We start from the raw sequence: 144,179 nt of genomic DNA, 5'->3' as shown, positions 1-144,179 counted from the left end.
ATGGGCTTATCAGCTAGCTTGAAAACTGTGAATTCAGAGGAAAAAAACAGTGCAATAAGCTTTAGGTGACCAAACATAAAGTGTAATTAGTAATTTACAAGTAGTGAATACTTGAAATAATAGTGAATTATAGTGAAAAATGTAAACACTATGCGATGCTCCTATAAATTATTTTTGAATACTGGACAGATCCTTGAAAATTTTTCATGGATTGTTTTGAAGAGGAGAAAGGATATGATACCTCAGATTTTTTTAATTGTAAATATCTCGGTTTTCTGCTTGCAGCTTTCAGAAAAATTACTTTCAATTTGTAAAATATGCCATGCTGTTCATTTGAAAATGATATAAACAATTCATTTTATTTTACTTCAGGGTAATTGCTTAGTCTTTCAAATTCGTACTAGCTTTGCCTACCTTCTTTTTTTGATTTCCAAACTAGAGCAGTCTAAGAGTTCTATAAAGAAATATGAACTACCCTGATGGAGTTAAAACTGCAGTATTTATCTCAGGTTTGGTGCCTATGAGCCACAGGGAGATACTTGGATAAAGGCTCTCCAAAGAATGGGATTACATAAGCCAGGTGGTTGGAAAGGTTTAGTGGAAAAATGGTCATTTGGCTTGGGCAAGTTGACTCATTTACGTTAGAAAGTTCTGCCACGTTAATTACAGCTGCATGAAAAATCCTCACATCCGTGCTGAGGTGTGGACTTGTTATCTAATATAACTGACTTTTTCTGATGGAATTGTTTTCACTGGAAAATGGACAGTCAGTGAGCCTGAATCAATAATTTTTATCACTGCCTTTTATCAGTGACTTCTGTAATGCAAAGCATACAAATTTTTCCACAGAGTGGGGAACCTTGGAAATCTTGCTAAAGTTGGGGCAGGGCTTCCGGGCACTCTGCCCTGTATCTCTAGAAGTCCATTTGCACTGGCAGGTACCTGGAAACAGGGTTGCCAACTCAAAGTCAATCCACAACCTTGTCATATTTGTTTCAAAGAGTCATTTAGCTTATTTTCCATAAATAAACAGGCCAGGGTTGCTAATCCATGGGAAAACTTGAAATGCCAAGCTTTCCTTTTGAGTCAGCCTTCAAAAGCATGTCGCGCTTGGCAGAACAGAGGGCTGCTTTCCACTCTGCTACAACTAGTTGCATCTGTGTTGAGAAAGGGGTAAATTAGAAGCAAACACAATTTTGTAGCTTAAGAAATGTCCCCTCAAGGCTGACACTGTTTAGCTTTCTTGGCGAAAAAGTCACTTCCCTCCCTGAAATAGTGACATCGTCATAGCTTTTGTAGAGAGGGCCCCATTTTCCACAGGGCTTGTGTAGACTAGCAAGTCTCTGAGGATTCAGTGACCTGCAACATGACATAGTTCTAAGATGAAGAACATACTAAAGTGAAATGCAGTCTCTTAGCTTGGTAAACTCATTCACTCCATGCTTACCACTACTGAAGTGATTAGAGGAATTGCCTAGGTCAAAGACAAAAAATATGCAGTGAAAGGTACATCTTTGCTATGGAAAATTTTACAAAAAAATATGGAGTCTCACATAGTCTTCAGAGGAAGAGGAGAGAAAAAAGAAAAGTTTTTCTACAAGACAAACTATCTATAAGTCTATAAGAAACTCTGAAAAACTTTCACGTGGAAATAAAAAATTAGATTTGTCCAACTAGACCCAATTTAGGGAGCAAAGTTAGAACCTGAAGGTGAAAAATAATGAGGACTTTTTTCCATTCTTGCCAAACCAAGTTAAAGACATTTAACATCAGCTTCATGTTTAGCAGTTTTCAAGGACAAAAATTATTGCCTATATTGTTAAACATCGGGGGAAACCAAAATATCCACATCATGAAATACATCATAAATGAGAGAACATGCAATTCTGTTTCTACTTCTTAGCTCATAACAGATGAAGAAATGGTGTATGGCATAGATACCCTGGAACATCTTCAGCAAGCAGAATTGGAAAACGATCAGAATTCTTAATAAAAGATAAAATGGCCCACAGGGCTGGAAAGAAATGGTAATAAGCATGAGGAATGCTAAACTGTTCTTGCTCTGTACAATGGATCAGGTTTTAGAAAAAGTCTATTTTACAAGCAAGTGGGGTAGAGAAACCATTTCAGTTCAATAACAGTACAAGATAAAGTTTTTAACCATTCAGGGAAGCTAATTTTAAATATAGAGTCTGCCTGATACTAATTGAGCTATTTGGCTTAGCAGGAAGGTTTAAGTAAGACTGTCAGCACATGCCTTAAACCTAAAAATATTAATACAACAGGAGAATTGAAACAACTAGTAACAAAGTTTACAGATAGAGAAGCACAGGAGATTCAAATATGTATTTAAGATACCTGTCTAATTGCTCCTGTCTCAATGATGCTGATTACCGGCCTCCAGAAACATATCACAGCTCATATTGTTTAATAATACATATTTGATGCAGACATAAAACTCAACACTCTGCCAAGCCTAAAGCCTTCAGATGATCTCAGATCAAGTACGTATACTCAGCAGAAGAAAAACAGTCTGTTAATCTAGGAAAGAGATACACTAAAATCAGAATACTGATCTTAATTTTAGTGATGTGCATATAATGATCACAATTGGTTGAAAGCTAGTTTTGACCCATGAATTTCATGAGAAAAGCAAAACCTTTCCTACTAAAATTATAACATTGCTTGTAGTGGAAGCTATATTAGACTACAACTTTCAGATGTGATTGGGGCAGCAGAGGAAAGCAAGGCTCTCTGTCAGCTGCCAGTAATGTAAATATTACTGAAGATGTTGCTGTCTGATGGTAGCAGATCTCAGCCTTGTAGGAGGTTACAATGCTTCAATGGCAGAGAATATTTGTGTCACTGGCTTGGGATGGTCAGCAAACTGCATTCAGTATCTGGATTTATGCTGAAAGTCTTAGGTAAACTGAGAACAATTTCTCAGGTTTTGGGTAGAAGGTTTTAGCAAAGTTTTTTTTCTAGGCAACCTAAGTAGAGGTGAGTAAACTTGACAATTTCTATCCTAGGGGAAGGTTAACATTTAAATAAATAATTTTCTTTCCAAAACAGGACAAATCTAAAAGTTTTCATGTGATGGATTTGGGAAAAAATGCACTGGGAGATTTCTGCTTGATTTTATCTGGACCTGAAGTATTTCATTCCAAGTGATTGAATTAACTCAAATGCTCTGTGAAAAAAACTCAGTATTCAGCTGCAATTTTCTCCTTGTGGACTTTGTACTTCAGGTACCATGCCACCATTTCCTCTTCCTCCTCCTCCCCACCTTCAGTGAATCCTGGTCAGAGTGTTTTCCTCGTAATACATGCAGAGGCACAGGCCTCCTGTGGCAAACCACTATTTGGTTGGAAGATATGTGCACTGAATTACAGGAATGTGTATTTCTTTCAGGGAGAATTGCTTAGAGGAGAGGCAGGGAATTTAAAGAACAACTCCTTCTATAAGGAAATGAGGTGCCAGGAAATGCAGCTGGATGTTTTAAACTGAGTTGATATGGCATGTTTAGTTTTGAATTAAAAACAATTTTTTTTTTCTGACTCCCATCAAATCAGTTTGAGCTAAAATGTTTCAAATTTTAACAATCTGAATGATCAAAGAATGTAGAAGGACTATGTTCCAGCCAGAAAAGGCTGAGAGAAAGTAAAATTAAATACCGTGAATACCTCAAGGATTAAACAACAGGGAGAGAAAACAGCTATTGAGCCAGCAAAAACAAATCAGAATTGAAATTAGAGGAAACAGATACAGACTGTCCCCAAATAAATGAAAGCTATAATCAGAGGAAAGTGTGAGACATTGGAACAGACTTTCAATAAGTGTAGCAGGTATTAAAAAAACATCTCTTTCAAGGTGGAGCGATATACATATTTATGATAGAGGTTTGCTGTCTATGACACCAAGGGACTTCATGAATCAAGATACAGATGTTTTGCCTACCAAACCTATTCCTTCCTTCTTTTTTTTTCCCCCTAATGAAAAATATATATTTTTGGTAAAATCAGTTTCCCAAGCAAAACTGTATTTTTGTGGAAGCTGCATTTCCTGTTGGGAAGACCGTTCTGATATTCCAGCACCCATCAGCTATTCATCTAAGTTTTTGAGGTAGCTTCAAAACACACAGCACACCCTTGAGCTCTCTGTCTCAAATCCTTATCAGTAAAATGCAGCTAGTGAATCTTTCTTTCTACTCCCCTAACCTTTTCACATGTCTTGTCTAGTTGGATGAAGATGTATTTTAGATATCTATTTCCTGTTCTGCTCAATGCAAGTTAAATGTCAAAATACCCCCCAAAACCTGGGAGATGTTCTTGAAGCTGTCTCTTACTGTATGTTCTTATAACAATTAGTACAGTGAAACTAACTTTGCTGAGATTTCTAGTTTGTAAAGAGGCCATTTATAAATGGCTTGGGGTTCCTAGAAAAATCTCTCTTCCCTAATTAAAATTATAGCAGTCTGTACTTTAGAACAATATTCCAAACAGCTGAAATGAGATGAACGGACAGACTCAGGTATTAATCCCTCTTAAAAAAAAAGTTGGGGGGGGGGAGAATATGGTATTTGCCACCTGAAGTCAAAAATTTCACAGATTTCCTAGAGGTAACACTGCTGAACATAATGCCAGTGTGTTCACACTATCAGAGGTCCTCTGTACAGCAAATTTTGAGGAGGAATAGTGACTACTAGTTTAAAAAAAAAGCCTATTTACCATCATTCATAATCACTTCAGCATAAATTCTTGTAACTGCTTTCTGAATCTTGTAGTTTTGCATTCATCTGTATCAGCTTCATTGTCTCAAATACTCTGCCTAAACTCATAGACCTGAGGAATGTATCTAACAAACTGTTATTGATTTTGCTAAGCAAGTCACTTTGCTTAGTGTTTTTCCGCTATAGAGGTGAGCATACTTGTGTATGTCTAATGTTGCTCTTAGAACAAGCTGTTCAGACAATGTCCTTGCTACTAAAAAATTTCAAGGACTTACTTACTCACCTAGGCTGAAATTCTGTTCATTAAAATGAGTGATCGGCTCACCTCTCTCTCTTTGTAAAGCCCTCACTATCCTCTTTTAAGAAAGAAGCATGATCCTCCTAGTGCCCAAAACATAGATCCCAACTACTGTGAAGGTGACTCCAATACTTCAGAGAAACTAATATTGGCTAGTACCACCCGGCTTCATGCTGGCAGGTTTCCATCTCCATAATAAAGTTCAGTAGTCAAGGACTTGTGAGCTTTTCATTTTGAACTGTACGTAGAGCACTGACTTCATTCCACTGTTTAAAAAAGAAGGAAAGAAGAGCCCTACAGGGTAGGACAATTCAATTATACCTTTCACCTCAGGTGAAGAAAACTTCTGAAATTTTCCCTCCAGCCCCAGAGATAAAAGACTGCAAATTTGATTTTGAATCTCCTGACATCAGAATAAATCACAGCATTTTTGTTGACCTGAAGATGATGGAGCATGAAAGTGAAATGACAGGCTTTGGAAACTCTGTGTATAGGATATGTGTCCTACATTTAGACATCACACATCACTGATTTAAAGAAAGTCAGCACTAGATCCTAAATGCTACCCAGGCCAGCCTAGGACACTAGTTAGGCAAGAGGTGACCCAGCACAGGTACCCTGGAATCAGCCCTTACACACTGTCCTGCAGGTAAGTCTCAGCCTGAGCTCTCTTTAGTGCTACATAACCCAGAGGGCCCAGTCACAGGCTCTGTGGCATTGCAACAACCAACATACAAACATGTTAAAAATTCACTGTGTGCCCTGAAAAACCATGTTTAGCAAAACTAAGCTACAGTTTGTGGTTTATGACAAACACGTGGAATAGGGCTTCATCCTTCTAAAAAGGGTATGAGTGATTTATTCCAGAAGAATTTTCTGCCTCAGAGCACCACTCATACCTGTCCCTCCAGTAAACTTAAGAAATGGCAAAGAACAGTTTAATTAACATTTCCATGAATCATTAAGAACTTTCTTTGGTTGGGTTTTAAAAGGCTTTTAGAATGAAGGATTTTTCCAGGATTTTCACTCTTATTTTCATTATAATTTTCTAGCTGAAATCTAACTCTTTCAGAAACAGTCCTTAACGATGTTAGAAGTGATGTTCTGCGCTCTGCCACTCCAGAAAGAGAGGCTTCTTAAAAAGAGTCAACATCCAGTATTCTCTGCTACTGCTTTTTCTGTTAAAAGTGACGAGCTATTAATACTACATGAATTAACTCCATTGGAGGTGTGGACTGTCCAATTATTTCCTAAGCGTTTTGATTATTTGACATTGAGGTGAATTTAGCCAATTTACTAGTGATCAGTTGAGCTTCACCCTTGACATTTTTCAACCCTTGCTTGACTGTTTGTTCACCTGTAGGACATGAGAGACAAGAACTTGGTAGACCCCAGGCTTTATTTGCACAGCTTCTAGTAAAACAAAACCTTCAACTGTGATTGCAAGCAATAAACACTGACAAAATAAGAAGGGTAAGTCTCAGTTTGTGTTGCTGTGCAACTATATCTATAACTATATAGGACTCAGAGAGCATCCACACAGAATCTCTTTCAGTGGTGGTGAGTCTCATGAAAAACTTCTGTTATCCCCAGCCTTTCCAAAACCAATTAGATGTCAGCATTTCAAAAAGCACAAGTATCTTGCTGGAATAGACACTATTATTCCTGACACAACTTGACTCCACTGAGTAGCAGTACTGATGGCTTAGAACAAAGGCAGAATGAGAGAATATTTAAATCAAGAAGGGCTCAGTGAGGCATGTAATTGGGAGAAAACCTCTGGTGAATGTCCATTGTATCAATGGCAGGAAAGGGCATTGTTTTAATGATTTACATGAATGAGAAAAGACAACTTCATAATTGCCAGAACACTTTCATGGAACAAAGCTGAAAATAAATTGTTAGGAAAGCACAGGAGTCAACTCAGAAATCTAAAATAGTAATCTGAGGAAGCCTCTTTTACTTGATTTTCCTGAATATTGCAAGGAGAAAGGGATATAATTTATGGGAAAATTTAAGATGTTCACATTTGTTTATAAAAAACCCAACATATTTATGGATCTTCTGTTTATACTAGTATCTGGGACTGCAGAAAGCTCTGATTTGTGCAACAGACCTCCAAATACTGTCAGAGCATATCAGCAACTTCAGAATCAGGGGCAGGTGGGTCACTGTTGAAAATATAGTACATGAGGTCACCCTGCCTAACCCAGTGGTTTCTTCAGTGAGGATGGGAAGTGTCCTGTGTGTAAATATACATTTTCAGTTCTAAGGACCTTTATGCGGAGGTCTTACAGAGGCAGCTGGCAAGATTTTTAGTAAGACCCTCATGTTCTATAAACAAACATGCACACGCAAATGTTTTAAAATGCAATGATACAGTAGTGAGTTTATAGGACTCCACAGAGTAGCTTTTCAAAACTTCTTTCAAATCATTTATGAAAGAATCTGTCAGAACTGAGCTTTTGAAGATACATATTTGTTCATAAATGGCATAGATTTAAATGTCTGCTAAAATATAAATAATATTCTATCTAGTTTTCCTCTCCTATTTCTGAGATATAAAATAAGAACCAAATGCTTTTACCTACTGTCAGATCAAGGTTTGACCTTGACTGCCATGAATCTCAAGATAAGAGACTACTTATGTTAAAGCCAGGCTCTCACACTCTAGAGAAACATGGTTGCACTGGGGGCCATCCTGAGTTCAGGTCTTCCACTGGGCTGCCCAGTCTCAGAACTGTCTGATTTTTTTTTTTCTAGTTATGAATTTCAAAATCTGACAAAAGTTTTTAAGAGACTGATATAGACAATTTTGTCAATTTAATTTTTAGACTTTATGCTCCTGCACAGCTCTTGCACAAATGAGAGAATCCCCATCACGATGAAAGTAGGTGGGATACAGTAAACTTACTCAGAGATCTCTTCTGTGTCACCAGACCAGGAATTGCTCCTTCCATCACCGGTCTCAGAGCAGCATGAATTCCATGTGTCAGCAAAGGCTTAGCACAGGTCTTAGTAACTTCAGGTTTGCTGTTCATCCTCAACCTCACTGGCAAGGGGAAGCAATTTCATGAGAATGCCTGGATGAGGATTAGTCACAAAATTTTAAATCCCTTGTGAAGAACCAGCTGCTTCTAAAATTGAAGTAATTGTGTGCAGCTAGACTGTTCTGAATACTTTTTAGACTACCTTATTGGCTTTGACTTCTTTTCAAAGCATGGCAGGAAATAGCGCCAGCACTAAGTGCAACAGGTCTATTAAGACAAAACATCCAGTTGTAATCAGCCATTAATGAATACATTGCTACCTAGCAGGCACCATTCTGCAGGCATAGCTCATTATGGGTTGCAGTTACTTCCTAGTCACTATGTGTATTTTTTGATTAGGCCCTCTTCTGTACTCATTGTAGCAACTACAGAGACAAAAAGCCAGAATACCAGTATCTTTTAAACTTACACTTTTGAGTAACTTTTCATCACCAAAACTACTTTTCAGAGGTAGAGACTGACCATAGTAAGGGATCTCTCCTACACTTTAGACTTACTTGCTTCTCACTTACTCCCCCTGTGGTGTCCTGTAATCCTCAGAGGGAGGGGGTCGTGCTTGCCAGGTTCTCCTCTGAATCTCTTGGCAGAGCTGAGTGGTGGAGGAGGCAAAGGCACTCTAAGTCATCCACTGCAGACCAGGAAACACTCAAGGAGTCACATACTCTGTAGTCATGAAGATCTGGTGCAGGTCTTCCTTAGGGTCCTCTCAAAAATCTGAGTGGAGAGAGGGGAAAAAGGGGGAATTAGCCACTTTTCTGGAACTAGTGACTTTTTCAGAGGCAAGTGGCAATGGAGACAGCAGTTCCCAGTAATAATATTTCAGAAGAGACATAGTCCAAGTTGCACTGCCATTCACAAAGTGCACCTAATATTTGGGTGGCTGTTGGTAAGAGGAGGCAAGTTCTGAAAAGCAAACAGCAAGCAGCCCAGCCGCACAGGAATCTCTGGCTAGTCAAGCACTGCTACTCCCATCCTGGCTGGCCTTGCTATCTTGCGGGACCCTGGAAAGGAAAGTGGAGAGTTTGGAGGCAGAGCCCTTCATTGATGCAGTGATGGGGGCATACCCATCATTTCACAAAGACGATAAGGGGGAATCTTGCAGAACTTTCTTCTGTCAACCCAAACCATTGCTGCCTGGACGCAACTGTATGTAGCAGACTTCAGCAAGCATTTCTGCTTCAGTTACCCATAGTACAGTGCAAAATAGTATGTGTGACCCTTGCTATTGTACACTCCCACTAGAATTGCAAGGATAGATTTCAAACCACTGTCACTGTAAAAATATCACTTACACTAATCATAAATTGTGTCTGATGATTCCTTTTCAGCACCATTGAAAGCCATAGCAAATATCAGCTGTAAGTTAAAGAATTTGGAAAATACATCTTAAGTAATTTAAGCAGTTCAGGAATCTTGTGGTTTTTTTTTTTTTTTAAGCTACAAAAGATGTCTGAAAACATTGGTGTGAGATACGAAAGTGACACCAAAACAGGTCATGGCAGTTAAAACACAGTGTTGTTGCTATTTATACTAGCAAGATTTCAATTTGTACCTTGAAGCTAACTGACTATACATAATATTCATCTATATGCCAGGTGCTCACTGGTACTGTCCCTAGTTACAAATAACTCCTCTGATGTGCAGTAATAACCTACATATTGCTGTTGCAAACAGATACACCCAGATTAATGTGGAACAGGAGATCTATTATTCTATTATATTGCAGGACCTGCTTTCCTGTTTCCTGTTGGGGGCTATTTGTGGTTGTTAGAAGCAATTTTTATGGAACTGTATAGAACTGGACATTACACTTTTGTTTTACAGCTTATGTGCGGGACTTGACAGCAAGAAATTCTGCTATTAACCCTGGGGCTTATCGATTTGGAATGACAGAAAGCAAGACTGTGTGTCCTGCTTGGTTATAGGATGGTTATAAGCCACCAATAAGATGTTGCTGTGAAAAAAAGGAAATGCAATTTTGGAATATGTCAGGTGAACTATTTCTGCTAGAGATAAGAAAGTTCTGTTGAAGATAGATGACTGTAGACAAGAACAGCTGCAGCAATGGATTCTTAGGATAATCAAGGGAATATAGAGGCTTTTTAACAGGAGGAAACCGGAAATGTTTTGTCTATTGAATCCAAAGAACACTGTCAACTCAACCCAAAGGTATAAATTGTTTGTGAATAAACACAGGCTGGGAACTAAAGATTGCTAAACACGGATTCTAAAAGAGCCTCTTGGTGGGAGCTGTGAGAACAAAGATAGCATTGGATATAGATATTATCGAATATATGTAGATAAATAATAGTTTGATCTGTTTAGGAAAGGATTATATAACCTAGCTACAATAGCAGCGGACTTGACTCAGTAACCAAAGAGATCCATTTCAGTCCTACATTCCCACAGCTATCACATTATGGTGGAACAATTCTTTTAGTTGCACATTCTGTATTAGATGACCGAATCTAGTATATGATGATTTACAAACACCTCAAGGGAACTTCTGTATTTATACTGGCATTTTCATGTGAGCTAAAGCTTATAATCTTGTGTACATACAACATTTTTGCATATAGCACAGAGTTGCCAATAAGAACAAATAAAAAGAGAGAGAGAGAGAGAGAGAGAGAGAGAGAGACTCAAACTTAGAGGCTACTGTTGACAGCCTGTCCTTCTCAACATAATTTGCAGACATACACATACAAATCCTGCAGAAGTATCATTCTTTCTGAGAAGGGAAAGCCCTTGCAATGGACATTCTGTCTCTGTCAAAGACAGAATAAAGGACTAGATGAACTAGTGGTCAAGCCCTGAAAGGATATTATGCCCTTAAAAAAGAGTTTTGCAGCCTCTTCTTGAAGAAACTGTTGGGCACATACTACAGTTTGGGGATTTTGCTATGAGAAGATTTCCTTGCAAACAGGTATTACGCTTGATGGAATACAGACAGCTCTATAAAATCCTCAGTAAAAACAGTCTTCATGGTTTTCAAATTCATGATATCAAGGTCCGGCGAAGTGTGATAGATGAGATCCTTTATTGTTACTCCACCTTTCAAGTTCTTTCAAGACTGAAAGATTGAAAAGACAAAAACAGTCCCCTCCCCACAAAAGAACTGTTCACCTATGATGAACCTAAGAATATTTCCAAGAAATCTTTTATGAAGTTAATACCTACAAGCAGAAAAAGAGAGATTTATTTGCCACAAGGCTAGCAGCTGGCTGACTGTGACATGGTGGATCGTGTGTCGTTTGAAGAGTAAGATCCCAAATTCTACAAAGATTTTCTACTCATCTTCTGTATCCACTTGTCTCAAAAGTATTTCCTTTTGAATCTACTTTACAGTTATGGAAATACACCGATAGCAATGAAAAACAGGTTCTCAAACCCTAGTGTTCCATGTAGGAAAGAAACACACTGAAAATCCTTTTACAACCCATATCGCTCTGCACAACTGCAAGTTTTTGGCTTCTACTGCTGGAGAAGTTCTCTGTTTGGAAACAAATCCAGCTCCCTGCCTGACAATTTGAAAAGAATTTGAAGACCTAAGTGAATACTGAAGCACTTTTCTGAAGTTCTTAGTTCAAAAGCAGCATTCATAGCTGAAATATTTTATGAACACAACTTTTGCCTGATTATAGCATTTCTCATATCTATTTCATCTGGTCTGCTTCATTCACTTTTCAGCATAGATGTATGTGCAGTAACAGATTTACATCTGCTCCTGAGAATCTTGACTTCTGAGAAGTGAACAAAATCTGCTTTAAGGAAGAGGAAAAAAACTAAAGAGAAGGAAAAAGTTTCTTTACTCTTTCCTTTTCTGCCTCTTTTCTTATTTGCTCGGAGTAGATTGTATTTATAGAACATGGAGAAAACACACAAAAAGGAATTTGTGTGGGTTTGAATTTTCTGCAAGGAAAACTGTGCAGAAACAAAGTCAGAATGGCACGTCTTAAAATTTTTGACACCTCTCTATGTACCTGCACTTTATACAAGGAATATTTCCTCCTATAAACCTTGGTAGCTTCTTTATGTCACTAATATCTTGGTACACTAGATGATTCCTTAGTCAATTGACTTTCAGATCCAACTATTAAAACAAAATAGTCAAGTATGAAGGACTTGAAGGGTTCTGGGTTTTTATATAGAACTTTCTAATCATTATACTTTCTTGCAAGCCCTGCCCAAGCACACATTTGTAGTGTTATGCTTTGTGCATCTCATGGGTTCTTTAAAGGCATTACTTAAGGTGAAGTTGAAAATAAGATGATTCTTTTAAAAGTTTAAAATGGTGCTGCATGCTGTGAGCATACATGGTAATCTTTTCCTTTCCCCTCAGTTTTACTACTGTGGAGATGTAGTTATTGATCGATCACTTTCGCTGGCCTTTAATAAAACTTTGCTCTATTGTCTGCCTAGAAAAATAGTTCTTATAAGAATTTCCAATTGCTTTTTACTCTAAAACATCCTCTGATTAATTACCAGTCATTTTGCTTGATTTTCTGGACTGTGTTTTTGTTCTACAGCAATTAACCTTTCTTTAAACAGATGGAGGCTAATATACCACATAACACTGAAGACTTCTATTACACTGGACCTACCTAAATGAAATCCAGCTTCGTTTCAGTAATATTTTCCAGGTGGTGTATTGCTTTGATTATTTTGTATCAGGATTATAAACTTATCTTCTTTACAAGCCGAGAATTGTATGGAACTGAATGAATTGAATACAGTGAAATCTGCAAAATTTCTACCTAATGTTCAGTTTATGGCTGGGAACCCTGGGCTTATGAAATTAGCCTCTTATGCATAAACATAAAATATGAGATATATGTAATTCCTACTTATGTAAAAAGTGAAAGCTTTTGTTTAATTTTTATACTTGTAGTTGTAAATACATATTTGCTAAATTAAATACTTTACTGTGCCTTTCTCAAGCATGCTGGCTAGAGTCACTTCAGACTTCAAAATGAAAATACATGTTATTTTACATTCTTAGATTGTTCCAGTAAATTTTAATATAAATCTGGACAGTTATTCTCTAGCTGTAATACAATCATCACTGAAAAAGCCAAATAATCTCAAGTCTTCATTATTGCAAGAAAGGGAAACAAGTAATGTGACACTGTGGATTCTAGAAGATGTGCTGGGCAATCCAAGAGAGAAATATACAGCTGTCTCTGCACTGAGATTGCCAGGAATGTGTGCCTCTGATTTCACCTGACCCTAACTGGCTCTAAGAGCCATCTGTGCCCATAGGTCACTCAGTCTGGGAGGACTTACTCATTTAAGTACAACCTCAGACCTGAGTTTATTCTGTGCATTTGTATGGTTTCTAAATCTTCCCAGTTCTGGGAAACATAGGCAGAAATAACCTGAATATTAGTTGGGGAGGGGAGGAGCTACACAGATATGCCACTGTGCTCTTCCTGAGTCTGAAGACAGAGGTTTTCCCCTGTCGAAGAGAAATCACAGTGTTGTGCAGCAGTGAGGGAGCACGTGAATTGCCACTGACTCAGAGCAAGATTCAAGAAACAGGCTAAAGTCCCCTTGGCCTCCATAAAATGCCTTCCCCAAAACATCAGTGCCAGATGGAAGTCCAGGGTTAAGACATTTACTCTGTGCCTAGAGCAGTATAAGTATTTTGTGGAAATGAGCGAGCACATCCTGCCATTCAGAATGGTTCTTCATGGAGGCAGAATGCTTCTTCATATCCCTTCATCCACAGTTAACCCAAAGGCTAGACAGATCTTCCAATGTTAACAGCAGATAGGAGCCCCTAGCATGGATCAGTACCCACTGAACTAAACACTAAGCAAACAAGAAGAAATATGGTCTTTTCCCCACTGCAAATCAGAGTTATACCAGTGCAAGGAAAATAATGAAAAACTGGAAATGGCCAGGTAAAATCACTTATTCCTATAATTGATCTTTCTCAGAAACCTCAGAGACTACGGTAGAGAAGTACCAGTATATTCAGATCCACGATCTTCTCCCAGTCTTCGGTATTCTGCAGACTAGAAGTTTTGTGTGCAAAGGAGGTGAGCAAGAAGAGTTGTACAGCTGGTGTGCTGCTGTGCTGCCCCATCCCTAGGGACAGCTGAGCTTCTTTTCATCTCCACATAAAGAACTTGAAGCACTTGCTGTGACAGTTACAGAATATGCTATAAAACACAGTTCCTGTAGGAGAAAGGCAGAACAGACATGATATAGGTTATTATTGAGCATCCACAACAGAACTAGAACCCTGTGAAAAACATTTTGTTTGCTGTTATGAAAGTCATTCACTGTGGAAATTACATGAGATAATTTCTATCAACACTCAGGAAAAAGGAACTGAATATTCCAGTATGTCACCTGAGCTTATGGAAAATTCTAAGTCTGAATAGGAAGAAAGCAATATTTTCTAAAATATTTCAGAAAAGGCTTGTGCCAGTTTTCACATACCCTGTAATACCTTAAAGTTGGCTGCATAAGTAGAGTTACCCAAAGCAAAAAGACAATTGTAATTCTGTTAAAAATCAGGGCAAGTCACTGTGAATTCCCTAGATGTTTCTTCATTGCTAGGTCAGTCACACCATTCTACCCAGCAGTTTGCTGAGTCAGAGTCACTTGTTCTAAAACTGGAAATGTCAGTGGATGGCATGCTAACTTTTTTTTTTAACTGACTCTAGGTTTTGACTGCCTGTGTCCTTCACTTCTCTGTTCTAGTTTTTCCATTCCAGTCCCACACAATCACTGAGTTAAGCTGATGTGGAAGCTACAGGCAATTACATGCCATCCAAGCGCCCACTACCCAGCCTGAGCAGTGGCATAGCAATAAGAACATTAGACACTCAGGGAGTGCAAAGTTAGTGCCCTCCTCCTGTTGGTAACATTGTACTGTGTCTCTGGGAGGTCCCTGCAATCTCCAGATAAAATCTAATGCTTGTTGCATCCTTGCCACTTACACCAATTATGACTAAGCTACCTATAAAGGAGGCATAAAGAAGGTTCAGCTCCTCAGATTATAATTATGCATGCAATTTGCACATTTCTATCCTGCCTCCAAATCTTTCGGTACACATCCACTAGGGAGGTAGTCCTTCTAGGTGTGTCTGCTTGCAGAAATCGGGTATGAGAGGAAAAAAATACCACCAGGTTTATGAGAGAAGCCAACAGCTGTACTGGCCATCACTGATGGCTCTCTTTTCTCCCACGCACACAGATCACCCTCACAAAACACTGGACAAAGCACCAGAGAAGCAGCTGAGTCTATGCATAAAAATGTTCCTGTGCTTAAATGCTCCACTGAATCTGAGCCTTGAGAAATTTCCCCAGCCTCCTCCTACCTGTCTCCCAAATGCATCTGTTTACTTTCAGGGATGCAGATGTAATAAAAGCCAAATCTGTCTTGTTCCACAGTGCCATAGGTACCTCAGTGCCTTAGGCTTCGTAAGGCTAAGGGCCTACTATGTACAACTCTGTAACCTTTACCTAAGCCGTTGAGGCAGCATTTCCAGAGCCTCTGTGGCAGTATTTTTTCCTTAGTGTTCTCTCAATGTTGCTCTCATGGCCTTGCTCTTGCAAATCCTGATAGCGTTCTTATGGTGGGTTCTCATGTAAAAGCACCACAGGTACCACTGGCATGAGAATCACTCCTCTCCTGCCCCTTCCTTGTGTCCTGTTTTGTAGATTTTAGTTTTTATGAGAGAAAGTCAAAACAGTGCACAGAGAAGCTTAACAACCAATGCAGAACACTTGCACCTAACTAGCGTACTCAAATCAGCACTAACAGCATCATAACTGGGAACAGTCAAGAGAGAAGTTGTGAGAGTCCCAATGAAAAATACATAGCACTAGGGGAAAAGCATGGCAAAGAGTCATCAAAATCATTATCTTCATCATCACCACCTGCTGCACTGGAGAGAGTCCCCAGAGGAGGATGCTCCTCTGGGAGCTTGTCGCTGCTTTTCCCAGCTGGAACCTGGGGAGAGTTTCCCCCTTCCCCTTTTTATTTCTCCTCTTTTTCTCTTCTTTTGCTTTATTTTCACCTCAAAATAACTTTCACCAGCAAAACTATCAACTATGGACCTTGCTCACAAATCTTTGTGATGTGAACCTGTCTTAATACCCTTTGTGCAACAGGGTCCCCTCTACTACGGAGTTTCAAATAGAGGCAAGTAACAGCTGAAAGGCAGGTTGAGGTGCTCCTAGCCCTTTCTCTGTGCCAGTCACCTATGTTCAACTGATACAAAAGCCCAGAAACAAGGAAATAAAAAGATTCAAATCATGCAAGTATTTCACCTGGGTACATGCTGCACAACAATGAACACAATGCAGCAGGTCAACTGGCTTAATGGACCAAAGTCTAAGGCTCAAAACTGGGCTGAAATCACAGTGAGCAGTCTTCCAATGTGGAGGCAGTATCAGAAATACAGGGAAGTTTTTAAGGTAGTAACAATATTTCTGGCTATCATAGAAGCAATCCAATATATACACCTGTAAAAGGTCGTTACTGCATCCTACCTACTTTTTTTTTTTTTTTTTTTTTGTCAAATGCTCCTTTAAAATAATTTGGAAATGAAGGGGACACTGTTGACCTAAATCCTGGCAATGCTTTGCTGCTTCACTGGTTTTGCAGCTCTCCTCTCCCAGTGAGAAAGAAGGCTGCTTCCTCTGCTACTCCAGGAAAAGATAAAGCAAAGGCCACATAAAGCTGACTTTCGTTAAGAAGTCACAGACGAATTAGCTGTCTACAAAAATCTGAAAATTCTGAAAGCTATCTTTCAGAAAAAGACCAACTGAAAAATAGAGGGGATAGGATTTTCACTTGAAAGCCTCTGCTTAATTTATGACTTTCCAAAGTGGCCAGTAAAATACATAGAGAATATCAGCTTTATTTTGGGTTTTCTATGCGGTCTCTTTGGGGAAAAGAGTATAGACACTTGCTGCAGTTAAATGACGTGTGCTTTAATTTAGATGCTTATAAAGGAGAGGCAGTTTTAGATTAGATTTCCATAAAATCCCTCTCTGTGGGAAATGCCATACTGTAATGCCCCCTTCCCTGCCCCCTGTAGCATTTCATAAATCCTTCTCTGCAGGAAGCTGTATGTTTCAGCTGTCATGTTGCAAAACCTCTCAACTGCTATAAATTTTAACTCTATCGTGATATACCCAGCCAAAACTATTTCTTTCAATAGAACATGTTTTCTTATCCTCATAGTTATAAATTAAATTTCTAAATGTCACATTTCACCAGTAAGAGAAATAACATTAGAATTACAACTGTATTATGAAAATCATTGTGTCATTTTGTTTCTCAAAGGGATGGAAACCCAAGTCCAACAGCATGATATAGAAAGCAGTCTTACAGAAAAAGCACTCCCCAAACTGTTCATAGTGCCTTGTATTGGTTATCAACTTGCTGACAAATATATTGCTACACAAGAATATTCAGGTATGTCTACTATAACTTTGAAAATATGCATCCATGAATTCAAATAGGCCACTGTTTTTCAAAATAGTGGATACACATAAAACTACCTGCACAAGCACAGTTAGCCTTTACATTAACCTGTTTTCTAGAAATTATAATTATGCAATGTAAATATTTGTTTATTTTCTAAAATAAAGGTAACCAAATAAAATACTGTTTGCGAACCTTGGAATTTTCTTTGTAACCCATTGCCTAAACTGCAGTTCACATCTAAGGCCTCATTCCATTGCATGAACACCAAATATATCAGAAAGGAAACAAACTGCTACATTTCTATACCTAATGATCCATCTCCTCTGCTTCTGGGCCTCGAGTATAACCTGTTCCTGTAAGCCTGACTATTATTTGAAGAACGTTCCACTTCAGAGTTGACTTAGGTCATGGACACACAGAGAAGGAGTCTGGAGACACTGTCTTTGCTGCCCAAAGGAGAGAAGAGCGATGCACCATTGATGATACCCCCCTCCCTTCAGACTGTGACCTCTGCCCTAAGCTTGCTCATTTCATGCCCTTCCGAAGTTCACGTTTTCCTGGGTAAGCTATTCTCTTCCTGGCCCACCTGGTCATTTGCATTTGGCAGTTCGCAAGAGCAGTGACCTGCATGCTTCAATCCAAAAGTTCCTGGTCGTAGGGTTGCTTCATTCACTTCAGTCACAGCTTTAAACAAAACTTGTCCGCAACAGAAAAGTTTGTGTCCACAAAGCTCAGAGGCAGCTGTACTGCAAGGTACCCCATGCCGCCTGCCACGCAGTCTTTGGGATTGTTGACAAAAAATCCTTCTTGAGGCTTCAGTCTCAAAGGAACAACATTTCCTTTCTCTCTGGGATAGGATCCCCAACCCCCCCCACCCCCACACCACCCCCGCCAATCTTCCTGAAAGAGACAATGGAAGCTACGTTTTAGTGCAGGGGACATTGACTGTTTATGGGCAGGATAGACACCATCAGCTCCCCCCCATGCATGAGACAGTTGTCATTTGGCCCCTGTTTTGAACTGGGCTAGCTTCAAAACAGTGACCTAGCAGTAAACTATATGTATTTTTCCTCTTGAAATGACAACTTGATACTTTCACCAGATGAACTGTACCTGCCTGAATGCTCCCTGCCATTGAAAATGCCTGAATGTAAGTGACTTTTTCAGAAGTCTTTTTCACTCCTGTCCCATAGACTGAAATCCCATGCATTAAGCTTTTCACTGTTTCACCTTCGTCCCATAAATCAAAGTGAAGGGACATGAAAGATATTCATCTCACAAGTAATGCTCAGAATTGGGCTATGTTCCTTGCCTATGCAGAAGTGATGGATTATTGTGCTTTTGATTAAACAATGGTTCGAGAGAAACAGTTATTACATGTTACACTTCCTCTAATGCAATTGAAAGTGCAAAATATGACTCCAGGCTATCCCAAGGGCTGTGAATCTCATTTAACAAACTGGACATTAAAAATAAAAATAAATAAAAATAAAAATAAATCATATTTCACATCCTGTCAGCTAATAGACATATCAACACATCTTTCGTAACAATGTTCCTCTCATATGAAAATGAATGGGTGGATAGCTGAGAAAATCCTCTGTGAGAACTTGGCTTTCTGAAAGATTTTAAGGAAGTAATATCCTTTAGGTATGTTTTAACTTCTTTTTCTTTGTCTTTCCTCAGTCTGTACAATTCACCTTCATTTAAAAGAGATATCTTTTATACAGCTATAGTTTGCATAAAAGTAAAGTGCAGAATGTAGTCCATGGTGCATTTTCACCTGTGTTTTCAGGTTCCATGACCTGTCTTTAGGAATCTCTCCTGAATTCCACAAACTCAAAAGACTTCTCTACAATATTTCTAATTATAATTTACTTCAGAACATCAGTTGTTTTTGTCTCATGTGTGGAGAACCGTTTAATTCACATCTTGATTCTTAGCACATTGACTTAATTTGCTGAGGCAAATCAGCCAAGTGTAAAATCAAATTATTTAAGGAAGATTATAGGATAATAAGGTAGTCAGCATTATTACACTAATCATTGTAATGTGCAGAATATTGCATACTCTACATTTTATTGCAGAAAATATGACCATGTGCTAGTAAGTAAACTGACTAGAATTTTCCAGTGGCAGAAATATACTGGTCATACATTTCTCTTTCTTAAGCAATTCTCCCTTTTAAACTTCATACAGAGAAGGAAAATTCCAACATGTGATTGTGTCAAAAGGCATTGATTTACAGGACAAAGTTTAAGTGACTATCTCTCATGAGTTATTCAGAGCTCAGCAAAAATTAACACAAGTCAATGAAATGGTTCTCATGGCTTTTTTGTATTCCTTACATCATTCATTATCTGTAGATCCCAGTAAGTCTAGAGTCTGATCTTGGAGTAACCCTTCAAAGCATCAGTAAGCCATCGTCATCACAATGAAGTGAAATGCTAATTTTTGAAACTTTGCTCCAGTGGAATATTCAGACTGAGGCCATTTATAGTATACAATAGAATTTTCTTAACTGATATCAGTCGCATATGACAGCAAACCACTAAGGAATGGGTGAGGACAATATCATAGAAACAAGATTACCTGCACAAATCATGGAGCTGCATTGGGTCTCTTTGGGATTGTCTCACTTCAAAGACCATCTATAAAAACATCATGAAAAAAGTATTAATAAAATTAAATATACACAAGGGTTCAAAACACAACCCTTACCCAGGTTGACCTTGTTCGGTTGAATGCATGCAAAGATAATCCTGCACGAGAGTTAGAAGTTCTGTTCTCAGAAATTTATTGTTTTGTCACTGACCAATGTGGGATTTTCAATATTTTTATTTTAAAAGGAGGCAAAGAAGCACACAAAAAAGCAAAAAATTGCCACTGACCATGTCAATACAAAAGTTCCCATTCCAGCCATTGGTTCCCCTAGAGATATCAAGTGATGTCTCTTTTTATGACTTGGAGAAATGTTTCAGGATATACACATTCACATAGTTTCAGTTAGGAGATTTCGATACGAAGGAACTTTCAGTTAGATTTTAAAGTTGTGTAAAGTTACTTTGTCCTACTCATAGAGTCCTCACAACGGGTCAGTTTTCAGCCATTGATGCCTTTGTCAGTGGAATTGGCCAGACTGAACTGTTCACCTTCCTACCTGCTCCTTTTCTTGTACTAAACAGAAAACTTCTGCATACACATGACAGCCTTCTGTTTTCAGCTGATTCCTGTGTTCATACAGATATGCCCACAATGATGTGCTCTCCGTCTTTTTACTATTTATCACAGGCTTAATTTTCAATAGAAAAGTGAAGCAAATGCTAGAATTTTTTTTGCAGTATGTGTTAAGGCTTCAGGACATGCTATTGAATAACTATGTTTTAGTTAGTCATGCATTTAATGAGTAAAGTTCTTTACTGTTTCTGATACTTCTTTAAATATTATATTTCAGTTAGGAAGCCCACTCTCCATAGCACAGCACTGAATTTCACTGTATTTATTCTGTACTGCAATATAAACAGAAACAACATCAGTAATATCAGACAAATCTCATCAACTTCAGTGGGACCTAGACACACAATTAAGGCTTTCCTAAAAGGGATAGAATTACTCATGCAAAAATACGTTGTTCATTTGCCCTCATGACTTAGCTACCTGACCTCCTGATGAAAAGATCTATACCCACTATTTTATCCTAATATCTTGACCTACATAGTCTCCTCCCTTTGGAAAATTTTGAGAACCTGAGAAACATTTAACCTTGATAAGATGAAAAAAAAAAAAAGGAGCGTATCTGAGATAATCCTTTTTATTATTATCCCTTATTGAAACAATTTATGAATATAAATATATTACATATGCACACATGTATTTTATACATACATGTATTTTCTATGTGTAGTTTACATATATATGTGTGTGTGTGTGTGTGTGCATACATACACCCATTTTCCAGGCCCTTAAATTTGACCCATCTGCATACCTGGAGTTTTCTTTCACATATTTACATGCCTTAATTAGTGAGCAAATTCTTTCTTTTTCCTTTGACTAGTGAAAGAAAAGTCTCTGCTGAAGCAGACAGAACAATAACTTCAACATCATGTCCCTTTGATTTCAGGGTATCGGCCTTCTCTCCCTTTTCTGAGCTGTGTGCAAAACAAATGAGAACGCCATGCTCCAAATTTCCTTGTCTTCTGTAGAAAATACATTAGCAAATCAGGGCTTGATGCAATGTAACAGCAACATAAAGGCTATTTAAGCCTATCAGAAGCATCATACCTGCCACATAGCACAAAGCAAGTAAGAGATCAGAGATGGTTAGAGCCAACACCTATATTTAATAACATGCTATGATTCATTGGGCTACAGATGAAAGAGTACATTACTTGGACAGTCAATAAGTAGAGTCAGAAAAATTTCTAAATTTCTAAATAGAAGGCTAATTTCTAAATAGAATTTTAAGTAGTCACTGTTTATCATTTTGCCAGCCACAGACTCTAATATCTTTGGGGCTTGTCTGGAACAGAGTGATCAATCAACAGCTATCCATTACAAATTATTTGCTTTTTATTCGTAAATAAAATTTGCGTAGATGATTCATGAGTCACAGAAAAGCAGTAAATATCATGAAATTAGGTGCTATCCTTGCTGCATGCCAGATCTGCCCAAATAACAGACTTGCTCTTTCTTGTCCTCTTATGCTTCCTGTTATACTTTTAAGGCTATACCCTCAAGGTCTGACCTCCGGACAAACAAAAACCAAGCCAGTCGGGAGATCCTGCTAACAGAGAACTTGAATCCTTCAAGATACGGATCAATTCAATCTCTTTCTAAGTCAATAAATAGGTTCCCCGTGATTTTAGAAAGAGTTCGATCAGTCCAAGAAGTCACAATCCCCATCCGAGCACTCCTCCTCCTTTACAATCAAGTCACATAGCAGTTAGACCCTATCTTTCCTCCCCAATTGTCCAAGCACACTCCCAAGTTTTGATATCTCTTATAGAATCATTCAGTAATTCATTTTTCAAAGTCAGCAGCAAACATAATTTTGGTTCACAAAAAATCCAAGAGAGATTACAAAACACGTGTTTCTAGTGACTCTAACATGGAAGGGAGATGCCTAACTGAAAATTCTTTGTGGAAGGAAAAAAAAATTAAAAAATCTCCAATAATATACATAAAAGCACCCCTTCCATAATAAATAATTCAACAAAACATTACTATGTTCCCAACTGTGTAATTCATTGAACTGGAAAAATAAAAGATCATGAATGTTACCCAGAAGTATACCTCAGATATTTACAACTGTTTCCACTGAAACTTCTGTTTAGTCCGACAGCAGGAATTATACTGGTAGAGAGAAATTAAAGGAGTGTATGTAAGTAGGGCATCCCTCCTGAAACAAGAAACAGCATCTCCCCACTGAGACTATTACGATACTACCTATATTGGGAAATAATATACTACATCAAGTAAAATTAGATCCTCTGGGTCTTTGCATATAACCTAAACACTTAGAGGATTTTTGTACTTGATTTTTAGCTAAATTGTAGTGCCAGGAAATTAAAAAAAAAATCACTTGAAATTGCTAAGGCCGTCACTAGTAGATAGAGGTTTTGGGTCATTCCTCTTGCATAACATTAAATATATTTTGTGAAAAAAAAACTATTGCCCTTAAAAGCAAGGTAGGCAGGCGGCTATCAACAATGTTTCTCCATATACTGCACATCTGGTCCTTGTACACGGTACATTAAAGCACCAAACTACTGACACTGAACTTTAGATCAAAGTGTGGATGCTGGCATGGAGACCTGTTGTCTCAGAGATTACGTGTATCAAAAGATACCACAATGCTTCAGAAAGCCTTACGGAACATACAAGATCAGTGTATTTTATACTGAACCAGGAATTGTTTACCCATCAAAAGGCAAACCAAAAGTCATTACTACCTTTAGAAAACAAAACAAACAAACAAGCTTCCCTCTTTCTCCTCCACAATGAATTAGAAAAACATCTGTTAGCATCACAGCATGTACCCATGTCTCAGCCTGCAAAAAACTAAGTCGCTTAGTGTAATGATGAAGCCATGACGCACACAAGCAGGTCCAGTGAACCATGGCAAAATAAGCAGCTTACAGTAAAACATAAAGGGCCATTTCAGAGGTGTGTCAGAAAGGTTACTCCCCTTCTCTCACAGATAGGTTAGTCTGTGGCCAGACTGAGGAATAAAATACTGCAGTGCTAAGAGGAAACAAAAGCACTCTAAAACAATAACAGAAGAAAAAACAGAGGAAAAACAGTTAACTGTACACAAGCATAGTGACAACTATACAGATATTTTGGTAAGTGTGCATTTCAGATTTCAGCATTGCATTTTATATCATTACTGCCTCCAAAAAGAAATCATTTAAGCATTTGAACAGAAATATTGCAGAAGACAGACATGAAAAAATGCATTTCATCCTTCCATTTGCCAACGCTGTCCATGTAGTTTTCTCCAAAGAGTTTGTTTGTTTGTCTCCAAAATTATTTACCATTTCAGTCTTGGACCTTGTAAGATAATACAGCCAAACAATAGTGTTAACTGCTATTTGGAAACACAAGGATACTGCATATGTGGAACTGGCAATCTCCCTTCTAAAGTCATGAGATAGCAATAGTACATCCTGTGGTCTTTCAGGATAGTGACGGCACACCTTGCGACAATAAAGGATTTCAGTGTAACTTTTGCAGGAGTGGATGTGCTTTGTACCCATGCTTTGTCCAAATTTCTTCTCTGCAAATTATTTCTCTTTAGTCTTTCTAGAGGTTTCAGTCTTTGCTCTAAAACCTTCTGTAGCCCAACAGGTGCATGCCTCAGAAGAAGAAGAAACTTCAGTTTATAGGTAGAAGTACTGCCTTTATCTAATGTTCCATCTTCCTTCTACATCAAAGATGCGACACAAAGGCAAAATGTTTCTATTGTAACCAAGATGGTCTCATCTGATTTTCAAAGACAAGCACTGGGAATTCTTTAACAAGCCATTACCACACAGCTGTATGCAGCTCAGGTAGAGCAGCTACAAGTACATTTCGGAAAGGACAGAAATTACATAAGCAGTCTGATGAGGAGCTTGGTATCCCTTTGCTTCTCATGGCAAGAACAAGCACAGTCTATTTCTAAGGGCATTCATGCCTAGCGTATGCTTTGTTCTCTCCAAGTAGGTTACACGCTAAATTGTGTGGGTATGCTACACCTAAAGCTTTCAGTGCCGGTTGTACTCTTTATGTGCACTTCCTCTCTAGTGTCACAGTAATATGACAAAAAGTTGAGGCAAGCTGGTCTAATTTTTCAAAATGTGAAAGGCCTAACAGAGGTAATTCTGACTGTTAGGTCATTGTTTAATTTAATGCCCATGAAAATGCGGCAAGAACTTGGTAATATTCTTGTTCATTGTATCTATCTTATTCTCCTCTTACAAGCAGCACACAGAAAGGCGTGGAAAGATGGATTTCTATTCTAGCCTGACTAAGCAGAATGGGAGATGAACAGGTACAATTATTTAAAAATAAGATGTTTTGAAAGTTCTTTTAAAAATCAAGGTAATTTCCTAAAGATATACGAGTCTGAAAGGGTTATCACCATCCCCTGAATAAAGGAAGCAATAGAGCAAGAATTTGTGTTTTTCTGAAATTAAATTTGTTTCATCAAAAAAAACCTGAAAAATATCCATTTTGGTGCAAGCCAAAAACATTTTTCACTAATTTTCTTAGTATGGCCATTGTGCCAAAATAGTTGTTATTCTCCCAACTCTAGCCACCCTGCTTCTAAAAATAGCCTTTTTAGAGATCAACAAACAAAATAACACTGCTGATAGTTTGAAAATGATCCTCAAATTTAAAAAATATATTATAATCAAAGTGATTCTCTAAAACCCTGTATGAAAGGCCAGTCAAAAGTATCATTTATGAGTATTTATAAGCCTTCACAGAACTTCATGGCATCTTAGTAACTCATTCCAGAGATGTTGCCATCTGAAGCCCTGGTCTGGTTAAGCCATGTAGACAGATGAAGCTGAATGACTCAGCATTAAGACTGGATTACTATCTTTATTAACAACTTGGAAGATGTGTTAAACTGCCTGTTAATTTAATCCACAGAACTGGAATGCACTTCGTATCCTGGGAAATGTAAGTGAATAATACAAAGCCATCCTTTCGAGTCTCAGGCGCTGGCACTGCTACCTCTGGCTTTTCTCCAGCAATAACATAGGCTGTTCCTTCCTCCTCAGGTTGCCTTCTTAAATCATGTGATGTGCAAAGCACCAAAGCACCATTCCCATGCATAGATCTCATATATCTCATATATCAGGATTGCAGTGTCATGACAGACTCATTCAAAATGACTGTGACAGACTATTATAGAGAAAAACAGTGACAAAATAAAATAATTAGCAATTAGCAAAAATTAGCAAAATACAGGAAAGGGTAAAATGATGTAAATCTGAAATCAGTGGGAAATGACTACTTAGAAAGTGCTGATGCAGGAATGGGAGCTGTAGTAAATAAATGACAATAGTGAGAGGTGAGAGATTCAAGTTCACTTTTCAGCTCAGCTACAGACTTTCTGAATAGTTTTGTATAACTCACATAGACTGATATTTTTGAATTGGATGTCCATACTTACGCATTAACTTTCACAGCTCCAAAGTTAATACTTCTTCATGTCTAATATTCACTGCATTTTGACACCTCAGATACGCATTTAGAAATCTAAAGTTCAAGCAGTTTCACTGGAAAAGGAGCGTCTCACTTTTCATCCTGAACATCATGTAGTAGAAGCAAAAAAATTTGTTGTGTTGGCTGAAAAACTGACGGATTAATGATGATAATGATGGCAATGATGACAAAAAGATAAAAACATTAAAATGAAATAATGTACCAAAATGTCAGTATTATAGCAAGCATCACACTGAGGCCCTGAAAAAAGATCGTTCTATTTGACATAGCATTAATGTGGCTATTAGAATGGTAATTTAAATTGTTTGCAGTACAGTATTTTCTGCTGAGAATATGAGAGTGGAAAAGATACACCAACAGATGCAATATTTATTTAAATGAACAACTTCCTTCTAGTTTCATCTAGAAAGAAACAAAAAAGTTGTACATACATGCATGCATACACAAATTCACATGCCAACACAAAACCAAGGGTGAACACTTACACAACTCCAGAATTGCCTAAATGTAATTTATGAGTGGTCTGTAGGACCTAGGCTGTATCCTCATGTCTTCACACCACACTCTAGCATACCAGAGCATGCCTAATACAAAATGATATAGTTGAGGTAACATATAAAACAATCTCATTTCCTCATTTCACCATCCTCTATGGCGCACTTTGAGGCCTCACCTGGGTTGTTCAGGAGGTGCCTTATCCACATCCGGTACATACACAGCAAGGATTGTGCAGGCTTCATGGCTGCTGCACTGGTGGACCTTTAGAGCACCATAAAAGAATAGTATAAGCACAGCAACAGTTTTGCCAATAAACTTCAGACTAATTCTTCATGCCAGTTCTTACCTAAAGAGCTATTTCAGGTTTGCATGTGTCATTTCAACTTACTGCTGACGTTTAAACAGCCTTGATGACTATAGTGAAGGTGACAAACTGAAATATACCTTCAGTAGGAGTAACTGGATAGAAGATGCCAAATAATGTAATGCTATGACTGAATTACATTTATTTGTTTAGTGCTTGGATATGTTATATGGAAAGAAAGAGTGTACATAAAAAATAAGACTTCTGCCTTACTGACAGATCCATATGCTCCAGTTTCTTCTACTTCACTGTTACTTGCATAACTACATTTATTGTGCCTATTTCTCCATGCCCACTTGCCTCCTTACATAATGCTAGACACTGTATTAACAGAATTCAGGCAGCTGCAGCCCAAATCTAAATAGATAAGAGATAGGGAGTGGGGGCAGGTGCAGAATTCAGTGTGATGAAAACAAATATCATGCTTGATGAAATCAGTGTATTACCTAAGACAGCATGAGCAAAACAGGAGCTGGATGAATGGGATAGCCCAAGTATACTTCAAAGCTGATGTGAACTGATGTGAGCTGATGTGAACTGAGCTGATGTGCAGAGGAAAGCAGGGTTGGAATAACTGGCAGTCCATACAAAGCAGAGAAAGTGCAGCCTGAATTGTTGTTTTCTCAATATCTTTTCGTAGGTGGGTTCTTTGCAGCTGCTTCTGCTCACTAGAGTCTCTAGGAGCCCTCTCCCTGCAGAAATTTCTGCCCATGAAGCTCATTATGGGAGAATTTCTAGAGACTATGAATACCAAGTCATACATCACAATAAATGGCTTTTCACTCACTAGGCCAAGAGCACAACTCCTCAGATATTTTCTGATTTTGGACCCAAAATTTGATAGCATTGTCCATGCCTTTACTCAGGCATCCTGCATTGGTAATGAAAATACATATATTAAAAATCAAAACAGATAACAGGCAGGTCTGAAATGCTGACTAGGTAATTGCTAGAAGAAAGATTTAGAAATAACAGTTTTTCTACATACTTTGTATTCATAGTCAGGGAACTAGACACTTGGCTCCTTCTGCCTGCTTATACCAGAATTTCTCACACAAGGGGTATTGGAAATCACAGAGATGCTCTGTTCTGACAATTTGCATTTGTAAAATGACACTATAATAGGTGTGCTGCCATCTGTCATTTAGAGAAACTCTGAAAACACCTCCAAATTACAGTGGAGGCTGAAACCAGCCTCTTGCAGTGTCAGCGATCATGAACATGCAAGGAGAACTAAAAGTTATCTTTCCATGTCCAAACTCTTCTTTGGTTATTCCAAGCAAATACCAATTAAGCAGAGCTGACCTAACTAGGTTGTTCAGAAGTTACTAACAAACTCATACACTAGAAGTCAAAGTATCTTCTCTTTTTCATGAAAAGAAATTCTATTCTATTTTGATCTCCAAGCAATTATGCACAAATACTGCTATCTACAAAAAAAGAAAAAAATTTTGATTAGTTTCTGTTTTGAAAGGGCAGGTACTGGGTAATGCTGACACCTTGGCAGATAACAGAGATAATGTGTGTGCAGGAAACATTAGTGCACCAACAGAAGATGGTGAAGCTATCTCTTCCAAATGCAGCAGGGTTTTTGAATGGGAGCCTGGATGTTTTGGCAAACTTTTATTTCTACTGCCATTAACGTAATAATTGATTTTTAAAAATCAGTATTGTTGACATGAATAGAGCAGTACAGATTTGCACCAGCAAGAGATCCAGTCCTTTCTTTCCCAGAGTCTCTGAATTATATAGAATGTAAGGCAGAATTTGTCTTAACATCTACCTTTTCTGCAATACACTGCTAACACATTCAGAATTGCTCCAGCAAGTACTCAGTTTCTTCCCTGCAGCTGTATTTATTGCCACAGCAATGTACGCCCTTTGAGTCCATGCACTTCTTGAAATCTTTCCGTCTTTCCTCTTTTTAAATCCATCAGTTTGTGCTTTGCCTTCCTGGATACTTTTTCCAAACACCACCTCTTCAGCCTTCATCCACTTCAAGTCGCCTTTCTGACACTTTTTGCAGCTTTTCCACTGTGAACTCTAATTTCTTTTTCATGTCACTACTACTCCCATATTTACTTCTCAGATGGGTATATTGCAGAGTGCAGCTAATGTACCTACAGATTCCTTTTGCTTCCATTTCTGCTTTGAAAACAATTATAGAAGGTCATGCAGATATTTTATCCTCCCTCTGAATCTGGATTCCAATGTCCCCATTCCTAGAACAACTTAGAGATCCCATATGCTGACTCAACACTTGTTCATAGGCAATAGTTTTCCCTCTTCCCAACAGCACTTAGGAGTCCAGTGCCTGAAAGAAACATGCTACAGTTATTCCTTCTAGCCAAATTTTTAACAGTCCTTTTGAAATATTGGGAAACATTGGGTATAAGCATAGACTTATCAGAGGAGAGTTTGGGTCTCTGCCCAATGCCCTTTATTAGTAGACCTACATCGTCTTATCATTTGTGTGTAAATCCTATGCATCTGCCTCTCCACACTCCACAACTCTTCTTCTTTATCATCCCATGCTAGCAGCCAGTGATCATCCTTTACCTAGGTCCTTCTGCCATGTGGACTTTAGGAACGTGGGAGAAGCTCTGGTGCTACACAGCAGCCAGAGCTTGTGCCTTTAATGTGAACCTACTCAGAGGGCACATACCCTTCACATTATCCCCAACATTGACCACCACACATGATAGAGTCACTGCTGCAGATGTGCCCATGCCTGTGTATGTGTCCTGTCTGACTTCATTTCACTTTCACCTGTTGTAAATCAGAATAAGCAATGCTGTCTAGAAAAACGGAGGTCAAACAGAAAGTCACCACAAAATTGTTTATAAAATTGTCTATGCTAGAATGTGAGCTACATATCAGGATATGCAAAATGTTAGTTTTGAATTTGCTTGTTTACTTTTGTTCTTCAGTTTTGGTTTTATTCTTTCTCCTAGAAGATGTTTTGCATATTAGTGGTTTCAAACAGACTCCAGTAAAAATCTTATGAGCATCTGTACAGCAAATGTCACTGGGTGGGCACTCTTCATTAAAGACCAGACTGCATCCCTTAGGAACCCAATCAAGAGCATAAAGGAAGCTTCAGAAATCAAGATTCTGAGTTGTTGAAAAAAATAAATTGTTATTATCATTGCAGCCATGGTAAGCCATTGAAATAAAAGCACACATTCATCATGAAATTAGAATTTTGTGATCTCCGTCCAGAAAAAGATTTTTCCCTGAGATCAAATGGTTTACTACTTCAGAGGTAAAAATGGAATCGATGAAGAGTGAGTGGAGCACCCCAGCTGACCACCTGCACAGTGCTTATCTACTGGAAAATTTGCGATAATTAAGTTCAGGGATAAAAAGAGAGTGATTCTCCATCCCTGCCACTAAAGGTCCGCAAAAAAACATTAAGTCGAAGAGAAAGAGAGATCATGATTCTTTTGTTTAGAGGTTAGGATACTCTCCTTGATTACAATCATTGCTCACTAGATTCAATGCATAAACAAGCAATTACCTCAGGGTAGTTGACATGCTCAATTTATCTCATAGCTTATCTCCCAGTAAAGTATTCATTTTTCACTATTCTGAGTTGGTTGTGTTTACCAAGTTTCAAAATAGCTGCTTATTCGGATTTTCCTATCAAATTATGTCTTTTTTAGCCAGCCAATGCCATCTTTGGTATAGTTACATTTGTTGATGGCCAATTGATTTGCTATTCCCCTTATGTCAAATATCTGTTCCATTAAAAGATTTTTTGTGTGTTATGTTTTACTAATGACACTTCTAGGGAGTAGCTGTCAAAACAACTTCATCAGTTTAAATAATCAAGAACCTGAGCAAAGGCAATTCTATTGCGCTTCTCCTCACTCTATGTTATGGGTAGCTGATCACCAATAAGAAGTGGTAGTTCAGATCTCAATTCAGGATCCTGTTCTTGAAATGCAAATAAAATGTAAAAATGTGTTAAACTCAGATAGAACTGAGCGAACCTAGCAGCTCTGTAGCAACCCTTTTCCTAGGTCCTGTGCAGGGAAGGAGGGCCTGTTTAACATGAATCTATCCCCAGGATCAAATTAGTCTTTAGCTGGCTGAAGGAGCTGAAAATCTGTCGAAGATACTTCCCTTATTTTCCAAAAGCAGCAGTTTTAGATGTGCAGTTGGAAGTGCCCATGGTCACTTATATTTTTTATTCAACATCTATACTCTGTATTATATAGGTGGTTAAATTAATTAACATCATGGTCAGTTTTGGTGTTATAATTGAAAAATCTATGCTATATAACAAACTAGCTTAGAGAAGACAGTTACTAATTTCCTAAAAAGGACAACTAATGGCATAAGATCAAGTCAAAGACAGGCTGGCAAATAGTGGGAATTGTTGTAGTTATCCTAACGGCGAATAATCAGGATATCAAAAAAGAAAGATATACAGAAACAAATATTCATTTGCTATCAAGTAAATCTGTTGAACTTACCTCTCTGAAACATAAAATATTTTCCTGAAGAACTACCAAGTTTAATTTGAGACTATCACCATTCGCAGTATTATCTGAAGTATATTCATGGAACAGTATGGCTTTTAAATTCTTGATTAATTCCTTTTTTGTGTACTGATGAAGACCCCACACTTCTTTCACTGCTGCCAAAAGACAATTTTGTTAACTTTTAATTGTACATTAACTTATTATTTATAGTAGCTCAATATCTGTACTGATTCTATATAAAGCCAGAAAAAACTGTAACAGATGATTTAAACCTGAAATGTAACAATGGATACAAAGTTGGCCATCTCCATCTGTCTGTCTTACTCTTCCAATTCAATCAGTGACAGATATACATCATTAGTTTCACTTTATAGCTTATAATGATCCAGGATTGAGCAAATATAGTCATTTCCAGACATGATTATAAGGAAAATATTCAATGAGTTCTGGTCCTGTGAGGACACCTAGTGAGCAATTTCACATCGAAAGAAAATACTAACTTCCTACAACACACAGTAAGAACATAAATATTTTCATCAAATCTTTTATTGTAGCAAAATACTATTATTGCTGTTTGTATTACAGCAGCTTCTAAACCCAGATACCAGTTGCAACATGCCCTAGAAGCTCTCTATACGCTTTTTTTGCAAGAAAAAGAGAAAAGAGAAATCCATGTCCCGAAAGCTTACAGTCTAAGGGAAAATTAGCTCGCTCACTCTCTCACAAGTACTTATACAGTTTCCAGGAACATAATTTCTTCACCCTGTGTTAAAAATTTATCTCAATAGTATTCCTGTGACTACCATGGCACCATGATGGTAGGCTTCTCTTGGAACAGGAGCCTTCTGGAGGGACTCTTAGAGTTTGGCTAAGTGACTCTGCTTCCCAAGAACTGCCCTTCCACGCTCTCCTACGCCGGATGCAGAAAGCTGGCTGCCAACCAGGTGCATCTGGCACTGGTAGCACAGAACAACAGAGGCCGTGGACCAGCAGAGCAAACTTGTGAGATATAGGCCGGAGGAAGGAGGAAGGTGCAGGTCACATGAGTTTCACACAAAGTGCACAAGACTTGACAAGTCTGTATTTATAGAAAGAGGAAGAATACACTGAGAGCAAGAGCTTAATCTAGCAAACTTCTGAATTCAGTTAACAACACGTTATAAAGATAAGCTTTTGCTTCCTTGTTTTCTCTTTTTTTTCTGAGCAGAGTGATTCTCCAGGTCACTGCCATAGTGTAATTTGCTCATCATATTTAAATGTGATTTTGATCACTGCTCTATTTATTAGACTGAAAAAGAGAGGCAGAAAACTCTCAAACTTTGAAGAGTTTTGATAAATCACTCTGATGTTTGACCCTCTCTAGCTAAAATATACATAAGCTTTGTATCAGAAGAGCAACTCAACTTAATAAAATTTAAGAAGAAGGAAAACCACATTTAGAAAAAAGTCTGCTACATTAAGCCTACATGCAGCAGCTGAGAACTTAATAGATTTGGAAAAATACTGCATTCAGCTTCTGTAGATAAAATTTCCTATTGTACAGTACATAACATTTTCATTAAATTGTGTATACAGCTGTACTTCCCTAATGTTCTTTTTGTTCTCTACCCGGACTGTGATGGTATCGTTGAAATGCTGCATATGAGAGGACACCTGAGACTCTTCTGAATTAGTAACACCCCAAAGACTCTTTATGGCAGAAGTATTAAGTGATAGGGCCTCCAATTTCCATCTAATTAGTGCACTAGCTGTTTTCCCCAAATCCTCACTAATATTTAAGAAGTTGCCAGATAATGCGACAAGCTTAATGAAAAAGAGAAATTAGCTTCAGAAAGAATTTTTGCCACATCTCACGACCTGAGCATAGGGAGTCCAAAATAGCTGAAAATCCTGTGAAAGAAAGAGCACAAACAGATAAATGCTTCGCCAAATGCTCTGACATGGGTTAAGGGTTTGTAAGTCTGCCCTTTTTGAATCATCCACAGACATTTACACTTCCAAGAAACTACTAGTCTATTAAGTGGCACATCTGCCATTACACTGAAAATCACCTTTTTATTATAGTGGAACTATCAGAGAACAGAGGAGTTAATTTTATGCACTTGAAAAAGTTAATTAGATATTACTGAAAAACATCTTTTCTAATATTTTATGAAAGCCATTCATAGAATAAACAGTGACGTGTATATGCAAATAAGCATGCTTTAAATACGGGTACAGAAATTCTGAAAGCATACATTATTTTTTTTCTAGCATATAGGAATTGAGTATTAAATATTCCCACACATTTCCTTACCAAAATGATTGTTGGAAAACATTTTGAGAAGCTTCAGAAAAAGGGACTTGATATTGACTTGATTTATGCAATTATGTTAAACATCTGAGTGACAATTGCCATGGTATGTTATCTGATGAGTTATTTTGCAGCTAGGAACCTAAAATAAGCTTCTTATCTGGTATTGCTTCTACTTCAAGTCTTTTTAAGATTATCTTCAAACATTCATGGTTACCTGAAGAAACTAACAGTAGGGAAAGGAAAACATTTATGAAAATTGCTGCAGCGGTACTTTTGGCATGAATTTTCACACCAGTAGTCATGATCAGTCAGATCACCCAGAAATGGTAAACCAATTACTAGTGTAGAACTATAATTAAATGAAAAGCAAACGTTAAAAAGAATGGCAGAGACAAAATTAAAACACATAATTCCCATATCAACTTCAACATTCAGCGTCTCCTCTCAGCTTATTAAAGGAAGTAAAATCCCCACTGCCTACCGCCAAAGCATCCTTGACTCTGCCCCTCACAAAGTCTATAGCATTTAAAAGAAACCTGACAGATTCAAATTCAAACCTCATCAGCTATCTAGGTTAAGAGCTACTCACTTTCATCAAAATTAATTTTTCCTAAATAGTTTTGAAAAACTCACCCTTGACAATCATTATATAGAATGCATGAAATACATAGAGCTGTACATAAAAATTATAATGCCTTATTTTCTTCTAAGAGAAATGTTAGATGACCTCTCATATAATAGAATATCATTTTTAAAAACTGTTGCTTAATTGAAATATTACATAATATCACCTGTGTCTAAGTTAGTATATTTTAAATTTCCCAGAGGAATAAATATGAAAATCAAATTATCTGAATAATTAGGGAGTGCTTTTTGTCCGAGTATCCAAACTATCCTTACTGGGTTGGCTGATGTGGCTCAGGCTATCTCATATTTCTTATTGTTTCTGATTTTATTGTATGGCTAGACATCCCCATCCAGACCAAGCCAAGCTGGATTAAACCATTACTGGCTTCAGTAATGCATCTCCTCAGCTTTGTTTGAAAAGGGGACTCAATAAGCCATCCTTAAGCTGTCCAAGTCAGATTGTTTTGGCTGAAATGGCTATGCCTAAGTGGAGGAGGAAGTGCTCCCACCATCTACCTTCACTAGCAAATCTGTGAGAGCTTCCAATGCAGCTCAGCATGGTGAGGAGGGACAGTATCATTTTTAAGCAGCACACTTCCTTGGAAGAGAATTAATTTAGGTCAGTGAGGCTTAATTCAGGCACACTGCTGTGTTAATACACCTCTGCTGCTTCCACAGTAGGCTCAGCTCCCTTTGCATGAGGCAGAACCAGAGCTAACCCCATGGACTTTATTCCGATTTCTCTGCACCTGGTTTCTAGAACCAGGAGTGCTGGAAAGCAGAGTGTGGGGAGGGTCTGCACGGAGAGGTGGAAGTCAGCTGAGATTTCTAAAATCAGCCATGCTGTATCTGTTTCTTCAACTTGCTCTTTCGTGACTCCAGGTCTAAGGGTTTGGTAACGCAGGTGCAGCCACACGCTAAGGCAAGGATCCAGCTTGTGTTCATTGCTTCATCTGACCTCGCACTTCTTGGTCAAAACACTGAGATTAGAGAAAAGGAGATACTTGAGCTGGCTATACAAGAGCCAGCCCATGCCTAGCATGACTTATGCTGAAGTAGACCTGAACCAAGCTGTTGGGAAACCGCTGTGTTGTGGGAGGGTTTATTTGCCTGAGTTGAGGATGGGCCTGAGTTGGCCATGCATGTTCACTCCAGCCCCATTAGCACTCTCATAAGTAAATCCACATCTGGTTGTAGGAAAACATTTATATTCACTCTGTCTGTATCAGTTTATGAAGCTACTCACAACAACCATACACACCTTAATATCAACCACTGGAAGTGGAAGCATAAAGCAGCAGGTCTTACCTTGGTTGTTTCCAAAAGCTGAATGCATTATCTCCTCATTCGAAATTGTACTAAATTCTGTTGTAAAAAATATGAGATGCGAACAATAACCTTCAATGCTACCTACAATATGCAATAACATTGGTCTCCTTTGTAATCGTCATTTATGAATCTAACAATCTTAGACTTTCATTAATTTCATTAATTTTAATGAAAAAATCTTGCATTCAAGAAACCAGAGCTACATAAAAGCCTCAAATTTTTCATTGCCAATGGGCTTTACCAAATTTTAATACTTCTTTTTGCTGAAATAAGGCAGGAAAAATTCAATTACCATGGAAAATAACTGTGCTAGATTTTGAAGCAGATTTATTTGCTGATGCTCATAAATAAAAGTAAATATTTTCATCAACATAAAAATCCAATATGCTTATCACAATACAATTAGTTTGTTTTGATACCCCATAGATATATCTCCGTATGAAGTAAAATTCTTACTGTTTTATTTGTTCTTGTCACTAGGTCTCTTCTCAGATAATTAAGAATTTTTTCCTACTCATTACATTTAATTTTCTTCATTAGCTCAGAGTCTGAGCTCATGCCTGAGTCTGAAGAGAACCATCTGGATCACAAGCCTGAAACTGAGATATGAGGATAGGAGCAGAAAAAAGAAGGAACTTTCTCAAACTTCAGACAGGGCTTCGCTTTAATATTTCTCCTTCACCATAGCTATGTCCCAATGCAGAAAAACAAAGTGCCTCCCCCCCCCTCCAAAAAAAGGTAAAATCATCTACTCCTAAAAATTACTAATAGAATCAAGATATAACTCAATGAACCCCCCAAAAACACACTCAGAATACAGAGTCAAGAAAAATAAAACATTCTTTGGGAATATGGCATAAAAAAATCATAAGTTTGAGTAAAATTTTCAAAAGAGACTAGTCCCACAGTTGAGGGGACAACTGGACTTTTTATTTTTACAGAAAATTAAATGAGTTTAAAAGCTTGCTACAGTTCAGAAAATAAACAGAAAATTTAACACCCCCTCTCAGAATTGATAATCCAAATGAAATTTCATTTGTAGTAGACTAACATTTACTTTTAAGCAAATCAAAATATTATGTACTCATTTATATTCCTTCAAACTTTTTCAATAAAGTAAAATATTACATATCAAAACAGGAAAGAATTGTTTCAAAGCAAAGTCAAAGCATCCTGTTTTGCAAACATCAGAACAGAATGCAAATGAAATGTTTTATTTTGTTAGGCTTTTTTTCTAAACAAGAACTCACGGAAATGGGCATGCTTCCACAAAATGTCTTGCTTTTAACAAAAACAACATTTTTGATAGAAAAACCTTCTGTCAGAAAATTCCTGATTAACACTAATCATATTGTCTTTCAATGAAAGTCAAATTAGTAATTATCTACATAACAGATTTTCAGATTTATGTAGGCATCTAAACACGCAGATAGTCCCCAACTGGCATATTTTAAAGTACATACATTACTTTTGAAAATGAGAATTAGCCTTCTAATCCATTCAGGTGCTTCTGAGAATTTAATTTAAATCTACTTTTATTATCACATTTTGAACTATCCTTGTTTCCCTCTCTCTCAGAGAATATGAAGCAAATTCTCATTTTAAGCTCAACAGTTTAATTTTTTAATTATATTTTGTTTGAAGAAAAATTGTTTGGGGAAATCCTGGCAACTGTGTCCCAGAACAGAAGGCAGGAAAGCTTCACCATTCATGTTGGACTGCATTTTATCATTCCTACTTGACAACATAGAGTCACATCAGTAGCTGGAATAATGGATCATTAGGGAATGACTGGGATATCAGCACAGTTGGCTTTGCAATACTCTTGGCTTCCTTGTTTGTTCTAAACAAGTAATCCATCTGTTGTTATTTCCAGAAGTTAGAGGAGGAACTAATAATCAGAGCTTGTGAGCTGCAGTTGCTAAGAACCCACTGGCTGGACTCAGCTGGCTGCTCTACAAGTCCTTATTCCTGGCAATTGACAGAAATTACTGCCAGTGTTTCTAGAATAGCCAGCTCTGCTCATCTATCTAGGCTGCTATGTAGCTTCTATTTCTGCAATATTTCAGACCATCTCAATAATTTTGAATGCAGTAGGAATATGTTATTCTACACAAAACCATTGCTGTAGCATAACGAATACCAGAAAATTTGGCACAGAATAAAAAAGCTGAGGGAAGAGACAGAGAGTGTGTATGCATCTAAGTATTACAAGTTCCAGGAAAAAATAGCCACCTGCATCTGGACAGGCCTGTATGTCTTAGTTCATAAGTCAACCATGTTCTTCATACAACTCTAATATCGTCTTCCTCTTCTAGATTCTGCTAGTGTGCTTAGCCCCAGCATTCAGTGTTGGCAATCTTGTTTCAGTCAAATCAGTACACCTATTAACAGCTGCACTGGCCTCATAACCCAGCATTTCTGCATACAGCCTGCACAATCTCACTAAGGCAGGTTATCACCTCTTCAAGATCACATGCCTCTGGTGTCATTCCATTTGCATTCACTTGCCTTTCCCAAAATGAGAGCTATATGGTCATCAGCAATTGGAAAAAGTCACGAGTTGGCTCTGTGCCTCCCTTTTATTTGGTGCAGAATCTTTGAATCACCATGTGAAGCATGCCATGACAGAAGTGCTTAGTTTACGAAGCTGATGGGCTAAAAGCACAGAGGCCAGGAATGGACAGATGTTCTCCCATCATACACTCTGGAATGATTCACGGAAAAGGGCTGCTTAAAGAAGTATTAAGGACATAGGATTTCAAGCACCTAAACAGTGCCAAACTGCAGTACCATTACAGAGGCAACAACATGGGTACGTCTTGGAAATGTGGATGCTCACACTCCCAAATCCCAGACAACAGCAGCAAAGACAGAAAAAACAGTTTGCAGTTTGTCAGATAAAGGGGGTTAGGCATGATTTGTGTGTTAAAATCAATCAGCTGTCAATACCACAGTAACTACAAGAAGCAAGTAAGTGCCGAAGTGTCACCTGGGATCTCTGCAGTGAGAGAATGTGTTCAATGACTGGCTGCAGCCACCTCCTGCCCTGTCTTAGCATACCAACTACACCAGGACTTGCAGTCCTTGTAGGCCTTTGGAAGATAGTTACCTGCTGTCCTGTATGTCTGCGCCAAAGGAAAACCTCTCCTCATCTGAAATACAGCTGTTAGAGTCCCCTCCAGCCCTTTCACACAAACTTCTTCCAAGAATCCCACACTGAGAAAGGGAGAGTAACAGCTGAAAAACGTTGACTACCTAAGTACAGCCCAGTCACACCCATATCGCTTGGAGTGATAAATTTCATGCAGTCTTTCAACCTCCACAAAAACAATTCTCTGTCTCCTGCCCATTTCTTATACACATGCTGTTTATTTTTTTTATATATGTATTAGAAGTTTTCCATTTTACATTTTAAAAACTGACAAGCTCTTTTCAGTGTCCCCTGATACAGAAGTAAACATTACGTTACTTAATGAGATTAGGCAAGTCAGCAAATTTACAGTATTGCTAGAGAATAAAAAGTATTTTCTCCCCATGAGCTCATGAAAACAACCAGGAGAGAAGCTCGGAATATCAGATAATGCCATTATTATAAAAATATGCTAAGGGTTCTTGCACTAATTAGCTACCTATTGATACTACCTTAAAACATTTGTTCTGTTTGATACACAGCTTAGTGTATAAAGAACTAGTCTTCAGTGATTCAGGTTTCCTTTCTTTATTTCATGGCTTTTGAATAGCTCTAATCACAGTTAAAGTACTATTTGGAAAGCCTCGAGATAAATAATTTTTACTTTTGTCCAGATAACTGGTTATTTAAAGACTCTATTATGCATTTGTCATTAAATCACAAATCTTATAGTTAATAATTGCATGGACTACAAGCTTTTCAGATTCATCAGCACATAAACTAGGGCCAAACACAAAGTTGAAAAAGGACAAATTTGTCTTATTTGTACTTTTTCATCTCTGTCCTGATGGAGACTGGCTATTAAGATTATTCAGTGTAGTGATGATACCTCCTATAGCTGTAGTTAATATCACACTTCTCTTTAATCACTGGTTGCCACACTTCTGTGAAATTAGGACACTGGGAAAGTCATGGAAGAGTGCATTCTGAGATTCCTTTTGCAAATGAGAAATTATAATTTATCTCACAATGAGCAATCTGATTAATAGCAGCAATGTTCAGTACATGGAGCTGATTTTAGAAGAATTTCTCATCAGCTTTCTGAGGAAAAAAATCCATTACTAAATCTGGGAAAATGCAGTCAAATGAGCTTTACTAAAACCATCTGCTGTGTTCTATATGGATTTAAAAAGAAACAGCATCAACCTGAAAGACAGATTTTTGAAAACTTGTATGCAGAAATCATTTATTGCACCAATGTTTGATCCAGTTAGATAGAGAAAGATCCCTGAAAAAGAGTCAATGACCAGAGACAGGGGTGGGGGATGCACAGAATAGCTCTCTAGTCTTCATAGCTACTTGACATTTGGGGGAGAAAGGGATAACTGGAAACAGCAGAACTCTGCTCTACTGTGCCCCGGGACATGTTTTTTCTCCCTTCATTCCAGACATTTCAGTTTAGTAGTGGTGCAGGCAACACTTAGCTAATGCAGGAGATACACTTTCTGTGCATGGAGAGCTCCTCTATAACATGCAGGTCTATTTGGGGAAATTACCCTCAAGTAAAATAGCATGAGTTTCTAGTGTATTTTCTATTTCATTAACAGTACATGTGAGACCACTAAATGAAGTTGAACACACTGCCCAATAAAAACACTTACAAACAACTTAATGCAAAGCTATTTCTATGCTATAAATTCACATTGCAGAAATAAAAATAAAAAATTGCAGTGTATCACTGTCAGTCAGGTCAGAAATACCTGATAAATAAAATGTCTTTTCCAATGGCAGGTCAATTACACCATTCTAGTTCCCATAAACATGGGGCAAAAGTGAGGGCAAGGGAATATTTGCTACTTTTCTGTGACCTGTAGGATTGACCCAAAATTTAGTTAAGTTTTCTTCACTGAATGCAATGTATTCTGAATCAGGCTTTTAATGGTCTTTGCACATATGTGTGCATCTCATTACAAGGCATATGAGACTGCAAGTCAGTTAAGGCTGTCACTCAGCAGAATAACTAGGCAGCTCTAAAAATGCCTGATACCTGCTTTCCTTTTATTAGATTTGACAAAGACTACCCTGGAAGGTCACAACCTCTAGTTGCTGCTTAAAGCTTTTCATTTTTAACTCAAAAAAGAGCCTTTTCTACTTTCTGGAAACAAGGCATTGTTTCTATTTTGAGAATGGGACAAAAAAGGCCAGGCAGGGAGAAAGTCTGTCTCATGAAGCAAGGTGTGCCCACTTTTTTGACTTTTCTGTTTGACTTCCAAAAGAGATCAATGATAAGCAATTCCCCTTTGCAACAAAAAGAATGTACTGACCTTTTGCAATGAATAAAAAGGAACATGCTGTAAAATATAACCATGGGGAGCAGTTAAAAGGTTCCACAGTTTGTCTTCCCTTTCTGAAGGCCTCATTTTGTAGAAAAGTACCTCAAAACCAGGAGAAAAATCGAGACAGGAAAGGAGCTGTTATTCAAGACTTGTGCTGCTTATTATTTGTACTGTATTACTGTGTGCATATAGTGTGTGTGTGTGTGTACGTGCATGTTATTGTAGATATATATAATCTAAGAGCTTGTGAGACATGATAATCTCAGTTATTGTTTTAATATCAAAGAATTGCATATAGCGTATCAGAAAGGAAGTGAGAACAATATTGTCAATTAAACAAGAAACATTAGGAACATCAACATACAGTAATACCTCCTCAGAATAGTTATTAGAACCAGCAGCTGCTGTTTGTAACTATAATTGATTTGTTATCAAGTAGCAAAGCTGTTCCACTTAAGATTCCAGACTGCCATCTGCTGGTGGTCTTACTTAAATTCACACTTCGTAAGGGGGAAAACAAGGTTACTTAAAACATTGCCTTTTTCACACTGTGTTTTTCAGAGCACATTTTTCATGCACATTTATTCCTGTATATTTTTTTTCTGATACTCTAAGAAATGACTCAGGCTGCATCTATACTGCATTTCAAGGTTTGGTCCATGCTCACCTCAAATCCAACATCAATCCATTTCCACACAAGCACTGGCTCAAGCACTAGCTTTATGCATGGGTTGGGGTGGGATGGAGGACATAACAGATAACTTGAGCTAATACTCTTTTTACCCAGGAATACACTTAGCTTCAGCATAGCAGATGACCAGTGTACACCATGGCTCACCATACAGCATACCACACCACCCTAGATTATCTAGTATTCCTTCCACCTCACCTGCCCTTGTGGCAACAGTATACAGCCAAAGTTATAAAAACAGTTGGTCAGTGTCCTATACTAAAAACCGCCTTATGTCAAACAGATCGGAGTCATAGGCAGCCTTTGATCAGTATGTCTATATAGCTCTAAGGGAGCATTATACCCATTCTACTTCCTACTTCTTACAATGTGGTCGTACAAAATTCAGGTAGGGAACACACTGGGTTTAAGGTTGAGTTGGAATCTGGTTTTGGCCCAGCCTTCTAAAATGCAGTTTAGGTGTAGCATAAGCATTAATAATGTGAAAAAATAATCACACACATTTCTTATTGAAATTAGAAGCACATTACCAACAGTTTTCATATTCCCTTCCACTAGGCTGTATAGTTTTTATTTAATTTGCTGAAAAATACAAATCTGCTATCATTTGACCCAGCCTTCAAAGAAAAACACATGTTTCTGAGATATGTTTCTAAGGGGGAAAAAAAGGTGTTCTTTGAGATAAATATAATACAGAAATTAAAGTTTTATTCACCTTCCTCTCTACTCTAAAAGAAAATTCACTTTCATGTGCACACCTGAAAGGCAAGACTAGAACCTGAAAGCTCTCTTCTAAAAACAGTCTTGTACAAATCCCATAGCAGCAGCTATAAGACTATCTTCCTCTATGCAGTATAGCTGTCAGTCTTCCCTCTCCTAAATGTACCAAGCCAGCAGTGCATTATAATTTATTACATTCTTTGAGGCCCAAGGAAAGTTATTGAAAACACTAAAAGGTCAGATCAAAAATAGACTACTTACATTCATTACATTTTGACAAAGTGGTTTCCCAAATCATCTTTAACACACTCAGGTTTTCTTCTAAAAAGTAGTGTAGTGCCTCTAATGTTCATTTTCTACTACAGTAATGCATAGCTTGTTTTACTATCACAGGTTTTTCACTTTCATCAGAATGGCAATCTTGTCAATCTGGTATCTCATCCACACAGTCCTCAGTGCCAGCTACCAATTCATTTTGTGAATTGACTGCTATTCTAAGTGGCTAGCTGGGAAAGGAATTGTATTTTTGCTCAGGCTTCCTATCTCAAAGCCCTTCTTCTCATTGGAAAACAACTCTATCCATACAAACTATCCGAAACTAAGAAGAGCAACTGACACTGGGGTTCAGCTGAGAACACAGCGACTTTTTCATTTGCTTTTGTTCTATTTACTGTCATGGAAGTTTTTGGTTGGTCACTTTAATGTTAATTTTCATTATTATGGTCTTTCTCAGTAAGCTGCAAGCAGGTATGTACACCTTGTTCATGCTAACTTGAAGGTGAACCTAAATATTTTTCAGCAAGAATTTTAAAAGATCATTTTAAAATGAACTTTTATCTACTTATTTTACAAAGACAGAGACCTTGGAGGCACTGGAAAACAAGCCAACATTTGTCATTTCTAGTTTGTGAAAAACCAAAATGCAAAATTTGCTCACAGCCTACTGAGCCACTGATTCCCACATTCCCACCACAGATTTTGTGATTAAACTGGAAATACGCTACCATTACTGAAATTTTTTTCTGACTTGAGTTATAAAGTACATTAGATTTAGTGCGATCAGAAATTAAGGCCTGATCAGTAACTTCAGACAAAGGTCCACTACAAAGCAAATGAAAAACAAAATCACTTCCCTAAGCTTATAAATAAAATAGTTTCCCACTTTATTTTAAAAAGTACCACTTTGTTTAATTTTTCAATGGAGGTAGTGAAAGATCTGTTTTAGCACTCTTTTCATGGTGCATTCCATCCAAAAAGATCTAAATTTTAAAATATTGAAAGAGAATATTTTAATGCTTCAGCTGAAACATGTATATTTGTAACTTACTGTTCTGTGAGAGATTACTCATAACTTCCTATTCACTTATTGGGAGCCAAATGAAAACATTCTCTTTGGTCCTTGTTTTTATGGCTTCCTCCCAAGTCATCCAATGTCAACCTCTACTAAACAAACAATATTACCTATTTTCCTGTAATACATCTATTATCAGTATTTTAAGGTGGAAGAAAGAGGAGTAAAAGAAGGAGGAATAAAACAGGTGACTCACTCCTTTAGAGACACAGAACTATGTTTACATGGTGAAGATCTGTTTCAGTTATAACATCAAATTCTTTACCCAGTTTGATTATAACAGTTAAATATTACTATGAAATTGCATTACTATAGATGGAATCAGTCTTGAAGAAACTTTTTTTAAAAAATCTGTAAATTTTGTTTGACTGGCATTCATAAAATAGAATTAAGATACCTTTGTTTCTCTGCCCTCCTTTCTCAATAAACAGCTGTGCTGTATTTTGGGGTTTTTTTTGTATTGTTTTGTTTTTGTATTTTTTCCAAGGGCCACTTACCATCACAATTACCATATTTCTAAAGCAATATCTAATTTCCTTGAAACAGTATTTGTTACTTGGAACAATTACTAATTTTAAAATATATTAAGTACATTGAAGATTAAAACTCATATATAGATTTGTCATTCTGAATATTGAAAGACATAAATGAGAACACTGATGTCACAGGTGATTAGTAAACTCAATCTTGATGGGGAACAAGTAGTGCAATCTTTAAAGTGTTACACTGACAAATGTGATATGAAGCAAGAGAGAGGTGCTGTTGCTTACATATTTTGCCTTTCTTGATGTAAAGCAATGGTTTCCACACTAGAATGCAGCTGAGACTTTTTAGTAAGTCTGGCTTTTAGCTACTGTCTATCAATCAAATAGATTTTTTTAGTAAGAGAGAATGAAAAGAAGGGAGATACAGATAAAATGAAGCTTAGATGAATAGTTTTTAAATCCAGAAAGAACTAATACTATCACATAGCAAGGGACAAGAGCTTCTCTTAAACTGAGTTTGTGAAGCAAAATTACTTTGATAATTCACAGTATGAAAATTTACTGGACCTACTAGTAGCAATGAAAGTAACTTGAGAGTAACCTATCCCATACCACGTTGGACAAAGTTCAGAATACCAAAATCCATCACAATCCCTCCCAACAGGGAAGTTCCAGTGCTATCATTCAGCCTGCAAAATACAATTGCAATTTATTGGTGGAACAATGATTCTTAGAGTCACTAATGACTCTATTAGTCTAATTTATAAAAGAATTGCTGTTCTACAAAATATTTCCACTGACTTTTAAAAACCTTTAGAAAATACAAAATTTCCTCTAGGAAATTTAAAAGAAAGAGCTGAAGAAAAATAAAAGCGCCAATAATCTATTTTCCCAAGAAAGCTGCAAGTTTTGATGATGCAACTTGAAATTTTCATGTTCTGTTGTGCAAGCAACTTCTCCATCCACCTCCCATTTTGCTTTAAAAAGCATCTAACACAATCCCTGAATTGCTAATGAGAGTAATGCTAAATGATGAAATTGGAAATAGAATGGAACACCACGCATTTCCTAGCATTGTGTAATAGCCAAAAAGCTCTAAAATCAGTCCTCCATTCAGCCAACCATAGAATTAATAAATATTCAGGTTTTAAGCATTAGGAAAAATAAATCTACACTAACCATAATAAAAAAAATTACAACAAGCAGAAGAGAGATGACAAAAGCCCATATTATTTACATCAAATCACTGCATCAACACTGAGTCGTAACTGATTGTATTTGGGCTCAGTTTTTAAACGTAAAGATAAAAACTTTTAAGTGTCCATTTCTGTTTGACATTCAAAAGAAGTTAAACTAAAGAAACCTACTGTGAATAGTGCAAGAAAAGGATCCAGAGGAAAGGTTTGACCTCTCTTCATTCTGATTTAACTTTGATGATGCACTATACATGATGAGGGTATCACTAGACTCATAACCCATCAGCAAGTAATTCATAAGGAGGTCAAAGAAAGGAAAAGGCCATAGAATCATGCATAATTTAGCAATTTCATCAATAAACAATTCTTCAGAAAATATAAAACAGCACTGAAAGAGGAATGTGGGGAAGCAGAAAGGGAACAAAAATACCATATGCGTGCATGACACTGACACCATCTTGCAAGCAAACTTAGAATGTGTGTATATACAGGAAATTAGTAAATAACTTCAAATTGCATCAACAAAGGTAATCACGCATGGAAATATAGATATATGTATACTTATACTTTGTCCATTAAAGCTAATCCACTTGGCTATGTCATGATGCCCCAAAATGAGGAAAACAAAGAAGGAAATGGAACAAGAGGGGAATAACAATAAACAAATGGAACAAGAGGGGAATAACAATAAACTTATTATAAAGTCATCCTTGGGCTTCACAAACTTAGTTTTACTAGCAGAATGGTCAACATGGAAGACACAAAAGTAAAACCTCTGAAGACTAAAACTCATTACAGGAAGATGTGCAATTACAATGGTTTAATCAGACCTGACATAGTTATTCTGGTGCTTTAATTCTGTAACAGTCACAAAGAATTTCTCCCTATTGCAGTCTACCAGGATTTCTCCTACTGCAGTTATGAAGTGTGGTAAAACTAAAACTTCTAAAGGCTATTGCTAGCAATATATTATCGCAAATTACTGGAGAACAGAAAAGCAGAAATTGCTTTTTGATCTTCCCATGGTCACACATTCTAATTTGTTTTTAAGAAAAACTGTCATGCCAAATAGATTTCTAGTAAGTAATGCTTTAATGTATAATACTAGAAAGAAATATTAATATATAACATCCTACAACCTCTATAAATATTTTAATTTAGTTTTTATATTTTATATTTTATAACAACAAATAAATAGGGAGTATTTTTGGAACAGCTATTTCTAACTTTTATAGATCTTAACTATGATGTATCTGTTCCAGTCAATCATATTATGACAGATCTTCTAAGTGCAAAACCTCATCATGCTGGATATTATTAAACAGCAAGATAAGAGGAGAATCAAGGAGAGTAGGGATGGAGTCAAATGCTTTACTGAGTTATCTGCTCCTTAGCTATGATATTCTGAATTTTCTTTCCACAGTAATTTTTTCATTCCAAATATCATAAGGTTACAGTCATAGGAACTTTTACAATGCAATGGGATATTACAAATGCAAAAATTTAGATACCAGAACAAAGCTAAAATTCCAGTCACTATCTGTCACATGGGCTAAACATACATTGCATAGGCATGCAAGAAAAGGTATTATATAGAAATAGTGTATAGCAATTTGTTAAGCAGTCGGAGAAAATAAAATGCAATTCTTTGAGACAAAGAAATGACATTTTTTACTTTCTTCTCAATAGCACATAAATGAAAAAAATCACTTATAACTGTCAAAGAATACAAAAAAGGTCAGTTATAAAATTAAATGGACCTATAAGATTCTTAGATAATCACTTCATATGAATTAGATTAATTACTTCCGATTCTATTGCAAATTATTCTCTGCTATCTAGGGATTATTCCACATACAGAAGATTATGCAGTTACAGGCACAGATCAGTGTGTGTTAGCTTTATTGTTCTGAAGGTCCCCCTCACTTTTTCCTTTTTCCCCTTTCAAGAGGAAAATTGATAACATTTTACATCTAAGCCTAAACAGAGGTTACATATCTAATTCCTATATCACTGGGATTAGGCACTGAAGTGCCATTTATACCTGTAAAAATCTTCCCATCTTCTGAAACCACAGGACTTTTCCCATTCTGGATGAGAATTTAAGATTGCTTCTTCTTCTCTTTTCTGAGACAAAAAGACATCTATTTTGCTTCATCCTTATGCTATCCTAACACACTATGTGAGGACCTGGCTCAAGACAAGATAACAACTGTACATTACAACCGGAGCTAGGACACATTTGATGGTTTTAATTTAATACAAGGATAGGGACTGATTTTTTTTAATTTTGGTCATGCAAATTCACATTTCAATCTCCAGGTTTAGATGAGTAATCATGATAAAGCCAGCTGAAACTTGTTCCTCAAGCTCATTCCTATAGCTTAGAACACAAAATTGTGATCTATCATTTATACATTTTTACCTGTCCCATCAAACAGACAAAGTGTAATATATTTAAGCAGAAGCAAATAACTTCATCTTTTTACTCTCAAACCAAAGCATGTGCTTCTCAAATTTCAATTGCTGGAGTAGTTCTCACACATTGCAACAAATATACCTTGAACAATGGCTTTGCTCTATGATATGAGTGGGAGGGAATAGGAAATCTTGCGAAAAGGTGTAGAAGGAGGATCAGGAAGAAAGTGAGACTTGGTTGGCAGTCACCCATATTTGACAGTCATCTTAGAACTGTTACTTCCCAGATGGTCCAGGTGATATATACCTATCAATTACCATCACTGTAAGCATTTGTATTTGGGGAGATTTAGTCTTTCTCCTTCTTTTATAACCAGTATGGTTGAGGCCTTTTGTTTATAAATTCCTCTCATCTCTCCTTCATTTTCCACATGACACAATCAATTTTCTCTTGGCCTCAACAGTAAAGAATGACCTAACGCTCATAAAAATTAAATGCAGTATTCTGTTCTTAAATAACTCTGGTCAGTTTTGCACTGAATAAGGTGCATTTAGGAAAATAAAATGCATATAGAATATATAAGAATGACGATAGATTATTAATTTTTCTTGCATGGAAGAAAATCTTTTTAACTGCAAATCTGAGAAATCTGTAAATAGAAGCCACATGGTATTAGAACTGACATCTTTTCACATGGAATTAATCTGTTCTTGAATGCTGATTGCTTGTTTGTAGTCATCCACAGCTTCCTTCCTGAAACCCAGTTTACCACGAATATCAGCTCTAAATTTATACATCAAGGCATCATTGGGCTGAATTGACAATGCTGTAAAAAATAAGAAATAGAAATTTAGGTATTTTTTACATTATTATATGATTATAAAGATAAGCATGTACCAGAAAAAAGCTCATGTCAATGCCCAAAATCTTTTTCAAACATGCTTTCACAAGAGAAAACAGAGATCAAACTAATTAACTTTACACCAAGAAGTAGGCAACTCTGTAATAATATTTATGCTTCAGATTTTTTTTCCTTTTTGATGTAATTTATGAACCCCACTTCAATTTTGCCCCAACAGCAGAAACTACACTTTCCTTGTAGTAACAGCATATTTACTTTAACTTCCTTTTTTTAATAACATCATAATATCTTCTCAAAGTAACTAGAAAATATACTAACAAAAATAAACACCTACTTTCTGAACTATGAAATAAAGCCAAGTAATTTGTTATCATAATTGTTAGTATGCTACCAAATGTAATCATACCTGGTAAATAAAGATTACCTGTTGAAATGTCTTTCTCAGCTAGCTCATATTGCTTTAATCCGTTATAGAAATTTGCCCTGTTAAAATACACTGCTGCAGAGAATGGACAGAGGCAAACTGCCTTCTCAAAGTCTTCCTTTGCTTCTTTAATATTTTTTAATAATGTATTTGTAATAGCACGATTCATAACAGCAGATTTGTTTCTTGGGTCAAGTTCTAATGCCTTGGAATAATAGCAATAGGCCTACAAAATACATGAATTGAAGATAAAATACACTGTTAAAATTTGGGGAAATGGTTTATGTACAAATTAGAAATTCTGGTTTGTTTTTTAAAGTTGTTTATGTTCCTAAGTCTTTACTTGTTCTGCTTAATGTTCTTTGTGCATAGAAGAGAGAGGCACAGCACCAGCATGTCTATCCACAAATAGGTCAATATACTATCAACACCCAGACAGATTTTTGAAAAAAGCAGGAGAGTATCAGCTTATACTGAATCATAATTATAGCACAGAAGAAATGACCTATGCACTAAAGTCAATTTGAATTAAGCTAGAATATGAATTTATAATGCAACGCCTCGTCTTGAACATCTTCATAATCAGACAGCCTCTGCGAGCAGAGTAAGGAACCAGAGAAGCAGAAGAAAGAGGAAGAACAGCCTCTGGAAGACCAGTCATGGAAGAACGATACTAGATGCAGAAGAAAAAGAAACTACATGATCACAGGAGAAGCCATATGCAGAGCACTGACCTTGGACTCCTGAGGGATTTCCGATCCAAGTCTAACTAATACCCAAGAGCACCAAGGAGTCTGACTCAGAGAAACATACCAGAACATTAAATCGTTTTCTTACATATACCTATTTCTTTTGCTGTATGGAGTACAAATTATCTACATTTATAATCTTTTGCCAAGCGTGTAAATAATGAACACCTCAATACATGAACTGCAAGCTGAAGTGCTTACAGATGCAAATCTGGGAGAGAATTAATTTGAGTAGATGAAATGTGCTGAAGCATCAGCACCAGTCCTGGGTTTCCATAGCTGCTGGACCACAAAGTCCCAACCAAATAAAAAAATAATACTGAGCCTATGCCCAGGAAGTGTGACAGGAAGACCAAAGGATAAATCATGCTGGGGCCTCCTCAGACAGAGAGAGATAAATGGGCCTTGCCTTCAAGCAATTTTCAAAGTCTCTGTGCAAGAGGAATTTCAGTATCCAGCTTTTCTGTATTTGAAGATCCCTACTGTATTTCAGCAGAATGAGGTGATTTAAAACTGAAATTACTGTGGCAACAGGAGAAAGATCCAGCTTCTCGGTTTAAGCCTATCAGCAGGAGATTCTTTTCATTCTCTTCTCATGGTGCTGTAGGGAATCTGGGCAAGTTATTTAGTCTCTATTTGCCATATTTTACAGGGCAACTATGAGACTTACGTTGGTTGGTTTTACTGAAAAAACAGGAGAATTTAGGTACCTCAATTATTTACAGATTTTTGAAATGTTTATCATAGCTGTCGTGAATTTCAGTTCACTCATATCAATAATAAAATGTCCAGTATTAGGACAATCATTTGTTAATAATTGCTACAGATTAATTCATCTCTCTTTAGAGGACAAAAACTATGAAATTCAATGAAAGAAAAGTTCAAGTTAATATATTTAGCTTGGTACCGACAGTATTTATACAAGAGTCAAGGAAAACAGTTCTGAAGATGGTATAGAGAGACTTACCTGTGAAAACTGTCAGTTACGGAAGTAGATATTTCCTGCATTGAAATAGGCTAAGGCATAGTCAGGGTCAACAGAAATTGCATGTTGATAGTCTCTCATGGCACAGGATAGGTATCCCATAAACTGATTGATAACACCCTGATTTGTTAGCAGCGGAGCAGTGGTAGTGAGCTGAAAAACAGTAATAAATACATGTTTATTTAGGGAAAGTTCACACTTTTACAGTAACTTTGTTTCTCAAAGATACAGTCATTAAAAATGCAATTGCACCTTCTAATACAAATTGTCGACTATTCATATACAGTGTTGGCTGGCTTTATAACAACAGGTTCATTTTAGTAAAATCACTTTAAGCTAACATTTACCTTTAACGCAGCATTTGTATCTTGAAATGCAGCAAAAGTTTCGCCCATCTGAAGACAGACTGAAGCTCGTCCATCATATGCAGCAGGGCATTTTGGATCAATGTCAATAGCAATTGTAAATTGGTTCCAAGCTTTTTGAAACTTTCCAAGGGCCTAAAATGAATTGCAGTATGTCCACAATAATAAATATATGAAATGCCAAACAACATACTAAGGGCCCCATTTAAAAATTTACAGCAGAAAATGTAAGCATGTTTATATTTACAAATGCACTTAACTAAAATACAGAAAAAAATGCATTCAAATACCTTGTTAATTGTGCAATACCCATTCTCCTTGCAAATATGTATCTGCTACAACTGCTTTAGCTACAAGTATTACATCTTCTCTAGCACAGAATCATAGAACGGTTGAGGTTGGAAGGGAACTCCAGAGATCATGTAGTACAACCTTACTGCTCAAAACAGGGTCTAGAGCAGGCTGCTCAGGACTGTATCCAGTCGCATTTTGAATATCTCCAAGTATGGAAACTCCACAAACTCTGAGCAAGCTTTTCCAGTGTTCAATCACCCTCACAGTAAAAAAGTTTTTTCTGATGCTTACATGGAACTTCTTGTATTTCAAATTGTGCCCATTGCCTCTTGTCCTGTCACTGGATACTGCTGAGAAGAGTCTGGCTCAGTCTTCTTTACTCCCTCCCATCAAATATTTATATACATTGATAAGATCCCCCCTGAGCCTTCTCTTCTCCAAGTTAAACAGTCCCAGCTCTCTCTACTTCTCTTATGACAGATGATCCAAGCCACTAATCATCTTTGTGGCTCTTTGCTGGACTCTCTAGCAGCATGTCTACATCTTGCTTGTACTGGGAAGCCCAGGACTGGACACAGCACTCCAGATATGGCCTCACCAGTGCTGAGTAGAAGGGAAGGATTGCCTCCCTTGACGTGCTGGCAATGCTTGTCCTAGTGCAGCCCAGTAAGCTGCCGGCCTTCTTTGCTGCAAGGGCACATTGCTGGCTCACGTCCAGCTTGTTGTCCACCAGGACCCCCAGGTCCTTCTCTGCAAAGCTGCTCTCCAGCCAGTCTGCCCCTAGCCTGTACTGGTGCATGAGATCATTCCTCCCCAGGGGCGGGACTTCACACTTCCCTTTGTTGAACTTCATGAGGTTCCTAACCACCCATTTTTCCAGCCTGTCAAGGTCCCTCTGAATGGTGGCACAACCGTCTGGTGTATCAACCGCTCCTCTCAGCTTTGTATCATCTGCAGACTTGCTGAGGATGCATTCTCATATCATCCAGATCATTAATGAAGATGTCAAACATTATTGAACCCAGTATCAACCCTGAGGTACTTTCACTAGTGACTGGCCTCCAGCTGGACTTCACGCCACTGATCATGACCCTTTGAGACCAGCAGTTCAAGCAGTTTTCAATCCACTTCACTGTCTACTTATCTAACTTGTACTTTATCAGCTCATCCATGAGGATTTTATGAGAGACAGTGTTGAAGGCTTTGCCAAATTTGAGATAAACAACATCCACTGTTCTTCCCTCATCCACCAAGCTAGTCATCTCATCATAGAAGGCTCTCATGCTGGTTAAAAGTGATTTTGCCTTCATAAATCCATGCTGACTACTACTGATCACTTTCTTGTCCTTCATGTGTTTGAAAATGGTTTCCAGAATTATTTGCTCCATCACCTACCCAGGGATCAAGGTAAGGCTGTCTGTCTTGTAGTTCCCCAGATCATCCTTTTTGAAAATAGGAGTGATATTTGCTTTTAGAGTCCTCAGGAACCTCTCCTGCTGCTATGCAAAAGATAAGTACTTTCCCTGTACATTCAAACGGAACTTTGGCATACTATACTTCATGAAGGATGTTGCACTGTCAAAAAAGTGATAAATTCTGGGTGAGTCAGGCCTTTGGGACCGGAGGTAAAATGTAAACACTTTACCTAATTTATGGATTGATTAAGCTAAGGGGAAGGCTAAGCATCTAGTTCCCTACACCAAAATACTTCTCCACATGGAGCTTACATTTAAGCTCCAAAGACACAATCAGGCTAAAGAAAAGGCATCAAGTGAGTTTTAGGCACCTCAGAAATTAAGCACATACCACAATACTAGCTTTCCGGGCTGCACCCTGCACCTGAGATGTCTAATTCCTACCTATATCCTGTTACTCACCAAGGTAGTCACTGTAGGTTTTTCCTATTACTTAGTACTTCATAAAGCACTGCAAAAGCATTGACTAGAATTCAAGTGCATTGGCAAAGCTGTAAAAGTAAATTTGCATGAAACCTACCCAAGATGACCCAACACAGGTCACTAACATTAGTGCCTCACTGGCAAAAATTAATTCACAACAACATTCACAATTCAAGACATTTCAGACAAGCAGGTAGGAAAATTATAGGAATCAAGACATGGAGAAAAAAAAAACTGTCAAATCATATCACATACCCCCCTACTAATGCAGTACTGTTCATTTTTGAATGTAGTTAAGTAGTTTTCAGAGATCATTATACACATGTCATTTTCCAAGGGATTTTAACAGATTTGTTAGCATTGTATTTTGTAATTTTTTTTTACATAGATTTGTCAACACTTTGACCACTTTTTATTTCAATAAATAGCTCATACACACAAAAAAATCACAGTACTTAGTTGATCAGAGCACCATATATGTGAATCAAATGAGTGTAAGGCTACTTGATATGTCATTATTCAAGAGCAAATCTCCAACAAGATTGGGCACAAATGTGAAAAGAGAATAATGGTCTACTCATTTATTTAAAAAGAAAGGAGACCCCGTAAGATCTACATTAAGCATATGGATTACTTTATCCTGTTGATCCCTTAGACATTTTATATTTTATAAATTTATACATACAAAATTAATGTTATTTTCTTTGATTATGCATATTACTTACAATGAATTTTGGTGTTACCTGCAAGTTGTATCCTAAGCAAATTCTGGCTTTCACAAACTTTGGATTCAGGTGAAGTGCTTTCAAGAAGTCTTTCTGCGCTTGTTTACGATCAGGCTCATGTCTGTTTTCCATGTATGAATTTCCTCTTCCAACATAGGCATCCACAGAAATGGGATCTAGTTTGAGAACCTGGTTAAATGATCTCACAGCTTCTTCAAACTCATTAAGTCTAAAAATGGAGATATTAATGACTATTAGCTCTGTTTACCTTTTTACCATTTTTATAAACAAGATTCTCAACTTATGAATGATCAGCAAGTACTACCACATCATTATCTCAGAAAACAGCTTAATTCTTACTGATTGACAAAACTTTTTCTTTCCTTAGTTTTGCTTTCTCTATGTGCTCTCTAATGTTTATTAGAACAGTGAAGGCAGTTGGTCTAAGATCTTGCAAAATTCAGTTTGAAATCCTTGGCCCAATGAAGAAAACAGCAAGTCTCATTAACTTTTGCTGGGCCAAGATTTTACTTCTTCAACATTGGTACTCAGCAGATTCTAATGTAGACTTTAACCGAGTCATTCATGCTGTCTAAATGTCATGACCCTATATGCTTTTTTGTTAGTCTGTTCAGACACAGCTGTTTCAGCCATAAATAATTTACTTCTAATATAAGCCTTTTCTCTGTTTTTTTCTCATATCAGCTCTTGAGCATATCCAAACTATGATAACCTTGCAGGGTAAAAACAACTGATATTCAGGCATAGACCATTCTGATCTAAGAGTAGGCCAACTGTAGAATTCTGTCCTTAGATAAAGACACAAAACTTAACACATTTAGGGTATACCAGCAAGGAATAAAAAGCATTAAACAAGTTAAATGCCAATGAATGCTAGTAGATATCTTCACATATAAAGCAAAAATTTTAATATGTCAAAGTACAAAGTCATTTAATCAATAAGATACTGGAAGATAAGATGGTGTTTGAATATAAGCTAAATATCCAGATTCTACCTGTAGCACAGCTTGATTTCTTTAGCAAAGGGAGAAAGATTAAATAGATTTGGCTAACATAAAATTTTAAGGGTTATAAACCAAAAGCTTTTTTTAAGCACAGCACTTGTCACCAAAACAAATTAGGACACCATGCCAATCATGTAGATGGGCAGTCATAAACTTAAGAGGTTGTGGAATGGATCCCAAATGCATCTTAAAATGGGCTGTAGCTGAGCTGTGTGGTTACCAGTGACCCCTTTTGACAGTTGAGAATTATTTAGACAGAAGCACCAAAACTGTATGTCCTCTTCTTAGAAACAGGACTCAGCGTTACTATGTTAGTTCTGCACCATACAGACACTGTGAGACAACAGGCATACTAACACAAGAATTTTGATGCTAAAATCCTAAATACATCCATCCCCACACTGCCTTAGCAGCAACAGGGTTCTGCAGTGATAGATGACAGAGGAACTCTAGAATAAAATAGATATAAACTAAACTGACACATTGATATAAATGAAATTTTAATAGCTTAGTTACTATTTCGCAAGACGATCATCTATGGACTCCAGCTGTCACTATGATAAGTAGACTAAAATACTGATGTGCTTAATTCTTCCACATTGTATCTATTTTAATGACTTAACAGATTTACTTTAATCTCTCAGAATAAATTTCATTTTGATGAAACTATACTTCAGAATGTCAAAATAAAAAATTCATGCAAGGAAAACCACTGAGGCTTTTGCTTTGCTTTAAAGCACAAAGTGCAGATCTAATCAGAAACTGCATCCTAACTATTTCTGAACAAACTAACACAACTTTATATTACTTCCAATCCCCTTCAAGGGTGGGGATTTATGTCTCTGCTTACCTCTCATAATTCTTTGTTCTTCAGTCATTCTCTTGGATCTATTTTATTGCCCTATTTCCTTCTGATTCTGCCATGAACATATAGTTGCTGGATAACAGAAGCTCCAGAAAGGGGATTTTAATTTTAAGTTGTTAAACTTGAAAAATACATAATTTATTCTTTTTTCCATTCCTCTTAGCCACTCACCCTTCTTCCAGTTCTCAATGTGCTCAATATCCAGTTTTCAACGTGCTGAACTGGAGCATCAAGTTCAGCAATTGCTCCCTGTCCCTACTCTGCATCAAACAAAACTACCTATCTTACCTGTGATAGCAGATTCCAATAGCTTGGAAGATCTGGCTATCAAACGGACTATGCAATGTTGCTACTTTGAAGTCCTGAAAAGAAAGACATTAAAACATATAAATTTGTATTGTTTCACTTCACCTAAAATTATGTTTTTAGGAAAACAACTTTATATTTTTATACGAAAAGGGAGATGACTTCTGACACTACATTATACTTTCAGGAGAACAGGAAATGTATTAAACTGTAAAAATTGTTTTCATACTTAATGTCCAAGATTTTGATAGAATAAAATCTTTCAAATTATGTAAGATCATAGTATTTCCCAGGAAACCAGAGGCATCATTTCCAGAAATAAAACTTTCCAAAAAGGTATTGTTTGTTTGTTTTTAATAGAAACACTTTACCTAAATTGTTATTTTTAAATATACATATTGAAAACATATTTAACTATATGCAATTTCAATAAAACTGTTCCAGTAATAAAATTATCTAGTTACTTTCATAATAGGGCTTTTATTATAAATCACTGTTTTCAAGACTTTTAACTTTTCCTTTTACTAACATTCAGAACATTTGTCAAAATGTATGCGATTTTGATACATGTAGTTCAACTGAAAAAAGTGTACAGGTGCTTTTAAAAATCAGACAGAAACATTTCAATTATGAATAAGGAAGCACTTTAGGTCTCTGCATGGGAAAGCAATCAGTATGTAGTAGGAGCAGTTTAGCTGATGCATCCACTGAATTACAGCTACAAAATCAATTTTTCCTTGTTCAAATTAATATCATAAAATAATAGGTCTGCCTCTGAAAAACTACTGAGACACACTGCTTCAATCCACCAAAGCCTTTCAAAGAATTCCCAACAAAGCTAAGACAATTCTTCGTACGTGCAATTTAAACTATTCACTCTGCTCTGTATATAGAGCAAAGCAAAAGCAGGATCACAGTTCCAAAAACTAGGTTTGGTTTACTTTAACCAAAGGTGCTACCCTGAGAGGTTAACCCCACACTTCACAGAATCAACCAGGACAGGCACCTCCATTTAGCAATTCAGTTTTTCTGTAGACTAAATCATACTTTTTCCTGTTTCTTCCAGTGCACCCAATTCATACTGGAATATACTCAACTCAATTAGCATGAATCTATGCTTAAACAATTATATCCTAATTCAACAAGAAGTATTCAGACATACTTCTTGCAATAACATATTAACAAAACTGATTGGCATACAAGACATTCTCAAGCATATTTATAAATCCTTGTTTCTTTCTTTAAATTAGCTATAATGTTTTTGTGTCTGTTGTTCAACTACCATTTTGCAAATTTGTCTTCTCTACAATCCATTCAAAGAACTGTTTGCCGATTCTGCTGGTTCTGCCCCATTATCACAATTCCCCAGTGTCCTTTTACTGCCCTTATGCATCAGCTTGCATCATCTCAGTCTCTTATCTGAACTATTCTGATCAATTGCATCCTTGAAGCATAAGAGAGATGAATAAAGCAATAGCTCTATTTCATTTATTTCTATGCAGGGTCTATCAGCTGCAAAGGGCTTTTGGTATGTATTTCCAATGGGATGTTTATGGGTCACTGGAACGGGATTCATATTCATTTTTCAATCTATATTTGGAAATAAGAAGTATTACTCTATTTTTAGACTGCCTATGCTGAAATTCTTGGTATCACATAACAAAGATATCAAAGTTTAAAGTTATTAGTCCACAATGGAGGCAACAAATGCCTCCATTTTTCTCAGCTATACTAAGAAAAAAACCCTTGCTTTAAAGGAAAGAAAAATTCAAAATTTTTAAAAAATGTAAATTATTTAAATTTCAAAAATAAGAAAAAACATATGTTTGAAAGAGTGATGTTTAGCACTGTTAGGTTTCTAGCTTACTATTGCTATACCAGATGGAGTCCCAGTCAGTGAAAGAGTTGCCTACATTGCGAGTCAGTTTCAGGATCACATACTTTTTTCTTACATTTAAGAAAACTAACTCAGGGTTTTACCTTCCTTCCCTTTCAACAAAAATGGGCATTTGCGTGTGCGCACGCGCGCACACACACACACACACACACACACAGAACAAGCCCACTTAATCAGAACCCTCCATTTACACAGGTTTCTGCTATGAGTTCGTGTGCATTTGGACTCAACATAAATGACTTCAAGATTAAAAAAGAAGAAAAATCAGGTTCTTGCTTATTAAATTTTGTTCAACTCCCATGCTTAACTCTAGCCGTATAAAATTGTTGTAAAACAAGTAAAACTGCAGTTTATTTGTACTCTTCGCTGCCAGAGCGCCATTAGGTGTTAAGCAAATAAGAACTGGGCACAGACTACTTCAGAAGAAAACAGAAACCAGCAGATTGGTCTTCATATCAGCAATGGATTATAATTGACAGAAAAAGTCCAAGTTTCCTGTAAACAAAGAAGGACTCAGTACCTCACATGCATTAGCATAATCACCAAGTTCCACGTAGAGCAGTCCACGATTAATTAACACTTTAAAAACTATTTCCTTACTCAATTCAAGCAGAAGAAGAACTCCATAATCTTTCAAAGCCTACAAAAACATAATATGTATTTTAAGCAATAACTTATTCAGGGGGATGCAATGATACTTTAGAAATTAAAACACAAACTTTCAAATTCCTACAAATCATGTGCATATGCACTGACTTCAGTTTGACTATGACAATGTTTCACTGTTTGCAGATTGATCTAACTGTATTTGGAGCCCTCTATGATTACATATATACCCATTTCCAGAGTACAATAGCAAAGAAAATACAAATATATTAAATACTGACATAATTAAAACTTTTTTGTAGTTACATACATTTCAGAGTTAGAAATAAAATTTAATTTCTCCTACAGCTAAATGTTATGTCCACATTTTTATTTAAAACTTTGTTTTTTAATGGTTCTAAATCCATTAATCAGGATTTAATATCAAAGTAAAGAACTTTTTAAATTAAATATCATTAATATAATATATTATTATTGAAAAATCTAAGAACTAGCTGTATTAACTAAGCTTTGGTCAAGCGTAGACTGGAAAAGCCTCAATTCACATGTTTATTAAAACTGAACAGTATTCAAACAATGCTTGATCTGAAGAAGTTATAGTTTTGTGGGGTTTTTTTCACTTGAAGAATGAACTCACACAGTATAATACAGAATAATTGAACAGTTTAGGGCTAACATCACAAAAGGGTTTTTGACAGCAATATTCCATATACTAGCCACTTAAGGGAAGTCCTATTTCTTGCCACTTTGAAAACTAGAATCAGCTTTACAGAAAACAATCCAGTTCTTGTTAAATCTGATAGATTTCTTGTGTGAATAATATACTGCACTACACTTTTTCTGCTACTTCCCTCATACTTACACCAGATCATTGCATTGCTGTTCAGAGGGACCTTGACAGGCTGGAAAAATGGGTGGTTAGGAACCTCATGAAGTTCAACAAAGGGAAGTGTGAAGTCCTGCCCCTGGGGAGGAATGATCTCATGCACCAGTACAGGCTAGGGGCAGACTGGCTGGAGAGCAGCTTTGCAGAGAAGGACCTGGGGGTCCTGGTGGACAACAAGCTGGACGTGAGCCAGCAATGTGCCCTTGCAGCAAAGAAGGCCGGCAGCTTACTGGGCTGCACTAGGACAAGCATTGCCAGCACGTCAAGGGAGGCAATCCTTCCCTTCTACTCAGCACTGGTGAGGCCATATCTGGAGTGCTGTGTCCAGTCCTGGGCTTCCCAGTACAAGCAAGATGTAGACATGCTGCTAGAGAGTCCAGCAAAGAGCCACAAAGATGATTAGTGGCTTGGATCATCTGTCATAAGAGAAGTAGAGAGAGCTGGGACTGTTTAACTTGGAGAAGAGAAGGCTCAGGGGGGATCTTATCAACGTATATAAATATTTGATGGGAGGGAGTAAAGAAGACTGAGCCAGACCCTTCTCAGCAGTATCCAGTGACAGGACTTGAACTGGCTTCTCTGAAGAGTGATTAAGAATGACTTATAGTACCTTATCCATGGAGGAACTATCATTTTCCCATCTTAAGGTTTTAATTTCATTTACTGCAATCTCCTATTTTTCTTTATCTGTCTGCATCATTCTTGCTCAATTAACCACAAGGTCCTTGCCCAAGGTCACGATTTGACTTGAGACATCTGAACTCATATACTTGAGAATTAGTCTGACCTCTGAAAACAGGCCTCATGAAAAAGATAACTCAGCATGCTCTTCTTCACAGCCCAAAGCTGTGCTGTGCCTGTGTGTGTCCTCTTGTGCCTTTGGCATACAATAAAGCTAGGAAGCAAAAACATTTAGGGACAGTTGACTAGCAAGTCAACAGAAGCTGAAATATGTGAATGGGGATTGTATGTACATCAAATCGCAATTCTGATATAGTCTTCTCCTGGATCTAGTCCTTAGATTTTTCAAGGGATATCAAAGGGTAATTAATATGACTGTAAAGACAAAAAAAAAAAAAAAAAGCTAATTCTTGAAAACAATTTCCTGAACATCTCAATCATTCAGGAAGAGATTGCAAGAGATCAGAAATTCTGATTAATTGTCAATAACAGCTATTATGAACAATTGAGTAATCATGTGATGTTGAAAAAATGAATACCGTACCTTTCTGAAATCCTTTATTTGATGATAACAAACTGCTCTGTTATAATAAGCCAAAATGCAGGATTTGTTAAGGTCAATAGTTTTGGAAAGATCTTCAATTGCAACTTTGTATGCCTGCACATGCAAAAACACTTTGTATAAATTATAGTTCACAGCACTACATATTCTTCCTTAAATAATAGCCTATTGTGAAATTTAATTTCATAGTTTTATATTTTTGTTTATTCATCAGCACTGGAAAACATCCTACTATTTCATGACGTTCACTATGGACTAGTTACTGCAGTCCTTTTCAGTGGGAACACTTCTGTAGAAGCTCTATTTGGGCAAACCAAACATTCTTAGTATTTGCTTACATCATATGCATTTAACGCAATACAAAATCAATCCTTAATTTTACTAGCACAAACAAAGTGGCTTCAAAGGGGAAGTAATCAAGTTAGGGTTCAATTAAATCAAAAAGTTAATCAAGTAAAATTTCTTCCTTCCATCAGCAACACTATTCTCCAAAGCTTTTACCACTATTCAGGAATAACGTGGTAACTAGGATAGATTATCAAAGGTTCTAAGGGAGCTACAGACCCCTTCTCCTACCACCAGCACAGCCTGCATCTGCATAGTCTTGGCATATGTTCCATGACACCCTCTTGATCCCAGATGAATCCAACTTTAATAACTTGTGTGTTACATTCAAATGTACAACAGTAACAGACATTCCCACCTTATTGTGATACTTCAAAGTTCCTCGGTAAAAATAAGCTTTCACACTGTTAGGATGAATTTTGATAGCCTCATTACAATTCAGAATTGCCTTAGAGTATCTGCCTTTACTTCCGTAGTAAACAGCACGACTCATATATGCCTATAGAAATGGAGACAGAACGATGTGGTACAATGCTAAAAAAGCTGGGGCGGGGTTTAAGACAAGCATTAAATAAAAGTAAGGAATCACAAGTTTCATAAAAAATATGCATCTTATGAAACATATTCATATGAGAGAAAAAAAAGTAGGATGTCTCAATTATAATAATGAAAAGCAGCAAGAAAATTGAAACAAAAAATATATATATATGTTTGAGTAAATGAGCCAAAAATTAAATGCAGGAAAAGTCTTTAGATTTGAAAAAAACAATATCCAAAGAAAGGCTATTAGACAGACAGACACATTCTGAACAAAAAGCCTAAGTGATGGGCAAACTATTCCTTAAAGGGAATCTTTGAAACTGCTTTGAAGCAAAAACAGTTTGTTACAGCACGATGGAAAAGGTGTTCTGATATTCTTTTATCTGACATTCTGAGAAAAAGAAGATGAGCAATAAATAGAGTGCTGGCTGGCAGATTACACAGCAGTATACCCATAAATGCAGAATGTGTCATTCTTTGAATCCATCCTAAAGTGCCTCACAAAAAAAAGCTACCAGGAGTCTTTATATTACCTGGAAATGTGATGGACAAAGCGCAAGCGTTTGATTGAAATCTTGGATACACTTAGCTTGTCTGAGTTGCATTCTACACAGCCCTCGCTGATAGAAAGCATCAGGATAATTTGAATGCAGTCTGATAGCCATACTAAAAGTGTCACAGGCCTAAAAGGATGACATATCATTTGGATTAAACATGATCCGTTTGTATGTAGTTTAAACCACAGGCAGTTGGTTAACTGACTGAATTGTACAGATAATCCTTACCAACTTATGCGGTTGGAACCCAACATACATCTGCATTGCTTTTTACTGTTTTCATCTGTTTACTGCTACTAAAAATTTTGTAATGTTTAATGCCCTATATAACACAATCATAATCACAGTGTGGTACAATCTAACCCATTTAATAACCTCTTCAGTGAGACTACAAAGGTTTAACCAAGCACATGGTCTTCTGTCTGTAAAGAGCTGAAATACTGAAGTTATTTATTACAAAGGACAATGAACTAACATGGCAAACCTGCAACTCCTTTAAAATCCATCTAGATAGTTTTTCCCTCTACATTGCACATTAGCTTACAAAGTCATGGTCTTTTCTGGGATCTACAGCTGTAATACCAGACCTATATTGACACAGAAAGTCACCTTTTGCAATTGTCATGTGTCACCACATTAGACATTTCAGATATTTCTGACAGCCTTCTTCCAAAAGAATATCAGCTATGACTGTCGGGTTTAGAGGCAAACAAGGCAAGAAATGTTCTCTTGGCCTATGAAATTCTGATATTTCAAATGTTTCTAGTTTCAACCTTGAGCCTTTTAGCCAATCAACAACTGAAACACATTTACTAAAATACTGAAATAGAAACACTGGCACGAACCCACATTGGACATTACACAAAGCTCACTGATAGGCTTTCAATATGGAGACTTCTTTCTTGAAAGCCAATATAGTTAAAAGTATTTATTTTACTAAAACTAGATAAATATATTTTTCTTAGGTAATATAGTTTATTTTTTTAAAAGTATTATACATCAGATAAAGGACAAATGGAACCTATTAGGGCTGTTTTGAAGAACAGTAATATAGAAAACAATTATGCAATCAGTGCCATAACTAAGAAAATATTCCAGGAATCCTCTTGTCCAAGTTTAGTGCCAATTCACTAAACCATTCATACGCCTGCATGAGTACAGTTTTTTGTCTATAGCATCTGTGAAAACATTGATACACAGGTAAGAAATTCATGTTGTTTTCTGTTCCATCAGAATGACAGCAAATTATAACATTAGCGCTAGAAAAGTGATTCACAAACTTGCAAGACAGTCTGCTGTACGTCATGAGCAAAAAAATTTGTTAAGGGCAGTGGAGACTGTTTAAAATATTAAAATCCTTTACTCAGTTTTCATAGCTGTTGCTTACAGACAGTAAATTCAAAGACTAATACAGTGTATATAACTGATACTAACCTGCAATAAATTTACATGCTCCATATAACACAGGCCTATAAGATAATACATTTCTGCAGCCTCAAATGTATTAGGTAGGGTTCTTGCTGAGGTGATCAGGAGCTTTACAGCATGTTTAAAACTTTCCACAGCATCCTGCAATACAAAGAATATTCACAGTTGTAAAGCACTTGACTGAAAGTCTGCAAGACTTACCAGTCATTCTTAGTTCTTTTTAAAGGTTTTCTTAGTCTTTGGAACATTAACATAAAAATGACTAGTCTGGTGCTCCCTTGGTGTTGCTGGAGGTAGTCACACTCCTGATCTCTGAATGCTTCATATAAACAACAGATCAGAAAAAACAAAGAAAAAATTTTGAGTTTCATTTATATATTGCAAAGAAGTTAATGTACACAATACAGAAATAACATGTTATTCATTTATTTATTTCTCTAAATAACTGTATAAATATAACTATTCATTAATGAATTTTACTTATAATTTATTTCCTCTTCGCAGGAAGCGGAGGTACACCTTTTGATGGTGGCTGGTGATAATGAAATATTTGCTGCTGGTTTCTTTATGTAAAGACAAACTATTTATTCCATATACAACTTGCCCATTAAGAAACACATTGAAAAGATCAATCCTGCACAGGCATTAAAGCAATTTAACTTAAGTTAGTAGCCTCTCAAAGTCTTACCATGCCTCATCTGGGCAACAATTTATGAATATTAATAATGATTTGATTTAAAAGAGCGTTAAGGAAAACAACAAGGAAATTAAGACCAGTTCAAGATAAGCCATTCCTCTAACGTAATGCCACAGCTGATTCTCAGGGTACTATAGCCTGAAGTCTGGCAGTTTTCCCATACTGGAAGAATTCTGAAATTGCTTTCCAGGGGAGGTAACAGTGCAAGTCTTCACATCTGGGAGAAGCACTCTGAAAAATCAAGAAAGGACTCTAATACACATCCTCTTAACCACAGTAGTTGAAATGGGTTGGACTGAAGGGTATTAATGATTGCCATCTAAAATGCCACCTGGCATTCTTCTTTCAAGGACAGCAGAACCAATCAAGTTCCATTATGGTTTGAGAAAAATAAAACACCCAAGCCTAACAAAAAGTTGAACAGCCCAAGAGGTTTTATCTGGTAAAAAAATCCAGGAGTATAATTTTTAAGTGTATACCTGATAATCATTTAAAAAGAAATTGCAAACATAAGGTTAAGATGAAAAAGACGGAGCATGTTGAACACAGAGCTCAAGGGATAGGTAGACTAAAGGCTTTCTGAAAAACAGAGCTCTGTACATTTTGCATAAACAAACAGGACTGCACCAAAAGCAATGGCTAACTGCAGGAGCCAGAGGAGTGACAGTATTGGTTAAACCCTATGACATGACAATATTAACAAAGTTGAGAAATGAGCTATAACTGTACACCATATATTCAGTTTACACCCACAAATTAAAATTTGTGCTGCATTTTATTAGACAAAAAATGCTAGACAACATTCTGTGTCATTTTATTTCAAAATAAGCAGAATTTGGATATATAATTGACCCCAACCTACATAATCATATCACCTTAAATGTTTTAACATTAAAATTGCCTAATTGTGATGAACTATTAGTGGTGCATGAGTATGGTGTTGAAGTCTTACTCACCTCTTATAATTTAAACAGGTACTGGGAAGTTTTACTCATATAACAAGACATCTCATAAAGTACTAAAAGAATACAGAAACAAAAACACTGTCTTGCTTGGCACATATATAATGTAAACATTTCTAACCTTAGTTCTCTTGGCTTTCATTTGTATTTTTCCTAGGAGAACAAACATTGAAGGCTCAGGCTGAATTGCAATAACTTCACGTAAGTACTCTATGGCTTTATTGTGATTTTGACAAAATGACTGAATGAGTGCTTGCTGAACAGGCTGAGACTTGAAGGATCCTGGAAGAAAAACATCATGAAGAGTAGTTCTTCTCTTCCTTCAATCTATACATTGTCCAAGAGAAAATGCCTTTAAAGAATACGCAAACTTCAGAATGCTATTAAAATATTTGAGGGTCAAAACTTGTTTGCTTTAGCAGCCATAAAATATTAACTAATTCCATACAAAAGCCTGAAAACGAATAGTCAATTATCAGCAACTGTAGTTCAACTGCTAAACATCTGCAAATTTTTACCTTTCTTTCCTCACATCTAAGACTTTGCTCTGTGGAAGTATTACCATGTGCTTATTTTGTTTTTATATTCTTATACCCTGTGTATTCACTGTTGGTCACTACCAGAGACAGTGTGCCGCTTTATGCCCAGCACATAACAAGAACAACTATACTGCAATATTTTAATTGTTCAAATGCATTGAGAAGGTTCAGTCATAAATCTGTTTGGTATCTTGTAAAGAAAGATCACGTGTAAGAACAAAACAGAATCCATACTCAATAATTCTTTAATGTTAGAAATCAGGTGGAAGTAAAAAATGACAAGCACACAAAAGATACAGGAAATTTTGAAATCACACGTGATACTACTGGTAATAATGTACACTAATGTTATTTTTAAGGCTTTAGACACGCAAACAAAATAGACTAGACAATAAGTATCCATATTTTAGCTGATTCCTGGTAATTAGCCTTGAGATTAATTTTTTAAACAATTCCTTGCTTACAGATTGTTACCATGGTTCACAAATACCTAGGCAAATTGACATTACCTTCATCCATTTCTGCGACTTGGCGAATACATAAACTTGCTAGCTCATATTTCTTCATTTCCATTAAATACTGCCCCCTATAACGAAATATTTGTTGGATGCAATTAGTAAAGCTATCTCCAAGTATTTTTTTCAAAGTGCAAATACTGCTAGAGTAATTAAAAATCTACAATTTGCTTTCTTTAGTATAAAAAGAAAAAATAATGTCTTCCAATAAAAACAGCGAAGTTTTTTTCCTCTTTGTTTCCATCACAAATATCTTTCCAGTTTTTTAAATTTCTCTCTAACATCACAATACCAAGAAATTATACATTTCCATCTCTTCACATTGTAGGAGGTACAAAAATACATTTTTTCTGGATTCCACATAACAATCCACATAGCAATCCTCACCTTCAAGAATTGTGACAATAACCTTAATAAAGCTGCTTTCAAATCCACCACAGACTGATAGCTGATAGATACAGTCTGATTTCAAAGACCAGCAGAGTTTTTGGCCTCTTCAGATATAACCGTCAGTAGAATAGGCTCTGCTAGCCAAACAACAGTCTTGGAGACAGCTGAGCAATCCCACTCTTAAAAGTGGGAAAGTACAGTGTTATTGACTGGAAACTAATAAACAATTCTTGTAATACACATAAGGAATTATATCTGAGAATTTCTTCTTCAGTTGCACTAGCTTGTCAGGGTATGAAACAGCTTTATGTAGGCATTTTTAAACTTGGTAAAGTTGAATACTTCCCACTGGGTTTAGCATGGGGGAGAAGGGAAAGAAGTTCAAGTCTAAATAGGCCTGGACTCAATCCTTCATATTCTTTGTATTATGTGGATTCTGCTGACAAATCAGTGAAAAATCCATCCACTTGGGGAAAAAGTTTAAAATTATGAAATTTTTGAAAGTTCAGATTTGCAATACTGTCATTGCATCTATTTACTTGCTTTTTCCCGGAGTCTATATGCACCTTAATGAACAGGACCCTGTATATAAAACAAGGTCCCTCCCTCAAAGTCAGAAATTACAACACTGTATGGATACAAAGTTCTTCAGGTTTGAAAATGCTATGAAAATAATGCATTTTTTTGTACACAAATACACTCATAGCAAATTTCAAAGGATACAAGGGCATCTACCAACAAGATTCCAAATTGGAAATTTTTAAAAAGTGAGATACCCATGAAGTCCTCAACCAATTGCTTCAATCACTCTCCTACCTTAATACACACAGATGTGATTTATTTGGATAAAGATGAATGGCTCGATTTATATCCTTCACAGCATTTGGTAAATTATGAATCTGCAATTAATAAAGTAAAAAACAACAACTTAATTGCTAATATGAATGCAGTTTGAAGAAAAATTAATGTTTCTGTAGCTGTGGTTCTGCAGGATGCAATGCAGACAGGATACCAAATCATTAGGCACATACGCCCTCTGCACAGGAGCTCAGAATTGTTCTCACTAACAGGTCCAATACATGCATTTCCATACACTCGCACAGTGCAAAGCCAAAAAGCAGACAGTTCCTTTATTGTTCCAAAATCCAAATAAGAAGATTCTGGACTACTGGGAAGGAGATTAGGTTATGAGAGCCGCATGTACATATACCCTGTTGAATCTTGGTTGCTGCAATGAACCTAACCATTTATTTTTCAAGTGTCTGTGCATGTGATCCCAGTCACTGTCCTTCAGATGCTGAGGCAATGGGAGATCATTACAATGAAGGTTCCAAGGACTGATACATCCACCTGCGGTAACTTCTCTTGAAACTGTCATCAAAGAATAGTAATAACAGAATGCATGCACTGAACTTTATTTATTTCTGTTATCTGAACTCTGTTAATAAAGCTACAAAAGCAATCTGAGTGTTGGTAGATGACCTCCAACATAAGCCATCAGGCTTACTAAAGACAGAATCAAAAATATATATATAATCAACCAACCTGGATGGACTCTGAGCTAAAAGTCATTTCCTTTAGATGTGCTATGGAAGAAAATGAACAGTCTAAACAATCTCTACAAACATTTTGGAAACAAATTAAACACTGTGAGATACAACAGTTGTTTCAATTCTGCCAATGACAGTTTCAGAAATTGTTACACTCCATTCTTTGCACTCCTGAGAGGTTCTCAAATAATTGCTAACAGAATCTATTCTGAAATCCCATGCAGAAGTGGAAAACATTCAGTTTCACAAGAAATTGAAATATTGCAAATGTTTTCTTTCCCATTTGTAGTGAAACAAATTTAAGTTTCCTGAAAAATGAGAACTCTGAAGAAAATTGTTTAGAAAAAACTGTAATTTCAAAACGTTTTTTATATTTCAAAAATACATCTTCTTACAGCACAGATTAGATGTGCACTGATCTAAAAAGATAAATTTAAAAAAATTGAAATATGCTATATCATTGCATCAAATGCCAACAGTATTTTACAATAGTTACAATGTATGCAATTCTATTACAGTGACGAGGACTACTGAAGTATATAAGCCTGTTCTAACATCTTTGTAACACCAAGGCATAAGTAAGTGTTTCAAAATTCTCACACAACTGTAAATATAAATAAAGCAATATTGAATGGCAAACAAAGGCAAAAGGAATGTCTTACCTTATGATACGCTTGGGCTCTACATACATAGGCTCGAACATTGAGAGGATCAACTTCAATGGCATTAGTAAACTGATGAATAGCTTTATAGTATTGATCCAGATGTAACAGCAGTATCAAACCAATGTTTAGGTAAGCAAAGATGACAGATCTAAAAATAAATTTTTTCCCCCTTTTGTTAATGATATCACATGAAAAGTCATTGTATTTACCATAACTTATACAGGCTTCATCAACTTTTATGCCATTTACAACCTATCTATTTTATAAAGCTAGACTGTGAATTGTATGTAGTTCATACAATAACCACAAAACACATTACTGATTACCAATTAAATTCTCCCAAATACTAATATAGGCAAATATACACAGTGAATGACATTACCAGTATTAAACTACCTCCTTCAGACAAACACTCATTAGAATAGCTTCAACATTACAGGCTTTTGGTCAGCTTGTTATGTTTGACTACAAACTAGGGGCTCTCTGATCACCAAAACCAGCACTCCAAATGTGACTTGTGAGGAAATGGTGACAAATTTGTCATGGAAGCTGGACTAGGAATAGCCTAGTTGGTAATTTTGTAAGAAAACACACTCATATCAAGAAATGCTGAATTCTTCAACAGTAAAAAAAACATTTTTGTTGACTCTGACAAAACATAGGCATTTTCCATCTAACCCACCACTTCTTTTTTTGCTATTTCACTTGGCTGGCTGCTACCAACCTGGGTTTCTAGGACGTGCAGTCACCTGTGAAGCCCTCTCATGCAGGTTGTTTCTAGGCAAAGTTCTAAGCTTCCTCTAGCAGAACCAACAAAGAGGAAGAGCTGAGGGTATTTAGCCCTGCCTAAGGCCTAAAAATTGGACGTGGAAGCCTTGGCTCAAGAGAGGACTGCTGAGATCGCCCAAGGCTGGAAAAGAACTCGGCACCTTTACAGAACAGGTAACTAACACAGCTAACTGGTATGGGAGCCTTGCTGCACATTGCAAGACTGTTTGCATGGCAGGGCTGCTACAGATATAATCTGTTTCTAAAGTATTTTTAAGCAGTAGGAAGAAATACAATTCACAAGAACCACGTCAGCTTCAGTCACCAACTGTCAAAGATCATAAGCAGTAATTTTTATTTCAGAGACACCATCTATTGGCCTTTGCTAAACAAAATATAGTGGCATTTTATTTTGAAATAATGTTTGGCTTTTTTACCTGCATTGCAAAAAAAATTTCCTCCCAAAAGACTAATAAAATTATTCAAGCATGAATGATCAACTGTAATTAGAACTTCAATTTCATCTCTTGTCTTCCCAAACTTAATAATTTATTTATCATGTTGTCATGTAAGACAAAATAAAGTTAGATTTTAAAATAAATTAACAATTATTTTTATTATATTCACATCAAGCAAATGAGGCAAAAGATACTAAAATATTATTGTTTATGTCTGCACTAACTCTAGTCTATTTTCTGAATATCAGTTGTGATTCTACTTTCCTTTATTAGCACTTTTATGCTCCCAGCTAATCAGAATATAAACAAAACATATTAAAATTCAAGTCTCATCACCTGTCCAATGCTAGGACACTTTCAAAGTCACAGATTGCAAGTGACCATTGACACTGTTCTGAATAAATGATCCCACGATGAAGAAAAGAACAAAAATTTTCCTGAGTGTCATTGATGAGCACTGTGGGAGGAGAAGAATAAAAATCAATTGTTCAGATATTCAAATATATTTCTGTTACTCCACATAGCTTATCTGCACATTACTTCTTAATCTAACTTTCTTAGAGTTTTATAAAATATCATAGATATAACATTTTTAGATCATAACACAAATGTTTAATGTGGCATGAAATGCCTTCAAGAACATAATTATGCTTTCCAGTTATCTCCACTCAAAATGTTAAAGTGAAGCAGGAAAGCTTCAGGAAGCAGAGGGGAAAATAACTGAAAGGGTAACAACAGCAGCAAGAGCCAATATCTAATAGCAACCTTAACAAAAATCAAACAAGCAAGTTATTACAAGTGCTGAGTGAGTACAGTCCATTTCAATATTTACAGCAGAAAATAACTGCAATTTTTGTGGTACCGGAATGTAGTAATTACTGGTGATTGGTCATTTCTCTTTTTAATGATAAATGCATTCAGCATTAAAAGAAATAAATAATACCAGAAACACTGAAGTCCTGCACAGCTCTTTTCGGATCAATGTGTCGTAGTATGCAACCTCTACAGTAGAATGCTAACCAACACAAAGGGTCCAGATGAAGTGCTACTGATAAGTCTTGTATTGCATTTCTATACTGCTGCTGTTTAGCATATGCTCTTCCTCGATAAAGCCTGGTTTAAAAAAAAAAAAAAGTTTCTCTTTACATATAATTTCCCTTACAAAAATATTCCTACAGAAAGAAGTCATAGACTATTATCTATAATATTAATAGGTTGAGTCAATTTAGTAGTACTTCCATTATTTTTGTGCTGCAACTTTAAAATTATTTATGAAAAAGTGTTGAAGAATAGAATAAACATTCAATTTTATTTCTGAAGTTAATAAAGCAAGGCAGAAGGAACAAAGTCCTGAGACCTATACCATACAGGCAGATCTCTGCACTTGCATAAATCCTTTCTAAAGCTGATGGGGCTCCATATAACAGAGCACTAAATCAGCTTTGAGCATCAGAGTGGGACACTCAGTGGGACTCTCTCCAAGGTCCACTGTCTGTTGGTCTACTGTCTATTGGTGCAGGAGTTTGCTTATGGCAAATACCAGATTTTGTCAAATCTGATTTAAAGAAAAGAAATAAAACTCTCCTCTTTACTATAAAACTTCCTGAAAACATCCATTCTGTTCTTCAATATTTCTTTCAAACAGATGAGTTTACAGAATCAGATCCCACTATTTTATGCTGAAATTCAAGACACTAGCAATATATTAAAATGAGATAAATCACAAGCTCAGGTGGAAAAGTGTGAATAGACAGCAAGGGGTAGAAAACTATTTTATCAATGCAAAATATAAAACTCACATTTTTGTATTGCTGAAGACAGTTTTTACTGTTATCCAACGGGCCTTAATGCCACATCCTACTTCTACACAGAATTGCCATGTAAAATATATACCATTCCTTTTTAAATGTAACACAATAAAATCAGTTCTCTGAGAATTATATCATGTGGTTAACTCTACACAAACACAGGGCAATGACACTATTCACAGAGCCCACGCAAGCACATTTGAGCCTCCATGAATAAGTGGATTTCAGGAAGCTAACTGGAGCTTCATGATGCTTCAAGATATTATGTCCTTGTCAGAGTTCTGAGAAGCATTAGTAAATTACATTAGTAGCGCAGCAACCTTATGTCAGAAAAAATTTTTGCATGACTCCAAGGTTCTTCGTGATGAAGGAGATGGACTGGCAGGTAACAGATGCCCATGAGGGAGTCCTTCACCAGCCATTTCTATTCAGTTTGGATGGGATTCAGCTCCAGATTAAGACATCTAAACTTAAGTATCTATCTGTAGATGTCTACAACATATGTTAGGTGTCTGACTTTCCATTACAGATGATGACGATTGAGTTAACATAACCCAAGGAGATGAGAGCAATTCAGTTTATCCAAAAGTACACACTTACTGGCTGCTCAGGTGAATAGAGCTTCAGGCTTTATGGAAGAGCCTAGATACATACTCAGTCTATCTAGTGTCTACTATCAACTACATCACCCATGACTATAATAGCAGCTCAGAAACCTACATCCCAAGGAGACAGCATGCTGACACATAAATTGAGGTATCATAATCTAGTACTGAATCTCCATTTTCATTTTTACTTTATATTCATGAATCCAGCTTAGAGTACAGAAAGAATGTAAATCTTTGCAGGAATGATTTTAAAAACAAGTCAAATTTACTATTGGCAAGATCATATGAATTTTTCTCAGTCTGTATAAGTCAAACCCCAAATCATTATTCTAACTGAAAAATAAAGATACTTCCCATCCACATAATCAATTTTTTCCACAGAAAACCTTAATTCAGCAAAATGCTAAAATTAGAAGTGTCAAGGCAACCAATGGAAATTAGGCATAGAATTACATAATCCTTAAGGACATTCTTCACTTTGAGCATGTATTTAAATCCAGCTCCTCCAAATAAAGCACATATGCATGTGCTTAAGTCCAACTGACTCTGTATTTGCATAACTCCAGTGGGATCTCAGCACATGGTTCTGAGCTTAGTTAAATTAAGGTCTAGGGACTAATCCAAAGTCATTAAAGCAATACAAAGATTCCCCAATGAATATGATGGCCTAGAAGTCTTATTCTATTTCTATTAGACATCTCTTTGGAAATGCAGTTGCTTTATTATTGTTTAATGCATATTCAATTTTCTACATATTCATATTATTTTAATAATCCACTTAAAATTCAAATACTTTTGTCAAGCTATATATCCTACCTCGCCTGAGTATTAATAGGGTCTTCCTTGATCACAGCAGTAAAATCCTGAATAGCTGTAGTCAAAACTGAACGGTCAAAGAAATGTATTCCATGTTTCATAAGTGCATCTGTTCTTTTTGAGTTATACTGAAAACACTATGATGAAAAAAACAAAAACCATGATGTTATTCATTATTATTTCTGATGATTAAAAATCTTATCCAACAAGCATAAAAAATTCTTTCATTCTCAGATTTCCTTTTTTATTCTCTTGTCCTTTAGTTTGTCATTTCCATTAACTGTAAAAGTGAAACACAAAACCAGTGACGCAAGCTTACAATTGCCTCATAATTTGTAGACATTCAGTAATTTACTAAATTACTTGACAGGAGTAACAGAAATTACATATTTACTTTCACAGCACTGATTTTTTTTTTTAATCATTTATTTGAAAGGATAACTGTTCTCCAAACTACTTGCCAGATGTATCCAAAAGCAGTTAAATTTATTAAAGTTACTACATTAAGTTATACAAAATTACTACATTATTGTAATAATACAAAAAGGTGAGCTTACTTTGGCATAATCATCCATGGCCAATAATAAATTATCTTCCTCAAAATACAACTCAGCTCTCCTGAAATAAATATCATCGTCTGTAGGGCTGCACTGTAATGCTGAACTATAACTGATGATTGCCAATGTACAATCCCCCAGTTTTTTGTAAATCTCAGCCTTTGACAGGTATGCATCTGAAACAGCCCCACAGAAATACAAAAGGCATTATTTAGCAGCCAAAGCAATAAGTCATCTCCTTACAGGGAAATTAATACAATTAATAGAAATAGAACAGTACGTTATACAAAAGATCAGGAAGTCCTGTTTTACTCTGAGCAACAGACCTCAAAAGTTTGGAGCTACAGCTCTGTGCTCAGTCCTCGAGCCCATACAGCTGTAACTGATAGCTCCTGTAGGATTCCAGGGCACTAAGAATCTTTGCCCTCTATAGGATCCCAGGTGCGCCCAGACATTTTAGGCTGTGAATAGTAGGACAGAAATGGACCATCAAGCTATTTAGTATAGGCCTGTTGACCACGGATCAATATAAATGAGAGATCTAGTTTAAATGGGCCCACAAAATAGTTACCCCATACATATCACCAACCACAAAACATTTCCCAACCTCTTTTAACAAACTTTTAATAATGGAAGACTACAGTAAAAGACCCAAAGTCAAAATGTAATATAGCACAGAAACAGAATAGCAGAGGCCAAAGGCATCAGTAATCTTTTAAGTCCCAACTTTAGCAAATAATATAAAATTTCCAGATGATCCACAGAAGTGGGACATTCCCATTTTCATGTTCTGTAGCAGGCCACACTCAGTACAGAATACGACAAAACAGAGAAGTATCCAATGGACCCTGACAATTTGATGAAGGAGTAAAATGGTTCTTCCTGACTCCGATCAAGAAAGCCTGACCCCCAAACAGTTTAAATCAAAGCATAAGCAGGACATGCCAAAGTATTTGAACAAAAGAAGGAAAAAAATCTTCCTGGTCCTTGCAGGTAGTTAGCAGGAGCCCTGATGCATTGGATTAACATGTAACGGTTGTAGTGCAAGCAACAGTGACAGAGTCTGCTTTCCCTCCCCTTCAGTATACTAACGGATCTGACACCCAGGGACTCATACTATAAGCATAAATTCTTATCTTCAGGAACTCGCTGGTGTAAAATTCCTTTCACATTATTAAGCTCTGTTTTAGGTTCCATGGCTGCATGACCCAATTTAGAAAAACATTCCAGAGCTTCACTACTGAAATAATGAGAAGCCATCTTGTAATTTCCAGTCTACATTTATTCATGAGAAATTTATAATGCTTTGATCTTCGGGACATGTCACCCTTCAATCTAAATATTTTTTTCCCTTCATGACATATTCCTGCCAGCGTGACCTTTTACAAAAACATTTATCTATTACGGCACCAACTGATTCTCTGTAACTGTTCAAACTGCAGATTGAGATCATATAATAAATGAACTGTGTTCAAAAGAGTAATATAGCAGCTTTAAAACTTAATATATTGCTTAGCTATCCTCTGGATGTTCTGCACAGAGAAAATATTTCAGTAAAATAGTATCAGCTCTGAGTTATTTAAAGAATCATTAAAAAAAGGTTAGGTCAGAAGGAACCTCTCAAGGTCACATAGGCCAACCTTCTGCTCAGAGCAGAGCTAACTTTAAAGTTAGGTCAAGCTGATTAGTTGTCCAGTTTGAAAATCTCCAATAAACATCTGCTCCAGCACTTAGCCATTCTCATTGTGAAGTATTTTTTCCTCAAATCCAATTGAAATTTCCTTTATTGCAACTTGTGACCATTACCTCCTGTTGCTGTGCAGCTCTCAGAAGACTCTGGCTCCGCCTTCGGTACTACCATCCATTATGTAGTTGAAGACAGATTTCTCTCTTAGCCTCACCTTCTCGAAGCTAAACAACTCATCTCCCTCAGCCTTTCCTCATATGTTACATGCTTCTGGCCCCTGACCATCTTAATGGCCTTCTAACAGACTTTCTCCAGTTTGTCTCTCTTCTACTGGGGATCCAAAACTAGACACGCTATTGCAGGTGCAGCATCATGACCACCAAGTAGCAGGAAAACACTTTCCTTGACCTGCCAGGCACACTTTGCTAATGCATCCAATGTATAGTTAGCCTTTCCTTGCCACAAGGGCACACTGGTGACTCACGTTCAACTTGTCCATGAGGCTCTCATGGTCCGTCCTTCAGAGCTGCTACCTAGCTGCCAGTCTCCAGTCTGCAGCAATCATCCACGAAACTTCTGTCAACTGTCCTTTAGAAGCTGGGGACCAAATTCTATTCTTTTCCTTGGTCTGTCAACTAGATGGTATCTTTCCCTTTTAAGCTCCTTCTCAGTTTAAAAAGTATGGCAGAGCAGGGCTGACTTAATGTACTTAATATCACACTGTCCCCATTACAGGATTGCTTATCAGCTTTCCACATTAAATTAATGGATACAATTGCCATCAAATTTTTTTTCTTGCATTTTTTTAAACACACTAAAACTAAATATCTGTTGTTGTCTCAGAAACCCAACTTCTGTCCTAAACCTTTGAAGATTCTTGTCTGCTTTATAACCTTTCTATAACACAGATAAATCCACTGATGCAAGGTTAAATATGGGCAAAAATATTTGCAGAACTGGGACCAAAGGCAACTAGAGGAAAAGCACTGTGAAAAACAAACTGCTTAAAAAGTTTGGTTACACTTAATAGATACTTGCCTGCTTTATTTTTGTTCCATTTACTTATGAAATTCAGGTCATCCAAAGCAGCAGAAATTCTTTCTTGAAAGAGGTAAATCAAATGTCTATGCCAGTAAGCATTAAGTTGTAGCGGTTCTAAGCTTATAGCCTGTAACAAAATATGAGAAGTAAATAATTATTATTCAGATTGTGGAAGGAACTTTTTAAAAGTGCTCAAAATAGCACATCGGAAATTAGAAACTAATTTTTGCATAGATTTTGTTGTTGTTGTTGTTTCCAGAAAAGACCTAGACCAGCAAACTTCTATTAAACCTAAGCACCTGACAAGTTTGACTGATGCCATACATTTAAAAGCCTCATGTGCTTACACATATGCAGAATCAAAGTCTGTGCTACCAGTATATTCAGTGTAAAATATGAATGAGCCTGGGGTATTATCATGTTTATTTCTTTAAAATAGTTATCTGAATTACTTCTAGGAGATCAAAATTATCTCTAGGAGAATCCCAGGGAATAAATGTTTAAAAAAACAATCTTGTCAATTGCTCTATTTGAAAGAAGAAACAATTAACATGCCCCTGTTTGAAAGGGGAATCATCTTTTCAAACTATGCTGGTATGATTCTTTTAGAAAGTACTTAATATTCCCTAACAGAAAACACTTGACTGAGATATTATCATTCAAATAATGTATTTCGTATATATTCTTTATGCACACAATAGACATAGGTAACAGCCATATGGAAATAAATATAGAAACTGATACATATCTGAGACTAGTCTGCTACAACAGTAAGTCTCGAATTTTGGTCTGTAAACCAATTTGTAGGATCCATAAAATACACAGTGAATGGTGTTCATATATGTTATTGAAGAGAAAAATCAATAATGTTTTCACTACGATATGAAACAGCTTTGAAAAGAAATGCTGAGATCTGATCTTGGCCCCTTGGTCCAAAAAGTTTGGAAGCACTGCATTAGGGTCTGGAATTTTTAGCCTTTCAGATACTTGACCATTTGTTTCTAAAGTTCTAAGTGAACAAAAAGATGTGAGAGAAACAGATCACTGAGTTGCTATAAATATGGCCAATTTTCTGGTCAGATAGTTTATGCAGTTTGGAAGGTAACACGTACAGATTGCAGGTGTATAAAATAGGTACCTATGTCCCTTTATAAATAAAAAATACACATTTATCTCCAAGAGAAACCTTAACAGAAATAGTCTTACAAAAGGAGATTTCACTGTAGGACAATATCCATTTTGGGAAAGGCAAACTCTAGAAATGGAATAAAATCTGAAAAATGGATCCAACTGTAGGACACACTGTGAACTGCCTAAAAATTTAGCATGGCTTGAGACTGTATTAGCTGAAAGAAATAGAGTAACCAATATGAAGTCAAATCAGAATCAGATGTAGCTATATTGAATGTCATTGCTTCATTCCTCTGTACATCTCCAAGTATTTCAACTGATTTATCAAGCTTTGCATTTTAGCAAAATAAATGCTATTTACTTTATTTAAAGGTGCTTTTTGTAAAGAATGTTTTCAGCAAGACTGACAGCTGGTTGGCATTCTACTCCCCAAGAGCAATATCAACACAAAAGGACCAGTTCAGTGTCACATTATCAGGCACCGCAATCCAAAGATCATGAAACCCAAAGCAGCTGGTGAGGACTGCTCCCCCAGAACACTAAGGCTGTGTTAAGAGCTGATAACTGCAGATGCTGGCTAAGAAAAGGAGGACATCTTTTGCTGTCTGAGGTTATATATAGTATGAAGTATTTTGGGGTGCCAATCTGATTATGTCTGTCTTTAATATGGCCATCTGTTAAATGACAATGAAAATACCAGTTCCAAAGTACAACACGTGACTTCTCTGCACCAGCTTCACAAACATATAGGATTGTGCCATTGCTTAAAGATGCCTTTGAAAGCTTTTGTAGCTTCCACTTTCAAATGATGTACTTTAAAAATATTCTTTTCATTTCTGTTTTTGCAGAAATGTTTTTATCTTGTTTTGGTTAAGTTTTTTTTTTTTTTTTTTTTTTTTTTAGTTGTGCAGGGGCTCAGACAGAAGTTATGGCAGGTTTTGTAGCACTACAAAGGAAACTTAAAAGTGTCGAAAAATAAACATATATACAGAAGAAACAGCATTATTGTATAAAATACTAGCGTCAAATGATATTTTTATTGTGCACAAGAAACACATTGCTTTACAATTTATTTCCTCATTATGCTTTTGCAGATATTAAAAATATGCTCAGCAGCTGTGCCAGTAGCAGGACTTAAAGCAAAAGACTTTGGGTTGTTGTTGGTTTTTTCCTACCCTATCTCCAACATACATGGGCCAGTTCAGGTCTTGGGACTGTCATATCCTGAGTAAGGGTCTCCAGAGAAACATTATGGTGCCTGGAGAACACCTGAGTAGAGCTTATTATGGCATTCGCCCAGGACTGACCTTGGGCCTGTCATAGAAGGGCAAAAGAGGCAGCATTCAGCTAGTTATCAACTCTTTTATGCTTCTACCTCCCTCCTTGGGGAGAACTCGGATGCTCAGTTAAAAAAAAAAAAAAAAAAAAGAAAGAAAGAAAAAAGTGGGTTTTGGTAGAAGAAAAACTTGGCATTAAACTTACTTTCTCCAAGTCATCCATAGCCAACTTTAACTTGCCTAACTTTCTTTGTATTGCTCCACGCCTACAATAGTGAAAAGCCAAAGGTTGCTCTTCCTTTTCTATTAGCACTGTCAGTCGTCTTACTTCTTCTTCTAAATCTCCAATACTAACTGTTGCATCTTCAAGCAGAACAGGCTGTACTGAGTCAACTAGTTCTCTTTGTAGATCTGCATCTTGCAAGTCCACCTTCTTAGTTCCTTTGAGTAATTTAATATCCTCCTCCTCAAGATCAGTCCTACTAGGAGGGAAAGTTTCATCAAACCAGCCATTCCAAATTCCACTGACCCATTTGCGAGCAGAACTTTCTTTTGGAATTCCACCCCTCACTTTGGCAAACTTTTCAAAATCTAATAAACAAGGGATACTGGGACTACGATACTGTCTGACTGCTGAAGATACCTTGATACTGAATTTATCATGAATAGGGAGTCTTCCCAGGGACACAGACCTGAGGGAAAAAATATATTTAAATTAATTAAAGGTTCCCAGATATATTAACAGCACCAAATTACAATCTGTCAAGCAGCAACTATTCAAATAACTATTGTTTATTATTCTGTTAACAATAATTTTCTAACTTATCAGCCATTTATGAAAAAAATTACAGAAACCAGCAGAACTGTGCTGAGTGATTCATATTTCCGTTCAGCACTTATCTGCAGCTGCATGCTTACCTCCTCTGAAAGCTTCTAACTTAGGTTTACAAGGACAAGGCTAAACCTAAGAAGGGACCATATTTCAGAGTGGATAATTACCAACATGGCTAAATACATAGTCGATAAATCCTGGATAGATAAATACATAGATGATAGATCCTACTGAGGTTATGAAGAGGCTGTGAGAATAAAAACATAAAAAGCACCACCCAAACTGTAAAGTGAAAAAACACTTGAATTTACAAGGACATTTCCAAAATGATAACCTGGGAAAACTCACAGCTTCTAAGATGAGAACCTTCACAAATGTTGCATATCAACATCTGCTTTGAGACCTCGAAACCAAAGAAACAGAGGCTTTTAAACAGAAATATTTAATCTTTATCACAAACAATACTGTTCTTGCTAACACAGAAGGGAATACTAAAAGGGAATACAGAGATAATATCTTATACATATCTATGCTTTTGTAAATGGGATCTCACTGGGGAAAAAAAGGGAAACTAAAGAAAAAATTAAGCAAGCCCTTACATGAATAACATGTAAAACAGCACAAAGACGAAACCCACTTGGTCTTAGCAAATCTGATATGAAAGCTTCAGTCAACATAGAACATATTGTACCCCCGTCTAAAAGATAACTTTGGAAAAACGCCACCAGATCCATTAGTCACAGCTCACTATACCACTATGTCATACCACAGTTAGTTTAATTACCTACGAAAAGGTGCCTAAAAGAAAAAAAAAACGCAAAAAGAAAACTGGACCTGAGCATCAATGTAAGTATCAATGCAAGTACAATGTGAACATATAACATATTACTACAAACATGGACAAAATTTGCTTTTTCTGCAGCTCATACTTCAAGCACAAGTATTTAATATCCCTATGCCAAAAAAATGGCAAGAGTATTAATGTTTTCTTATGCTTTTCTAATACCTGATTACCTTCTAAGGCCATGTCTTCCTTGTATCCCAAATCCCAAGTACATAAGTAATAAGTATTCACTAGCAAAATATTTAGTGTGATCCATTAAAAAAAAAGGTAAAAAGTCACTTGCTTGATATAATCTATGCAGTTCATGATAAAAAGGAGGTTAGTCCAGCCTAGCATTTAAGTTTCCTAAATACTGAGAATTTCTCCCTTGTCTTTCACATAAATAAGTTTGAACATTTTAATCATTCATTTAGATAAATCTTTTTCTGTTGTTGCATAAAGCAACAGTTACTGTTTAAAGTGCAATATGTACTAAATATCCTAAAAAAACCTGAAAAGTACGTATTTTTTCTTTGCATTAACAAATATTACTCAAAATAACTAAACTATTATTACTAAACTTCAGAGTAATACTTAATATTCAAAAAGACAAAATATAGAATTAAATGATATGGCTACAAATTAAAATATATTCTTTAAAAAGGCAATATACATTAATTAAAGAAAACCTTTTAAGAATCTTTGGGGGTTGACTTAATTTCTTAATCACAGCTTCTAATTTTCTAGGGTCTATTATTTTCTTTGATTTCTTTGTTTTCTTTCTTCTTGGGCAAACAGGGTATTTAATCCCAGCCTTTTGAGACCTTTCAGCAAGAACAATGTCATTCTCACTATCCTCTTGTCCAGTCAAAGTAGGCGTTTTTTCCATTGGTGTGTCTGTCTGCATTGATTGCAGACCATTGCAGATTTGATTCAACAGATGCTTGGTAGGGGAGCTTTTCCCAATCTCTGTCTCAACCTCTGGCTCAGCTATCTGTTGCTTCATAAACTTCAACTCTTTCATGCTGGTTTTGAAATTAGCTGACATCTTTAAAATAGTTTCATCTTTGAAAGCAGTCATCTCTGGAGCAGAGACTGACCTTCTAATCAAACTTATCTGTTAGAAAAAAGGAAACAACTTATTTATATGTCCATTTGAAATAAGATTTATATTATTACATTTGCTGAGTTTTAATGGACTGGATTTTGTTTCTTGCCATGGGGACTACACAGCTGAAAATAACTTAATAGTATTTAATTGTGGGGGAAGAGATCTGCATACCTCAGGATATGTGTCAAAGCAAACAGACCTAAAACATTAATTCAATGTTATCTGAAGCTGGCAAAAGGGCTAAAATTAATCTTCTCTAAAAAGTGTCACAAGAAATTTGAACTAGAAAACCCCAGTCTTTATAGGAAAGTTGAATTTTAAAAACAAAGATGTATGCCCCTGGTAGTGCCATTTACAGAAAGATGAACTGAGATATATTTATGAAGTCAGAAGAAAAGACAGAAGGACTCTGTAAAATGCTTGGAATTACAGCTGTGTTATATGGAAGCAGAACCAAAATCTGAATGGAAATACGCACCCCTGTACTTTGTGCCCCCATCCCCAAATCACCTGACAAAATCAAGAACTACAGAACAATTGTTATATTCTGGTGTTCAATTTTAATTAATTATTAAGCAAGTATTATTTGTAGCTAATGTTCTCAGCCTTTTCTAGTGGTTCTCAGTCTTTTTGTTCTGACTTGTCTAACTTGCACTATAATACTAAGGATAACACATCCTCAAAGAAATTAAAAAGCAATTTCATGTACACTGCCTGAAATTTACAGAGGAAAGCACTCACTAACCTGAAGAAAAAAAGCACCAAACAATTTTGAGTCAGACTCAAATAAGCACTTTTTCAAAGCTTGGTTATAGACATTTGCTAAGAATTACATCGTTTACATATTTATTAGAAAGATACTGCATCAGCCTTCAGCTTCTTTTAATAATAATTTAAAGAACTTCATTTCACTTAATACATTTCATACTTTATTTGTGGCAATGCATTATACCTTGTGAAGCTTTGAAAAGATTAAAAAAATCACAGTGCCACAGTGTGCGCCCCTTTTCTTTAAGAAAATTATAATTTAAAAAAATCTAAGCTTCATGGAGACTTATTAAAAAGAAGAAACTCAAGCCACATGATCAGTGTAAAACTATTATTTATCATATAGATTAGAAGATAGTTTGACTGTAAAGTGCAAAAATATTGAATTGCTATTTGGCTAATTCCTTTAATGAACTATGCACCGTTTTGCTAAAGAACTGTTAGTTGAATTCAACAAAACCACTTCTATTTGAACACAAAACTCTAATATTTTAACACCAAGTATCAATAGTTAGTTCAAATTGCAAATCTGGTGTTTAAATTATTTCATTTATCACATCATAAAGCTTCAACTGCTGCCATGTTTCATGTCTGTCTTTAACACACCACAGTCACAACATTTTAAGGGCGTTGTTATAAACTATGTAAAGGTTTTAAATAAATACATACCACTCAAACTCTTACTCAAAATCAAATTCCTTAATAAAATACTACCTTTATAGTGTTATCAAGATCATTTTTGCATAAGTGTAAAGTTTGCATAATTTATTGCTGCTTTATGTATTTTGTGAAATATCTAACATTACTTCAAAAGCCATAAAAGTGCATGGCACTTTAGATTGGAAACTAGACAATGTTGATGCTCTGGTATGTCTGAAATCCAAGGAGCTGATACTGCAAGTCTAAGTAAGCTGTTCCACTTTTTTTCGGATTAGCAGGATGAGTATGGACAGCTGACATAAATATGGCCTATATCCAAATGCCTGTAAAGTTAATGGGGGGTTCTCAGTACAGATCTATGCTCTCCTATTTTGAAATTGAGAGATTCAATATAGCCAATCCACTTGAAAGAGACCTTTGAGAATCTGATTTTTGCATTTAATAAGAAAATACTAAGTTTAATTCAGTTCGGTGTAAGAATTTCTTCTACAAAATCATAGTTTGGGAACAAATGCATGTAGATATAAAACAATACCTCTAATTTCTCACTATCAGGAAAATCTGGCAAAGAATGGCATCTTCTCAGAATAGTTTTTGCCTATAGATAAAACAAAAAGTGAAAATAAGTCTGAATTAGGCTGAGTCTATATGATAGAGCTTTCAGATAAACTCTGCTTGTAAAAGCTGGGACTACCAGAAATAAAGATAATCTCCGAAGAAATCTGAATTTTCCCCCAAAAGCCCCTGCCTTTGTGTGAGGGGAGTAAGGAGTGCATTCATCTATATTTCCGGATGTCTTAAGCCCATTTCCATTGCCAGATGTCCGAAAAACCCAGACACATCCAATGTGCTCATACAGATTAACCCTACAGAGCAAGTGCAGTCAGTTGGACACTTCCAGGAGTGCACATATTCTATACGTGTGCTGCACAGATGCTCTGTGCATGCACAACAAGTTTGACAACCTCAGAAAATGCTGTGAATATGCCATACAGTTGATCACCTAGACTGAATTTACTGGATGTAAGGAGATGTCTTTTCAGTCAATATGTATTAGGCACACCAATTCCTAAAAGTGCCAGACTCACTGAGCATTACTTACAAGCACATTTTTTTGTCTTGGGAACCCCAGACAATAATATGGCTACATCAGCACAACAGTAATTTTCAATAAGAGTATTACTTCTGCCTGAGAAACTGTATGTGCAACAACTATTAAAACAGATGTCAACGTGTTAACAGGTCTACTTATACCATAATCATTTCTATTAGAATGAAGCAAACGGTTTTCTTCTGTAATAAAAGCTCAAAAAAAATCCAAAAAAGCGTTCTCCCTAACAGAAGTGTTCCCAAGAGGTCTGTAAGTAAATGAGTACGTATATATATATTTTGGTGCATAATTACAACCTTCATTATTTTCAATTATTGTACCTAATGTCCCAGTTTTCCTGTAGACAAATGGCTACCAGCAGTCTTCATCTTTGCTGCACAATTCCAAACCAGTTTATATTTTCTAACACAGCCATAATCTCTTTGTGCCTGAAGTCAATCATGATACAAAATTCAAAATAATTTTTATCCTTATATAAAATAATTTTTTTTAAGTTGCTGCTTCCTGGCTGCAAAAGGATGTAGGATACATGCAAAGTTGACCACAAAACATTTCCTTTTTGACATACTGAATAAGGTTCTCATTATTTCTAGCCAACTCCTGCAGCAAGTGTTCACACTATCAAGTGTTCCTTTACCACTATCAAATTTATCGCTTTGTTCTGCTCCCCTGCCATCTATAAGTCACATTCTCTTGAATGATAGATCCTCAGCTATCCATAGACACTATTAAAACCTCATTTCAAGGACAAAGGCAAATACATCTTGCCCAGCATGACTCACCTTCAAATAGCAAACATGTTATCCAATAGATCTTAACTGCCCTAATAATCCCAAATTGCAGATGAAGCCCTAAATTACAACAATGTTAAACAGGGCCTTCGTTCACTAAACAATATCTGGGAGCTCAACTGCAGTAATACTATACTAGCCTCAGTTTGCCCTATTCTGGATGCAAATACATCCACTTGTGCATTAGTCTTCCTCAGTTCCAGCTGAGGTCACAGTAGCACCTCCAGTTCCAAGGTTTAAGCTGTGTTTTAGCTACAGAAATACCCAGTTGAACCTCAAATTTTCTGGTAAAGAAAGATTTTCAGCTTACTTCTCATGGGATCTGGGTAAGCTTCTACCCACTTCCACCTTTCAGACCTATTTGCTAGAAACAGCTAGCCCTGTATAAACACATTTAACTAAACAGCATCATTTGCCACTTCCATGTTCTCAGTGGAGCTTATGGTCCTCATTCCTACATTGCTTCCAAGAACTAGATCAAAGGTGTTTGAGATAGCCAACATTCTGTAACTGAAAGACCCTCGCTATAGCTGAGAGCCACACTTCAACCTGCCACCGGCAAACCACTGCATGGAAACCCCTTGCATATCCTTTAATATTACATTCTGAGAAACCCTATATAAAAATTCCACATAGTGGGAAACATCTATCTTCCCCTATTCTGCTTCCTGATTCTCACAGCTTTTTAGATGGTTGGGTAGAGTGGAATATCCAGTAAGCCACCCTGTTGAGATATGTCATGTTCCCAAAAAACTCTTACATCACAAACCTTCCTCCCCACATAACGCTATCAAATTTAAAAATAAGAAGAGTCTTTAAAATATGCAATGACTCTTTCTACACGTATATTTTCCTAAGTCTTAAGGGATATCAATACATGGCTAATATCAGTAGAAGTTCCAACATCCTAAATTAAGTACAGTCTCAGGTTTAAAAAGGGAGGTCTAGCTTTTTCTATTTAGAAATGAAGCAAATTTAAATACTGAGTTTCTTTTCCTTAAAAAATATATATATCTAACACAAAATTGTTTCTAGAAGTCAATGACACAGAAACATTTTCTGTATTACGTATAGATCTTAAAACTAAGAATTGTTTTGGTAAGCTTAATTTTTATAGTTTTTTTTAAGTACTGTAATACAACACCACTTCATAACTGTAGAAATCACGATCGCCTTCCTCAGGTTCTAACTCTTCATCTTCCTGAAGATCAGTGAAGTCTTCAAATACAACACTTTCAATAACATTGCTCTGAAATATTAATATATTTGCATATTTGAATATGTTCAATATTATTATTTTAGTCAACTATAGAAAATATAGCAACAGATTAATAAGTAAAGCCTATATTTGGGCTAAAGATTTATGATGATCAAGTCCAATATCGCAGAAGCCATATATCTTAGGCTTCTGATGGACAGACACTGGGGCATGTTCTTCAATGTGATCAAGATTTACATGGTGCATGAGAGACAAGGACATGAGAGAACCAGTTATTGCTACCTGATTCTCTAAATTTTACCCTGTAGACTTGGTAACTTATGTCAGCTGGCAGTAGTACACATAGCAACATCAACACAGCTCAGTGCAGACATAGTAACGCTAGGAGATGGCAGTAGCAGAACCATGTCAGGTTACTCCTGCTGTCAGTTCATTCATGCAGAAGAAAAAGTCTTCATCATCTCTTGCACAGGGGAGTGAAGTAGTCATGAAATACTAGTTTCTCCGTAACTTTTGCCCTGTGAAGGTGCACAGTGCTGCTGATATGTGCACCATACAGTGGGCATGCCCTTTTACGTGAATGACTCATGGAGAGAGAGTCAAAACATTTCAAAACTCAAAAGAAGGCATTTTTCTAGAACAGAATTTGTTAAATATAAGAATTATTTTATCTCATTTTAATAGAAATTACTGTCAGCACAGCTGAAGAAAGACATTACGTAAAAGTAGCTCTCTACATAAAGAGACAAAGGGGGAAAGATGTTATTTACTTCAATTAATTAAAATATAACAAGTAAGCACTAAGCAAGATAACATAATAGGAAATGGTAATTAAGAATACTTACTACTAGAAACTTAATTTCCATTTCTACAAAAATAAAACTACAACAATACAAACAAAATTCAAAACATTATTACAAATTGTACAATGACTTACCAACTGTGCTTATAATATGCAGAAATGTTAATAAAATAGCAGGATATAACACAACTGCTAGAGTTAACAAATATGGTAGAGAAAGACATGTATTTCTGCAAAAGATGGGAACACTAAAAATACATTTAAAATATTTACCTCATATGTAGGAAATAAAATTTCCTTCAGGGAAGAAATTGGAGCAGAGAATTTTGGCGGAGCTGGAGCCCAACACATTTTTAAAGCTTCTGGATATATGGAAACCTTCAAAACCAATACAATTCAGTTACCAACTAACAACAACCCAGTTTATAAATGTCTGTATTAAATCTGAACGTAATTATTATGTGATACAATGCCAGTCTTTACTAAATATGACTTTGTCAAAAAAACACCATGTGCAATGAAATCTTGAGAGGTATAGAGCTTCTCGGCCTGAATCAACTATCTAGCTTGCTCTTTTAGTGTTTTTATCCGTTACTAATTAGCATCTCAGCATTTATTATTATTTCAGAGAAAGAAATAAGAACTGAGGCATGATGTTTCAGAATATAAAAAACTAAATTCTCCATCAATAGAAATGTCTATATACATTTTTATATCACATATTGTCAAACGCTGAAAAATCAGTAGATCTTTATTTCACAGGTGTTTCATACAACCAAAGAACAAAACCAAAAAACTTTTTCAGATTTTGTGTCACACATTTATTAAAAATATTTCTTACTTTCTCTCCTAGCAGGTCCAGTTGTGACTTTTTAAGACAATATTCAGCTATTTTTTGCCGTTCTGTTAGACTTTTTGATGTACAAGAAGGAAGGACATGAATTCCATCTTTCTGGAATTGCTCTGAAATAGGAACGCCTTCATAACAAATTCTGCAGCAACAGAGAAGATGAATAAATTACTCAGATGTCAGGTATTAAAAGCACAAAAATAGCTTGCTATTATTTAAAGTAAACTATTAAGTAAAATTTGAAACAAATTGAAAGTAAACAATGAGTAAAACATACAAATTTTTTTTTTCTTAGAAAGGAAGAACTCAAGATAGGAATGACTTAACACACACCAGAAACCTGGTGCCAAGCTTGTAATTCTTGTAGTCACATTCCAAATAATTTCCAGAAACCTTTCATGATCAGATCCATGGTGTGCATTGCATGAAGTCACAGGAAAAATGCAACACTAAAGTCTAAATCAGCAAGAAAAGTATTACAGACATAATTTCAGGCATGGCAAATACACCATTTAAGTACTTATGATCAGCTATATACTTAAATGCCAGGGAACTGATTTCAGTAGGAATGTCTGGCTGCTTTTCAATAAGATCTTTTGTGATTACACTAGGGATTGGATTCTGATTCTTTTTTGTTTGCTCATTTTTGTAAACTTACCTACTGCAAACATCATGCAAAAGGAATATTTAACTTTCTAAAGTTGTAGTATGAAGTAATTATACATCCTAATTTCCCTTCTGCAATTGTTTCAATTTCAAAAATAGCGAACACATTTTTACACAACACAGTGTAACTGATAAATACATGTGTGTGTGTATATACATATACACACGCACACACACATATAGTTATATAATTGTTCCTCTTTTTTCTACCTCTATTTCCTTTGTTCCTGGCATGTGAAAAGGGAAATTTAGATTTGAAGACTATTACTACTACTAAAATGGCAAAACTGGAAAACAGTAGCAACAAGTATTCTGGGTCTATTAACATTCATCAGCTGAACAGATATTTTACAGGATTTATACATAAAATGATAACATATATTTTTACCTTACAGAGAGCAGAAATTATGTGTATATTTTTTTGTCCTTGTTTATTTTATAATACAACAATTACTTAAATTTTCACTTATATATAGTCTTTACTGTACCAGCAATTACAAGCACAGAATGTAATAAATTACAAAATACGTTCTATATGTACAAAAGAATGAAAAAAAACCCACTCAGTTTCATATATTCAGGTATCCATATATATATGTAAACTAAAATACAGTTCACATTGAACACTTGAGTTTTCTCAACACATCGGCATATGCCAACAGTGACATCTACTGGCGTTATTCAGATTTGGGGTAGTTTTTCTGAAAACACTAAATTAATAATGAAGTTTCTTTGTGCCTTTATGAAACTATGGTGTATGGTCTATTATTAGTAATTTCCCTGTCACATGAATATCTGCTATAGTGGACTGGATTCTCATTTATACTAAGTGCAGTTTATTTCCATTTTAAGACCTATTCAAACTATCACAGTGGTGTGTAAAGGGGAGAGTGGTCTCAGCATAACTGAGAACAAGCCATCCTATTTATCAAACAAAACACCTTCCAAACTGAAGTGTGATTGAATTTTAAAAAGGAATCTTTAACAAATAGTACTAGGCCAAAGTAGTAGTTCTTATCCAGGAAAACAGATCCTAGTTCTGGGAGTAGTTCTTGAACTACTTTCTGGAATGTTTGAGTGGAGGTTTTGACAAAAGACCTATTACGTATAGGGAAGAAAAACAAGAACTGAAAACCTAACTTTTGGTAAGTGGCCTTTCTAGTTTTTCCTTTATGTCTAAGTATTTGGTGGTTCTGACCTTCAAGGTGGGAGACTGCATAAAAGGAATGTCAAGTAAAGTTATACAAGATATAAAAAGGTAGAAAACAATCAGTTGAAAGATACTTTAGCATTTGGTGGTAAGAAGTGATTTAAGTGACCAATGTAAAAATGACTGCCCTTCTCTTAGAGCACTTTTGTCACAAATAGTTTTTAATTCAAGGAGTCTATACTAAGGAATAAAGTGCAAGCTAATGTGAAGCAACATTCAGGCTTCATTTCTGGAAGAGAGAAACAAAATGAAGGAAAGCTCCAAGCAATAATAATATTGATCTAATATTCTGATCTATTGATCTATTCTGTTTTCATCTGTTGGCAAAAAACTGTAAAATTGGAATGTCTCAGGGAGATGCAGGTATTCCTGCTAAAAGGAATCTTACCAAACAGCATGAAGCTACAAACCCTGTTAAAATTATTGTAGGATATTTGTCAGGAGAAGGTTTGACTTTCCAATTAATATCTTCATAAAAATATATTCTGCTTGCACTTGTCTTCATAACTAAAAAAGCAACATTTTTAAACTTCAGATAACTGATGGCTGCAAAATATACCAAGATAAAACAGGAGAGCAAAAGCAAGGAACCTTAGCTCAACCCCAGGAGAGAGATACTTGCAAAGTTTGCATTTTGACAAATTGATGTACTCTGCTCTGCTACATGTTTTTTTGCAGACATGCAAAGTTATTTATAGGTTTTAAAAAAACATGTATTTTTCATAGTGAAGACAAGACTTTAAAGCAAAATAATTATTGCTTTCTTGAGCTCATTGACTATAATGTCCTACCATAGTAGGCTTGCTTGGACTTTGTTACAACCAAACAAGAGTCTTTCACAGAAGAACTCAGAACTAGTACTGAAAACCTAAAGAAGATAGATCTATTGCTATTTAAATAGCAAAGTCATTTGAATTTTACTATCCACTGTACAAATATCATGCTTAACCCTACTTAGATTATTTGCAGTTGTGAAATTAGCCAAATGTGGGGAACTGATCAGTAATGAAATGTGGACAGCTACATTCTTAAAGACGTGTAAACTAGTGTCAGATAAATTATACCTGTGACCTTCAAGGCTCTCACAGACAACTCGTTTTTAAAAATTAAAAGCCGATGAGTGTAGATAGTGCCACTAGATGGCAGTGCTCCAAAGAATTTAGTTTTCTAGACTTCGAGGATTAAACGAATTCAGCAAGGAATTTTAGCATATCCATCTTTTTTAACTCTCTTCATCTGTGGAGAGTGCAACTTTCCATTGAAACTTTTCTTCCCAAAATCTCTACTGACTATTACACAAAGCTCAGATTCCTTGTCCTCTTCCTTAACCTGTTGGCTACCTCTTGAAAACCAAACCATTTTCTTCCGGAAATCCCGTTCTCCCACAGCTTCTACAATTCATCTCTCCTAGTTCTACTCCCATCTAACTGCTTCAGCTTTCAAGGAATTCTATGCTCCACTCATATCTCTTCTTCCTCTACTGTGTATTTCTAGTAATGTTGTAGTCAAAGACCATATACAGGTATCCTCTCCGTGGTTATGAATCGGAGCACGACTCACTAATCCATTCTGCACAAACAAAAATGTCAACTTGTCTTCCTCTTGGGATGTCTAGCTGACAGTGCTAGCTCAGCAAGACTGAAATATAAGGATCTTATGAGTCTTTCCCTTTTCAACCTTCATAGAGTCTTCTCTGCTCTTTCTTCATCACCATGGCATCCCATCATTCACTCAAACTCAGAACCTGGGTATCATTCACCACATTCCAACACTAAAGGCTTTTTCTAATCTTTCTACAAGCTAAAAGTCTGGTATCTAATTTCATATCTTAGCTGCTGCAGCACCTCTTTCTTAGACTAGTACTAAGGCTAGTACAACTGCTCTGCTCACATCCATTCAAAGTGCTATTGCAAAGATCATAGTTCCTTGCTTTGAACATGTCATTCTATTCTTTGAAATAACAGAAAAATAGGAGCTAATTCAAATGTAAGCTGTTCCTCTGCTTTAAAAACCTTCACAACCTTTCCCTCTCCTGTCTTCTCTAGATCAGTAAAGAGATGTCACTGACTCCATCACTGACTTCCTAGGTATTCTTTTTTTTACTTTTTGAACATCTTTTTGCGTTTCCTCACGCTGCCTCTCACACTTGAGAAAAACTTAATACAGATTATTCTCTCTGAAAATTTCCTTAAAACCTCTTCTACTGTGACCTGCAAAATATTTAATTACTAGATCACCGGTATGCTAAAATCCCTGCCCACAATGCTGATCAGTGTCCTTATTCTCATTATATCCTTATACTCTGTCTGTATCTGTCCAACAGACAGAAAATGTTGCTGAACCAAAACCAAATATTCAAATAGGCCAGTGAGTGATATTCATATGTACCCAAATTCCTGACAGATGGAGAAGCTCACACTGACCAAAAGGAAAGATCAGGGCCTAACCCCGCACCCTGAAATAATGCCAGGCTTGATGGGTAGGCTAATTTTGATTGTATCAAAGGAAATCAAGGACTAGCAACTTTCATACAGCAATTTTATGGATTCACAGATTTTAAGGTCAAAGAAAAGCATTATGATCATCCAACATGACCTGCAAAATAATACAGAAAATACAATTTCACCAGTGTTTCTGCATCAAGCTCAATATCCCTGGTTGAAACTCAGCATATACCACAGAAATACATCTAGTCTTGATCTAAAGGCTGCAAGCAATAATTCATCCATGAGTAAGCTATTCCAGAAGTTGCTCGTTTCGTTATTATATATCCAAATCTTCCATCTACTCTCAATTTGCCTAAAATGAAATTTCAACTACTGGGTTTGCAACGCTTTTGTCTAGCAAATCCTCTTCAATCAGAAACCATACTATGCAGGTAACAAATTCAAGCCATCTCTTAAATCTCTTGTATAAAAACAAGATAAGGATCTTTTTCAATGTCTTAATAAAGAGTAGGTATTCAAGCAAAAGAGAGATCACATACAGGAGTCAACACTTCTGTTTGCTCCCCCACAATGGTATTTGGAACACATTAAGCATCTAGACTCCTCACTAAGCGCACAACATTCCTACAAACCTGCTTATGGAGGAAGAATCACAGATTTAACCTGCAGGAAATCTGCTGCTCCTTTCTGGAGCTTAGATTTTTCAGGGGCTGCTAGCAGAAACTTCCTTCCATTTCAAATCCAGAACATGAGGGTAGATGCATCTGTTCTTTCAGGAAGGGCAAAGTGATCTTTTTTTCTTTTGTAAGACAGCCAGAGAAAAAAGCAAAGAGTGGCAATTTCCACCTATTTATGATAATCAACTATTTAAAAGCACAGAGACAGGAAAAGAGAATCTGTTGCCTCTTGGAGGATTCAAACCCCACTCACCATTAGATTATTTGACCATTCTGGGTACAGGAAGTTGTGCTGTTGAGCAGAAAAGAATGCAAAAGTCATGCAGCCAAGAGAGAGAACAAGTGGTGGCATGACTCTGTATCTCACTTGTTAGAGCACTTGCCCGGAACAGAAGAGCCCTATATAATACTTCTACTTCCAAAATTTTTTCTGTGTTATAGCTAATATTTTACCTTCTTTATTTTAAGCTAAACAGCTCAGAAAGTATTGCACAGCCATCTTCAGTCAGTTATCTATCAAGACCAGGAAGCTCCTTTCAGAATACAATCTCCCCTCCTACAAAGCATGACCCCTACTCCCTATTTTTACCCTTATGACCTTGCATTTGGCTGCACTAAAATGCATGTTTTTCAAGTGAGCCCAATTTAACAAGCTATTCAAATTGCCCTGTAAAAGAGACTATCTTTATCCTTATTTATCACTCTACCATTCTTCGGGTCACCTACAAATTTTATAAGCAATTATTTTATATTTCTGGGGCTGGTGATATACAGAAACTATAAGCAGCAAACTGCCAGCCTGAAAAAACATCAGGAAAAACTTGAAAATATTAGGGCTCCAATTCTAAAATTCTTGACCTTACTATACAAAATACTAAGGAAAAAACAAAAAGGGCAAAAAATGGACTCAAATAATAAGCAATGAAAAATGAATTATTCTTCATATTCATTGCCTAACTTTATTTCACACTATTTTAGTGTAAAATATGTCCAAAAAAAACCAAAAAGGCAAAGATTTAGAAATTTGTAACAGTCAAATATAAAAATTGGTAATGTCAAACATAAAAATTGGTAATATAAGCGAGTAGGCAGATTCCAAAACCCATTAACATATCCTCACTACTTCTTATAAAACAAATTTGCTGACAGATCATCTTGTTTGATATGCTGCATTAACAATTTTAATGTGATTTTTTTTCCCCTCAAAAATAATTTAACTAACACTCATTTTGTTCTAATCCAACTCCTCATACATTAAAAACACAGGAGCCTACAGTTGTCCCATGGGCACCCTTTCTATATGCAAAGAATATAGTTGACTACAGGGAATCTATCTGAGGCCCCAATTCTGTATGTGCTTAACTCTGTGCATGTGTTGAACTCAACAGAACTACACTCAATTCCTTAAAATTATACTTGTTCCTAAGTGCTTGTAGAATCAGGATTGATGCAAATTGTCTATGTGATAAAGGGCTAGTGGGTCTGGACTTTAAACCTTTTACTCTTGCAGAATTTGACATTCACAGAAAACCTACTGTATTTGTTCAGCATTTGTGATTTCAATGGGACTTCTCACATGAGTGGAATGAAGTATAAACATTCATAGATTTATAACCTAAACCATGACATATCTTTTAAAATATATCTACAAAATGCAATTTATTTTAAAAATAAACAGCAGATTTTACATTCTGAATAAAATACAAGCTTTTTAGCCTTAAGGCTAGTACTAATTATTTTAAAACATATCTGCCAAAATAAGGCAAAATTTTTTCAGTAGTTTTCTTTGCCACTTCTATTAAACTACTAAATACTGAATCACCAGAAAAGTTATTTCTCAACAACTAATTCTTTAACTTACAAAATCAAAAAGCTGAAAAGAAGTAAGTTCATACCTTTTCCTTTCAGCTTGCTCTTTCAAACAAATATATTTTGAACAGGTCGGTTCTTCCTCCTTATTGTCCAGATCCTCTGCTGTAAATAAGACATTGTGACCTCTTCTGTCTAAAGTATGATAGATTCTAGAAGCCAGTCGTAAATCAGGAGGCAACATAAAACTAGGAAAAGCAGTACATAGATGATGAATGTCTGGATAATGTTGACCTCTAGAAAGGAGAAAAAGAATCAATCTTAACATCCATACTCTATATTATAAAGTATGCAATTTATCTCATACTACATCATGACAGATATCAGACCAAAGGACATAAATTGCTAATATAAATACTTGGCATAAATTGTTTTATAAATTGTTTTATAATTTCTATTATAGATAGATTTTTTTTAAACGAAAGAAGGACCAAAACCTAAAAATTTGGTAATAATTTTAAAGTAAAAAGTAACTGCAGAAGTCAAAATTTTGCTTTCCTAACTTAAGAGCATTCACTTGCTGCACTGAACATTTAACCAAAACACATAATATAGGTTTATGGCTTAAACTGGGTATGTGAATAAATGTTATGTTAAAATGTTACATGTACATTCATCTGCAAATTCTCTCCCATGACCGAGTACCTTGTAAATACTCTTAAAATTCTGAATTAGGTTTATGACATGCTATCACTTGAACTTTTTCTTAACTTTTCAATTAAACTGTTGATTTTAGAGGAAACACAGTGACTTTGGCTATCTTTGAAAAGTTAATAACTAAAAAATTCTACCATTTAACCCTCCTATCTAATTTGCACTGAAGGTGATGAAAGTCTATTGACTTCAACAGGCCATGGATCAAGTTCTAAAAACAGTCTCCAGCTACTGTATGAACTCTACAAAGTTAATAAATGTCTAATGTGCAGACAGTTACAATGTGAAGAGTAGTATATAGAAAGTGTCTGAGATGCAAAAATTCAGTAATGGCTCCCCAAATATATCCTACTTTTAATTAACGTTCATAAGTGCCTCCATATTTTAAGAGAAAATCCCAAATGAAAATGGTTAAAATTCCACTTTGAAATTACACTGAATAGTTTTCAGGTTTAACTAGTTTTCTAAGGTTCTCCAGAAACAATGACACTTTCAACAACTTGTTTGTTTTACTGAGAACTAAGTCTTGTATCATAAAAAGATGTTATAAAGGGGAAATCAGCAAGAACTACAACGAAATAAGGGAAAATACAAAATGAATTTATTATGTGATACATATTCACATTACAAAAATAACATTTTATATTTGCTTACTTGTATGGAAAACTAACAACAGCAAAAATTTGACATGCAAGGAAAAAAAAACAAGAAAAACAGTGTAATGTAACAGACATTCCACTCATGCTTAAGAAATTATCCTATAAAATAGAGATGAGGTTTTTTTAAGATACTTTTTTTTCCAGAAAATTTGAAATTCTCTTTTCCTTTTTTGGGAATATTATGAAAAACAGATTTCTTGTTGAGAAGGCAAGCGAACTACCTCACATTATTCTAATTACAAGGTTTAGATTTCTCTAAATATATGCTTTTGAAATGCTGGAGTTAGAGTTAAAATTCTATATAGATTCTCATCGTTTTATAGGTTAGTTAGTTATATTAATATATCTTAATATATCTCAGTTATATTAATATATCTTAAGTCCCTAAATTTATAGGCACATGACAACCCAATATGAATAAATGTGTCAATTAAAGAGTCCGTATTATTTTAATTGAAACTGTTTAAAAAAATTTTTCTTAAGCCTTACAACTTAATATACAGAAAAGAGCCTAGTTACTTCGAGCTTCAACAAGAAGCAATTTGACCAGACCTTACAGTCCAAAGTCTGCTGAAATTAGTGACAGTTTTGCCTGAATAAGGAGAACAAGATCGAGCTTAGGAAATAAAATGTAAAAGTTCTAAAAATGAAATGTCCAGTTTGAAAAGCAACCCATTGGCACAGCGCACAAGATTGATTAGGAATTAAGGCATACTTTCTGCCATCGCATATAATGCAATGGAGAATTTTTAGGAACTGATTTCATACATTTTGCAGCATAAATGGAAATAAACAACTTGTTTTACATGGGAAATCAGAGATCACTGTTTTAATAAGTAGATCACATTTAATTTAAAATTAGAAAGAATATTTTATACAGCTTTTTTAAACGGAGAAAGAATATGCAATCTTCGTAAATGTATATGGTGTTTTATTTCATGATACTGCACTCTCTCTGCAACGCAATTACAATGTAATTAAAAAAACAAAAGTAGATGGCAAACAGCTTCCTAAATCTGAACTTATATCAGTTGGAGTGATTTCTATAAACAAAGGCAGACAAGATGATTTAAAACCTATCCAAGCACTTTTTCTCCACATTTTTATTCATTTAAAATAAATTACAAAACAGTTTAAATGTAACTTTAATTGCATTATTTTCTTACTGCTCTTGTATAGGAGTTTATCGTTTCATTGAATGAAGAAATTGAATGTTTTATCAATGTAAATCAAAATATTTAGGGCATGCTGCAGGTAAAGGTGAATGTTTTTACAGCACACACTCTCCTAAAACAGACTATTTATCATTCTTTGAAAAGGGGGACATGAAAAAACAATACTATGTGTGTGGCCTACATTACCTTCACTTAATGCACTAAATACAGGTTTTTTAGAAAATCATGCAGTTTCTGCACTGTTGATAATCTGACAGTAACTATTTATTGAAGGTAAAATACTCATTGTCTGTTGTCAGTATTTGTTTTAATATATAATCTGGCTAACCAAATGATCTTTAAGCAATGCAGATAAGCAATGGCATGCAAAGGGTCACTTAAATGCCAATTTGACTGTTTCATAAACTTAAGCATTCTTTTCCCATGACTATTCTCAGCTACTTAGTTGAAAGTATTATCCATTTACAAACTTTAGGCCTGCCATAAAAAGGCTCTCTTCTGTATCCAATAGACCTTTCAGGACCCTAAGAACAACAAAAGCTAATAATTAAAGCTTCTTTTTTTTTTTAACCTCAATAAAGAGAGAAGTGAAGAAGCAACTTATGGTACATCTAAACAAAGCTAGCCATAAAGATCTTATTAGCACAGAAGACCATAAAACTGAAGAGTCTCACTTGACATGGGATGGACAGGGTCAGTTAAATCAGAGCACAATCTGTACTACTTTTCTGATCTGCACTCCTATTACAGAATGACAGATGCCACCTATGAAAAGAGCAAGGGAATAAGCAGTTGTCCTTAAACTGCAGCTCTCCAAGTAAAATCTCCTGAATTTCAGACAAGCACTGACTGTAATACAAATTCAAGTTAATGAATTTTTAATACATCTTCTCTATTTAAAGATGATGGCTTACAGCTGGCATTGCTTATATTAAATTTGTGGTATTTTCCATTGTTTGTTTTTAATTATTTTGATTAGATTACGCTTGGAATTGTATAGACAAATTCAAACCCCCAATAAGCAACTTCAGTTTCTGCTGCAGTCAAAAAGTTTCATCAGCATACAGCAGGATTGAACAGGCACTCCAGATTTTAAAAACTGTAAATCAGAACTATTTCAAAGAGATAAACATCAAGTTAAAACTAGAGATACCAACATAAACTTGATAGTTCAGACCAAAACATGCTTAAAATTGTAAGTGTTCAGATCCAGAGTTTTGAGGGTGGCCTTATATCTACTGCAAACAAGTCCATCATGCTGAATTTATAACATTTATAACTTTATGTTTAATATTATTTTCATAATAATGAAATAAGATTTAAAAAAATTACTTGACATTTGAAGTCTGAGTGGGCAGCAAAGGCAAAGATTGTTGTAAACGGTGTTCCTCTTGTAGCTGTCTCCGAACTTCACGAGATTTAACTTTCACTATTGCTTTTCCTTCCACCTGGAGCACATCTGAGGATGGAGCCTAAAAAGCGCATGAACAGACGATAAAAAACAGTGTTAGATAGCTTATATGGATATTTTCACATCCATTCTGGAGTAGTATAAAGAGCGATGGCAAACAAGCAAATCTGACCATCAGAGAACCCAATTCAGCTAAACTAGAGTAGTTTAGAACCACTGCCCCAATGCAGATCATTGCCTGCAGCAATTCAGGATATAAGATACACAGTAAAGTGTGATAAAGCAAAATTTCCAATGTGCCCTCCCTAAATTTAATTTCTGAACAGTATAAAACAGAAGCTTCATACAAAATTTAAACAGACTAGAAATATCACCTGTAAAGATGTTGTTTCAGTTTTCTGAGGTTCCTGTTTACTTTCTACATCCTCCAAAGTTGCAAGGAGTGAAACACTTGTTTCAGAAAAGAAAGGAACACTTGAAAAAGACAATCGAGCTTCAGATGCTTGAATTTGTGAATCTTGGGAAAGCTGATGTATCATTTCTGAAAACCAATATGGAATTTCAAGATATTGTTCTTTCTAAGGAAAAAAAGAAAGAAGGGGAAAGAAAACAGTTAAAGCAGTTTGGTAGCCACGGTATTAACATTGCTAAGATAAGCATTCTAAAATATGTTAAACAGAAAATAATCAAAAGAGCATCAAAATTATAATGTTAGTATTCAAAACTATTAAACTGAAAAGTGCATGAATGTATATAAAATTTTATTGTACTTTTATGCAAATTCAAAACAGAAATATAAAGCTTTTCTAAAAGTTAAAACTTCTCAAGATACATATGGTCTAAAGGATGGAGCTTTCAGAAAAAGTTTCTTCAAAGCTACGTTTATTCAATATAGAAAGTTCAGCAGCAATAGAGATGTAAGGAATTCCTATTGTTTCCACCTACAGCTGCTCATTCCTGTTTATTAGAGCATCACCTGCTCAGTTGTGCCAAAATATGTTTTTTGCACTACAAACCAGGTCAGATAATTGATCCATGTTGAAAAACCTAGCCAAAAAAGGACTTGGGGGGTGGGGAGGACAGGGAGGGAGAGACCAACCCAGATCTCCAATTCACTTCATAGAGTGCCTCCGCATAGAAATTTTGTCAGGAGGCAGCTCACTGTAGTCCAGGGGCAAGAGCAAATGGCAGGAAAAAGGAACTTCTTAAGTTAGTATTGCTGCCAGAGTGTCTGTGTCATAAAACCCAGCCTCAGAATCTATATTCTTGCGATTTTTTTTCCATATTGCTTCCTGTAATCTGTGAAACATCTTCCTAAAACAGAGTAGCAGTGTCACCAAAAAAGATTCTTCTGAACCGCAGTTAAAAACTTGCATACATAACACAGCAAAGTAGGTTCAAGAAAATAAACCAGTATAGTCATGGCATAACAATGAATAACAGAAACAGAAAAATGAGTTTTAAAGTGTTTCATCTTGAAAAACTTTTCTCTCTCAAAATTAAAACTAAGTCCTCTTTTTTTGCCCAGCCCTTCCTGATAGACCCTGATTACAACTCAGTCAGCTAGGCTTACGGAAGTATATATGAACCCAAAGAAATCAACTGTAGAGGCCAAATGCCTTTCTAATTAGGATTTTTCAGTCACATATCTGGTTAAATTAATCACAAAAGCACAAGATTTTACTCTCTGTCCACTCACATACTTTATTTAGCCCAGAAAAAAACTGGGCATACTGTCTACGCTTACTGATAACTTCAGCTATTTTTTAGTTCTTCAAATAAATAACCGCATGAAAAAATTATGGTAAAGTTTAGCATTCATAAACAAGAATATAAAACACCAAGTAAAAGATAACCAAGAGATATAGAAGACATCTAAATAAATAATTACCTTCTGAAAAGGCTTACTTAAAATTAGAGTGTTTTAATCTATTATTTCACTTCTTTAATTGTCTGAAAGCACCACACTGATTATATTAGCACTTACATGAAGAAATTCAGATGACAGAAGTCAGGTATTTGACATTGACTAGAGAAACTGGAAGTTGATCAAAATCTTACGTAAAGAATAGTCTAACAAAATAAGGAATGTAGAAAGTTTGAAAATACTTCCTAAAAAACACACCTGCTTATAAATGAATCGTGATAATGAGCCAAGAGTAGGACTACGGCTTGGTGCTTTTGAATGTCAGGTAAATGTTTCTGTCATGATCTCTTGTCCAATTAAAAAAAACAAAACAAACAAACAAAAAACTTAGTGTACGCATTCCCATCAACAGCTTTTGAAATGCCCAGATACTCAAGTACTTTGAAATATGCCATGTATTAGAAGTAACAGAAGATCCTCAGCATTTGTCTTGATGTATTAGACATCAATGTGACTAATGAAAAGCTGCAGAACAAAGACTACTGTAGCTGCTATTTTAAAGTCAAGAGCCAAAGTTCTGTTATCTCATATTTTCTGTGAAACAGACAAGTAACATGTAAAATTACAACAACTAAAGAAAAAGTCTATATTTTTTCAGTCCAATTGCTTTGTGTATAATCAAATTCCCAAGTTCATCTGCACAATCAATTTATCTTGAAATTGTATGGGCCCTGCAGCCCACTAAGCAAAGCAAAATTATTGCAAAAAAATAAGATAACGTCGTAAAAACCTGCTATTGAATAGTTTTCTATACAAATACTAAAATACATTAAATTGCTCTTACTCCTTACATAAATTGTTCTGCTAATGATGGGATAGAGCATTTAATTAATACATATGGGTTCTGAAACACAGCTGATTTAATTTTTCTTACTGTAATATTGTCTCCATTATTATTTCTGCATGTAATAGAGAAGGCATACACTTTCAAATTAAGTTAAATATTTAAATTGCTTAGTACTTCTGTTAAGTAGAACCAAAGTTATTTTACCTTTTCAGGTGCCAATCTTGCAAACCACTTTCTGCTTTTAGATCAATGAACACACACTGATGGGTGTTGTTACAATATCACTACTGCTACTGTATTACAGAAGCAGCATGCTGCCCAAAATAATACTGGCTAAAAAACATGATCAGAGTACCCTAGGCCTGTTGAATTAACTGTGAAAGTGTTCCACTGGCAAAAAGTGCATAATTTAGAAATAATAAATAATCTGACTGTTTTAGAGTGCTATAGAGAATACCATCAGTGAAACTGTACTGTATATTGTTTACAAATCATTTAGCATATTCATTTTAGTGACCAACAGATCAATAGATGTAAAGGTACCATCACAGAATATACTCTTAAAACTACCTACAGAAAAGATCATTATTAATATTAATTACATAGAGCATTATAGTCAAATACAGATGGCACATAAGATTTCAACTACTCAATGGAAAGTTACTAAAGGATTAAAAACATTTATTTTCTGATGTATAGATAGAAAAATACTATATACTCAGTATTCCTTTTTTTAATTTAGTAGATTTTTTTTAAAGTCATATAATTTCATTCTCACCCAACTCAACGGAAGAAAGCTAGGGAATCCACCTAGTAGAAATATCCAAGGCAGGTACTGCCTCATGCAACATCTTTGGGGATGACAGGCTGAAGGCAGGAGTACCACCATCCCTCCACCTCCCAATCTGGGCACCTCCTCCCTGGTCCTGAGGTGCAAAAACAAGGGAGACTGCCTTGTAGCTCCCCTGCTGAAACTAACACCACATGTAATGGCAGCAGCTGTGGGTTAACACAGGAGCTGCTAGGCAATTCAAATCCTTGGCTGTAGAAGAATGCCAGCCAACGGGAACTGCTTAGGCCATTATCACCAGGTCACCTCGGACTCCACTGCATGTTCACTTTAGTGCCATCACAGAATGCAGCACTGGGATGAATGGAGAGTTGATGCTGTCCCCCCCGCAAATCACTCTCAGATCTCTTCTGTTCCTTAGCTCTTCAGAGTAAGCTGTATGCACCTTGGGTTTTGACTTGGTCTCATTTTGACCTTACATTGACCGGCCCTTGAAACAACCTACTCTCCAGCAATATTGCCATCAATACTTCCACATCTTTTTTTTTTTTAATCTTTTTTTTCATTTTGTTCCTTTTATCTGCTTCTTTTCAAAACCCACATCTGTCTTTCCATGTAGCTTATCCAACCTTGTGTTCATCTCATTTATTTATGCTTAGGCCAAGACCATCTGGTATTTCTGCACATATAACTGCCTAATAGAAATATATCTAAATTTTGGTTGTCCTTCACATAATACTGTAGCAAACAGTATTACTCTGTTTTGCACTGAGCATATGATACCCTTACAGGCACAGTAATCATTCATGTTAAAGTTGCAGAGGGAACCAAATTAAGGTTTTATTTTAGTATCTGTTAGTACCCTTGAGATACCAGAACCCTAGAAACTGACAACATGCAGGAAAAGACATTACTTGGCCTTAGTAACAAATCTGTCATCAGTGTACTGTCTCTATAAACCTGTACATGCTCTCTGTTAAAAAAAACCCTAAGCTTAATAGAGTCAATATCTTAATGACAGTTTTTGTCATGTGTAAAATACTGCAAAGCCAAAAAAGGATATTGAGTATTGTGCTATTTTGCAGGAAGGCATCCAGTTGTTAAATGTAGATGGGAGTCTGTTTATGTTGTTTTACTTGTAATCTTATTTCCAATCTCATAATTAGAAGCCTAACCCAACATCTGACCGAATGAACCTTAATTCGTTTTTTCCTCTAAGCTTAAGCTGCAGGACCAGTATGGAGACCTGTTTTATAGGAGAGTCTTCCTTTAAAGGGCAGGTGGCAAGAAAAAAGCTTGCAGATCTCTGTATACTCTAAAGCATCAAAACCTTTAAGCATGGGAAAACTACTGCTATCTCACAATGGCACTGAACCTGCTTACCTGTTTCACTTGCTTAATATCTGTTGACAGTTCTTTAGGTTGAGATTCATTTTCTGCTGCTTGAGATTCTTTTTGAATTACTGGTGTCTTTTTATGGAATGAAAAAGTCCACTGAAGAGGTTAAAGCACAATATTTTGTCAAAAAAAAAAAAAAACTTTTGTGCTACCTGACAAATTATTCAGTATGATATTTACTGATATGAAATTATTCGTTCACTGTCCGCATGCATTTTATGAAGCGGCTAGAACACTGCAACAATTTTATCTTAAGCCAAACATTTCCTCAACAGTCAAATGGATTTACAAAAACAAATACAGTAATAGCCAAAAAAAACTAAAATTATTAACACTAAATATTTATAGAGATTTCTTATAAAAAATCTGGTCTGTTTCTTCTACAAAGTACACTTCCAAACATAAGAAGAAACACACATCAGAAATGTATATCAAGAGATATATGATCCTTTAAAGTGAATAAATTATTAGCACCTCTAAACACCGAGCAACTCCCAAACATACCTAAGTTTAAATGTTTAAACCTCAAAAATAGATTGAATGCAAGGCATAGCATGACCAGCACTAGTATGTACGAATATAGATGAACTTCTCTTGATTCCAAGGCCCTAATCCTCATACTACTTTCTTTAAGTGAAATTCTGCATAGCCAGTAGTTGGAGAATCAAACCTCAGAAGAAAAGGAATGACAAAAAGAAAAACAGAGGAAAGAAAGAAAGAAAGAAAAAGAAAGGTATACTTATGATTAATGAAGTACTAAAATGTTTTGAAGCACAATTTCATTTCCTTCACAGTTTTATCAGTTTAAAATATGAACTACCTATCTTAACAACACTGCAAGCAAATAGAAGCACAATTAACTTATTATATTTTAACATTCCTAGATAATGCAGAATGTTACCAGGCTTGGTTGGTGAAAACTTGGCAGCACTCCTTTGCTAGCTTGAGATTCAGTTTTCTCTTCCTGATGTTCAACTGGTGCCTGCTTTACAAGCAAGAGTAGAAAATATGTTAAACAAGAATGCAAAAAGAATTATTCACACTACCTTACAGAACGAAACACCATCAAAACAATATATATTCATGGATTAAAGACTGCAGTCTTCACTAAACAATCAGTTTGAAAGCAGCAAGTATATTCATAGATAAATGATCTTAGGCTCATATTTTGCAAACATTTACACACGTGCTTAACTCGTTGCTATAAATAACTTCTCCATGGAATTGCTTATAGTTAAAAAGCTGACTGCAATTTTCTGTTATTCATTTTCTCCACAGGAGAAAAATAATAATTGCTCCACTAGCAGAAAAGCTACTACAAAATTTAGAGTCATTCTCAGCTCCATGAAGTACTATTATCTCTGGTCAAAGGACAGAGCTCTGCATGTCCCCTTTTGGCTCCAGTATAACTATACAAAAAAAAAAAGAAAGGCAGAAACAAAACCCAACAACAACTCCCAAAACAGATGATAGTTTTAAGGACAGTATGCTTTCTGAGCATGGTTAGTATACGAGTAGGTAATTCAGCACACACATACTTTACTCTTTGTGCCATATACTGGTTTGTGGAATCAAGTTTTCAAGATAACAGTAACAAACAGAAGTATTACATTTAAACTAGATTTCATTTCAGAATACAGTTCTTACAAAACTGCTACAAAAATTTTAAATATTTCTGGGAAAAACATTTCACAAGTAAATGCAAGAACTTATTAAAGATATCAACTGAATATGTCAGAAACAGTCCATCGCTTCCTGAAAAAAAAAACTTTTGCTGGCACTGCAAGTGTTCATTTGCCCTTTTACTGTAAGAATCTTCAGTACAGTAGGATTTTTCTTCTATTGAATGTATTGTGCACCTAAAGATCTGAAAATATTAATTTTCTTAATACCTATGATTTTTTGCATGTCATACTAAATTTAACATATCAAGTAAAAAGCATATCCTGATCTGTAACATTGCTTTTCTTGCATATTACAAAATAAAAAGGAAGCAGAAAAGGAATGGTCAAGCCAAGAAAAAGTGATAGGTGTGTATACTACCCCAAATATGTAAGCTAAAAAGCAATAAAAAGCTGTGGTCTTGCAGAAGGTTGCATACACTGGTGTTTTGTTTTTAACCAAAGCCTTAGTAATTCATCTACATTTGGCAAAGGAGAGAGTAAGAAAAAAAGCTCATATGACATATTCTTTCAATCACTGTGACAGCAAGGATAAATAAAGGAACATAATAACACCTCAGCCTGAAAGGAACAGATTTGACATTATTTTCTCAAACTATAACAAATAACCTTCCTCTTCTTTGCAACATGTGCACATTTTCAAACATGGTGAATACCATGGCCTATTAATTATTACAGATTATCATCAGTATGTTTTGCAACATACAAAAGTTTAGCCAAGTGTAATTCTTGCCCCATGCAGCTTATTATCCAATTCAGAGAATCAAAGAGAAATTTTCACAAATCCTTTCTTTCAGTCACATTGGATCAACTTAGTTTCTAAACCATGACAGAATTTGTAAATTACAATTTCATATGTTAAATTTTTTGTTATGTCAAAAACAGACTTATATGAACAAATGAGACCTTCATTCTGTTTAAGACATTTGTACCTGTTCGGTGATTGCTTTCCTTTGCTAGGTGTGGCATTTGCTCTTTTTTCCACTCCCCATGGGAGAATTGCAGGCACAATGCCACTGTGTTATTTTAATAAAATTATGTGTACTGTGTATATATGTACTATGGGCTGTGTGTTTGTATTAGCAAAAGCAAGGCCAAAGAGATGTGATCTGACTTCTGGAAAGAAAAGCATTGAGAACTGTAACATCTCTTAACTCCTGTGGGAATCTGTTCTAGAGTGCTCTGCTGATTCTTGAGGAAGCTGCTCCCCGCACTGATAATGTTTTAACCTTATGATGGAAAATTCTATTGTGCTTTAAAAACAGCTTTATTAGCCATAGCCTTCCTTCTGCAGGTTTAGAGAATTATTTAGGTACCTGAGCACCTTGAAGAGACAGAAGATGCAGCATATTACTTCATAAGAAATCATTTTAATATTTTAAATCATTTTGATGCTGGTGATTGTGTGTTTGTTGCTGAAAATATTCACTGAGAGTCTTCACATACAGAAAATTAAAATTTAAAGTTATTTGTTAATAATTACCCCTAAATTTATCTCTCACTCAAAATATTTTAATCTAGTATTTCTTTGATTCCTCATTTAACAGTTACATGCTATTACAATAAACAATTTTCCTATCTGTTTTGATGATAAAAATCTCTGTCACCAGTCACAAAAGCCAGTGTCACAAAAGACTTGATGAATGACAGAAAGAAGTCAGTTTAGACATGTGAACATGCAAATTATTTAAAACATTTTTTTTATCATGGTAAACTTAAACAGATTATTTATGTACACACATAGATAATGTCTATAAATCACCTTGTACCCCTTTGACAAAGCTCCAGACTCCGGGAGATTACAATCCAGCTGATTAAAATCAATTTGTTCTCATACTATAACAGCACCTCACTGACCTAATCAGGGTTAGTCTCCCATTTCATTAGACTTTGGGGTAAAAAGACAGTCCTTGCCCCACACAGCCTGTAGAGCTTTTAAGATAAGGGGCAATAAGTCGGCCTAATGATCATAAGGAACTGGGGTACTAGAAACTGAGTGTTGATAAAATGTAGCAAACTCCACAATTGGATTATTTTTAATTAGTTACCTACATTAGTAACTTTGAAGAAATAAAAAGCTTAAGTTTCGGAAGTCCCCACATGTAGCCAACATACCCAGCATTTCTCACGAGGCAATTTCTTATAAAGTTGTGAAAACTGTATGCCTTTGGAAAAAACCTGGAGCAACACGAGTTAACTGCTTCAGATAGAATTTTTCATGTGTCCAGGCATGGTGGTGTCCACTCCTGAAGACTGAGTGGCGTCCTTGAGCAAGCGGCAAGATAATGCCACACTCCTTTCTATGCCATGATAAATCTTACTGAGCATAATCAATAATGTGTCCTTCCTGAATTAATAATGTAATAGCAGAAACATAACAAAAAGCATCATGGTCTTGATCTAGCTACTTTTTAATAGATGCACAAGCATGCCTGCGAGAAGTACATTCCATGAATCAACTGTAAGCGGAAAATCAGAAAACTAATAGGAAGAGTTAGGGTTTTCCCACTTAAAGAGATATATTAGAAAAAAATTGAAGTCTCCTGTTCATTTCCATGAAATTTAGAATACGCCTTAGAGCACTTCAAAGGAAAAAAACTGAAATGTTTTCAATAAGCCTCTTAAAAAATACTGATTACCAGAAAGTAACATATGATCTGTTACATATTTTAAATCTCAGCTGAAATATAAAGAAGATATATAGGAAATACTAACTAAATAAGATTATACTTATGAGGAAATACAAACAAGTCTACCTCTTCTTCATTTTTAACAATAATTAGTCTTCATCCAACCACTTTTGAGAAAGTGTTAAAGCAATACAGAGGAAAATCTCCTTGAGCCCTCACGCTTGAAATTAGCTGAGAAGACCTAGAGGGTTTTTTTTTTTTTAAATGAAACCATATTTTATGTTGGCTTGCTGCTAGCACAGTGCACTGCATAGTTCTTGTTTAATAACAGCATTCAAATTTGACGCTATTTTTCCAACCCCAAAATGTTCTTTTAGTTACCACCCTTACAACCTCATCTGAGCTATCAGAAAACCAATCTGCTGAAAACAATAAACTAACTAAAGATGATGAGCTGCAGGCTGTTTAAAAGTGAACACCATGAAAACGTATTTCTGCAATGAATATAAACTCACTCTTATGGGTAATAAAGCCAACAGAATGAGTCCAAGCACTGAAAGTGATATTACAATTATGATAAAAATTCTACTTTTCAACAGAAAACATGGTGGCAATCATTATTGGCAACTGATTTCTCTCAAGGTTACCAAAGGAAACATGGCTAAGTACTAATGCCCCACTGAGCTGGCATACCATTCCTCAGATAATGCTGTGAGAAAAACAGTGCTCAACCCCACAGCAGTATCATAAGCTGTCATAATGCTAACCAGCCATTAATTCAAAATCAAGGAAAAGATAAAGAGAATAGAATAAAATATTTATTTTAAAGAAAGGAAAGTCACATTTAATTCTAAGAGCTTGTTTTCATTTTAGGAGTTCTTTTCCTACATATGTTTATCTCATTTAAAATAATACATTTCTTACTTCATTAGAGAAAGCAAGTCCTGAAGCTCAGTGTAAAGTAAATAAACCATGCATAATAATAAAGAATGGCTAGATTCTTCATCCTATTTAAAAGGTCACTTAAGTTCACAAGACACCTGCTGCAAATGCCCTTGATTTAAAAAAATGTGAAGCTAGAGTGTGATTCTCACTAATGTCCGTATCTACAAAAACATTAAACAACAAACAACCAGACCAGAAAGTCATCACCACATTCAGATTTTTGTTTTACTTGAACCCGATTGATGCAAGTTTTAGAGGTATAGAATAAAACATCACAGTACTTAAGAGGTCAAATTTTCAAAGGTCAGAGCCCAGTAGTTTCCACTACAAAGAATCATTTCTCTACACTTCAAATTAAGAACAATAGGACTCACTAGAGGCCAAAATTTTGAAAATCTCACCTAAAACATAAGACATGTTTATAGAAGACTAAAAGAAGCCAAGCAACACAGCACACATTACCAATCACTGATTTTGGGTAAGTTGAATGAGAAACGGATTTCCCGGGTTGGGATCTTCTCCAGTGCTCTTCCCTTCCACCAAGGTATTTTTTGAACCCAAATGGCAAATTTCAATCAGGCTTGACAGAAAGGTAGCAGTCCCAAATTGTTACGTTCCTTTATTTTCACAAAAATAGGAGTCACGCAATGAAGAGGGATCATATCAGTGCTGCCACACTGAGGAAAGGTTTCCGTGAGTTCAATCCCAGTTATACACGAGAATATACAGGGGTGGGAGACGCTATGAATGCCTCAACCATGTGAACAGCTCTTCTGGGACAGAAGAAAATCAAATCAGAAGATATAAACCTATTGCAAATCAAGTTCCAGACTATAGCTGTTCATGGAACTAGTCATTTATAGTTCAATCCATGATTCTTTTTTCTCGTAACTTTTGTATTAATCAAAAGACAGTCAATCCCATTTTAAGAGAATGAAGGTACTACACTTAAATTCTATGTGAGATACTCTATGATCATAAAAGATAATATTTTGATATGAAACAATGTTCGCTGTTGTTTCCTAAAACATAGGCACACATGCTTTTCATCAGTCTTGCACACTTCCTTGCAGAGACAGTGGCTGCTCAAAAGAGTAAAGTAGTTCAGCCTTCAGGGGTCTGTTCATTCCATGGCATCTCTAACAGCAAATGCTGTTGTGGATACCAAGTGTGGTAGTATTTCTCATGACAAGAGCTTCAGCCCTCTTGGAACTGGAATAAAACTATCAATCTTGCTCAGAGAGGAAAAACAGACACCTGATAATAAGTTATTAGTCTAGTTATGAACCGAATAGCAACCCTCCAGTGAAAATCTAGGACAGTCTTCCGTAACATCAACCCAATGCCTAGTCTTATTGATGTGTCCTGCTGTAATTAATTGAAAGGACTCTCTTACAGCAGCTTACACAGTTTACCTAACTGTGACAACACAGAATTTCTCTTACTGAGACTTCAGAAAGGCAAACAATAACAACTAAAAGAAGCAATACTTTATATTCCAAATGCATTTAATGCACTTCGTCAGCTGTCAGACTGAAATATGTCATCTTAAAACAGGGGAAAAAATTAACCAGGAAACAAACAAAAAAAGGGGTATTAAACTATAAGTAGTGGAATATAACTAATATCCCAAAAGAGATTATGTTTTAAATCATTTTCATATTGGCTCATTTTCATTTTTAAGGGACATCAAAAAAACTGCGGAAGAAACAGTGAAGGGCATTCTATGATATATTCCTGTCTTCATCCATTTGTTTTGTCTGGCTTCTGTGTTATAACACATTGTAGGAGTTAGAAAAAATATATATACAACTCTTATAAAAGTAACATTTACCCAACAGAAAAATATTGCTCTTGTTCTGGTTCACCTACTTCCATTTTCATGTTGTAGTTCTGGCCAAGAACACTCTCCAGGAGTTCTTTGATCATCTGGTCTGAAGGAGATGGAGAAGTAGACTGCAGGGAAGCAATTATTTCATCAATAGACCTTGCAACCACTTTCACAGGCGACGGTGGTGTGGAAGTAGGCTCTTCAGGTTTGCTCTGCTGGAAGTTCTTCTCGTATATTTTTGAAGCGTCTGGTCTGGTCACATCTCTAGCGTCTTCCAACTGCTCTTGAGCAGACCTCACACTTGGCTGCTTGCTTCTTTTTCTCAACATTCTGCCTGATTCATTGTCTAAATCACGCTGATTTGCTTTTGAAATCACTCTACTTCTCTTCTTACAGTCTGCCTTGGTTAATTTTTCCTTTCTTGAAATATTTTTATTTGAATTAGAATCTGTAAAGCTAAGTTCATCACTATCTTTAATCACAGTTTCTATTTCTTCAAGTCTACCTCTTTTTAAATTCTGTGGGCTCATCTTTGGTATATGCACTCTATCCTCTACTTTACTAACAGCTTTTGTCTTTCGTAATGAGGTGGCAGAGTTATTAATTAATGGTCCTGCAGGAAAATTAGACCTGCAATAACTCAGCCTTTGAGGTGGTGCTGGGTGCTTAACCATAATTATTTTTTTAGTGGTACCTGCTAATGATGCTATTACTGGCAGTTTTACAGTGGTACTTTCATGACTACAGCTGCCATTTTCCCTGTTGACTTTTTTGGAGCAACTTCTCTGATTTTTATCAGCACTATCCTCTTCCACAGATTTATTTCTTTGAGTCATCATGCTAAAATCAGAAGTTTTTCTCATGTCTCTTACTTCAGAAGATATCCTTACTTTCTGTGAACTTCGGAACACCCAATGAACTAATTAGGAATATTTTTATTTATATTCATGACAGGCTTACGTGGACTTTGACCTCAGGAGAGGATAATGTTCTTAACCGATATGATTGATCTGGTGTTAAGTCTTCCAATAAAGTTTGTGTGCCCACGTTTCTAGGTGCAGTAACTACAGCTCGTTTGATTTGCAGACTGTCCCACTGAGATTCCCTGCATACAGCCTCATGTTCCTTAATGATATCTTCTAGATAACTCAGTCCAAAGCACTCGTGTTTTCTAGCAATTTTCTCCTACTGTATGTAGCCTGTAGGTTAAAACACAAATGGGATTTTGTATTTTATATACCAACACAGAACCCAAAATTGCAAAGACTACTTCACTTTGGTAATGACCCCAAGGATTTCAACAAGATCATCCACAGCGTGTATAATAAAGCACCAGCAATAGTAACCGGCACTTTATCTAAGGAAGCTGCTCAAACATTTCTATCTTTGGGAGCATAAACTGGAATTCAGACAAAAACTCCTGACGGGGGTGGGGGGGGGTGGATAAACCCCAGTCGTTTACGAAGTGCTTACAGAAGGTTTCCACCTACAGAAACAGGTGACCTCAGGGCCTCCCGAGGCACACTTCTCCCCCTCGAGCAGGCAGAGGAGAGGGCCTGCCTCCCCCTGGGACAAGCTCCCACCAGCAGCAAACCTGCAGCGGCCCGCAGCTCGACGGCCCCCCAACCCCACTCCGGCGGCCGCCAGCGGGAGCAGCGCAGCACAGGGCCCCGGGCCCGGCTCGCCCCCACCCCGCCGGCGGGCTCAGGAACGACGAGGACGAGCCCTGCTCCGGCTCCGGCCTCCGCTCCCCGCAGTGCCGCCGCCGCCGCCGCCTCACCGCGAGCCTGCGGGAGGGGCACGGACGCGCTCCGTAACCTAGCAACGAGGCGCGGCTCCCCGCGGCGGAGAGGGGGCGCCGCGGGCCGGCGCCGCGGGCAGCGCCCCCTGCAGGCGGGGAGGGGGCGCCGCCGCCGTCCCGGGACAGCCCGCCGCCGCCAGCCCCGAGAGCGGCCCTGCGGCCGGAGCCCGCTGGGGCCGACAGCAGACGCCGGCCGTTGCCTGGGCAGGGCCGGGCCAGGCCTGGCCGGGCGAGGCGGCCTGGCCGCGGGGGGGGCGCTGGCGGCCGCGGCGCGGCAGGGCCTGCACCGCCCGCAGCCCAGCGGCTTGGGCCTGGGGCTGGGAACGAGGCGTGGAGGTGTCACCTGCGCACAGCAGCTGCCCGGCTTCAGGCCCAGCGGGCGGCGTGGCCTTGTCAGGAGTTGGTGAAGAAACAGTAAAACTAGGCAGGCCCCAGCAGTAACGGAAACCCAGTTTCGCCACCGCTGCTGAGCGGCTGTGCCCAGGGTCCATCTCCCTCAGCTGGTGTCATGCAAGCCAGTCAACTGTGAATTTAGCCTCTGCTAACTGGAGGGGACTCTCACAGCAAAAACTAACATGGGCTCCAAACTATGAGTGTCCAGTTGTCACTTCTTGTCCTGCCTACCCCGGCTGGCAGTGCCTCACCTGGGCTCCATCCATCTGGAATTCCCAGTGCCACCGCGTGGCTTGCACTCAATGCCGAACTGCGTTGGCATAGGCAACGTGAGTGAGCTCACTCTCCCTTTAGGAGAGAGGATTGAAGTCTTTTATGTCTGATACATTGGTGGGAATTTATTCCTCTGAGTAATCTCGTATCTGAAGATCCACAAGTTTCAGAGTCACCCAGAGATGAGTGTTAGAGAAATGTTCAGGCTGAACCATGGATTTCTAAAGGCCACAGTTTGGGAGGAGGTCATTTGCACCACGTTAGCCTCACTTCTGTGTATGGAAAACATTGTTCTGCTGTTGGTCACTGCCTTTTTAAAGTTTTGCCCTGAAAACTGAAAGTAAAAAATGGCATTGATGGGATTTTGCGCATCATGCAATGCAGCCACTTCTTAATAATTACATATGTATTTTTTCTAACTGTTAAACCTGGAAACTGACCTTGTAGACGAAAGCCAAACTCAGTTATCTTTGGCTCATGTATCATCATCAGTAAAGTTTCTGTCATTGGGCTTTAATTTAAAATGCTAAGGATTGCTTGCAGCAGGATAGACTTCATCTCAGACTCCATAAACTGACTGGCTTTGCAATATTAACATGAACAAAAGTCTGAAACTAGTTCTGTGAGTGAAATTCTGCGTCTTTCAGTTTTACTAGCCTGTCCTTCAAAGAACAGACTATACTTGATAACTGTCTGGTGAAAGTTACATTTTAACAGTGGCTCTTTTCACATATGAAGTGTGAAGTAGAGGTGGACCAAGAAAATATGCAACCACTTCGGTGTCCAACAAATACAGGAATGAAGACAGAACTGCCAAAAATCATCAAACTTTCGGAAAGAAATAAAAAAAATCAACATAACAATTACAATAAAATAAGAAAAGTCAAAGTGGGTCTATCAATAGGGTCGTAACTAGAAATGTGGCACAAACCTGCAAGGACACATTGACTGGGTTCTCAAGAAGGCTGGTAGTCTAGAACACAGAGGCAAAGCAAAACATCTTATAGCAGTGAGTGAAAAGAAATGTCATTTTCTGCATCGAAAGTTGAATCTAAATTCAGAGCACTAGCAGCTTTCCAGGAATCTCTGTGCTGCAAAAAATCACTTGATTATTTTCATTAGCCACTTATGTCTTTTATGGTGAATTAAAATGATTTTTTTTTTTTCAGTTTGGGTCCCCAAACAGCTGTGTGATACCAAAGAATTGTTGTGTCTAGCTACCTATATTGGATTCAAATTAGTCGCTTAACTGATTGAAAGGCTCCACTGTTCTAAGAGGCAAGTGTCTTCTATTTTCCTGTCTTCCTTTGCAGCTTTCAAACACATTTTCTACCTACTTGTATTTCTGGAGTTCAAGGGGGTAGCCACTGTACTTCTTGCAAACAGTGCTCATAGATAGCCCACTTTTAGCTTGTTAATGTAACTAAGGGCTTGTTAAAGATGAAAAACTCATTAGCCTGTTGCATTATATCCTAATATAACAGCAGATTTTTCTTCTTCTATTGCTAGCAAGCTAACTGATTAAAGTTCTGTAATGCAACCTAGGAAGCCTATGTATTTGCGGTATAATTTGTTTCTCCCTTCTTTTTTTCTTCCCTTCCAAAAAGATCTGTTTCAAACTGCTTAAACAGTAAGTAATGTCTCAACAATTTAGTTTACCTAGAACAGCACTGATCAGTTCCAGAAGAGAAGGGGCTGGCTGGGATATCAATGTTACCATCCATACAGTGCATTGTTGTTTTCTCTCTTGTGTTTCAGTTACATTGAGGCTCTCTCTACTGTAGATTGCCACCACTAAGAGAAAAAGTAGAAAGTATGAGTCACAATCCTGCCTCATCCTCTCCTCTAAGCTATGGTTTTCATGTCAGGGTTTTAGGGTAATAGTGAAAGGTTCTATCTACAGTCAACTGCATTACTAAAGCTCAACCTAAATTAAGATCTATCTATCTGTCAGCTGAGCTTGGTTCAAAGCATCCAAAATAAGACTGGGTCTGGGGAGGATGCCTGTATAGAGAACATATAAAAATTAAAAAAAAAGAGGAAGCTTAAAATGTTGAAAGATAGAAATCTGCAAGGAGTGGAGAAATGTAAACCAAGCTATAAAGGCATAAGCAATGTTACAGCCAGCTTATAACCCTGCATGTGGAATGACAATCGCAGTTAGGCCTACTGTGAGCAGATCAGCAACAACACAGACTGTATGCTTTGAGATATTAATTGTGAGTTCATCAGCTCTAGGTATTTCCTCTTGCTTTCATTTCTAAGAGCATGGGGGGTTTTCCATCTGTTTAAAGGGCTGACATTCTTCTTCTTGCTGTTTGCTAGGCTGGGATTTTCCTTCAGTGCAAGTCAAGCAAAATGATTGCTGAAAGGACTCCACGAGGGAAAACATATGTTCATGAATATAAGACAGTAAGTAAGACTGACTGGCTTAGAGCTGAGAGAAACATCTTTACAAATTTAGGAATGATAACACAAATAATATTCCAAACCTTCTGACTCTGAGCTGAAGAGAAGGCATTTTACCCAAGTTAACCAAATACCTTGAGCCAACCCACAGAATTGGTGAAGGAATGCCGGAAGTGACTGATTCTGGGAATGAGGAAGAGAAACTGCAAAATAAATTACTGGATTAGCAGCCAAGCAAAAGAACAAGGGTAAGATGGAGGAAAAAGTCAAGAGCATTAGTAGTAGTATTGAGCTGTGTCTTGGTAATACTAGTGAGCATGTCAGTAGGATCAAGTATTGTGCTGCCTGGGCAGCAGCAACTGATTATTGATTCATTTTAGAGGGAAAGAAGAAAAATGGCCATAAAACATACAGCTGAAATGATAATTACAGAAGGTGAGTTTCACCTGAGTCAGTGAGAGGTGAAAGCAATGGTAAATAGTTAGTAATCTTCCTCCTCCCCCTCAGATACAGATTTAACTTGGGGAAAGGTAGAGGAATTTGCCAACAGGACCAACTCCACTTTCCACCTCATGTCATCTGCAGCACACAGCTTCCAAGTCTGATTGCAGCCACACAGCTGCACAGACTGTTTTTATCTCCCACTGTGCTACTGCACAGCCTTCTCCCCACATTCTTTGAGAGCAACGCTGCATTCATCCTCATTCACTCCTTGAACTTCAGAGATCCTTGCATGAGAAGTCCCCAATATACAGGAATACAGGGAAAGCTTTTTCCTTTTCCCCAGGTATTAGCATGTGCCCATTTCTTAATCATCATAGTGATGCTTGAAGCCTGGAGATGTATTTTCATTAACATAAAGTATTTAGTTAAACATGTTAACCCTCATCTCCATAGCTTGCAAAGTCCAAAATTTAATCAGTAGTTGAATCCTTATACCCAGAAAAGGGATCCAGATTTGGAAAACCTTGTGCAAATTTAGTTCCTAGGTACACATTATTATTTTTCTTAATTAGGCCTCACAAGATCACTAAGCTTTCTAATATCACATAAATTGTATCATCTAGGTTATTAATCTATTACTGCTACAAGGAAGCTTTTATTCTTTTTAAGAGGAAAAGTGGTTGTTAAAAGATTGTTCAGTTGATTGGAAAAAGTCTGAAAATATAGCTTCTTTTCTTCTAGACTGGCTGTGGTTCACACTATGGAGGAAGTCCCACCACAGGTGCACATCATCGCCGTCCCAAGTTCATGCTGGAATGAGATTTAGATGCACATGGTCCCCCACATGCTTTGGAAGGAAACTGGAGCATACAGTCAGGAGGAGTTACAGTGCTCTCCGATAGATACCTTAATCCAAACAATTACAAGCCAGGACATCAGGGTGCGTATGGAATAGGTACACCCTGGCATGGGCTGTCCAGCAATGCCAGAAAGAGTCCTTGGAAAGCTAAACAGCAATCACTTAAAGGAAAAGAAAGTTAAGAGCATAGCTACTTTGCTAGTTTGCCTGTGACTTGCAATTGGATCCTCACTAGATGTTAAGCCCAGCTTTGGCTTGGGTGTTTCCCAGCTGGCCATGAAATCTTTTTTGGTTGAAAAAGTCTAAAACCCCAACAGCCCTGCTGAGGGATACTGATCTCTCTCTTCCAGTATACTACAGCCAAAGTACAAGTCTCCTGTACATCAAAACAGCAGTAAACTTCCTCAAAACCATTCAGCAATGCAACAGTTCTAGTAAAGATAACAGCACGTTTACACATACAGTTTCACCATGCTGTCTAAGTAACATTATCCCATTTTAGATACCAGGAAATGGAACACAAATAGTTTGAATGACTTTCCTAAGGCCTCAAGCAGAATCGGTGGTTGACTCATAACTGAATCCATGACTGTTACTACAATGCAGAAATAGAAAATCAGAAGTATGAATGCTCAGACTATAGGCTACTGTTTGCTCTTTAAGGGCAAGCATGTTTGTTTTAATATTTTTGGCACATATATATATAAAAAATGGCCACAAATACTCATAAGAAAATCAATTAGTAATTTTGTTATAAACTAAAATGCTGAGTGGCAAATTATGGCCCCTGGGCATGTAGGACACAAACTTTTCTGCCAGTTACACTGTGGGAGTGGTAATCTATAGCAGAAGAGTGAGCTAAAGAGCTGGGGAGCAATAATCCCTTAAATCAGGATAATTATTGAAAAACTTTTTGTTAGTTCCAAGGGTTTGATCCAAATCAGCTGAAGCAAATACTGTTTTTTTCATTGATCAACCTGTATTGAATCCATTGTGCAGCAATAGAAAGGTTTTGCAGAATTAGTACGATAAATCATACATTCAATCACCTTGTTAGTGCTGTAAGCGTTGTCATTCTCCCAATCACTGTATCATATCTTTGATCCATAACAAATATGCTCACCCAGCCTCTGCTAATCTCCATTGTCATTGTGAGATATCCATATTTGCCTGTACTATATCAGCAGAAATAGTTAAAATTTTCTTTTTCCTGTGCTTTTGAGCTTTCCTTTCTTTGTGTGCCAAATTAAAACACATTAGTAAACGATGTCATTTCCTATTCAAAATAAAAGTAGATAAAGAATTGGAAACAAGATGGAGCCCTTTCATTTTCAGACATATTTGTAATGAGAAAATGTGGTAATTTTGAGTGATCATGAATCCCAAATATATTTTTTGGCATGGTGTAACTGTAATATTTTCAGGTATGTGCCATGTTATTACATGGCCTAAGAGAAACTATATGAGTTACCTTTACAAGCCCATCATATATAGCCTTTATTATCAGCACAAGGTCAGAGACACTCCTGGCTTTGAAAAATGCTGTAAGTAATAAATGAAGAAAATACAGTTAAGCACCTGCCAAAGTTTTTGCTGGGCTCAGCCCTTTCCTTGCTTTCATTTTAAAATTCGATCTCATTATCTCTACTTTCCACTGTCTCTCAGTTAATACAACAGGTTTTCCAGTCAGCTATTTCAGTCCAACTTTTCTGTTCTCATAGGACAACAGCTTGACTTTGACTATATAGGTATATATGCGTGTGTTTGTAGATCTCTTGGTTTCACAGCTGAAAACTCAGTGTTGTGGGACATATGAATCCCACTTACCCCTAAGAAAAATCTTTGCATTTGATCAGTTTCTTCAGCAAAAAGGAAATGTCCTGCAAGGAGTGAGGAGAGGCATCTGCTGAGGCTGAAAATCCTGTGATGTCCAAGGGTAACTTTAAAAAGAATCTCAGGGTTTCTGGCAGAGGATGAGTGGTGAAGGGAATATTTCTTGATACCAATCCTGTGAAAAGGAAAGGAATTGTTTGTCCACCAGGTAATAGGAAAGCCACCTGCTCCAGCTATGAAATTGTTGGGATGGAAGAGAGGATCTCTCTCTTTTAGAGGAGCTGGTTAGGTGTTGGATTCCCTCCTGATAATCCCATCAGTCACCATCTAAAAAGGAGTAAAACTGAAACTACATGCACTTTAGACATACTTAGGTAGCTGCCTTGCTGGTTGGAGAGATAAATTAAATCAGTCTGGCCTTGACTCTTCCTTGTCTGGCCGACTAGTTGCACAGAGAAAGATTGACCCCACGTGAAGGTGGAAGGGAAGGCACATTTCCTAAAATTTGCTCAGTAGGGAGATTCACCCATGCAATACTTGGAGCAGGAGAAGAAACCCAGGCCAACTGCTGGGAGAACCAGCAACTCTCCACAATGCTGAACAGCTGTTGCTGCTGTGGAGTTCAGGATATTGCTCCATCTTTTGTGCAAGAGTGAGCAGGACAAAGTCCTAAAATGCTGCTGAAAACAGCCCTTCCTCTACTTTCCAATAGACACTAGTTGACTATACTATTTGATAGGGTTTGCTTATGATTTTGGTGACATCAGTTGATACTCACCTTCTCACATTTCAATGCAAGGCTATGGGACATGTTATATAGGGCCTCCAGACATCCTGTTCTGGGGCAAATATCATGTTTCCTATGCACCAGTTATTGTATGTCCCCTGATGGAATAGATGGCCAAAGTGCTTCTGTGCACGTGATCATGCTACCACACATCCCACGGTTGCTGGGCATCCCTTTTGATACAACTCAAGAAAATGCTCAGTTAATACAGCCTGAATTTATTTGTGCTCTAGGAATTGCAAGATGGGTGAAGCTGTGGAATTGTTCCCTAGGGAGGACTTTAAACAACCAGACTTGATTTTGTACATTTGATTCTTCAGAGAATCAAAGCCAGCCAAGGAGAGTCATTTACGATAGATACTGCTTTCTCCCATGCTTTTCTATAAAACTGCTGAAGAGATAGACAGAGAAATGAATAATTCTCAGCAGGCAATAGAGAACGGGGCAAACAGTTTGAAAATATAGTGCTATGCAGTGAGAATACCGAGAAGAATTTCTCCACAGTCTCCATCAGTCAAAACCTATGTTGCCAAAACCTAGTCCACCTTTTTGCATAGGAAGACCAGTTTGCAGAAGAGCTGGAGTATTATATTGACATGAATATATCAAGCAATTGGTCAGCTCTCCATTTCTTGACCAGTATAGTGATATTTGGTTTACATCAGTAAAACAGCTGTTCTCACAGAGAACTCACTGAAATTTTCGGAGAAGCAAGACTCGTGGAGAGCAGAAACACTTTTTGTTTGACTAGCAGATATTACTGGGAAAAAAAGGACAAATTGTGGTCCATGAAGTCACTTGGTCAGCTTTAACAAAGAAGTGATTTGAGGATTCATGAAAAAGTCCCTCTCTTGCCAAGCCTTTGCTTCTTTACCACTTTATATAGGCTAACTGCACTGACTTAATTCATTTTCTCACTTCCATGCATATTGAAAAAATCTGCATATGTTCAGAATGACCATATTTGTGGTTTGGGTAAGATTTTATGGAGTGGGTGCCCTACAGAAGTGGACGTATTTATCTCTGTGAATAACAGAATTTGCAGCTCATCTGATACTTTCTTCCATGCCATATTACTACAGTTACTTTAAAACAAAGCAAAACTTTCAAAAAATGAGTAATAGTATCAGAATTGGCATACAGGATGAAATAAACCACAGAAGTGTTTCCATTTGTGTTTCTGTAAAACATAACATAAATAATATACCCAGTAATTGAAATAAACACCTACGTTGCTGCTATTGTACCAAATGAGAAACCTCATAGGCATTTTTGGGACACTGTTCCATATTTTAATATGCTTCCCCAACCACACACTGCAGTGTGGGCATCCTGCCAACTAGAGTTCTGCAGACAGCATATACACAGCTAGCCGTATTCACAAAGATTAAAGTAATTGTATACATTGCATCATATTTATCTAGCTCAGAGCTATTTTGTTTACTAAAGAAAAACTAAACAAACAAAAATCAGAGGCTTCCTTGCTCTCATCGCTGCAACAACAGGGTACTAACTTATTAGTAGATTCTCATTTCTATTATTTGTGCTTCTTTCTCCTTTAACGGGTCTAATACATGAGTATTAGGGCGGGGGGGAGTATTATTTCTTTTTAGGTCAAGAATGTCTCTCAATACCTGTATGCTGAATGACACCTAGAAAAATGAAATGAAAATGAAATAAAAATGAAATGAAAATAAAAATAAAATAAAATAAAATAATCCGGCAGTGCAAAGTCGCTACTGCGACGAGTAACGTCTCCGGAGCCTCGCACGTGTGCCCATGAAACCCGCACCGCGAGCGAGCCGCCGGGCCGCCCCGTGGGGCCCCGCAGCCAGGGCACCCGCGGGAGCGCGGCCTGGCACGACGGGGCTCCGGAGGAACGGCCCCGCCGCTGCCCTCTTGCCGGAGCAGGGCGGCACCTGCGGCCGCTCCCGCGGGGGGCAATAGCGAGGGCGGAAGGGGCGGAAAAAACTCGGGAGGGAAACAACCGCTGGGGAGGCAGGGCTGGGTCCCTCCAGCCCTCCCCGCGGGGGAAGGGGCAGCGGGAGAGCACGTCTGGTCCGCCCAGGCGCAATCCAAAACAAGGCCGGGGGCGGGGGGGGGGGGGGAAAGAGATGCAGAAAGAAAAGGGGGCGCCCCGTCCTCTCTCGGGCTGCTCGGGGAAGGGGATCGCTTGGTTGTCACGGTCGGAGATAAGTAAAGTTCACGCGGAAAAGTCTCCAGAGCAACTGCTGGCCCCATAAAGTGTCCTCACCTGTCTCGGCACTGATCCCCAGCGAGAGGAAAGTAAACGCGACCTTATCGCTCTCACCTGCTCGTGAACTCCCCGGGCCGGGGGTGCAGGAGCTCCCGCCCCGCCGGGGGGCGGAGAGGGCCGCCCTCGCCGCACCCGGCAGCGGCGGGCGGGCCGCGCCGGAGGCTCCGTCCTGCCGCGGGGGGCCCGGGGACCCCGCCGGCCCTGCTCGCTGCGGGCTCGGGAGCGCAGGGCGAGCGCGGCCCGGAGTCTGTCGGGAGGAGAAACAAGCGTCCGACTGCGCCGCCGTCCCGGCGCGCCCGTGGCCGAGCGAGGGGCGCCCTCGGCGGTCACCGAAACCTGCTCCGGGAGCGCCCCGGGCCGCCGGGCTCCCATCCCGTCCAAGGAGCCCCGCTGCCTCCTGCTCCGGGCGCCGAGAGGGTTCCCCCCGGTTACTGTTTGCTCGCTTGGATGGGGGAGGATTTGGGGGTGGAAACAGGTAGAATAGGGTTTTCCCACTGCCAAGAGAGATGTATCAGTAAGGAGAAGGGGAAGGACAAGGTGGGCGAGACCAAGGGGTCCCACGGCGTTTGAGGCGGCCGTTGCACAGCTCCCCTCCTCGTGCCGGGCCCGCCTGGAAAGCCGGTTCTAGCGACCCCCTGACAAGAAGCAGATCCGCTCTGAAACACGGGGGGGGGGGGGGGGGGAAGTCTGTGCAGTGAGGAGCAAGGAAGGTATCCTGAGGCTGAGATAGACTCCCAGCGCCTTCCCGAGTTAGGGATCTGCCCCCGCACAGCACTCCCGAGAGGTTCCCGTGGAGGAGAGGATGGCATTTAAACAAAATCAAGTCAGATTCTTCAAATTAAACCAAAAGGGTGGCCAGCAAGCACTGCCTCTGCCAAAGGAAAAGTAGCTTTTACACGGAAGGGATTCAAAATAGTTCTCCCCAGTCCCCTTTTGAAGCCAAAATTAAAGCCCTCGCCGATTGCATGGGTCGCCCGCCCCACGCGTGGGACGGTTCCTGCGGGGCGGTGCTTCCGAGCGGTCTGGGCCGTGCTGCCGGGCCGCGGCACTTCCCCGCGTGGGCAGCGCTGCGCGGCGGCCGGTTCGGCTCCACGGTGCGGCGGGAGGCCCCTTCCCACGGGCGAGACCTCTCGGCCCGGCCCGGCCCCCACAGCGACGTGATTGCTAAAAGCGGCCACTTGCTGAGTGTTTTTTACACAGAGGGACAGAGCTGGTGACACGGCTCCCATGGACGCCTCCCTCCCCCCCTTCATTTTTTTCGGTCAGTTCTTTTCTGCTTCCAGCAGGGACCGATGGATCCAGGAGCTGAGACCCCGCTCCCATTTAGACAGTGGAAAACACAGCCCACCTCAGCCGGCACTTTCTCCGGGCTGCGCAACCATCTCCCTCTGAATAAAGCAGTTGCACAGCTTGATTATAAACTGGCACCACTCTAACGAGATTTGGAGAAAGGCTCTGTATCAATTGGGCCATGGCTAGCGTCCTAAAGCCTAGAAAACACATAAGCAGGTAAACCCATTTGGAGAGCTCCTGCCGGCTGTCACTCGTCTTCCACCCTAGGAGAGACTTTTCCTTCCCCCGAGGCTGATGTGAAAGGTTCCGACGGATTGCGCTGGGCTCTCGGAGCGTCACCCAGAGCGTTGCACAAGAGCTCAAAAGCGGGGCAAAGGGAACTATGAAATGCCCTACGTTTTCTGTGCCCGCAGACATAGCCGACATGACCCACTTCTTCACATGAGGAAGGCTTTCAGCAAGCAGGGCTGCAATACAGGAACCAGGGCTGGAGGGAATTTCCAGCAGCGACTGCCTCTGCCTCGGGCTTCCTGATTTGTGTAACAAGCCGAAAGGCTCCCTAAGAGGATTATAGGCAGGAGCCCGCCCGAGCTCCCACCTCCGGGAGCAACGGTAGGAGCGCGGGGCCGAGGCCGGAGCGGCGGCCGGACAACAGGAGGCGCTGCGACTTTGCACAATCCCCGGCCTCCCCCGCCCGGCACGGCGCGGCCCGGCTCGGCCCAGCCCGGCCCGCCCCGTGGCTGCCGCCCCGCCGCCGGGCAGCCGGTGGCGGCGGCCGGTGCCCCCGCTGCAGCCCGAGGGCGCCCGGCGGCAGCGAGAGCCGCTCGGCCCCGCTCGGCGAAACGCGCCCGCGGGCGGTGCCGGCGCGGAGGGGCCCCGCGGCCCGCCGGTGCGCGCCTGCCCCCGCGGGTGCGGTGCGAGCCCTGCGGCTGTGCCCTGGAGACGGCGCAGCACCGCCCGGGGTCGCTCGGCGGGCGGGGAGGGCGAGCGGGGCGCCGCGGCTGCTGCGGCCCGGCCTGGCCGCGCCGGGGCGGCTCTGCCTCTGGCAGGTTTTCTGAACAGGGCTGAAGTACTGAAATGAACCGGTTGCTCCCGAATGGGCTCTCACGATTTCTCTACTTCAGACGTAGAGACTGCTTCCATTAGAAGGAGAGGGACACCGCATACATCAAAACCGCAATTTTAGTGTCTCTTATATTTTCCACTGGGTTTTGTCCCAATCTCCATTTGTGTAGTCTGACCACTTGAAAAAGTACATTTCTAAGCCACTGCTTTTACCTTTTATATTTTATTATGTCCTGAGCGACACAGTTTCATCCCTCGTTCTCGCCTGCCGATTCCAGAGTTTTATTTGTTTCAAGGATTTAACTTAATTCTGTTGCCAGATTTAAAGAGGATGAGGAGGAAAGAACAAAGAAAGAGATAATAGAAAACGTATTTAGAGGACAAGTTAAAACATATTTCTCGCGGTGATGATAGGCTATATCTCATCAATTTAATCTTGGGTCTCTAAATAAGAAACTTGTTAAAAATCACGTTTGTGACATTGACGTTTCTGCAGATCATTCGAGGACAAATCGGTGTGGAAGCAACTATGGTCTTGGTGGACGATAAATATGTCAAACAGTAATTCAGACACAGCTATGTATTTTGTTTTGTGTGGTATGATATGCAAACGTTTTTGAAAAACTCAAGAAACTTTATTTCTCGTTTAGATCCCCATTCCCCGGCAAGCTGTTTGGGTTTGAGGAGGGGGGCTAGTTTGTTTGTCTGTTTTGTTTGGTGGGTCCTTTGTTTTGGGGTTGGGTTTTGTTTTTTTGGGGGGGTGGTTCTTTTGGGGTTTTTTTTGTTTTGTTTTTTTACAACCAGGTCATAAATGTTCTAGCAGCCGGGTAGGAAAAAAAAACATAAAGGATAGCGCAGAGAAACCCAAGAAGAGTCTGTGGTCTTGACATCAGGTCGAAGAGCCGGCCAGGGCAGGAATAGGAAAAGGGTAAATTAGAGCCTGTCTGAAAAGGCTGAGAGAGTCCCTCCATCCATATTATAAAGTGCTTTGACCCATGTCAGTGTGTTTTATTGCTATTGTGCCTTTTCACCTTCCAGCCCGTTTAGATTCCTCCTCCCCTATTCCTTGCAAGAAGTCGGAGTAATGAGCCAGAAGCTGCTAATGAGATATCCGCTACTTCTTACTAGGGCTGCTCCTGGGTGTCTGGCTCCAAAGAAGCCTTCTGGGCTGAAGGCTTTCCACTGTAAAGATATAAAATGGTTCCAGTGACTCACCTGATGTTTGCCAAGTGGAGGTTAATATCAGCGGATCCGCATTCAAGCCTCTGTCCGCATTTATTGCGTGGCTCTAATGTTATGTCTCAGCGCTGTGACTCACATGGTTTCTAAACGTAAAACACCAGAAAAGAAATATCACCATCATCATCATCATATACATAGGCCGGCAACCCAGTCTTAAGGACGAGATTTAGCCCATGCGGGGCTTTGGGGACCTGGGAGCCGAGCCTTTCTGCTTGCAGCCAAAGTCCAGTCCCTGGCCTGGAGCACGCCGGGAGCATCGGGGGCCGCGGCAGGGGCCTGGGGCCCGGATAGGTACCTGGCACAGTTACTAGATTTGAAGTGAGCGGGGGGAGGCATGCTGACTGCAGGACTCGGGACTTTGGAGCACGTCCCAGCATCAAGTTAAAGGAGCATCTACTGGACTTTAGTAAATATAGCCCCTAATCTCAGGGGTTTAAGGCTGGATGGCCTTTTGCATTCTATTCAGAGGGGGCTGCACTTCCCTTATCTACCTCATTTAATTTCCACCGATCCCTCCTAGCATTTGTCCTGACCATCTGAAAGGGTGGGTTCCTCCCCCCTTTCCTGTGCTCTCCCCCTCTCCCACCTCCGTCTCTCCTTCTTTCCCCACAAGCTTAAACCAATTACACTGCTTTGCAAATAAAGTGCCGCCCCGGGGGGAGTTGCAGGCGAGGGGAACTGCCTTGTTTGCAGGTGCATCTCCGGCTTTGTAGGTGCGAACGCCTTTGTGAGGCGGACAAATGGGGAGAGGAGGAGGAGGAGGTGGGTACTTCTGCGACGTAAGATCCACATCAGCTCAACTCCACTCACATCCCAGCCGGCACTTCCTCACTTTCTCAACTGTCTCGCCCCACACCGCTCCCTGCCTCTTTTTTGGCTTGTTATAGACGAGAATTCAGCACCCCCTTCCCCTCCTAAGAGCTGGCTTCCTGCTAGGTCGGGCTTTCGGGCTCTTTTCCTGCTGCCCGTCGCTCGCTTGCAAGAGGGCTGGATGGTTACACCGGGCAGGTTGGCTCCATAATGTTAGGGACTGTGAAAATGGAAGGGCATGAAACCAGCGACTGGAACAGCTACTACGCCGACACTCAGGAGGTGAGTGAATCCCGGGGTCTGGCTCCTTTGCTGCCCCTCTGCAAGGGGGAGGGGGTCGAGGGGAGGGCCGGGGATCTGGGGGGGGGGGGGGGCAGCAATCGGATGAAGCAGTTTGCGCTCCAGATCCTGCCAGCGCAAACGTGCCTCCCCCCCTCCAGCCCTGGAGGTGGCCAGGCTTCCCCGAGGAAATCCACACGGTTTCCGAGAGCCCCAGGAGGCGTTTCGGCGAGCCCGGGGCGGCTGCGAGCCTGCGGGGCTGCCGGGAGCCGGGGGCAGCCCCGGCGCTCTTCTGAAAGGCGAAATCCGCGCTCTCGGCGCGCACAAAGCGCTCCGCAAACTCCTGGCTCGGGGCAGAGGAGTCGCGGCGCCGGCTCCTGCCCGGCATATGGCGCGGGCGAGGGGCGAGCGGGACCCAGCCGCGCCGCGCCGCCCCCCGGCCCGGCGCCTCCCTGCGCGCCGCCGCCGGGGGCCTCACCTGTCCGAGGGGGGCCAAAAGAAAGGAAGGAAGAAAGGAGGAAGGAAAGAAGGAAGGAAGGAAGGAAGGAAGGAAGGAAGGAAGGAAAAAGCCGTTTGTTCGTACTTCTCAGGACGGCTTGGCTGCGGCGTGCGCTGCTGCCGCGGGCCGGCGGGCGGCGCTGCGGAGAGCGGCCCCGGGAGGGAGCCCCGGCCCCGGCCGCCCCCTCCCCGCCACCGCGGCACCCCCGGAGCCAGCTCCGGCCGCCGCATTTATTTACAGTACCGTGCACAGGAACGGAGAGAAATGGCCCAAACGCCAACAACTACGGCACAGGAGAGGGCCAGGGAAGAGCCCTCCGCCCTGGGCGGAGGAGCCGCCCCCCCGAGCCAACCTCGGCCGTGCGGGGGTCCGAGTTTTGCACTGTGCCGATGCGGCTCTGAAATCGGGTTCCCGGGGAGAAGTCAGCGCTTAGCAGCACCGCCAGAAACCCGGAGGATTAACGCACGAGGAAGGAGCCGTTTTAAGGAAGTGTGCTAGCAAGCCGGGCTTGTAGGTGTGCGCACACAGGCATTGCATCAGCACACACGGACACACGGCTCCACAGTCCCCACGCCTCGTCCCTGCTCCCCGGGGCTCGTGCACAGCACCCGCAGGGCCGCGCGTGCACAGGCAGATACGTATCACCCTACTGGCATCTAATTTAATAGAGAAAAGTCTGCTAAGGGCAAATAAGGGTAATCTAAATTATATGTCGTTTCCACATTCATTTATCCTCGCTATACTCATTATCCACGAACATAAAGTTAAGCGACCCTCTCATTTGCTATTTTTTAGTTTCAATCTTTTCTCGTCTCCCACTATTTAATTTAAAACATTGCATGGATGGCGTGTGGGAAACCCATCCCCTTTCTACGAACTCAAATGATTATTATTAAATTAAAATCGTATTTATAAGCCCGTAGAATTTGTAGTAAATACTACCAAATATTACAGTGGCTTTTTAGCCGTCGCTAAACATCCTTTCCTTAGCCGTTTTGCCTTTGTTCTAGGTAAACTGGGAATACATCTGCGACGTGTTTTCCCCTCTTATTAAATCAGATGCCGTACTGGGAAGCACACTTTCAGGCTCTCCGGTTCTGGATTTTGTAACCGTTCTGTTAGAAGTAAGGGTGCTACAATTTATGCACATTAGGTGATAATGGAAAATCAAGGGCAGGGAAAGTTTCGGCTTTTCGTACTTTGGGAAAGTTTTTCTAACTTTAAATGAAAGATTGACTTGATAGAAAATGCGTAGAAGTGGGAAGCTTTCGGCAGATTAAATGCGCGACCGTGAGCTGTTTCATTTTTTGTGACAAGACACTATCATATTTTGTGCAAGAAAATAAATTGAAATTCACAGTGGAGAGGGGAGATGTGTGACATTATTGCCGAGAAAGTTCAGGCAGACGAATTTCGTCTTGGCACGGAGAGGGTATGTCAGTAATTTCCAATATTCCGATGAGTTTTAATATTTAGCTAGAAAGGTGGGACACAAAATGAGCAAAACCGCGGGAATATCCAGGAAGAAAACCTTCTTCCGGGACTGATAAAGCCCGTAGCCAGGCTCTGCAGAGGTGCGGAGCTGTTTCAGAGGGACGGTTGTCCCTGGCATCCCGGTGATCCTGCCGAGCGGGCGGAAGCCCTTGGCCCGCCGGTGAAACGGGCGCGTGTTCCGGTCCGAGAAACCTCTTGGTATATTGATATTTATAAATGCTCATAAATATAAATTAGCCTTTTCATCCCACCAGCGGCCCTTCCACGTGGATTTTGGGAAGCGCTTTCACGAGTGCCGAAGAAGCCAAAGGTTTCCCCGGGGGAGAAGTTTGCCAGGCGCGTTAGCCGGGACAGGCAGGGTCGGCTCTTGCTGCAGCGCTAGCGTCAGCGGAGGGCTGGATCCGGCCCCAGCCGGCAGCTCGGAGCCGCGGGGACCCGGCCGGCCCCGGCCCCGGCCCCGGTCTCGGGGCGTTCTGCCTGCCCCTCTCTCCTAATCTCCTCTCTCCGTCTCGCTGCCCTAGGCCTATTCCTCAGTGCCCGTGAGCAACATGAACTCGGGGCTGGGCTCCATGAACACCATGAACACCTACATGACCATGAATACCATGACGACGAGTGGCAACATGACCTCCAGCTCCTTCAACATGTCCTACGCCAACACGGGGCTGGGGGCCGGGCTGAGCCCCGGTGCCGTGGCTGGCATGCCGGCGGGCTCCGCCGGCCCGGTGAACGGCATGCCGACCGGCGTGGCTGCCATGGGCACGGCGCTGAGCCCCGGCGGCATCAACACCATGTCGGCCCAGCCGGCCCCCATGAACGGGCTCAGCCCCTACAGCGGCATGAACCCCTGCATGAGCCCCATGGCCTACACGCAGTCCAACCTGGGCAGGACGCGGGACGCCAAGACCTTCAAGCGGAGCTATCCCCACGCCAAGCCGCCCTACTCCTACATCTCCCTCATCACCATGGCCATCCAGCAGGCGCCCAGCAAGATGCTGACGCTGAGCGAAATCTACCAGTGGATCATGGACCTCTTCCCCTACTACCGGCAGAACCAGCAGCGCTGGCAGAACAGCATCCGCCACTCGCTCTCCTTCAACGACTGCTTCGTCAAGGTGGCCCGCTCGCCCGACAAGCCCGGCAAGGGCTCCTACTGGACCCTGCACCCCGATTCCGGCAACATGTTTGAAAATGGTTGCTACCTCCGCCGGCAAAAGCGGTTCAAGTGCGAGAAGCCAGCGAACAGCAAAACCCCTCAGGAGGGCAGGAAAGATCAGGCTGGGGCCTCCAGTTCCAGCTCTAACTCCCCCCTGCATAGAGGCCACAATAAACCGGCACAGCTGGACACGGCGACCTCCCTCTCCAGCTCCAACCCGTCTGCCAGCCCCCAGTCTATGGACCACAGCGGATCGAGCACGGAGCTAAAGACCTCGGCCTCGGCCACCTCCTCCACCATCAGCTCCGTCCCCGCCTTGGCCTCCGTCCCACACCCCCCTCACTCCTTAGCCCACGAACCCCAGCTTCACCTCAAAGGGGACCCCCACTACTCCTTCAACCACCCCTTTTCCATCAACAACCTCATGTCGTCCTCGGAACAGCAGCACAAGCTGGACTTCAAAGCCTACGAGCAGGCGCTGCAATATTCCTCCTACGGGGCGAGCCTCCCCGGCGGGCTGCCCCTGGGCAGCGCCTCCATGGCGGGCCGCAGCAGCATCGAGCCCTCGGCCCTGGAGCCCTCCTACTACCAAGGTGTGTATTCCAGACCCGTGCTAAACACCTCGTAGCTCTCCGGCCCGCACGCCCGGGGCGAGCCCCTCCCCCCCGGCTTCTCCCCCTTTCCCTCTCTGCCCCCCTTTCCCTCTATCTGCGACAAACCGATGTGTTTCCGCACGCTGCGTGCAAAGGACTGTTACTTTATAATTGTCTCGCAACGCATTGTGTGTTGTTATTATCCAACACGACCTCCTGCAAAGCTGACCGCGTCCCTATTGTGCATACCCCCTACCTCCCCCGTCCCCCCCTCCACGGAGATCCCTATAGCCTTTGCAGGATGTTATTAAAAAGAAGAAAAATTTGTTAAGCTTGTAAACTACTTGTTTGTGCTTTCCACCTCGCCCCCAGCCCCCCTCTCCCTTTCTGTGCTCTATAATCTCATGTAAGTTTACAGGTATGTGGCAATACTTTAACAATACGGAGATGAAGAAGTGAGTAGACGTTAAAGGCTTTTTTTAATTAAAAAGGCTTTGAAGGACAATACTGCTGTGAAGTAGCAAAACACTAAGAGAATCTCTAAGCAACAAGAGGACTATTTACTTTCTAGGTTCATCCTTTTGATACTTGCAAAATAAACCTTCGGCTAGTACAACCCGCATACACCCAGATGCTGCGGGCCGGATCCTGCACTCCCGAGGGGACCAACTGGAGCTTTGGAGTGCAGGATGCGACCCTTGTTTTTTCCAAGTGTTACCTTTCTTGGGATGTAATATAAATTTACAAGAGGTCACAGCCAGTTGGGTATTCTTTTCCTTCCCATCTGTTACTGAAGATTCCCATTCATCAGGAACTCTCTTCAACATGTGGATGACATGCTTATTTAATTTCAGTGTCTTTTCGTTGTATACCACCTAGAACTACATATGTATAACAAGGTTCTTTTCCTCTTCCCCCGGAAAACATTGACTATTAAACCAACTTAAGGAAAAGAGGGGAGCTCTTTCACTCTCTCCTTTTCCGACTTAATAAATTCCACACCCAAAATTTGTTGTGGCCGTTTAATTATCGCCATTGTTAGCTTGTTTCATCCAGTGTTAATGCACTTTCCACAGTTTTACACGGTGTTAGCATAGCCAGACGGGTTTTATTATTATTCCTGTTCGCTGTCTCAATGTTCTTAATTTATTGCATGGTTTATATTTTTTCTTTCTTTACAGCTGGAAATTGCTTTAAATGACAGTAAAAAGAATTACACGTGAATTTAAGAAATTTTGTTAATTTTATAAATGTGATTGTAATTGAAAAAATATTTTGATTTAAAACGATAACTGAGAATTTAAGGCGTGAAGTATGTTTTCGATCATTCGCAGTTAAGGAATTTAAATAAATCAAATGTTAACAATGAACGATTTCAGCTGTTTTCTTTCAAAAAAAATGTGGTTTTTGTGCGGTTGAAGGAAAACGCTGGCATGTGCAGTAAATCAAACGTAGCACCAAAGGGCGGCTGTGAGGACGAATACTCTCCACGGCAAAGCTTGCGCGGAGGGCCGGGGCGGCTTTGCTGCGGGCAGGCAGGGCACGCGCCCACCTGCGGCAGCGCTGCGCGGTGTGCGCAGGGCGCAGAGTCTGCAGGGGCATGTGCGGACGTTTTCCGTCTGTTTACGGGATGTATATGTGCTTTAACAGCGGTGGCAGCCGTGGATTTGTCTTTTTAATTCACCGTGCAGGGGAAAAAACGCCACCCGAGGGCTGCGTGGCCTCCTCGGTGCTTTGCGGTGGGGCGTTAGAAGTGCCCTTCCCCTGCGCGCTGCGGAGGGGGCCAGAGCCGCCGTCTTCCGCGGCCCCGGCGCGGCCCCGCCGCTCGCCGCCCGACGGGGCGACACGCGAGGGGAGCGCCTGCTCCGCCTGGCCGCGGCAGCGCCGGGCCGCGCTGCCCTCCGCCTCCTGCCGCCTGCGGGCCCCGGCTCACGCTGACACCGATAAGAGCAGCGGCCGCGCTGGCGAGCGCTGATCCCCAGCAAGCGGCATCACCGCGAGGGGTTTAACAGATTTCACTGTGGTCAGCCCCCTTCATGCAAGACCGCCAGATAAAAGAGCTGTGTAATTCTCATAATTATCACATAATTGCCTCCTGACGGGCTGGGGACAGCGGCGACTAACTAAATGTAAGGGTCGAAGAAAAAAAAAAAGAAACACAAGCCAGCGTCCCAGAAATCTCACAGCCAACCAGGTTCCTCGAACACTACTACCCGGCGAAAAGGGGAAGAAAAATATTCAAGAGCCCCTCTGCCGCGGGCTTCGTAGGTACAGCTGGATCGGCCCCTGGAAGCCAGGCAGCGAGTGGCAGAAGTGCGGACACGGCCCCTGCGGTGAGCCGGAGGCAGGCCCGGCATTTTGCTGCCTGTGTGCGCTCCGGTGGCGGGGTGAGGCAGGGGACTTACCGGGTGCTGCCGTCTGCGCGCCCGCGGCCACGGGAGACGGGCGTTTGCACGAGGCAGCGGGCTGAGCCGCCTGTCGCATGACCTGGCTGTGCAGCCTCTTCGCCCGCTAGATTTTTTGATCTGCCAAACATCAGTAAACCCCCCTGAAGCCAGGAGCAACTCCAGGTTGCTCGGCACCAAGTCCAGGCAGGTGGATCCTATTTAAAGTCCCACTTCTTCTGCCAGAGGCAGCTTCGTGCGAATCAGGACAGGATGAAGCCCGTTTTAAGCAGGACTTCACTTGTCTTCCACGGACTAGTCTATAGAGAATATGCCTCTTCAAAGCGGAGACATTGATTTAATGCTTTGGGCTTGCACACCGAAAATATCAATCGACCGACGGCGATAAGGCAGCAGGTTTCACATATCAGCTGAGGAGCACAGACCGTGTGTAATGGAAATATTCGAGGCGTGGGTAATTAAAGGGTTTAAGCGGACCGACGCGGCTCCAAACCTTTCGTAGATAAAGAGCGGAGCCTGTCACGGATACAGCCTGCGCCCCATAGCCACCCGCCATCAAGACTATATTCTTTCCCTTTCTTGTTGTAGGCAAATGGTGGCTTCCGTGGCCAAACGATCCACTGACATAAAAGGGATATGGTTCATGTAAAAAAAACGAAGGTCCCTTACGCAGCGAATGCATCTTTCCGTGCTCAGTTTAAGACTTGAAAGTCCACAGAGAGGAGAAAAATGCCCTCTTTTCTGTCCCACTCCTAGCAGCGGCGTTGGCGCTTTAATCCTGTGCCCCTAGCAGTAGCGAAAAAATAAACTGAAAGTAGGATCGCATAAGAAAGTGAGGAGACACCCCCCGCCCCCGGTAATATGCAGAGGGGAGCTTACGAGCAGCTTTTTCCAGGCGGACGGGCCATGCCGCCAGGATGGACTGGACGGGACGGGACAGGAGGGGACCAGGGCTTGGCCCGTGTCAGAGGTGGCGCCTCAGCCCCGCGCCCGGGACAGACCCGGGACACCGGCAAGGGGGGCCCGGCCGGCCGCACGCTCCGGCCGTCGCTGCGATTTACACGGCAACGTCGCCTTTTGCTGCACGGCAATTATCTCCAATCAGCCACGTGCGAGGGAGCGAAAACGGCTCATTTAACGTCATTAAGCACAAGCGGGGAGTAACGGAGGGCGGCTGGGGCTCTCCGCCGGATCCACGCGGCTGCATGGCGGGGCTCGGGCCGCGGCGGGCGCGCGGCGGCGGCGGCGCGGGGCCGTCGAGGCGCCGTCGGGGCTGGCGGCGGGGCTGGCGGCGCTGCCCGCACCCGCACGGCCCCCCGTCCTCTGCCTGGGGCGTCCGGGCTCCCCGCGGCAACGGCGGGCAGAATCGGCCCCTGGCCCTTAGCACCTCCTAAAAGCGCTTTCTCTCCTGAGGTCGGGAGAGTCGACGCAATAAATCCAATTTCATTTACCCAAATTAAGAGGGGAAATAAAATAACACCCCCCTCAGGCTGTTTTCCTAGTCCGAATGGACAATACTGACATCTACAGTAGCAAAACAATAGAAGATAGAATATTTATTGCAAGGAATTTATTTAAAATTACCGGACGGGAAGATGAGGAAAAAAAAGTCGTTTCTTCTCCATGAAATATAATACTATAAATAAAATAGAAGTAAATCCTAAAAGAACGGTGCAAAAAAACCCTTCAGCCTTTGGCTTAGCTTCAAATATTGTTTTGAAATGTTGAGGAGCGGTTGAATATTTGAATGGTTACTGGTCCGTCAACACAAACCCGAAATAGATGAATTCCCTCGCTGTAACTCCAACTAGCTTTTAAAAGAGCAATTGACTTTGTTTTAATTTTACAGCGGTATTGTAGATAAAACACTTAATTGCGATAATAATGCACGTAGTAATATTTCTTTTCAGTTATGATAAGACGAGCTCTAGGCATATGTCTGTGTGTATTCGCGTTTAATCACTCTGAAAAAATATTTCATTTTAAAAACAGAAACTTGATAAATATACACTTTTGGTGTGCATTCAGGTCGATCATTCGAATTAGTGAAGAAATAAATTATCCTCATATAAACACGGGATGGAAAGTTCTCTCGGGAGGCATATAGTTAAATATATTGTATATATTAACATATATATAATTAATATGTATTTGTTTCCATGGGAGACAAGTGGAAATACACGCAACACACAATGACCAGGCAAAAATCATATCACAATAGTGTGCAGAGAATGACGGGGTAGGGAAAGTACACGTAAGTCTTCGCAAAACTCCCACGCTGCAATATTGTATTAGGAAATATTGGATAGTGGTTAATAGCTAAAATAAAAATGCAATTAGTCTGATTATTGAAATGCCAACTGCGCTATTGTAAAAGGGGTCATTTTTCCCCTTAATGCAAATCCAGGCTCCTCCGTCTACTAGCAAATGCAGAATGATAACTAATAAAAATCGAATGAACATTTTCTGCAATTTGCAGGGTCGAAAGGTCCTTTTCAGCTGCAGAGCAATTTGAGGGAAGAGAAGATTGGAAAATGGAAGGCGATAAGAAGAAAACCTGCCTTTGTTCTCTCTGGTTATTTTCTACTAATTATTCTGCCCATTGTGACAAAGTAGCAGTTAAGGACAGATTAGTGTAAATAACCTCGCATTTCACTCCCAAACACTGCAACTTGCTGGCCCAAGCCGTGCCATGGTGTTTGTGTTTCTCCCCTTCACCTCAAACAGAAACTTATTGAGATTTCAGATCTTTGAACTTTGGACGGATCAAACCGCCAGCCCTCACCTTTGTCTCCAGTCATTAGAATTTAAAACATATGTAGCCTCCCGACAGGATCCATTTGGCTCTAAGAAAAAATTGCAACCTCTTCGCTTTTTCCTATCCCCAGACTCCTATATTTAGCTCAATTCATTGAAACGACCATTTCTCGGAACGCCGTCTCTGCCGCGGGAGCATTGGTCAAACGGGTTTTGCCAGGACGGGTTCTTTTAGGGAAAGCTCCTCGCCGTTTTTCCTCGCTGTTTTGCCACTACTGCTTACTTATTAGTAATCCAGTTTTCTCACGAAAGCTCCATATGCCTGCTCGTTATTCAAAGGGGAGCTGCCAGCAGAACGGGATTTATTATTGTTGTTGTAGTTGTTGCTGCCGTTATTATTATTATTTAAGTCTTTTCCCAGCCAGCAGGAGGAACACGGGCTGAACCCTGAATATTGCCAAGTCCCCGCTGCACTGGGCGCCGCGGAGGACGCCGCGGCGGCGGAGGCGAGCCGGGGGCGGGCGGGAGCGGGCCCCCGCGGGCGCGGGGCGCGGCTCCGACGGCGCGGGGCGCCCCCGCCCGCGCCGAGCCCCCGCCGGGCCCGCTCTGCCGCCCGGCCCCGGCGCCCCGAGCTTTCCCCGGCGGCTGGGGGACAACCAGCGGCACTCGCGCACTTCTGGTCCGAGCCGTGGCTGTGGGTTTGCGACGCCCCTCTTTCGCCCTTGCTGGGCAGCGGCCCCGGCGGGTAGCGAGGGGCAGGAATGCCCGGGTGAACTTGTTTGAGGTGACTGCACTGCTGCTTGCAGCCTGGTTCAGACACCTCAAGGCAGTGAAGGGATGCCGAGCCCGACGGCATCCCGGGGAGGAATCATCCCGCTCAGGTGGCTATGGCGTCTCCCTCTCATGGACGGGGCCCCCCTTCGCCACGAGACGTCAGACAGGGAGTGCTCGCTCGGGTGCTCTCGGAGGGCTGGCACCCCTCGCCCTGCCTCCGCAGGCTTCAGAAGGTGCCCCCGTCGCTGCGTGTCGCCCCTCCGTGATTTCCCCCGCGCGGCGCCCGCAGGACGCGGCCGGGGCAGGCGCCGCCGGAGCCCGGCCAGCCCGGGGTCTCGCCGCGCCCCGGCCAGACCCCGGCAGGGCCGCCGAGCCGCTGGCGCTGGGAGCAGGATCTAGTCCGCCTGCAGCAACCATTTCTACGGCAAACACTGCCTTTGGGCCCTAGACTTCTAAGTGCTCCCCAGTGAATCATCTACATTTGCAATCAACTGCGCAGTAGCTGAAATATATTTCCCTCTTTATTCCGTCTCTTCTCAGAGCCTGCCCGGCAGGTTGCTAACACACATTTCCTCCGGTTATGACCGGCGGAAAATGTAAACATGTCGGTAACTAGGAGGTGGGCCTCATTCTGAAAACCGGGATCTCTCCATAGTGACTCTTAGTAATGACTTCTTTAGCATAATAAAGTCCCGAGGGCGGAGAATCTTTGAACTGCGGGGCAGGAGATTGGAATAAGAGCATGTCTAAACTTATTCAAATGTATGCAACAAGTTTTCTAGTTCTAAGGTTATCTGATGTGACCAACAAACGTTTTCCCTGTTCTTTCCCTGCTAGCTTTATCTAAGGAAGTACTTTACAACCTACAGGTATGTCACTACGTTATATGAAATGGAAAGGGAAAAAAAATAATGCAACAAAACCAAGCCCCTGGCTCCACATTTAGTAAAGAAAACAGAGAAAGACTCCAGTTTCGAAAGCGGGGGTGCCCTCGTCTCCAAATACACGTCGCAGCGGACCTAGCGTCCCGCCGGGGCCAGCGGGAGCCCGGCAGGACCGCAGAGGCAGCGGGCGCCCCGCTGCCCCGGGCCGGGACCCAGCGGCTCCCCGTCGGCGCGCCGCGCCGCTCGGCCCCGCGGACACCCGAGCAGCCCAGGAGCCAGGCAGCATCTTCTCAAGGCTCCCTTAAAAACACCCCCATCGGGGGCATCGATGTCCAGAGAGGAAGGGGAAAAAGAGCCGTTAGCCGGTGCACAGCACAGCTCTCCCCCGCCCCACCCCCCGGGCAATTGTTCCCTTGAGCCTCTATTAATGCGGGACATATGCTATCCACAGGCAGTATGCAGCGGTAAGACTTTGCCATCTAACTTGTTGCTCAATTTACGAGGCGGTTCTCATCTTCTCATCAAAAGCCGCCGGTCTTTCTTCAGCCGTATGGACAAAAATGTGAACAACAATGCCCTCCTCCCTTCACTTCAAAAGCTGCTATCGCGGAGGCTACCCAGAGAATTTTCTCCCTGCCTTTCATTCCCAGTTTGAAAAAGGCACTACAGGGCCAAGGCGCTCCTAATACTCTTTGATGGGGATTGAATTCATTATCTCCAATAACACAATTGTGCTTGGCCAACGAAAAGAGCAAAGTAATACTCATCTAGAATTAGAGAGCGGGGCTCAGAAGAAAGGGAGCAGGAGGGTAAGGGGGGTGGGGGCATTTCAAAGGGAAAGGGGGGAATGAGAAAACACCTATATCGAAAATCGGCTTGGAAGGAGGGGGTCCCCAGCAGTTTAAAATACAGAAGTGTATTAAGTGGTGCATTGTACGGATCAAGGCATGTTGGTGGTCTGACTGCGCATTCCTCCCTTTGCCGGCCAAGACGACACCGACTGGCTTAGAGGTTCTTGACATTTCCCTCCTCGGGATGGCCCCGCGCCGGGCGAGACCCGCTCGCAGCTCCCCCGCGCTCGGGTACCTGCCGGGCTCACCCCGATCCAGCCCCTCGAGTCGGCCGGGCTGCTGGCGGGCGCCCCGGCCGGCCGGGCAGCGGGAGGCTCCCGGCCTCGGGCCGCCGGCCCGTGCCGAGGCGCAGCCGGGGCACCCGTGGTCCCGCCGGTGACCTCAGGGAGAAGGAGCAGCATAAAACGGGATCCGTGAAACAGCCAAAAGCACACACCCGCAAAACGAGGAAACACCTCCCCCACGCACCACCACCATCGTGGACCGCAGGGACACGCAGAAGCGTGTCCTAGCAGGGACCGCGGTGAGGTCTCTCAGCAGCACACGCACACACCAACATAGCCTAGGGCAACGGGCGTGCAAGCAAACTCAGCCAATGTTGGCGCCTCCAGTGACAACAGGAACAGTCCGGGTTACCATCGGATTCAGTTTTGTCGGTGGAGGGCAAAAGATGGGCGAATGAATGAATGAAGGAGAAAATGAATGAATGAATGAATGAAGGAGCGAATGAATGAATAACACACACACAAATAAATAAATAATCGAGCACAAAAAATCAACCGATTGGAAAACCGCTGTTAATATGAGAGATTAAAATATTTGCGTGTTTGGCTTCCAGCGTAAATGTTTTCCATCGGATGTTATCCAAACAGGCTAATTTTCAAAGCCAAGCAAAATACGGCAATGCGTGGTTATAAGGCATTGCGTGTGTGACGAGGGATTACGGGGCCCTGAGCGGGTAGGGCGTGGGTGCGCGTTGCCCGCGCGGGCGTAGGCACACGCGGCCGCAGGGAGATGGGCTAAAGGGACAGACCTCCCTCCTCTTTCCCATGTGCATGCGCACCCCGGCGCGCACGTCCGCGCTGCCACAGAGTCCGCTTGCACCTCCGGACTCCCCAGCCACTCCAGGCCGTGCCCAGAGGAGCTGACGCCGGTGCGGGAGGCCGGGGGGGCTGGCGGGACCGCAGCTGGCAGCGGGCGCGCCGCGGAGCGGAGCGGAGCGCTCGGGAAAGGCGCAGAGCCAAACCCAGGGCCGACGGCGACGTCGGTGCCTCCGCAGGGCTCCCGGGGGGAATCGGTGGCGAAACCTGCCCTTTCTCCAGGAAAGTCGATAGTGCAAAGGGCGGGGCGCTCTGCCCCAGCTCCGCGCAGCACCGCGCAGCGCTCTGTAGCGCCCTCCCCCCGGCGGCGGCGCCCAGTGGGGCAGGGCCGGCCCATGCTGGGGACAGGCCTGGGCTGCAAGCAGAGGCGCTGGGGTGCCCCGGCTCGGGGGCTCGGGGGGCCGCCAGGCCTCACCTCTACTACCGGGCAGCTGAGCCTGTGGTAACAAGAAAGAGCAGAGGGGGTGTGGAAATGGGGTCTGGGTTTAGGGTTAGGCAGAGGAAAAAGCTGTCCTTGAAGTGCCCCCTCATACTCATATGCACACGCACACGTTAGTCATTGCACGAGTGTGTGCGTGAGTGCGGTGACCCCGTCGAGGGAGGGGGCGGGGAACAGTGCCCTCCTGCCTGCGGGGTTGAGCGGCTGCATGTGGGGGGAGCTGGGTGTTACGGCAGGAAAGAAGGAGCAGTGAGGCTTAGCTCTTATCGTCTGGTTTCGGAGTGTCTGTCAGACCTTGTAAATGGTGTCTTCAAAACTATTTTTCCGGGGTAGCGGGTGTCTTTTATGCATTGGCCATTACATGGATGGATATCAATAGAATATATTAGTGATCCAGAGGCCTCTCGAGGCTGTTCCGGGGCTCGCCCCACTTCCCAAGAGCCAAATTCCTCTGCGGGGACCACGAGTCCTCTCTGCCCACCCACCCTTCCCGGCTTCTGGGACCCGGGAACCCTAAACTGCAACAAGAAATCCCATCGGTGGATGTTTTGCCCGAAAAAGGGACACGTTGGCCATATGGGAGAGAAAGAAGGAGAGAGATCATTTCTTCCAGCCCCCGTGAGGATTTCCTCATGTACAATAACGCTGACCCTACTGCCTTTCTTTTCACAAGGCAAAGCTGACCTTGACAGGACTGGTTTATGTGGATCCACACTCCTCCTTTTAAACATTCCCTGGGAAGGGTGCTCTCTCCCCCCTTTTTTTGTTTTTTTCCCAGTGAATGTGGACCGAGACTGCACTGACCTCAGCAGAGTCCGCGGTTCAAGGATTCCAGGATATTTCCCACTTTGTAAAGTGCCTTAGGGGGGGCATTTTTATTTGGGAGGTGTGAGTTTGTTTTTTTAAGGAATTAAAAAAAAATCTAAAAAAAGATGTCTCTGTTCCTTTGGAAAGCGGTGGCAAAATATTCTTGTCTTCTGCAGAGGCAGGAACGAACTTCATATCCTTCCCGTTGACGTTTGTTTAGACCGAACATATACGTTAACGGGCTAACTAAGCATTTTACTGCGTTTGCAGTTTACCTCCTTGTGCATGATGACTTCTTCAAAGTATACATTAAATGACCACACACTTAATGTCCAAGAATTACTTTTTACAAAGCAGCTTACCTTAACGATCAGTGTGTCATTTATACTTTTACACAATAGACTTTAATTGTTACAAGGGAGCCCTTTGGTCTATGAGAAATAATTTGTTTTGTGCTGTAGCACAAACAGAGGATTAGGAGTTCAGGTAAGGAATAAGCAGCAGCAACAACTTAATTCCTAGGCAACAAAGATCCTGCTTCCATGCCAAAGTTCTTTCTAGCAAAAGGCAGGGCATGGCACCATGGCACCATCTCCAGCCCGATGGGCCAGTCAGACATTAGTTACCCTGGATTTCTTTCTGTTTTAAATTTGCCCAGGTTTTCCCACCTTTTATCACTTCCAAGCCGAAAGTTGTATATAATAATATTCAGTGCTAAGTATAAAATAAACATAAGAGAGTCGCCAAATTAAACATAATTCAGTTTTTAAAATATCAGGATTTAGCAAGCAGAGACTGAAGGAAGCTTTGTGGATATTTTTACCAGCCCGTATTTCCAATGAAACCGACTGGATTTCAAAGCACTGTTTTCACTTGTATTAACCACTGATTTTTTTTTTCTTGCAGTCACTGGAATATGCCAAATTCGAGTAGAAATAGTAAAACCCACCCAGGCTGAGGACGGCGACCACCTTTCTCTTCCAGCGGCTGGGAAACGCGCTGCTGTGAGCTGGCGGTGCGTCACCGCGGGCCCGACCCTCGTCCTCCACCTCAGCAGGGCGGCCGGTGGCCGGGGGAGATCACCCTTTATTTCTGCATCTCAGCTGGTCGCATACTAATATCCAGCCTACTTCAGCGGAGGGTTTAACCAAATACATCGTGCACGGAGCCACCCCAAAACTTTTCCTCCTTTGGAAACAAATCCAAAGACAAGCAGACCCCAGACTCTGACCCGCCAGCTTCAGCCTACCCTGAAACTACCGTGTCGATGGCCTGTGGCAAAGAGGTTAACGCCGGGGATGGGGGGGGGGGGGGGTCACGCCGGGCTGCCGTCCGCCGCCCCCTCGGGGCCGCCCCTCGGCGGCGGCTCCCCTGGGGAGTGCGGCCGCATCTCCGCCGGGCGCCTCCGCTCTCCCCCTCCCCGCCTCTCCCCTCTCCTGTCTTTGCTCCGGTGTTTTTTGGCAACAGTAAAGGGGAGAATTGCTTGCTCACACCGTGCTCCCCTTAAAATAAACAAATAGCCAAATAAAAATCAGGCACTTATATGCTGATGCAGTGGAAAACGCGTGCACGCGAGAGTGTAACATACATCCGCGTGTGCGCAACCCTCTTGGAACCAAGACGGATAGGAGGCAGCCAAGAGATGCACAGCAATGTCCTAGTGAACGAAAGCAGCATCCGACTGCCTCTCTTTCCCCTGAAACCATCTTTTCTCGACTCCTGCTGTAAGGATGAAGCCAGCAGAGATCACACACACACCCCCCCCAACACCGCTAAGTTAGCCAAGGAGGCTAACCAGGCATCTAGGGATGCCGAGGGAGGGCTGCAGGAGCTCTGGGCTGCCCATCACTCCTACTTTTCCATTCTCTGTGGTGTAGATTAACCAGAGGGGTTTCCTTCTGCCACTTGTAAGAATTTGGAGAGACCGACATACTGGTGACTTTTTTCCTTCATTTGGACCTACACACACACACATACAAATGGACTCAAAGAACACCAAGGCGAGAGCTGCGCTGAGACAGGCCCGCAGGGAGGCAATTGCGTGGGCCTCTGCCACACTCAAGTCAAACGGAGGCTGGAAGCACCTTAGTGGCAGAAGGAGCCTTATGAGATACTTTAAGACTTTGATTATCAGCTCTTTAAAACTGCCTTTTTACTCTGTGTTACAAACCACGTGGAATTACCGGAATATAATAATAATAAAGTAAATAACGCCTAATTAAATAATAACAATTTTAAATGCTTCTAGGAGATGCACAGCACTTTACATGATGAAACTGCAAGAGCCACGTAAATATTTTTTTAGCAGCTGCTTGGATTTCTGGAACTTAGGAAAACTGTATGTGTTTTCGGCCTCATCTTGATGTTATGAAAAAATGTATATTTAAGTTTTAGAATTTATCCAGGAATTTAAAAATAAAGAGGGTAGACGATATTTTTTTCACAAATCGTCTGACAGTGCGGGTTCTTCACATAATAGTCCTGAACTCTTTTAGCAAATACATACTGATCTGAGAAACCAAAACATTTCCAGTTCAGTCTACTACACTGGCAGTTTTCACAATGACTTTGGTCTCGGGTAGCATGCAAGACGTTAGTATGTATTAGTATGTTTTCTGAGGCATAAATTTAGGTCCCATTGTATGTGTTGCCTCCGTTCTAGAAGGGCTGGAATAGAATAAAAGCTATAGTGTACATTAATTAGGAAAGACATTAATGGAAAGGAGCCATTCCTTTTCAAAATGTTTTAATTTCAGAAGAAGAAAGGTAGTTGTACTTAACCAGGTAGATTGTTTGTGACAGGGCAATTTAAGAACACATAGTCAATACATATTGTGGATAGAATACTTCTTAACAGTCAGATCCTCCAGGCTGCAACAAATACACTGCACGTGTCGACGAGGTCGTTAAGTACAACAGTCCTGTTTCCATGCCAGTAACCTTAGTAAGGAATAAAATAGAAGAAGGAAAACCAAAGAGAAAACATCAGTTGTCATTATACTTAAAAAAGAGAAAAAGTCTTTTTCTCAGTTTTCGCCTGGAAGTATCAATAACTCCTTTCAATACTGAGCGGCAAACCACAGCCAGAACCCTATGAAAATAGTCAATATACAGGCACACGAAGACACAGAGCTCTTTAGTTTGCAGAAGGCACAGACTCGAGATCTCCTCATCTGCAAGGACCTGTGCTCCATAAGCTTTGCGGTTTGGCACATGCAACGCGCCTGAGCCAGTATGAGCGTGGCAGGATACTTGGAAAATTAAAGATCTACATTAAAAAAAAAAGGGCTTTCC

General features: G+C 39.3%; 3 protein-coding genes across 4 annotated transcripts in view; 1 reads left to right on the top strand and 2 right to left on the bottom strand.

The window, feature by feature from the left end:
• Positions 1–47,516: 47,516 nt before the first annotated feature.
• Positions 47,517–112,217, bottom strand: TTC6 (tetratricopeptide repeat domain 6). The gene is given in 32 exon segments (XM_013940882.2): positions 47,517–49,013; positions 49,474–49,699; positions 51,190–51,360; positions 51,555–51,707; positions 54,508–54,718; positions 56,668–56,741; positions 59,103–59,222; positions 61,300–61,413; positions 62,021–62,161; positions 62,736–62,885; positions 64,194–64,328; positions 65,968–66,128; positions 66,895–66,971; positions 68,107–68,189; positions 69,503–69,653; positions 71,068–71,188; positions 71,675–71,844; positions 73,964–74,100; positions 74,521–74,696; positions 77,246–77,375; positions 79,862–80,348; positions 81,277–81,286; positions 81,951–82,428; positions 84,386–84,448; positions 86,900–87,001; positions 88,047–88,151; positions 88,615–88,765; positions 95,519–95,728; positions 99,313–99,452; positions 99,766–99,969; positions 104,279–104,389; positions 111,423–112,217. Coding segments are annotated over 32 exon segments (5,694 nt in total). The 3' UTR covers positions 47,517–48,876.
• Positions 112,218–126,790: 14,573 nt separating this feature from the next.
• FOXA1 (forkhead box A1) lies at positions 126,791–132,205 on the top strand. The gene is made up of 2 exons (XM_067295596.1): positions 126,791–127,129; positions 129,641–132,205. The coding sequence occupies exons 1-2, from the start codon at positions 127,058–127,060 to the stop codon at positions 130,901–130,903; spliced, it is 1,335 nt and encodes a 444-aa protein (XP_067151697.1). The 5' UTR covers positions 126,791–127,057; the 3' UTR covers positions 130,904–132,205.
• An 11,451-nt stretch (positions 132,206–143,656) lies between these two features.
• The window catches only part of MIPOL1 (mirror-image polydactyly 1), a 210,971-nt gene continuing 210,448 nt past the window's right edge, over positions 143,657–144,179 (bottom strand). For both annotated transcript variants that reach the window (XR_010884185.1, XM_067296753.1), the window contains one exon: positions 143,657–143,825. The gene's annotated coding sequence lies outside the window, so the exon portion shown is untranslated. The remainder of the gene's footprint in view (positions 143,826–144,179) is intronic.

Source organism: Apteryx mantelli, chromosome 4 (genome assembly GCF_036417845.1).
Source record: "Apteryx mantelli isolate bAptMan1 chromosome 4, bAptMan1.hap1, whole genome shotgun sequence".
In the NCBI taxonomy this organism is placed as follows: Eukaryota; Metazoa; Chordata; class Aves; order Apterygiformes; family Apterygidae; genus Apteryx; species Apteryx mantelli.
Note: the sequence above shows the minus strand (reverse complement) of the source record. Positions and strands in the feature narration are given on the sequence as shown.

Bases quoted from the DNA above. Each gene is read 5' to 3' on its own strand.
- FOXA1 (XM_067295596.1), top strand. From the start codon at position 127,058: ATGTTAGGGACTGTGAAAATGGAAGGGCATGAAACCAGCGACTGGAAC. The intron at 127,130-129,640 runs GTGAGTGAATCC...TCGCTGCCCTAG, and splicing joins ACTACGCCGACACTCAGGAG to GCCTATTCCTCAGTGCCCGT.